Below are 137090 nucleotides of genomic sequence, written 5' to 3' on the forward strand. Positions count from 1 at the left end.
AGGCCAGTTGAGAACAAGTTCTCATTTACAACTGCGACCTGGCCAAGATAAAGCAAAGCAGTGCGACACAAACAACAACACAGTTACACATGGAATTAACAAACGTACAGTCAATAACACAATAGAAAAATCTATATACAGAGTGTGCAAATGAGGTAAGAATAGGGAGGTAAGGCAATAAATAGGCCATAGTGGCTAAGTAATTACAATTTAGCAATTCAACACTGGAGTGCAGAAGATGAATGTGCAAATAGAGATACTGGGGTGCAAAGGAGCAACAACAACAAAAAATAACAATATGGGGATGAGTAATGGATGGGCTATTTACAGATGGGCTATGTACAGGTGCAATGATCTGTAAGCTGCTCTGACAGCTGATGCTTAAAGTTAGTGAGAGAGATATGAGTCTCCAGCTTCAGTGATTCTTGCAATTTGTTCCAGTCATTGGCAGCAGAGAACTGTCAGGAAAGGAGGAATTGGCTTTGGTGGTGACCAGTGAAATATACCTGCTGGAGCGCGTGCTACGGGTGGGTGCTGCTATGGTGACCAGTGACCTGAGATAAGGCGGGGCTTTACCTAGCAAAGACTTATAGATGACCTGGAGCCAGTGGGTTTGGCGACGAATATGAAGCGAGCGCCAGCCAACGAGAGCATACAGGTCGCAGTGGTGGGTAGTATATGGGGCTTTGATGACAAAACGGAGGGCACTGTGATAGACTGCATCCGATTTTCTGAGTAGAGTGTTGGAGGCTATTTTGTAAATGACATCGCCGAAGTCAAGGATCGGTAGGATAGTCTATTTTACGATGGTATGTTTGGCAGCATGAGTGAAGGATGCTTTGTTGCGAAGTAGGAAGCCGATTCTAGATTTAATTTTGGATTGGAGATGCTTAATGTGAGTCTGAAAGGAGAGTTTACAGTTTAACCAGACACCTAGGTATTTGTAGTTGTCTACGTATTTATTCTAAGTCAGAACCGTCCAGAGTAGTGATGCTGGACGGGCGTGCAGGTGCAGGCAGCGATCGGTTGAAGAGTATGCATTTAGTTTTACTTGCATTTAAGAGCAGTTGGAGGCCACGGAAGGAGAGTTGTATGGCATTGAAGCTCGTCTGGAGGTTAGTTAACACAGTGTCCAAAGGGCCAGAAGTATACAGAATGGTGTCGTCTGCATCGAGGTGGATCAGAGAATCACCAGCAGCAAGAGCGACATTATTGATGTATACAGAGAAAAGAGTCGGCCCGAGAATTGAACCCTGTGGAACCCCCATAGAGACTGCCAGAGGTCTGGACAACAGGCCCTCCGATTTGCAACACTGAACTCTGTCTGAGAAGTAGTTGGTGAACCAGGCGAGGCAGTCATTTGAGAAACCAAGGCTGTTGAGTCTGCCGATAAGAATGTGGTGATAGACAGAGTCGAAAATCTTGGCCAGGTCAATGAATACGGCTGCACAGTATTGTCTTTTATCGATGGCGGATATGATATCGTTTAGGACCTTGAGCTTGCTGAGTTGCACCCATGACCAGCTCGGAAACCAGATTGCATAGCGGAGAAGGTACGGTGGGATTCGAAATGGTCGGTGATCTGTTTGTGAACTTGGCTTTCGAAGACCTTAGAAAGGCAGGGTAGGATAGATATAGGTCTGTAACAGTTTGGGTCTAGAGTGTCTCCCCCTTTGAAGAGGGGGATGACCGCGGCAGCTTTCCAATCTTTCGGGATCTCAGACGATACGAGAGGTTGAACAGGCTAGCAAATAGGGGTTGCAACAATTGTGGCAGATCATTTTAGAAAGAGAGGGTCCAGATTGTCTAGCCCAGCTGATTTGTAGGGGTCCAGATTTTGCAACTCTTTCAGAACATCAGCTATCTGGATTTGGGTGAAGGAGAAATGGGGGAGGCTTGGGCAAATTGCTGATTGATGAATCAATTTTAGAATGAGGCTGTAAAGTAACAACGTTTTGGAAAAGTCAAAGGGTCTGAATACTTCCCGAATGCACTCTATGCCAATGTTCCCAATTGGGACTTTGAATGAGAATAGAATGGTCTGCATCTGCCATGATTAAGTGAGTGTGATCCACTAATCTACATCCTAATCAAATTCAGATGTCACACTTGACAAAATAAATTAATAGGAATTGATGAAGGGTATTGTCTTTGCAATACCTCCTGTGTGCAATAATTCAGTGGATAAACGCTTTAACTTATCAATGTGAACGTTACCTAGTTGACTAACAAAGCTTATGGGTTACGTCATGACAGATTAATAAGCACCTGCCTGCACAGGGAGAGAGAAAAGAATACATTGTTGAAACGCTTATGAAGTCGAATGATTTCTTGTTTCAAATTCTAGTCATGGGGTTGAATACATGAATCCAAGCATTCAAGAGGAAAATACAGTATTTTTTCAAGGACCCAAAGTTCGTACATAGGAGGTCAATTAGATTAAAACATACCCTCAGGTTTGGCTACATGCTTTCACCATTTCTCCTACAACTTGTCTTTGCCCACCAGCTGGTCAAAGGGTTATGTTTCAGCGACCTTTAATCCCCAAAAGAACATGACCTCTAACACATTACCCACAATGAAGGAAGTCAACCCAATTGGAAACTTAATGTCAGCACTGTAGTCCCACAAGCTTCATCAGAATGTCTTCCAGTCAGAGAATGCCATGGAGACCTGTTCTCCTAGGAGTGAGGAGTGACCTCACTCAGTGGAATGTACCAGAGGTTTATGGCCTCAGCTCCATATGTGTATAAAGATACGACCAGATGGAGCAGGTGACGTGGAAGAATTCATGTATGACTGGATACATTTTTATTTGTGTCTCCCTATGTGTGTTTGTCCCAACACTTAGCTACAGCATTATTTGATTATAGCGTCATTACTAGGAAGCGAGACTTTGTGAGAGGGACAATAACAACAAAAATAGCATGAGATAGCTTCTGTAGTACTAGCATGTGAGAGTGACAAATTTTTGGGCCTTGCTGATTTGACCTAATCGTATCAGCAGTGCTTTTCAGGGTTGGTTTGACTTGGGATTCACCACCCTCCCCAGATCTGACATGGTCTTCCTTTTGTAATCACACACACACACACACACAGTGTTAATCAGCAGTGAGATTTGATTGGAGTGACTCAATTAGGCCATGGAAATGAGTTTAGTGGACAGATTCTAGGCGCTACAGGCTTTACGTCACTTCTCTATACAGGTCAAGGTACCATAGACCTGGGGAACATAAACCACTCTTACACTTCTTGGTTTTCTCACCATAACAGAATTATGATTCTGTCAAATGCTCATTTAGGATCTGTAGGTCTAATTCTGAAATATCTTGAGAATTCCCATACTTGGAATTGGTTATAGGTAATGAATGTGATTTTAGGCTGTTGAGCATGCTTGTACATCACATTAAGGTGCTGAACTACTTATCCAACTGAGCTGTGTGTGTGTGTGTGTGTGTGTGTGTGTGTGTGTGTGTGTGTGTGTGTGTGTGTGTGTGTGTGTGTGTGTGTGTGTGTGTGCGTGTGTGCGTGCGTGCGTGCGTGCGTGCGTGCGTGCGTGCGTGCGTGCGTGCGTGCGTGCGTGCGTGCGTGCGTGCGTGCGTGCGTGCGTGTGTGTGTGCGTGTGTGAATTAACAGTACCTTTCTAGGGTATGTTACATCACATGATTAAAGACCCAGTTACTCATCTCCTGGAATCATCTGTGTCACATAGCGTCTTCCAAGTACAACCTATTATGCATTTTGATTCTGAGAACTTTTGATGGAAGATCAGTGCACAAAGCCCTAAGAGATTTGCTGCCAGAGTGGAACTATGAAATAAGACGATTCATGTTATGAGGCTGGATGGAACTCGTGAGGAAGGATGAACACATGAATAGGGGAAACAACAAGAGAACCAGCCTCATGTGATCATCAGTCGTAAACAACAAACCCGGAGATGATAATTGCATAAGCAGAGTCAGCAAGGGTGAATTAAGTGGATTTGTCAATTAAGACTTCAGAAGGCTCGACTATGCTCAACGGAAAAACATCATCCCAAATTCTAAAAGGGATGAGTCAACACATGATAGGCTGAGATTCAATTGGGACACTTTGAACTTGTTTTTCCAGCAAGTGAAAGTTGACTTAGTCCGTATCAGTATTGTGAATTATTGAATGTTCAGGCAGCTGGTCAGTGGTTGCCATTCATCACCGTATCACTGGTTCCATCAGTTTCTAGTGGCCTAAGTGTTACGTAAACCCAACATGGGTTTCTGTAAGGAAATTCAATATGCTGTGGTTTATCTGTATGTTGTATCAAACTCTTTTTTGATCAGGAAAGTAGACTGAGAATGCATTCTCTTCTACACCCATTTTGTTACATCAGCTCTACAGAGACACTTAATGCTAATACAAAGGGGGATGCCATTGGATTACTGCTGAAAAGGATAGTTCAGATGAGGGAACCAATCACACCAAATGGCACCCTATTCCTTAGACACTCCGTTACTTTTACCAGCATAACCTCGTCCCCAGGCTAATTGCTATGGAGCCGGCTGGTGGACAAGACTAGACACAGCCTCGCATAAACCCGTGGCCCTAGAAAGAGATATCTGATGCCATTTAGGATTCACCCAAGATACGCTGGAGGTCCCGGATCTACAGAATCACCCACTGAACTGTATTACATGGCTGCCTGTATCACAAGACTGTAAATTAGGAGGCAATGTCTTACTCATGTTTACTGTACATTTTGTGGTCCTCTGTAGCTCAGTTGGTAGAGCATGGCGTTTGCAAGGCCAGGACAGTGGGTTTGATTCCGGGGACCACCCGTATATAAAATGAATGCACGCATGACTGTAAGATGCTTTGGATAAAACTGCTTAATTGCATATATTGTTATTATATTATTATTATACTATAATATAATAGATAATAATATAATGTTAATGTATGCCATTTTTATTATATATTATTATATTATCATTAGCAAGACATAACCAGTCTGAGTGAAATGCATGGGTTAACAGGTTTAACTCAGTCCACATGAACCAATATAACAGCAGTATTTTGAAGAATTCTAGAATGTTCTAGAATTTGCTCATGTGATTTTAGTTTTTATTGCTGTTGATGACTCCTGTCTGTCTCTTGTCTCTTTAAAGAGTGCTTATTGACGGCTCCTTGCGTTCCTGGCCCCTGTCCCTGATCAGGAGACCATCCTCTGGCGTCCAGGCAAAGACATGTCTTTATGGGGATGATGACTGTACAACATCTGCGCACAGTCCATATGTTGTACAGTCAAGGTATAAAAAACAACAACGCTGACCCGGTTTGGATGTCGGAGAATGTGTCTCACAACAAGTCAAGTTACTATGAGCCTTTGCACACCAAGTCCATGGCATTTATTAACTCTTCATTAACCTTAACCACTACAAATTAGCCCCAGTTTACTTACCCTGTTGACAGATTTGTTTTTAATTGACTTAATAAGACAATTATAAGTGACAATACTTTGCCTTATCTGAACTGAGGTCCTGTACATTAGCAACCCCTAGGTGTTGAAACTCAATATTAGGAAGGTGTTCCTAATGTTTGGTGTACTCAGTGTATGTTCATCATCAGAAGAACAGGGCACTTAGGCAGTGGGTCATGTAACATTATGGGAAGTCCGTCCAGAGTTTTAAGTGGCAATGGGATCAGGGGAGTTACTGTAGCAGGGGCCCAGGCCCCTCAAGTCGACAGCCCATTCCCTGCAGGGACTCTGTCCTGGCATAGCTATGTGCTGGTTGGCCTCTTGAGCAAGTGTGTCAGAACACAAGCTGGCATGCACTCCACTCACCAACACAAAAGATAACTGTTGCCCTGATCCAACTTTTATTTTATTTAACCAGGCAAGTCATTTAAGAACAAATTCTTATTTACAATGACGGCCTACCCCAGCCAAACCCGGACAACGCTGGGCCAGTTGTGCGCCATCCTATGGGACTCCCAGTCACGGCTGGTTGTGATACAGAATGGAATCAAACCTGGGTCTGTAGTGACGCCTCTAGCATTGAGATGCTGTGCCTTAGACCGCTGTGCCACTCGGGAGCCCACCTAACACTTACCAAACATACTTTTCCTCATAGCTTTGTGAGAGCTTATTAGGTTGACATTGCTTGGCTAGCCAGCGTTGTTCAGGTCTGAGTCCTCGGAGAGAAAGCTATTCCTCACTATGACTGTAAAGAGGTGATTGTCAGACTAACTGGTTTTACAAGACACCCAGGGACGGATTCCCGGACACAGATAGATTATGCCTAGTCCTTGACTAAGAGGCATGTTCAATGGAGATTCTCCATCCAAGGTGCTTTAGTCCAAGACTACACATTAGGAAAAGAGGGTTCCTCAAGGGTTCTTTGGGAAAGGGGGTGGTTCTATGTGGAACCATAATGACTAAAATAACCCTTTGATCCTTCAATGATTCTTTGCAGTTCAGAAAAGGGTTATTTCCTCTTTTAGTGATAATTAAAATGTAGGGGCTGTGGCTCATTAGAATATTTTTGAGACATGGTTTGCTCACAGCTCTTTTTGTGCAACTGTGAGTAAGAGTGTCTTGCTTTCATTGAGAACTGTTGTCTAAATCAATAGTTCTCAATTCTCTCCTTAGGAACCCTTGGCAATTCCAGAGCTTGTACAGCTGATTAAACTTGTCAATTAACACCTGCAAATGTAACAATATAGTATGGCTAACCAGAAAAAATAATACTGTGTGTCTCTTCAAAAGGTTCTTTGTGGAACCTTTGTAGAACCTTTGAGTTTTTTATAAAACCATTCTCCATAATGATTCTATAAAGAACCATTGACAAGGGTTCTATACAGCACCAAAAATCGAATAAAATCAAATGTTATTTGTCACATGCGCCGAATAAACCTTATCATGAAATGCTTACTGACAAGCCCTTAACCAACAATGCAGTTTTAAGAAAAATAAGAGTTAAGAAAATATTCACTAAATAAACTAAAGTAAAAATAAAATAACGAGGCTATATACAGGGGGTTCCAGTATCGAGTCAATGTGTGAGGGTACAGGTTAGTCAAGGTAATTGAGGAAATATGTACATGTAGGTAAGGGTAAAGTGACTATGCATAAATAATAAACAGCGAGTAGCAACAACGTCAAAAAAAATGGGGGGTCAATGCAAATAGTTTGGGTAGCCATTTGATTAACTGTTCAGCAGTCTTATGCCTTGGGGGTAGAAGCTGTTAAGAAGCCTTTTGGACCTAGACTTGGCGCTCCGGTAGTGCTTGCCATACGGTAGCAGAGAGAACAGTCTATGACTAGGGTGGCTGGAGTCTTTGACAATTTTTATGGCCTTCCTCTGACACTGCCTGGTATAGAGGTCCTGGATGGCAGGAAGCTTGGCCCCAGTGATGTACTGGTCCATACGCAATTCCCTCTGTAGTGCCCTGCGGTCAGATGTCGAGCAGTTGCCATACCAGGCAGTGATGCAACCAGTCAAGATGCTGTCGATGGTGCAGCTGTAGAACTTTTTGAGGATCTGAGGACCCATTCCAAATCTTTTCAGTCTCCTGAGGGGGAATAGGCTTTGTCATGCCCTCTTCACGACTGTCTTGGTGTGTTTGGACCATGATAGTTTCTCGACCTGCTCCACTACAGCCCTGTCGATGTGAATGGGGGCGTGCTCGGCCCTCCTTTTCATGTAGTCCACGATCATCTCCTTTGTCTTGATCACGTTGAGGGAGAGGTTGTTGTCCTGGCACCACACGGCCAGGTCTCTGACCTCCTCCCTATGGGCTGTCTCGTCGTTGTCGGTGATCAGGCCTACCACTGTTGTTTTGTCGGCAAACTTAATGATGGTGTTGAAGTCGTGGGTTATGATGATAGTGGAACCCTTTTTGGTGCCATATATAACCTTTTTCTTTCTTTATAGAACCTTACGAAAGGGTTCTTTATAGCATTATAAAGGTTCCATTTAGAACCATATGAGCATGGTTCTTTATAGCACCTTAAAAGGGATCATTACGAGCCAAAGAAATGTTATTTGGCACTATATAGAACCATTTGTTTTTAGTGTGTAGATATACAGTATTAATCCAGCCTTGGCTACAGATCTTTTTCCAGTGTAAATTATTTACTGCTCTACCCTCGGGGTTAGGGTTAAGGGTTAAGGTTAGGGCTAGGGGAAGGATTAGCTAACATGCTCTCTACCCTAACCTGGCCTGTTTTCTCTGTAAATGATCAGAGGTGCAAGTATTAAGTTCTGGTATGTCACGTTCCTGACCTATTTCTGTTAGTTTGTTGTATGTGTTAGTTGGTCAGGACGTGAGTTTGGGTGGGCATTCTATGTTGTGTGTTTCTATGTTGGTTTAGGGTTGCCTGGTATGGCTCTTAATTAGAGGCAGGTGTTTTGCGTTCCTCTAATTGAGAGTCATATTTAGGTAGGTTGTTTCACTGTGTTCGTTGTGGGTGGTTGTCTCCTGTGTCAGTGTTTGTCGCACCATACGGGACTGTTCGGGTTGTGTTGTACATAGTCATTTTTATGTGTAGGCTATTTTCCCTGTTCGTGCGTTCTCGTGTTTAATGTAAGTTCGTCGTTCAGGTCTGTCTACTCCGTTTGTTGTTTTGTTAGTTTATAGTGAAGTTCGTGTTTTCGTCTTGTCTTTAATAAATATTATGTGTTCACAACCCGCTGCGCATTGGTTCCCTCAATACTCCTCCTTTTCGGTTGAAGAGGAGGAGGACCACCGTTACAGAACCACCCACCAATCCAGAATCAAGCAGCGGTGTAAACGGAGTAAGGGACAGCGCAAGAAGGAGGAATGGACTTGGGACGATGTATTGGACGGTAAAGGTTGCTACACATGGGAGGAGATCCTGGCTGGAAGGGATCGCCTCCCATGGGAACAGCTGGAGGCACTGAGGAGAGCAGAGGCAACCGGAGAAGGGAACCGGAGTTATGAGGGGACGCGTCTAGCACGGAAGCCCGAAAAGCCTGTGAGTACCACCCAAAAATTTCTTGGGGGGGGGCTAAGAGGTAGTGGGCCAAGGGCAGGTAGGAGACCTGCGCCCACTTACCAGGCTAACCGTGGAGAGCGGGAGTACGGGCAGACACCGTGTTACGCAGTAGAGCGCACGGTGTCCCCTGTACGTGTGCATAGCCCAGTGCGGGTTATTCCACCTCCCCGCACTGGTAGGGCTAGATTGGGCATTGAGCCAAATGTCATGAAGCCGGCCCTACATATCTGGCCACCAGTACGTCTCCTTGGGCCGGCTTACATGGCACCAGCTTTACGCATGGTGTCCCCGGTTCGCCTACATAGCCCGGTGCGGGTTATTCCACCTCTCCGCACTGGGCGGGCAACGGGGAGCATTCAACCAGGTAAGGTTGGGCAGGCTCGGTGCTCAAGGGAGCCAGTACGCTTGCACGGTCCGGTATTTCCGGCGCTACCTCCCCGCCCCAGCCTAGTAACAACAGTGCCTACACTACGCACCAGGCTTCCAGTGCGTTTCCAGAGCCCTGTTCCTCCTCCACGCACTCTCTCTATGGTGCGTGTCTCCAGCCCGGTGCCTCCAGTTCCGGCACCACGCACTAAGCCACCTGTGCGTCTCCAGAGCCCTGTACACACTGTTCCTTCTCCCCGTACTCGTCCTGATGTGCGTGCACTCAGCCCGGTGCCACCAGTGCCGGTACCACGCACCAGGAATATAGCACGCTTTGAGAGTCCAGTGTGCCCTGTCCCTGCTCCCCGCACTAGGCTTGAAGTGCGTGTCCCCAGTCCGGTGCCTCCAGTTCCGGCACCACGCACCAGGCCTACAGTGCGTCTCAGCCGGCCAGAGTCTGCCGTCTGCCCAACGGCGCATGAACTGCCTGTCTGCCATGAGCCTGCAAAGCTGCCCGTCTGCCATGAGCCTACAGAGCCTTCCGCCAGACAGGAGCAGCCAAAGCCTTCCGCCAGACAGGAGCAGTTTGAGCCATCCGTCTCCGCAGCGCCATCTGAGCCATCCGTCTCCGCAGCGCCATCTGAGCCATCCGTCTCCCCAGCGCCGTCTGAGCCATCCGTCTCCCCAGCGCCGTCTGAGCCATCCGTCTCCCCAGCGCCGTCTGAGCCATCCGTCTGTCCCGAGCCATTAGAGCCGCCCGTCTGTCCCGAGCCGTCAGAGCCGATAGTCAGTCAGGAGCCGCTAGAGCCAGTCGTCAGTCAGGATCTGCCAGAGCCGCCAACCAGACAGGATCTGCCAGAGCCGCCAACCAGACAGGATCTGCCAGAGCCGCCAACCAGACAGGATCTGCCAGAGCCGCCAACCAGACAGGATCTGCCAGAGCCGCCAACCAGACAGGATCTGCCAGAGCCGCCAACCAGACAGGATCTGCCAGAGCCGCCAACCAGACAGGATCTGCCAGAGCCGTCAGCGAGCCATGAGCGTCCAGAGCCGTCAGCGAGCCATGAGCGTCCAGAGCCGTCAGCCAGCCATGAGCGTCCAGAGCCGTCAGCCAGCCATGAGCGTCCAGAGCCGTCAGCCAGCCATGAGCGTCCAGAGCCGTCAGCCAGCCATGAGCGTCCAGAACCGTCAGCCAGCCATGAGCGTCCAGAGCCGTCAGCCAGCCATGAGCGTCCAGAGCCGTCAGCCAGCCATGAGCGTCCAGAGCCGTCAGCCAGCCATGAGCGTCCAGAGTCGTCAGCCAGTCATGAGCTGTCCCTTAGCCCAGAGCGGCTATTTACCCAGAACTGCCCCTCAGTCCAGAGCTGTCTCTCTGTCCGGAGCTGCCTTTCAGTCCGGAGTTGCCCCTCTATCCTGAGCTACCTCTCTATCCTGAGCTACCTCTCTATCCTGAGCTATCCCTCTGTCCTGAGCTATCCCTCTATCCCGGGGCTGCCCCTTGTATTGATGTTACCCAAAGGATTAAGTGGGTGTAGTATGAGGGTGGTCATTTGTAGGGGGAGAGGGAGGCTGGGATTGACTATGGTGGGGTGGGGACCTCGCCCTGATCCTGAGCCACCACCGTGGTCAGATGCCCACCCAGACCCTCCCCTAGGCTTTGTGCTGGTGCGCCCGGAGTTCGCACCTTATGGGGGGGGTTATGTCACGTTCCTGACCTATTTCTGTTAGTTTGTTGTATGTGTTAGTTGGTCAGGACGTGAGTTTGGGTGGGCATTCTATGTTGTGTGTTTCTATGTTGGTTTAGGGTTGCCTGGTATGGCTCTTAATTAGAGGCAGGTGTTTTGCGTTCCTCTAATTGAGAGTCATATTTAGGTAGGTTGTTTCACTGTGTTCGTTGTGGGTGGTTGTCTCCTGTGTCAGTGTTTGTCGCACCATACGGGACTGTTCGGTTTGTGTTGTACATCGTCATTTTTATGTGTAGGCTATTTTCCCTGTTCGTGCGTTCTCGTGTTTAATGTAAGTTCGTCGTTCAGGTCTGTCTACTCCGTTTGTTGTTTTGTTAGTTTATAGTGAAGTTCGTGTTTTCGTCTTGTCTTTAATAAATATTATGTGTTCACAACCCGCTGCGCATTGGTTCCCTCAATACTCCTCCTTTTCGGTTGAAGAGGAGGAGGACCACCGTTACATGGTAGCCTAATCTGCACTCTATATCCAGAGGCCTTATCAGCTGCTGGGGAGAGCCAGCCTAGACTCAGGGGTCAAAGTAACATAGTAAATGTACATTTGTCTTCCTCAATTTAGTATGATATGTTTTCATTTGTGGATGTCCATCATCCATTTGGTATGATATATTACGTTCTTCAATTCGTATGATACGTTACCAATTCCAATTCATATGATATCTTACGCATTTGCAAAATGTTAGCTAGGCTAGGGGTTAGGGTTAAGGGTTAAGGTTAGGGCTAGGGGAAGGATTAGCTAACATGCTAAGTAGTTGCAAAGTAGCTTAAAAGTAGTAAGTGGTTACAAAGTTGCTAATTACCTAAAATGCTAAAGTTGTCCGTGATTCGATCAGGCCCCTAGTGCCTGGTCTGGAGTGTGCAGTCACAAGCTTTGTTGGTTGGCTACTTAGCGGTACCAGAAGCACTGGTCTGCCCTAGAAGGCCTATGTAAATTATAATCGCCAGAATGGCAAAACCATTTTTTTTACCGGACGTTTTGGGGTCTAAAATGTGTTTATTATGATCAAGTTCAATCCCCACTGTGATTCTTTTTAAAGTTCGAGATATTTAATTAAATAGTGATCCATTCTGACTACTACATTTGTCGTCACACATGCTGACACAGACCAATCTCGGGCCGGCAGGCTACAAGGAGGCTCGGGGGTTGACTCGCTCAGGCAGGATGAAAACGATTACATCGACCATGATCCTTTGCTTGTTACGGCCACTTTAAGCCATTAACCGTAGCAATTTTTTGGTGCCATTCATCCCCATTCAGCAATATGGCACGCTTTAAATTAAAATACTCCCGGCTTCATGCGCCATCAGGAGTTTTCCATACGACTACGTGGATGACGTTGGCGCTATCGTTATAGCTGCAGGTTTTAATGTCTATGGATTTGATTTAAACACGTAACCTTTTGGGTTGCTAGAAGTTTTCCTAATAAACCCACCTATCCTCCCCTACCAACGTCCTTCCTTTCATTTTTGGCTTAAGTAACCTTCTGTCTTATGTAACCGTACCAAACCGAACATATCATACTAATTGGAGGGAAACAAATGTACGTTTACTATGTTACATCTAGCCGGTGCGGCCATGCTGGGAGAGCAGGCGGCCTGACAGGCCAGGCACTCACTGTGGCTCCCATCAGTTGGCCTGGTCTCAGATCTGTTTGTACTGTCTTGCCATATGGTCATTGTCACACTTTGGAACAAACATATCTGTCACCAGGCTACCCATCAGGCAGTGCTTATAAGATGCCAGGCTGTGACATGGGCCTCCGCCACCACCTCGTATGGGTAAAATCTATCCACTTAATGTATGGGTCATGTACAGGTAAATGCCAAAATAAAGGAAACCCCAACATAGAGTGTCTTAATAGGGTGTTGGGTCACCATGAGCCAGAACATCTTCAATGCACCTTGGTATAGATTCTACAAGTGTCTAGCACTCTATTGGAGGGATCTGACACCATTATTCCACAAGAAATGCCACCATTTGGTGGTTTGTTGATGGTGGTGGAAAACACTGTCTCAGGTGCCTCTCCAGAATCTCCCATAAGTGTTCAATTGGGTTGAAATCTGGTGACTTCGTCGGCCAAGGCATATAGTTTACATCGCTTTCATGCTCATCAAACTATTCAGTGACCACTTGTGCTTGTGGATGGGGACATTGTCATCCTATGGGGACATAGCCATGGTAGCAAAATAATGACATGCCCAGCATTTTTATACATGATCCTAACCATGATGGATGTTAATTGCTGAATTAACTCAGGAACCACACCTGTGTGGAAGCACCTGCTTTCAATGTACTTTGTGTCCCTCATTTACTCACTGTTTCCATTTTTTTTGGCAGTTACCTGTATAGGAGCGTTGCCAAAATGCAAAGTACATACGACACTGAGGGGTCATCTAGGAGCACTTCACTAGCCTGGTCCCAGATCTGTTCATGCTGTAGGTGTTGACAAGACAGCACTTCACTGCAAAGAGATAGGCCAGCAGTCACAACATGTTCTCACTCAGTCACTCTCTTTCATTTCTTCAATAGATATTTCCAAGACCAAGGAACTGTCTATACACACTGTCTCTCTCACAGCTTATCTGTGTCACGACACAAACATTCCCCTTATCACATTAAGTCCAGGCTATGTTTGGAACCACACTCATGGTTTGGGTTTCTCCAGGTTCATGAGTGCTTGATGACATTTTAAAAAAAGGAGGGGAAATATCTCGCTGCACGCAGGACCATTTGACATTGTTGGAGTGAACGTCACAAGGCAGAGAAGAATTTCAGAAGGTGGGCCAAAAACCTTCATTTGATAATAAGACACATACTGTTTATGTAATGCTTGTTTACGAAACAGCTCTTAATGGGTTCCGCGTGACTAAGAAGGTATAAAACCATAAAATGTGATTAACACCCCCTACTCTACACCTCCCATCAGACAGTATCACACCCCCTACTCTACACCTCCCATCAGACAGTATCACACCTCCTACTCTACACCTCCTATCAGACAGTATCACACCCCCTACTCTACACCTCCCATCAGACAGTATCACACCCCCTACTCTACACCTCCCATCAGACAGTATCACACCCCCTACTCTACACCTCCTATCAGACAGTATCACCCCCCTACTCTACACCTCCCATCAGACAGTATCACACCCCCTACTCTACACCTCCTATCAGACAGTATCACACCCCCTACTCTACACCTCCTATCAGACAGTATCACACCCCCTACTCTACACCTCCCATCAGACAGTATCACACCCCCTACTCTACACCTCCTATCAGACAGTATCACACCCACTACTCTACACCTCCTATCAGACAGTATCACACCCCCTACTCTACACCTCCTATCAGACAGTATCACACCCCCTACTCTACACCTATCAGACAGTATCACACCCCCTACTCTACACCTCCTATCAGACAGTATCACACCCCCTACTCTACACCTCCTATCAGACAGTATCACACCCCCTACTCTACACCTCCTATCAGACAGTATCACACCCCCTACTCTACACCTCCTATCAGACAGTATCACACCCCCTACTCTACACCTCCTATCAGACAGTATCACACCCCCTACTCTACACCTCCTATCAGACAGTATCACACCCCCTACTCTACATCTCCTATCAGACAGTATCACACCCCCTACTCTACACCTCCTATCAGACAGTATCACACCCCCTACTCTACACCTCCTATCAGACAGTATCCCACCCCCTACTCTACACCTCCCATCAGACAGTATCACACCCCCTACTCTACACCTCCTATCAGACAGTATCACACCCCCTACTCTACACCTCCTATCAGACAGTATCACACCCCCTACTCTACACCTCCTATCAGACAGTATCACACCCCCTACTCTACACCTCCTATCAGACAGTATCACACCCCCTACTCTACGCCTCCCATCAGACTGTATCACACCCTCCCTACTCTACACCTCCCATCAGACAGTATCCCATCCGCGTCCCTACCTAGCCATACCAGCTACCACTGGACAATGGGCCTTAGGAGTAACATTATATCGCGATAGTAAGGGATTGGCTATGAGACACAAGAGGGGCCTGGTATTGATGATTGTAGCTCGCAATTGACGGAGAACAAATGTGCAAACTATGTAGTCTCATGATCATCCATCAGGAATGAAACACACACCGGTTTAGAATAGATCAACACTTGCTTGTGCTATTCACAACTTTAGGATAATAGAGGATGTGGGAGGGGGTTAGGCTTACTGTGGTAGGAAATGATCAGCATAAATGATCAAGCAAAATCATCAGCCCTCACCTGTTTTGGACACTAGACTGTCTCTCCTTGTGTGTGTGCAGGCACCCTGGCACTAAATCATCCGGTTCAATTAATAAACTAATCATGCTAGTCAGTCTGGACCTTGGCTGTTTGAATCAGTTAGGTTAGTACTGGGCTGGCTGAACGTCAGCCTGTTTACATCCAGTAGCCTTTCAGGACTGGAGTTGAAGACCCTCCTCAGCTCAACCTGATTCACATAACCTGGTGAACTCACATGGCCCTGATGCGGGTGGGTTTTGTTTTCTCAGGGAACCAAGAATAATCAGTAATGTCCTCCTCAAGAATGTTAAACGCAGGTCGACAGGAGGCCTCTTGAGGTCATGTTAACCTGTTCCAGTCTGTCTGTCAGGGCCATTGTGTCCGTTGGGGATATCAAACCTCTCTTTGAGCGGAGTGTGAGTAACAGGAGCGGAACACAAATCCTTTTTCCAGAGGCCACAGATGTTGGAAACATTATATTTCTCTTTAGACCTGTTGCGTTTTATGTAGCAGCCATTTTATTATTATAATTTTTTTAAATAATAATTGTGCGTGGGATGGAGAGGGATGGTTGATCAGGTAAAATCATTTGCATTTGTGGGTGTATGTGTGCTTGTGTGTCTATGTGACAGCATGCTCTCTCTAATATACAGTGAAGCCATAAAAGGCCACTGTCTGTCTGATGGTGGGGAGATGTAACGTTCTGGCTCCAGTGTAGCTCAGTAGTTACATTGTATTTATAGCCTCAGATCAAGTGGTCCGGCCCACACCAGTCACCTCACTGCCCAGTCCCCGGGTACTGCTGCTCTTAAACCAATCAAGCAGAGACTAGGACTGGTCTTCTCCCTCAACTCTCTGTCTGCTCTGACTCCTCTAGCAAGAGACACACAGGCTGAGGCTGCTGCACTCACAGGTAGGAGGACACTTCTCTCTCTACTCCGGCTCTGATCCACTGTTCTGGTAACTGGCTACTGGTCTGCTCTGTCTTTTTTTGTACACTTCCTTTGGTTATTCTAGACATCTGCTTGTTGACTTCTATCCGTTCCACTGCTCTCCATCTGCAGCCACTCACACGGCCGAGGCTGAGCTGCAGATGCTTATTCAGGCTAGAGTTTGTTGTCTTTGGCAGCAAATTAGCTTTTTGGATTTGTGAAACTTTGCAAAACTTCAGAGCTAACCCTCTCCTCTTTTTATTTTGGAATTAGGTGGTTGATGTTTGTTTGATACATTTTGTTTCAGATTAGTTTCAAATACTTTGATAAATACAGATATCGGTAGCTATCAATAACTACCCACTGGGCACACATTGGTTGAATCAACGTTGTGAAATTACGTGGCACCAACATGGAATATATGTTGAATTGACGTCTGTGCGCAGTGGGTATGATTTAAAATGTCTATTTGGCAGTTCGTTTCAAAAGGCCTTGGCAGTGGTCTCCCCTGCAGATTCTGAACGTTGAAAGTGCTATCTACAGTGTCAAATGAATAATTCAATAGCAGGGCATAGATAGAATACAAGCAGATGACTTTCCACATCAGGCCACAACCTCTCAACCCTCTTAGATTTTAGATTGTACTCCAAACAGGCCTGGAATGTGTGCTCTTTTGCACATTCTTTGACTTGCTACGATGTGAAGTGACGCGAGATGAACTGAAAGCTGAAGAGTAGTCTTTGAAAACAAAGAGTGGCTGAATGCAGGAATCCGTGCAGTGTGGCTGGATGAAATGAGATGGGGGTTTGGGTGGGCTGGGCAGTTGTCTGAAGGGCCCCTTTTTTTGGAGTGGGGATGCCCTTCCATGGTAGGGGCCCTGGAGTCACTCATCATGATCTTGTATTAGCTATGGTGTCATGGTAGTGTCATGACAATGTGTATGCCCTGTAAGACTCTATGGCCCTGCAATGAGATTATGGCAGACATGAGCTAAGGCAACAGATGGTGGTCCAGGGACCAATGTTTGGTCTGTAACAGTATAACGATGATAATAGTGATCCATTGTAGAGCTTGAATTAGACAGGAGATTGAGGGGAAATGAGACCTCGTTGGTCTTAATGTATGAATCCATGTACTGCAGTAAAAGGGTCTGAACTAATACTAACGCCTGCCAAAGGTTTTGAGCATGACTCTGATTTGGGAATGGATGAATTGAGGTCTTTGTTTGGAAATGGGACAGGAAGTCAGCTGGAATTAAGATTTTGATTGTTATAGGCTACTGCATGTGACAGTGTGTCACAACTATACTCATGTCTTATTCTGAAAATTGGAAGTATCTACACATCATGACAGAGATCTATCTGCATCTGCCACCCAACACTATTCTGTGATTTTTCTAGACTACGGGGGGGGGGGGGGGGGGTCAATGTGCTGGTGAATAAAGACTGCAACGCAGGTTTGATTGAATTAGTCTATTTCTTGAGACTCTAAAGTTCTTCAGTTGTCATTGACGGATCAAATTAACCTGCAAAACAAGCATAAATACTACTGTGGAACCTAGTATTTGTGAAGTACATGTCTCTGTTCAGGGGTCACTTCGATCTTCATCACAAAATCACTCCATTCCATTTGTGGAGGTGAACGAGTTACGTTGAGTGTTGTGGAGGAGAAGGAGTTACGTTGAGTGTTGTGGTGTGTTGTGGAGGAGAAGGAGTTACGTTGAGTGGTGTGGTGTGTGTGGAGGAGAAGGAGTTAGGTTGAGTGTTGTGGTGTGTGTGGAGGAGAAGGAGTTACGTTGAGTGTTGTGGTGTGTGTGGAGGAGAAGGGGTTATGTTGAGTGGTGTGGTGTGTTGTGGAGGAGAAGGAGTTACGTTGAGTGGTGTGGTGTGTGTGGAGGAGAAGGAGTTAGGTTGAGTGTTGTGGTGTGTGTGGAGGAGAAGGAGTTACGTTGAGTGTTGTGGAGGAGAAGGAGTTACGTTGAGTGTTGTGGTGTGTGTGGAGGAGAAGGAGTTAGGTTGAGTGTTGTGGTGTGTGTGGAGGAGAAGGAGTTACGTTGAGTGTTGTGGTGTGTGTGGAGGAGAAGGAGTTACGTTGAGTGTTGTGGAGGAGAAGGAGTTAGGTTGAGTGTTGTGGTGTGTGTGTGGAGGAGAAGGAGTTACGTTGAGTGTTGTGGTGTGTGTGGAGGAGAAGAAGTTAGGTTGAGTGTTGTGGTGTGTGTGGAGGAGAAGGAGTTACGTTGAGTGTTGTGGTGTGTGTGGAGGAGAAGGAGTTACGTTGAGTGTTGTGGTGTGTGTGGAGGAGAAGGAGTTACGTTGAGTGTTGTGGAGGAGAAGGAGTTACGTTGAGTGTTGTGGTGTGTGTGGAGGAGAAGGAGTTAGGTTGAGTGTTGTGGTGTGTGTGGAGGAGAAGGAGTTAGGTTGAGTGTTGTGGTGTGTGTGGAGGAGAAGGAGTTACGTTGAGTGTTGTGGTGTGTGGAGGAGAATGAGTTACGTTGAGTGTTGTGGTGTGTTGTGGAGGAGAAGGAGTTACGTTGAGTGGTGTGGTGTGTGTGGAGGAGAAGGAGTTAGGTTGAGTGTTGTGGTGTGTGTGGAGGAGAAGGAGTTACGTTGAGTGTTGTGGTGTGTGTGGAGGAGAAGGGGTTATGTTGAGTGGTGTGGTGTGTTGTGGAGGAGAAGGAGTTACGTTGAGTGGTGTGGTGTGTGTGGAGGAGAAGGAGTTAGGTTGAGTGTTGTGGTGTGTGTGGAGGAGAAGGAGTTACGTTGAGTGTTGTGGAGGAGAAGGAGTTACGTTGAGTGTTGTGGTGTGTGTGGAGGAGAAGGAGTTAGGTTGAGTGTTGTGGTGTGTGTGGAGGAGAAGGAGTTACGTTGAGTGTTGTGGTGTGTGTGGAGGAGAAGGAGTTACGTTGAGTGTTGTGGAGGAGAAGGAGTTAGGTTGAGTGTTGTGGTGTGTGTGTGGAGGAGAAGGAGTTACGTTGAGTGTTGTGGTGTGTGTGGAGGAGAAGAAGTTAGGTTGAGTGTTGTGGTGTGTGTGGAGGAGAAGGAGTTACGTTGAGTGTTGTGGTGTGTGTGGAGGAGAAGGAGTTACGTTGAGTGTTGTGGTGTGTGGAGGAGAATGAGTTACGTTGAGTGTTGTGGTGTGTTGTGGAGGAGAAGGAGTTACGTTGAGTGGTGTGGTGTGTGTGGAGGAGAAGGAGTTAGGTTGAGTGTTGTGGTGTGTGTGGAGGAGAAGGAGTTACGTTGAGTGTTGTGGTGTGTGTGGAGGAGAAGGGGTTATGTTGAGTGGTGTGGTGTGTTGTGGAGGAGAAGGAGTTACGTTGAGTGGTGTGGTGTGTGTGGAGGAGAAGGAGTTAGGTTGAGTGTTGTGGTGTGTGTGGAGGAGAAGGAGTTACGTTGAGTGTTGTGGAGGAGAAGGAGTTACGTTGAGTGTTGTGGTGTGTGTGGAGGAGAAGGAGTTAGGTTGAGTGTTGTGGTGTGTGTGGAGGAGAAGGAGTTACGTTGAGTGTTGTGGTGTGTGTGGAGGAGAAGGAGTTACGTTGAGTGTTGTGGAGGAGAAGGAGTTAGGTTGAGTGTTGTGGTGTGTGTGTGGAGGAGAAGGAGTTACGTTGAGTGTTGTGGTGTGTGTGGAGGAGAAGAAGTTAGGTTGAGTGTTGTGGTGTGTGTGGAGGAGAAGGAGTTACGTTGAGTGTTGTGGAGGAGAAGGAGTTACGTTGAGTGTTGTGGTGTGTGTGGAGGAGAAGGAGTTAGATTGAGTGTTGTGGTGTGTGTGGAGGAGAAGGAGTTAGGTTGAGTGTTGTGGTGTGTGTGGAGGAGAAGGAGTTACGTTGAGTGTTGTGGTGTGTGGAGGAGAATGAGTTACGTTGAGTGTTGTGGTGTGTTGTGGAGGAGAAGGAGTTACATTGAGTGTTGTGGTGTGTGTGGAGGAGAAGGAGTTAGGTTGAGTGTTGTGGTGTGTTGTGGAGGAGAATGAGTTACGTTGAGTGTTGTGGTGTGTGTGGAGGAGAAGGAGTTACATTGAGTGTTGTGGTGTGTGTGGAGGAGAAGGAGTTACGTTGAGTGTTGTGGTGTGTGTGGAGGAGAAGGAGTTACGTTGAGTGTTGTGGTGTGTGGAGGAGAATGAGTTACGTTGAGTGTTGTGGTGTGTTGTGGAGGAGAAGGAGTTACGTTGAGTGTTGTGGTGTGTTGTGGAGGAGAAGGAGTTAGGTTGAGTGTTGTGGTGTGTGTGGAGGAGAATGAGTTACGTTGAGTGTTGTGGTGTGTGTGGAGGAGAAGGAGTTACGTTGAGTGTTGTGGTGTGTGTGGAGGAGAAGGAGTTACGTTGAGTGTTGTGGTGTGTGTAGAGGAGAAGGAGTTACGTTGAGTGTTGTGGTGTGTGTGGAGGAGAAGGAGTTACGTTGAGTGTTGTGGTGTGTGTGGAGGAGAAGGAGTTACGTTGAGTGTTGTGGTGTGTGTGGAGGAGAAGGAGTTACGTTGAGTGTTGTGGTGTGTAGAGGAGAAGGAGTTACGTTGAGTGTTGTGGTGTGTGTAGAGGAGAAGGAGTTACATTGAGTGTTGTGGAGGAGAAGGAGTTACGTTGAGTGTTGTGGTGTGTGTAGAGGAGAAGGAGTTACGTTGAGTGTTGTGGAGGAGAAGGAGTTAGGTTGAGTGTTGTGGTGTGTTGTGGAGGAGAAGGAGTTAGGTTGAGTGTTGTGTTGTGTGTGTGGAGGAGAAGGAGTTACGTTGAGTGTTGTGGTGTGTGTGGAGGAGAAGGAGTTACGTTGAGTGTTGTGGTGTGTGTGGAGGAGAAGGAGTTACGTTGAGTGTTGTGGTGTGTTGTGGAGGAGAAGGAGTTAGGTTGAGTGTTGTGGAGGAGAAGGAGTTACGTTGAGTGTTGTGGTGTGTTGTGGAGGAGAAGGAGTTACGTTGAGTGTTGTGGTGTGTGTGGAGGAGAAGGAGTTAGGTTGAGTGTTGTGGTGTGTTGTGGAGGAGAAGGAGTTACGTTGAGTGTTGTGGTGTGTGTGGAGGAGAAGGAGTTACGTTGAGTGTTGTGGTGTGTAGAGGAGAAGGAGTTACGTTGAGTGTTGTGGAGGAAAAGGAGTTACGTTGAGTGTTGTGGTGTGTTGTGGAGGAGAAGGAGTTACGTTGAGTGTTGTGGTGTGTTGTGGAGGAGAAGGAGTTACGTTGAGTGTTGTGGTGTGGAGGAGAAGGAGTTACGTTGAGTGTTGTGGTGTGTTGTGGAGAAGAAGGAGTTAGGTTGAGTGTTGTGGTGTGTGTGGAGGAGAAGGAGTTAGGTTGAGTGTTGTGGTGTGTGTGGAGGAGAAGGAGTTACGTTGAGTGTTGTGGTGTGTGTGGAGGAGAAGGAGTTAGGTTGAGTGTTGTGGTGTGTGGAGGAGAAGGAGTTAGGTTGAGTGTTGTGGTGTGTGTGGAGGAGAAGAGGTTAGGTTGAGTGTTGTGGTGTGTGTGGAGGAGAAGGAGTTACGTTGAGTGTTGTGGTGTGTGTGGAGGAGAAGGAGTTAGGTTGAGTGTTGTGGTGTGTGGAGGAGAAGGAGTTAGGTTGAGTGTTGTGGTGTGTGTGGAGGAGAAGGAGTTACGTTGAGTGTTGTGGTGTGTGTGTGGAGGAGAAGGAGTTACGTTGAGTGTTGTAGTGTGTGTGGAGGAGAAGGAGTTACGTTGAGTGTTGTGGTGTGTGTGGAGGAGAAGGAGTTAGGTTGAGTGTTGTGGTGTGTGGAGGAGAAGGAGTTAGGTTGAGTGTTGTGGTGTGTGGAGGAGAAGGAGTTAGGTTGAGTGTTGTGGTGTGTGTGGAGGAGAAGGAGTTACGTTGAGTGTTGTGGTGTGTGTGGAGGAGAAGGAGTTACGTTGAGTGTTGTGGTGTGTGTAGAGGAGAAGGAGTTAGGTTGAGTGTTGTGGTGTGTAGAGGAGAAGGAGTTACGTTGAGTGTTGTGGAGGAGAAGGAGTTAGGTTGAGTGTTGTGGTGTGTTGTGGAGGAGAAGGAGTTAGGTTGAGTGTTGTGGTGTGTAGAGGAGAAGGAGTTACGTTGAGTGTTGTGGAGGAGAAGGAGTTAGGTTGAGTGTTGTGGTGTGTGTGGAGGAGAAGGAGTTACGTTGAGTGTTGTGGTGTGTGTGGAGGAGAAGGAGTTACGTTGAGTGTTGTGGTGTGTAGAGGAGAAGGAGTTACGTTGAGTGTTGTGGTGTGTAGAGGAGAAGGAGTTACGTTGAGTGTTGTGGTGTGTGTGTGGAGGAGAAGGAGTTACGTTGAGTGTTGTGGAGGAGAAGGCGTTACGTTGAGTGTTGTGGTGTGTTGTGGAGGAGAAGGAGTTACGTTGAGTGTTGTGGAGGAGAAGGAGTTACGTTGAGTGTTGTGGTGTGTGTGGAGGAGAAGGAGTTAGGTTGAGTGTTGTGGTGTGTTGTGGAGGAGAAGGAGTTACGTTGAGTGTTGTGGTGTGTGTGGAGGAGAAGGAGTTACGTTGAGTGTTGTGGTGTGTGTGGAGGAGAAGGAGTTACGTTGAGTGTTGTGGTGTGTGTGGAGGAGAAGGAGTTACGTTGAGTGTTGCGGTGTGTGTGGAGGAGAAGGAGTTACGTTGAGTGTTGTGGTGTGTGTGGAGGAGAAGGAGTTACGTTGAGTGTTGTGGTGTGTGTGGAGGAGAAGGAGTTACGTTGAGTGTTGTGGTGTGTGTGGAGGAGAACGAGGAGAAGAAGGAGGAGGAGGTGTGTAGCTCTGTTCCAAACTCCTCTTATTAAGTCATGGACATCAACGCCAGCACACCGCCTCCCTGCCCCTGCCAACAGCTGCCTCAAATACTTCATCTTGTCATCCTGAGATCGTGGATCATCCGGGTCCATTCCAAAGCGGAGGAGGAAGACAGGGGAGGCACAGAGGGAGACAGGCCTAGAAATATCCACTCCTGTCGTAAACCTCTGCCAGAAACAACCTGTGGAATGAATGCTCCCTATTATAAGAAAGAGATACGCAATGAAATGCATCACTACATACCTCTGCTCCTTTGCAGTGTTGTGTTGTGGACTACTGGGTGGCTACCACCCTGCTGAGAGGACGGCTCATGATAACGACTGGAACGGAGTAAATGGAATGGCGTCAAACCATGTGCTTTATGTATTTGATACCATTCCACTGATTCCGCTCCAGCCATTACCACAAGCCCGTCCTCTCCAATTAAGGTGCCACCATAGAAATAGAATTGCTCAAATGTCCTCCGGACCACAGCAATTTGACGGGCCCCTCAAAGTTCATTCTAACTCTATGATCTCTGCAAGGCGTCTGGCTGTCTGTCCAGGACGGAGGGGGGACACAGTGGAACTCACTGCGGATCTCCTGTCCCCACAAAGGATCATGAGAGGGATAACTAGGGGTTAGCCAGGGCTGAATGGGGAGACAGAGGACAGCTGCTTAATGGGGAGACAGAGGACAGCTGCGGGGCCCAGAGCAGACTTTGGCACAGCATGCCACCCTTTCTCTCTCCTCCATCTTTAGAGGCTTGAGTCATCTTTCCCCTGTATCCCAGAGCTACACATTGTGTTTTACTAGCATAGGCATACATTGTTGTGTATTGTTCTTACTGTACACCAGCTAGGATTTTTGGACCAATTGCATGATATAAAATTCAACTGTATGAGTACACCTAGCATTTAAATAAGTATTTGAGGCAACCCACTGGGCATAGATGTCAATTCAATGTCTATTCCATGTTGGTTCAACGTCATTTCATTGAACCAGTGTTTCCCCAGTGGGAACTATTTACATTTCTGGCTGATTACCACTTTAAATGTGAAGCTCTTACGCTACAGCTGTATTCTCAGCTGACGCGACAGCTCACCAAAGCAGCTGATTGCGTAACCGATTTACTCCCGCAGACCTCATTCTCAAAGTTGTCATTGTGACTTTAATTTTGGTCCATTGCTTGAACCACGGAGATACTTTTATTTCAGCTACGTTCGTACATTATAGTGAGCCTTGTATGCCGTAGTCTAGTGCATTATGTCATTACATTACAATGACCTTTTGGTCTCATGGTTATTGAGACCAATGCACTATTAAAATACATCACATGCTGATCAAAATCAAATCACATTTTATACACCTTACCGTGAAATGCTTACTTACAAGAACTTAACCAGCAATGCTGTTTTAAGAAAATGTAGTTTAGAAAATATTTACTAAATAAACTAAAGTTAAAAAAAATATATATATATATATATGAACACTGTAACAGTGAAACCAACTTCAATTTAAGTCAAATTTTCACTCAGTCTCCCATTGACATCAATGCATGGAAGTTAGGATTCGCCAATCAGTGATGCTACTTTACTTGAAGACACTGGGTGACTGTAAATGTTTATGTCCTCTTTTACAGGCAAGAGAGCAAAGGGAGAGATTTGATCCAAAATGGCGGAACGCTATGACTGCCATTACTGCAAGGAGTCCCTGTTTGGGAGGAGGTATGTGCTCAGGGAAGAGAACCCCTACTGTGTGAAGTGCTACGAGAACCTGTACTCTAACACCTGTGAAGAGTGCAAGAAGTCCATTGGCTGCAGCAGCAGGGTAGGTGGACCACTTCCTGAATGTGGTGGTGTAGGGTTTACCAGTACCCACATTTGCTATTCCATGATAGGTTGTATTCCTTCCTACTAGTATTCACTTCATTTCTATGGCCCAGATGTTAAACAGAACTTGGAATTAGAACAGGAGTCGATGGAATTAAAACACAAATACCCCAGACCCAGGCACAGTCATTGACCTAGAAGGACACAGGACATACCACTATGCACTGACTCTCAGCACACATGCACTCACTCATGCACACACGCACCCACACAGATATACGTACACACACACACACACACACACACACACACACACACACACACACACACACACACACACACACACACACACACACACACACACACACACACACACACACACACACACACACACACACACACACACACACACACACACTCTCTCTCATTATGACTGCTTAAGACTACACACTTTAAACACTTGCGCCCCAATCCCCGCTTCCACAATGCACGTGTGAATTTTGGACTATAAATTGTGCCTTCCTGTATTATACTTATATAACGTTTCTTCTATTCTACTGCCATTTACTTTATGTTCATATTATTATCTTTTATTATTTATTATTGTTGTTGCATGAAGGAACCTGCAAGTAAGCATTTCGTAGGACAGTCTATACTACGTGTATCCTGTACATACGACTAATAAAACGTGAAACTTGTAGCTTCCAAGTTCGCACTCTGACAGGGCCGTGTGTTGTTTCAGCAATTAGTGTCACTTTACATGGTCATTAGTGTCACAGATGAGATGGCGGTCACTTCCCCCTGGATCGGCCTGGAGGGGGGCTCATCTGTGCCGAATGTCCCTATCCCCTGTAGCAGCTAGTCAGTCATCCGTCCTAGGCCTCTTTCAGTTTATCTAACCCATAGCTGTGATTGCCACCCCTGCTCCCATCTCAGTCATTATTCAGTCATTCATCTAAATTGGTAGCTAATTAAGCACATGTTGTCACACATCCATTGTCACCACGCCTCCAGCAGATAGGAGTTGAGTTGAGGTCACTGCCATGGCAGACCACTAGAACACAGTGCATGGGAATCTTAACAGACTGGTGGGCCTTAGATTCAGTCAAAACGACGATGTCCATTATCCCAGAAAAGGAGGCACCGAGTTGAATGGAGATACACCTGACCCTGACTCTCTGTCCCGTCCTCCTTCTTCAGGACCTGTCCTACAAGGACCGCCACTGGCATGACGACTGCTTCCACTGCTTCAAGTGTAGCTGCTCCCTTGTGGACAAGCCCTTCTCCACCAAGGATGACCAGCTGCTCTGCACCGAGTGCTACTCCAACGAGTACTCCTCCAAGTGCCACGAGTGCAAGAAGACCATCATGCCAGGTAAGGAAATGTCTGGCCTGACAGAGGGGGGAAGTCAGTGAATTGGGCTTTCAGTTGAATTTGGTCAGTACACAATCTATTGGTACTGGTAAGGAAACTACTGAAGGGGAAAGAGTTGACAGATTTGACAGACATCTAACAGAGTTGAGGTTTGAGTGGGATTTGGCTACTAGAAAATCTATTTGGTGCAATCATGGATGCCAAGTTTCTACCTCCTTGGACCTGTGTTAGGAGTTTATGTAATGAATGATGTCGTTGCAGCAGTCAAGCGGGACAGTGGATGGTCTGTCACAGTTTGGTGGAGCCAGCTCACGTACCACTACTGGTATCATTATTCAATGTGTCACACTGGAAGATCAGTCTGTGTGTAACCTGATTTTCCTGTTTCTCTCTCTCTCACTTCCCCTCTCTCTCTCTCCCACTCTCTCTCTCTCTCCATCTCTCTCTCACTTCCTCTCTCTCTCTCTCTCTCTCTCACTCTCTCTCACTCTCTCTCACTCTCTCTCACTCCCTCTCTCCCCCTCTCTATCGCTCTGCTCTTCACCCTCCCCGCTTCCTCCCCTTTCTCTCTCTTCTTCTTTTTCTCCTCTCTTGTTTGCAGGCTCCAAGAAGATGGAGCATAAGGGCAACAGCTGGCATGAGACCTGCTTCACTTGCCAGCGCTGCCAGCAACCAATCGGCACCAAGAACTTCATCCATAAGGACAACAGTAACTACTGCGTGCCCTGTTACGAGAAGCAGTTTGCCATGCAGTGTATCCAATGCAAGAAGGTAATATATATTGATATTTTTTAACTAGGCAAGTCAGTTTATAATGAAGGCCTACACCGGCCAAACCTAGACGATGCTGGGCCAATTGTGCACCGCCCTATGGGACTCTCAATCATGGCCAGTTGTGATACAGTCTGGATTCAAACCAGGGTGTCTGTAGTGATGCCTCTAGCACTGAGATGCAGTGCCTTAGACCGCTGCGCCACTCGAGACCCCTATATAACCCACTGTAGTGGGCTGAAATGGAGTGTACTGCATCAGAATGTATGCTTTTGGAGAGTTCTGTGTTCAAATGGATTGCTCCTCTCCAGATTCACATTTATTACCATTCTTTGTCAGTATTTAAAACTGGTTCCTTGTGCATACGAAACAAAGCTTGCGATGAATAGAAGTTCAACTCAATTCAGCTGAACTCGCATTATGCAGTACTTCTTTTTCCCATGGTCAAATACCTTCACAGGTATAGATGTTACCTAATTTTTGATTGGTGATTGAGCTTGTTACTTCCTGTTTCTATCTCCTGTAGCCAATCACCACTGGCGGGGTGACCTATCGCGATCAGCCGTGGCATAAGGACTGCTTCCTGTGCACGGGGTGTAAGCAGCAGCTGTCTGGCCAGCGGTTCACCTCTCGGGACAACTTTGCCTACTGCCTGAACTGCTTCTGCAACCTGTATGCCAAGAAGTGTGCCTCCTGCACCACCCCTATCAGTGGTACGTATGATCACTCACATTGGCTCATCCTCACACATATCTGTAGTCTCTGGAGCCAATCATAACTTCCACTTATGTCAGATATTCACTTAGTCATGCATGGATGTCAATGGGAGACAAAGTGAAAGTGCAACATAAGTGGAAGTTAGGATCCACCCCTCTATGATTAGTTAACTATACACTGTGGACAAAACATTAGGAACACCTGACAGACTGACCAGGTGAATCCAGGTGAAAGCTAGTATCCCTTATTGATGTCACCCGTTACAGTTTTTCTCAATTGCTAAAACACAATTTCTGAAACCTTGCTCCATTTCCTGAAAACATTAAACACATAACCTCATCTTCAAGCACTATTTACATAACCTCTGACTCCTCTCGCAAAATGAAACATTCGCCTCAAAACAGTTTTACCTGTGTTCAAAATCAAACACTGCTCTCAAATCATAAAAAAAGTGATCAAAATGATATACACTCTCAAGCAGTCAGTAAACAATACACCGAAAAATAGAAAACACATTGTTCAAAACATACAATTCTCAGGGAGAAGTATATTTTTTATCAAAAAAAATATTCATATTTTTTTGATGAACGAAAACATGTTCTATCATAGTAGCTCAAAATTTATCAGAAATTACTCCTCTGCTTTGCTCTTTGCAATTTTGTTTTTTGTTCTTCCTCCTCCTTGTACCTCTATTTTTACAGTACTGTACCCTGCATCTCACAAACTTGTCCTTTGTCTCTGTGATTCTTGTTCTTTGTTGATATGAACCTGCAACCAGTCAAAATCTATTGAGCAGTCAGTACTGTTAATAAATGGAAAGCACAATGTTCAGGGCCATACAATTTGTCCATTGTACAGTATACAGCCTACAATGCACTGTACTACAGTATACAATACTAAAAGGGACAAAAATCAAAGGAGTAAACATGTGATCAATGTGCTTCTTCTTGTCTTTGGGCTGGGTCAGGCCAGAGCACTTCGTCGACATCATAAGCAATATTGTCCCTCCTGAGGCAACGGGGGAAGAAGCCTCTTGTGTGCCGTATCCAGCCCTGACATGATTCCTCACCTATATCACCACAGGCTAAATCCATGGCTTGCAGCAGATTTACTCTGGTGTAGGGTTGTCTATCATACACTTTCCATCTCCAAGAGGAGAAAAACTCCTCAATCGGATTCAGGAAAGGCGAGTATGGAGGGAGGTACAAGTTCATAAACTGCCCATTGATGTTAAACCATTCCCTTACCTGAGCAGCTCGGTGGAAACTGACATTGTCCCACACTATCACATAGGTAGGAATGGGATTCTCATTTAGCTCTTGACCCTGCTGCTCTTGAACCTGCGGCTCAAATAAAATATATCTTAGATTGGCAATAAATCTTAGAAGGTGCTGGGTGTTATATGGCCCGAGTGTAACATGGTGATGTAGAACACCATGGTTGCTGATAGCAGCACAGATTGTGACATTGCCACCTCATTGACCAGGGACTTCAACAATGGCCCGCTGTCCAATCATGTTTCGGCCTCTCCTTCTCCTCTTTGTTAGATTGAAGCCTGCTTCATCGACAAAGATGAACTCATGGGGTCTGTCCAAGGATTCCAAGTCAAATATTGTCTGTGTAATACAATATACTGTATGTAGGATTTTGTAAGTCGTACAGAGACAGTGCTATACTGTAGAGTACAATTAGGCTTCTGATTCACATACATTGTATGTACTGAAGAGTAATGTCATTCACATAGTATGTGTTAGTCCTGTAGACAATCTGGATTACAGTAAATGTTTCTGAATGTACACTTACTTGCACATACTGAGCTCGCAGTTCTTTCCCCCATGGTGAGTTGCGCTCAAAAGGTACTCTGTATACTTGTTTCATTCGCATCCTGTTACGATGGAGGACACGGTCAATTGTGGAAATACTCACACTGTCGATTCCCTGGAAGTGTGTGTTGTCTTGTATCACTCGTTCCTGGATTTATCTGAGTCGTATTGCATTATCTTGAAGGACCATGCCAACTATAATGGCCTCTTGCTCCCGAGTGAATATAGCTGTCCTTCCACCTGCATGTGGCAGCCTTGCAATTATACAAAAAATAGTTGTGCAGTTACAAAACATTCATGCAGTACAATACATACAGTGATTAACTTTACAAATGTCTATTGAAACAGCTGCATATAGTGTAGTACAGTAAATTTGCAATTACAAAAATACAGTAGTATACTGTACCTGTTCTCTTCTCTGAATGTCCTTACTATGGTGGACACAGAAAATCGGCTCAAATTGGGTTGCACTCTAAGTCCTGCTTCCCTCATTGTCAGTCCATGGACAAGAACATGGTCTATAACTGTTGCTCGAATTTCATCAGATATTTCCACTCTTTGTCTTCCTCTTCGTCCTCCTCTTCCTCTTTCTTGCCCTCTTCCTCCTCGTCGCCCACCTCGCATACGCACTCGTCCTCGTCCTCTCACATTGTTTCTTCTATCCATTCTCAGACTTTCTCCTTCCCACCTTCAACAACCTGTTTGCTCTCTGAACTGGCTTATATTGGTTGTGTCGCATCATTTGAAACAGGTTAAATCAATTTTGAGTGGTTGTGTTCAATCAATGACATGTGTTCTCTATTTGTATTTGATTGTTGCCACTTGTGTTTACCAGTATGGATGGCATGTGCATTAGAGTGCAGAATGTGTTTTGAGAATGAGAATGTGTTTAGAGTTTTGCTGAAAAGTCTAAGTGAGATCTGCAAATTGTGTTTTACCATGTGAAATGGTTTAAGGTATTGACAACAGACTGCATAATTAGCTAAATGAGTCCAGGCAACTGAGAACTTTGTTCAGCCAATGGGTTTTAGTGTTTTAGCAATTGAGAAAAACTGTAAATCCACTTCAATCAGTGTAGATGAAGGGGAGGAGACATGATAAAGAATGATTTTTAATCCATGAGACAATTGAGACAGAGATTGTGTATGTGTGCCATTCAGAGGGTGAATGGGCAAGACAAAAGATTTAAGTGCCTTTGAACGGGGTCTTGTAGTAGGTGCCAGTTGCACCGGTTTGAGTGTGTCAAGAACTGCAACGCTGCTGGGTTTTTGACGCCCAACAGTTTCCCGTGTGTATCAAGAATGTATTTCTGATCAATTTGATGTTATTTTAATGGACAAAAAATGTGCTTTAAAAAACAAGGACATTTCAAAGTGACCCCAAACTTTTGAACGTAGTGTAGGTCAACATCTGCTTGGAATGCTTTCGACACCTTGTAGAGTCCATGCCCCGGCGAATTGAGGCTGTTCTGAGGGCAAAAGGGGTTGCAACTCAATATTAGAAAGGTTTTGTACACTCAGTATCACTAGAACCAGGACTTTTTCCTTACAATGTGACACTAAAAAACCTGACTGACAAACTCTGGTTCCTCATCCTTTCACGCCATACTCTCCACTTCTATTCACTCCTACTCAAAACATTCCATAGTAACGACCCCAACTCAAGGCTGCCTTAATTACAGTGAGGTCACACATTAACTAGTCAGGTGCTCTATCTATCTGTTGTTATAGAGACATGGCACTCAGCTCATGGGTTTTGAATTCCTTCCAGAAAATGTACTTACTTACTATCTATTAGAGTATTATTACATTAGTGATCCGGAGTAATTGATAAGGAATTTCTCCATCCCTCCCTCTGTGCCTGTCTCGTCTTGCTTGTGCAGGTCTGGGTGGCAGCAAGTACATCTCGTTTGAAGAGCGCCAGTGGCACAACAACTGCTTCAACTGCAAGAAGTGCTCCGTCTCCCTGGTGGGAAGGGGCTTTCTGACGGCCCGCGATGAGATCATGTGTCCCGAGTGCAGCAAAGACGTCTAAAAGCTGTATGGAGCGTCAAAGCCAGAGATGGCAAAGATGCAAGAGAATATAGGCCTACTCCTACTAACATTTCATTTATTGGAATTTTATATTTATTCAATAATATACACTTCAGACTAACCCAAAGGGCTTTCTGCATGCACTGGCCTCAGATTGATACAATATTTTGTCTGATGGAATGAGCACAAATTGCATTAGATTCTTAGAAAGAGATATCATTTTGATGTATTTTAAACAAAATAACAACTTTGTCTGTGGTTTGTTACCATTGAAACGTTTAACTATTGTGTTGTATATGTTCGGATAATCATCCATGACACTTAACTATCACAGGAGTTGTACTTTTCATTAAAGCAGTGAAATCTAATGATAACACAACATGTACCTGCACTCTAAATGTGAAATAAAGTATTTAAAAGGCAATTCATTGATAGAATGATCTTTCTGACATTTGATTTTGTTCCAAATCAGTAAAGGCACCAATAAACCTCATGGGCTCTGGTCAAAAGTAGTACACTCCATAGGGGTGACATTTGGGAAGCAGGCCTACAACCACCCCATAGTTCTGAATGGCTTACCTCTGGCTCCATCTAGCGGTACAAGCACCCCTTGGGGGAAAATTGACTCTTGGTCTCTTGAACACTCAAAACCACATAAAGGAGGTATGGGATGTGATCATTAGTGCCTAAGGTCTAGGGTCTGGGCCTGGATCTGTCTGGCTCTTGGCTGCAGGTTAGCGTTTTTCTTCATGAATCTTGTTCTGGAGGCAGCTCTGCAGAGTGGTCACTAGCTGGCACAGACAAAAAAGTAATTAACCCTTAATTCCTAACCCTAACCTTAAATTACGACCAAAAAGAGAATTTTTGTTTTCATAAATTTTTACAATACAGTCGATTTTGACTTTGCAGCTGACCTATCTAAGGGGAAATCACTAATTGCTGCCTCCAGTACGTCAATCTCTCAAATGTCTTGGTCAGGGTCTGGACGCTGTGATTTCAGGTGGGGTTGTAGGATGAGCTGTCCATGGTGCTGAAAAGGTTCAGGGTGATGCTGCAGCTTGTTCGGGGTTGCTGTCCTTGGTCCTGTACAGATGTATGGCGCTGGTTTTGAGTGAAGAAAATTGCAATTTTCTGTAATAAATGAAAATTCAAATAACTTACAGTATTACAAATCCAAAAGGCACGAACGTCTTCAAATTGAAGTCAATCTATTGTTGTATTGTATCTGTAATATAAATAAATATATGTACATGTGTAATGTATATTGGTAGGATATTTCTGTTTTGGGTGTTTTCTTTATAAATAACAAATACAACCACATGACCGGATGTACATGGAATGTGCAGCAGGAAATGCTAACCGCATTAGCTAACCATCCATATCGAGGTCTCCACTCCCACCGGCACACGAATTGTGTAAGATAGCTTTTCTAAACATACAATTCCTCTCTGAACATTGCATTACTCTATGTGCGATTACCAACATGATATGATAACCTGTTAGCTAGTTGTTCATATGTTAACATTGAGGCGTGCACGTTTGATGGCTTTTGTGTAAAGCTAGCTAGCTAGCTAAAGGATGCTATCCCACTGACTAGCGTTGAACAAAGGTTGTGTGTGCCTCTCCCCTCTGTGTCTGAAACGGGGATACCCGATTGTCGTGTGGTTTACATATAGCGAGAACTGTTAGCATAGTTTATCTTGTATTTTTAACTCACGTTGCAACTATCTTGTCTTTTTATTATACCCCGTCAGCTAATTCTGGAATCATCATCAGCCAAAATGAGTGCTGCTCCCAACCACAGACGGACCAAGCCTGGTGGTAAGCTAGCTTGCTAACGTATTCTAGCCTCTGGCTGTAGTCAGTATCCTTGCATTTAAGCAAACTCTCTTGTGTCATAAAGGGCCAGACCTCTGAGCAGAGTATTCCTAAAAAGACCCGAGAGAGTGTGGATTTATCCCTCTGCTTCCACCAAATGTACCGATTGAGAAATGACTGAGTTGGTGCTTGAACCAGTTACCTTCTGGTTGCAGGGGCACGTGCACTAGCTACCTCCCTTGCCGCAAATCTCGAGACCTTAGCAGAGGCTATCATATGCTTACATACAGGGAGGCTACACTATATCACTCAATATAGCTTTTACATCTAGGCCATGAATTCTCTAGCCAGCCAGGGCAGTTACATCATCTGCCTGTAAATGCAGGCTTAAGTGCTGGTGACAACACCCATTCAAAACCTAATCATTTTATTACAGGCGTGAAGACAGGCTATCCAGGCCAAGCTCCCTCCAACGGTGTTACGGGCCCCACTTCCCAGATCCCCGGGCTGTGCCAGGAAGCCACTGAGGGTGCTCCTGAGGCCAGGACCAGCGGAAGGCGTGTGGGAATATTCGACTCCGACTCCGACTATGTCAAACTTGCCAAAGGAGGGGGACAGAAGGGTGACAATGTTTTGTGTCATAGCTTTGTGCTGCTTTACAGTAGATACATGCTTTACACTTCAGTACATGGTCATTACTATGGCCTCATTGGACACAGATTAGTGTGGCTGTAATAATATTAGCTAGTTCAAATTATAGTGAATTGCTCTATATATCATGCTCAACTCATTTGGTATTTTGTATTTTATTAGGATCCCCATTAGCTGTTGCGAAAGCCGCAGCTACTCTTCCTGCGGTTACACACAAAACATAAAACGTGACATAATTCATGACATTAATAGACAAAAACAGCTCAAGGACAGAACTACATACATAGCCTACATATCAACACATACACACAAAATATCTAGGTCAAATAGGGAAGAGGCATTGAATTCCCAAATTGAATTTCCAGAGGAAATGAAATTACTTATTTTCAAAAGAGATGAATTCATGTTTAGTCAAGTTCCTACTTTTGAAATACCTTGTGTTATGTGTCCTCCACAGGTTTACTGTGGCATGAGGACAACAAGGAGGATGCTAGGCCTAATAAATCCTACAACTCACCTGATTGGTTCTCAGCTGAATCTCAGCGGTAAGGACCCCGACCCCTTGTTGGTTTGTTGGCTCTGTTTGATGAAAATATTATTGGAATGTCTCATTTTCTAAAGTGGGATCATGGAACAATATGTCAGGCCTAACAAAACGTTCTGCATCATGTCATGTCTGTAGGTGTCTTGAAAACAGATGAACAGGTCATGTTTAGAATGGGAAGTTACATCTTGACTCTTGGTGGTGGTGTATCTTTAGCCAAGCCAGGGTTCGGTTTTGTGCGTTACAGCGGAAGTAAAGCAGCATCCCCTGATGATTGTCAAGGATACGGCAAAAGGCAACCTCTAGCTGCTCCCTTCGGTACTGATGATATTTCAGCCTGGGAAAGGGAGAGTGATAGCTATAAAGAGAAGGTGAATTCAATGGCCCCACAAACCCCCTAATCACTGACACAGTTGTTATCATTTACCATTATCCCCTCCCTTTATTTTTCCCTCAGTTCATCTCTTGAGTTGACTCCATCGTTGCGTTCAGTAATGGATTGGGTGGGGACTTCTGTTGAAATTCTTATGCCTTGTTTTTCACCAGTGTACTGTAATAACATTTCATTTGTTTGACTGCCAACCAGTTTGGTGTGGTCATCACATCTTCACCCATTTATTTACTCGATCGTCCATTTCATTGTTAGAAGTGTTCCATGCGCGTGTATACTTCATACAATGAGTATTCTTGTACTGGGCCTGACTGACTGGTTTGAACTGGTTGTATTCTTGTGTGCAGAACCCCACCGTCACTGATGCGTCCAGCCAAATGGAGAACATGTCTCTAAACCAAGGTGGTTATATGGAGATCAACAAATACAAGAAGACGTGAGTGCCTGCCTCTATTTTCGACATCCACTGTTTGTTCTGTATTTCAATTTCACTTCACGCTTAATAATACCAATATGCAGAGATATGTGTGTCAGTATGTGATATGTTTGTATAACCTTTATAACCTGTGTAATATATAATGTTGGAACTTCTAAATTCAACATAACCACTAACACAATTGAATTTCCAACCTCTCAGTCAAAGTGATTTTACTATGGACAGGTCCCATGAGAAGAAAACTGTTCCTGTGAGCATGTCCAAGCTGCTGAGCTTTGGTTACATAGAGGATGAGAAGAAGTCCACCAATGAGGATGACTCCTCAAGTACGACAAATTACTTTGCCTTATAGTCTTTGACGGACTTTTTCAAGTCTTTTGGAGGAATTAGCAGCAGCACTATATGTTTATTCTGCTAAATCAAACCATTTTTAATCAAAATTAAAGTGTTTATTTCATACCACATGGAAATTCTGGACTAATGCCAAACATGACTCATATGGGTTGGCTACAGGATTTAATGCATTTTGAATGTTTACCATTATTACATATGTGTGTGTGTGTGTGTGTGTGTTGTCTTTCAGGTGTGACCTCTGAACAGACGAGCACCATCGCACCTGAGGATGAAGACCTGGAATAGGGAGGAGAACAGAAGAGGTCCATCTGGGGTAGAAAACAACAGGGGATACACACACTCACACCTGCCATTCACTCTACTGTCTGTCCCCCCCCCCCCCACTCTCTCTCGCTCTCTCGCTCTCTCGCTCTCTCTCTCTCTCTCTCTCTCTCTCTCTCTCTCTCTCTCTCTCTCTCTCTCTCTCTCTCTCTCTCTCTCTCTCTCTCTCTCTCTCTCTCTCTCTCTCTCTCTCTCTCTCTCTGTGACACACTTTCTCTCATTACTGTACATCCCGACTGTCATGTTTTGTAATTATGCAACGGTACCATCTTTGTTAATTTATTAATTTTATTGTCTTTTGTTTTATACTCCGTGTAATGTTGTTCTCAGAACACCGACACAGCTTATTAACGCTTGTCATGTTTATATTATCATTGTTGAATTGGAGGATGAATTGTGTGACTATGAAACAGTACTGTACACTGGAGTTTCTATTTGTGGTGTAAAAATGCTTTTGGTGCTGTGAAGATTGTTTGTGAACAAGGCCTACTGTGCGTGCACACAAAGGAGACGTTTGTGGCTCACGCTTTTCAGCTCTCGTTGTTGAATAGGATCGGAAACCGAGAGCTCTGCCAAAAAAACACGTAAACATGGGTGCTAAGGGATTCACTTGTTATGGGAAGGCAGACATGATTTGCAATGGAAGACAGAAATGCCAATGAATCTACTTTATTCTAAAGAGATGCCCTCCCAGCCAAGATACCAACCTATCTCATACCAGGATATGGTTCAGTGTTATGAAGTTATGGTGGGCATTGATTCCATAGATAGATAGAAACCTTTTGTGATGTTCAAACAACGGTGTCAATTCATTCTACATATTTAGGGAATAGTGGCAATTGTATCGTGCAATGATATTGTTTACTCTGAAGTGAAACGGTTTTGCTTTGACGTGAAGGTCGGGCTGGGCGATATGGCCAAATTATATCACTATAGTTTACAACGGTATGGTGATATTTGACGGTATTTTATGTTCCTGAATAATACAAGATCCAAATATGTTTTATGATTAGTGGATGAGCCTAGAATGGCAGCAAATGTATAATCTAAGTTATTTTAACAGGCTTTCTCCATGCTGACGGTTTTATTCTCAACTAAACTAGGACAAAAGTGACAGTGAAGTAGTCCAATTTGTTGAACTTTTCAGTTATTTAGCCCTTAATAAAAACGTTTTTTTATCGACAACATGTGGATCCATACCGATATACCAGTATTCATGCTATATCGCCCAGCCCTATGTGAAGGTACATGTAGCTTGAAGACATTTCCCACTTAGCACAGTAAATACACAGTAATGATCTTCCCTAGTTATTCATTGGTGGAGAGGTCCACTTTAACACAGTCAATGTGTGATTCTCACATCTTTCTTAAAGTGATGAGTGCACTGAGGCTATTGAGTGAAAATGTCATTAAAATAAATGAGCATGTGCATGTACCCCTCGTGCTCTTTCTTGATGAAGTGGTAATTAACTACAATGTCAGAACAGTACTAGTGTTAATAATCATGCCTATTGACAGGTACAATATCACATAGCTTCGTGCAGATTGTAGAACATAAATAATATCCAACCAAATCATTCTATTCATATGGCTCAATAAATACACCATTAAAATATGATAGCATATTCATTTTATTCAATATATATTTGGCGAAAACACCACTTTAAACGTCATCATATCTGTTGATTAAATTATTATTTTCTAAGGTGAATGAATATTATTTTGTAAGGTGTTCCCATGGTCCCAGCGAATTACCATATAGATACCTCCGTGTACAAACCGCATGGTGACGTCACATATATCCTGAATCGTGGTGGGTGCCACAGAAGTCAATTGCACCGTAGCTGGGTAGATTTTGGACAGCCAAGGTAGATACATAAATATTAATACTGACATTCGCCAATGCATGGAATATTGCTTGAATCATTTCTGACAGATGAACTAGAAATGTAGTCTTAGCGACACTGTTTGCAAAATGAAGCTGTCGCGGTCGTATGGAAAATGGATTCCTAACGGACGTATACCCTGAGCAGTACATCAGCAACATCTGGCGGCTAAGGAATCGCACTAGCTCGTGCCTCGTAAGTAAGCGGCTGTTGCAGAATTGTAAATACATGATTCCTATCATTTCAACCTAGGTAGTGTCAGATGACTCACCTCAATATCCACATGCGCCGTGTACATTTTCTCTTCCATGTTCACACTTCAAACGCGGTGATTTTGTTTGTTACAGTGTATCTATCATGGGTTTATAGCTCCAGTGTATCATCATACTATCATGTATTGACCTCACAGTCCATATTCATTGAACTGGCTGCACCAATGCCCTGATGTAATGCAGCATCAGCTTGCATTGGGAGAGCTGACATACCATTGACAGTGGCTGTAGTAATTGTATTGCTGTTGTTACCAGGCTTCTAGTTCAAGTGCTGTGCAGTGCTTCTAAGCCTGTCACATTGGTGGAAGTGCATTGCCAATAGGTAGCAAAATGACATAGCAAGCAATTGAGCCTTCCATGCACGGCAGTCCTTGTTTGGTTTTAGTGCTGGACAGTAACATATTGTCTGTGTCATGTGTACTGGGCATGTCTCCACAGGGCAGAGAGGGTGGAGGATGCCATCCCCAGAGATGGGAGAGGAGGGGGAAGGGTCTCTGCCGGCCAGAGAGGGACCAAGCGGGCACAGCCAAGCAGACACCACCACCAACAACCTACTGGCCTCGGTCAAAGAACAGGTATAGCTCCCTCCTTTGCTCCTCTCGTGCGCTCTCAGTAGGTATGAGTCGCATTCCCTCCCGATCTCCCTGTCTCTCCCCATTTCGTCCTAGTTCCATGAGTCTTTGTCCCTCCCCTTTTCCCTTCTGCTGTTATGTTATGCATTCAGAGATGCTAGAATTGATCGAGCAGTGTTTTCTGAGACTGTCGCTCAATCAGAATTGTGGGAAAGTGTTTACAGATAAAGGATTTACAGATGTACAGTGTAGGCTACCTCACATTTCTGTCCTCCTGAGTGCTAGTACAGAAATGAGTGATGACTAATGTGAATGTCACAATATTCCAGATGTTTAATCAAACCCGTCATAAAACTGGAAATTAATGCAGTATCTTTTTCATTTTCGTCTCATTCTGAAAACTGGAAGTGTCTTCCTGGTGAGATTTTTATAGATTTTCTTGTATTTTTTAGTTTAAAAAAAAAAGTATTCCTTTTTTGTTGTTGTTGCATAAACTGTATTGCTGCATGAATATGGCAATGCTGTTTTGACGTATTTTGACCCCTAAGGCTTTAGGCTAAGTGTTTTCTAATGAGTTTCTCTCTTGAATTCTGTCAGATTTTGTAAAGAGTCAGCAGAAGTATGGGGGGTCAGCTAACGGTAGTAGTATGATGAGCCGCAGTAATAATCTGTGCAAAATCAGCATTTTCATAGTGAATAGTGATAGTCCATTAGATGCTGTATCAAACAGTTTGCTGAATGAGCAATTAGCCATTCAGAAATGTGCCAAACCCAGTTAGAGATTTGAAAAATCAGTGGATTCCATGTTAGTGCCAAAAGTCCCGAGAGAATAAGACGTTCTATTAAGAATGAAGTCTTCGCCGTAGAATTAGAATGATGGTGTTCTTGTTGTTGTCATGGAATGTTTGGTACCAGTCCATCTCTCATCTCTATCCTAATCTAGATCTGGAGGTTAAAGCACCAGGCCAGCCAGACTGGTTCAATCCATTTACATCACCCGCCCTGCTGCCCCGCGCGTATTTCACTGAGGTCACTAATGCGCTGCAAACTGTTGAAGTTAGACAGCTGTTAGGGAGTGTGTGTGTGTCTGTTTATGGGTTTTTCCCCCTTGTATTTATTGTGTGTGTGTTTACGCCCTGTCTGTGTTTGCTTGTGTGATGTGCTTGGTTGAGCCCAGTAATTATCTTGTGTGTGTGTGTGTGTGTGTGTGTGTGTGTGTGTGTGTGTGTGTGTGTGTGTGTGTGTGTGTGTGTGTGTGTGTGTGTGTGTGTGTGTGTGTGTGTGTGTGTGTGTGTGTGTGTGTGTGTGTGTGTGTGTGTGTGTGTGTGTTGCACTCACTCACTCTGTCTTTGGCTGACATTCCTGTGTGATTGCAGGATTCCAGTGTGTTGCAGAAGTCATTTGGTTCTCTCTAGTGTGTGTACACTAGACAGGATCTGAGCTCCGGGGTCGACGCCTCTCACTAGACAGAGACACTTTGTGTTTGTGACCCTGTGACAACGGGCAGTCAGTCAGTGACGCCTCCAGTTCACCACTCATCCGGTACAGTACTAGACACAACCTGGCACTGCTTGGCATGAGAGGAGGGATTATTGGCAGGACCCCATCCTGATAAGAACCCATCGTGTTCAAGCTGGTGGCTGGCTGCCACTGTGCAACTGACTGCTTCCAAAAGATGATGCTTCATCATTTAGCAGTTAGTCTCACCTCAAATCTGTCTAGTCTATATACACATGTGAGACATTTTAGACATGTGTAGCCTTGAAGGGTTTTTAATTAACTTCTTATAATAATGTTGACTTGTAACAAACACGTTAAGAAACACCCGTCCCGGTTCAGCGTGAAATCTGACTGATGAATCTGGCCTTAATGCCACAGCCTCTTATGTTGACTTATTCATTTGGACCATAAATATTTCACAGCTCAAACGTCAAACTGCTCTAAAGGCGATGCAGAGTGAGCATGCCAAAGGCTGTGTAACTTTGTTGTTGTTAACACAATGGAAGCTGTTGTCAGTGAAAGAAAGTGTCATTCGACGAGTATGATTCTACCGTTTGTCCCTTCCGTGTTGCCGTAGGAGCTCCAGTTTGAGCGTCTGACCCGGGAGCTGGAGGAGGAGCGTCAGATCGTCGCCAGTCAACTGGAGAGGTGCATGCTGGGAGCTGAGTCGCCTGGCGATGATGATGATGCCAGTAGCAGGTACACAAACGCACACGCACACACAGCACTGACCCTGTTTCTCTATCAGCATGTCACCTACAAAGGAGCTACTGATGATGAGTAGCTACAGTAATGCCTTCATCCAGGCTCACCGAACGCACAACATGCAGCACACACACACACGCACACAAACACACACACACACACACACACAAATACGCGCACAGGATTAAAGTGTAAACTGTCATGTTGATCTAGCTCTCATCTCCTCTCCATGCCTGTCCTGCCCCACCCCCTTCCCTCCATTATTTTACTACCTTCTCTTCTTTACAGTGACTCATCAGAGAAGTCCTTTGCTTGGAGATCCACAGGTACATCTTCTCCCATATTAAAATCACATTGACCCCTATTGAAATCCTATTGTCTAGACACCAATAGGGTTGCCCAATGGAAGCACAAGAACAAGGGCATGTAGTGAGTCCTATCATAAACTGCTTTTGAGGTGAGCTACGTTTGTACCACAGGAGGCTACTGAGGGGAGGACGGCTCATAATAATGGCAGGAACGTAGCAGATGGAATGGCATGAAAACACCTGGAAACCATGTGCTTGATGTCTTTGATACCATTCCACTTACTCTGCTCCAGTCATTACCACGAGCCCGTTCGCCCCAGTTAAGGTGCCACCAACCTCCTGTGATTTTAAATAATCTCGATAGCGATCACAGGACGGTTGACGTGACGCCATCTTGTTTTCCTCAGTAGATGTGTCTGGTACAGGAGAGCACCGGGCTGCTGTAATGGACAGCTCTCATCAGTCGCCCTCCCGTCTCTTCCGAGCTGATCAGGGTCACGGGTCACTCTACCTCCCTGAAGCGGACAGGGCATCCCTGCATGACAGTGAGGGTCTGTTACTTCCTGCATCCTCTCTTTCATCTGCCTTCTTCATTTTTTACAGTTCAGATTTAGCATGGAGAATATAGAGTGTTTAGGGCTAGATGGAATCTGCTGTGCAGAATTTCTAACTTGCACGAATGGTGACATCAAAAAAGGAGAAAAAGGTTTGAAAGTCAAAAGGCAGAAATGCTTTGAAATCAAAAAACTGAAAATGCTTTGAAATCAAAAAACAGAAACTTCTTTGAAGTAAAAAGTAGCTGTGGAATAACATCAAAGTATACCAGGTACTGCGACACAACGTACAGTATATAACGTAGCTATGGTTTACTAATTAAATATTAAGACAACATCTACAACTAATGTAACAACAGATTTCATTTGGCCATAAAATGCACAATAAACAGTATATCATCCTAAGCGGGCACGTTCCATAACTTAGTGACATTATTTATTTAAATGGGCACTTATCTTTTACATACCGGGGCATGCTGTGTTGATTATGAATGTGTCGATTGCATAAATGCTCATTCACTGTGTAGCCTAGCTCTGAAATAGGCCTGAAGACCAACAAGGCAAACCATCATTCATACATCATTCTGTCCTCTGCTTCCTCTCCTCCCTCCCTCCCCTCTTTCTCCTCTCCTCTCTCCTACATCCCCTTCTCCTCTCCTCCCTTCCCCCACTCCCCTCTTTCTCCTCTACCCCTCCCCTCGCCTCTCTCTTACAGGATCTGTGGCCCATATGATGTCGTATGCAGATAGTGGCTATCAGGACAGTAGTACGAGTTACTACAGTGTGAGCAGAGAGAACGTGGTTCTGTCAGAGCCCAGACACGTGCTGTCAGGCAGCGGCCCCAGGGGAAGCCCCAGTCACGGCAGGAGCTCCCGGGCAGAGGGGCAGGCCTCCGTACAGGTAGCTAATATACACTAACCCACCTCTACTGTGAAGAGAGACAACCTATTTATATGCCCACATTTTTATATGATATAACCTTTTAAATACCTGCCTATTTATATAATATCATAGTTATCCTACTCAAACTGTATACAACTCAAAGTTAAAGATAACCATATGTATCAAGGACTGAATTGGCTTTCCTGTGTGTCACACCCTGTCCATATCTCTCCCCCACTCGCCGACACCCGGTATCGCTCCCCCACTCACCCTGCTTCCTGCATCCCTCCTATCCCAGGTCTCAGCGTCAGGGCGGGTGATGAGGAGGATGGGCTCCCTCCCCTCCCGGGGCCAGTCTCCTGTGTGTGGTGTGGGGGGCACCGTGTCCCCGTCCCGGGTCTCTCTCCGCACCTCCCAGGGCGGCAGCGCCTACGGCTCACCCATCCTCACCGAGCCCAAACCCCTCACCAGCATCTTTCCCGGGACCACCATGCCCCCCTCCTCCCCGCCCGGTCCAGGCACCACCCCCTCCTTCCAGCGCGCCACCTCTCCTTACTCCCCCACCCACCAGAGGAACGGGAATGGCGACTCTCCTCTCCGGACCAGCCCCCATCCAGGCAGCGCCAGTCATGCCACCTCACCTCAACAGGCGATGGGTAGTGTCTCCGGGCGCCTGGGGTCTACACTGTCTCTGGTGGAGGGGAGGGGGCTGTCTGGCTCTCCTCTGAGGTCCTGTATGACGGCTGTGCCCCAGCATTACGGCTCCACACTGCCCCGCCAGGGGGCTCAGGCTCTCCCCTACATACATGACGCCTACGGGCTCTATGAGAGGACCGCCCTGCCTCTGTCACGGCCTGACAGCCTCACTGGTTAGTCATACAGCAGGACTCTGCCACGAAACACACACATGCACGCACGTTCATGCATACACACACAGACACACACATGCACCTTAATTAAAACAATAACAAAGCGGTCACCCCGCCTGTGTTTTGGTAAAAAGCAGAGGATGGGCCATGATAAATTTAACCACTCTCAAATTCAAAGCAAGAGCTATGTATGCAAGGACTGACCATCCATGAAAATAATAGTGTAGCCATGTTTTAAGGCTATACAGCAGGGATCATCAACTAGATTCAGCCACCAGAGGATTTGTTCTTGAGCGGATGGTCAGGGGGCCGGAACATAATTACAAATCATTTGTAGACTGCAAATTGACCGCAAGAAGACCAAACAGATATAATATTTGACCAAAACATCATCATTTCAAACCTTGCTTACATTTGTATACGATCTCATGTACAGTATCTCTTTTATGCGTGGGAATACTTTGGAACAGATTTGAAATAAAATCCCCTGCAGTCCGCTAGTTGGGGAACCCTGCTATACAGTGTTTATTTACATTTTGTTTTGTTTACAAACATTGGAGTATTAAAAAGCTTATGTTTTGGGTTCTGATGAGGGTAGGCCTAAAACAATCGAACCAAGTTCATGAGGCATTTATATCAGTTATATTCTTCAGGAATCAATGGGTATATACAGTATCATTCATTTATAAGTCCAAAAATGGATGTAGCAAGCAAGGATTCTAGCTTTGAAGGGTAATTTTGAAGGGCAAACGTTACCAGTCACTCTTCTTATTTACGTGCAGAGAACTTGTCTTTCTGAATCGATTTAGCTCTGTAGAGATCCATTGGTTTCTGTGTGAAAGGGATTATATGAACTAAATACTAGATCTGTAGTGTTGCTGACAGTGTGGCGACAGAGAGATGTGTTTGTCCTTTATCCTGAGCCATCCTGCAGCGCATCATATCACTGAGCCTACCCTACTGACACACATAGCCCTGTTTTATAAATCCCTTGTTCGGAGGTTAAGGGGCTCTGGGCAAAAGTAGTGCACTATATAGGGAACAGGGTGCCATTTGAGGCGCAGCCAGAGTCATTCAGAGCACTGCTCTGCTGTGGGGGTGTTGTTTGGTAAATGACAAAGCACCATGGATTGGTTTCCATCTATTTTACTGGGCCAAAAGAAAGGAGCCTATTGGCAAAGTGAATCAAGTGCGCCCTGGAGAACCATAAAGCATAGCCTTTTACAGCTCGTTACGCTGAAGCAGAGTGATGCAGGGGACTCTTGTTGGCCGTAGGCCTATACTGCCCAGTACATCTCAATAGGTTGAGCTTCCAAAAGATGTTCCACAATAGACTGCCACCATCTAACATGCACTCTAGCGTTGGTATGGTCACTTCAACCAGCATCGTATTTGGGACAAATCATTCGCTAAACCCTAAACCTCATCTAAATCTTCTAATGAATAATGGGGCAATTGAGCACGTTGAGGAGACTAAACTGATTGGCGTAACCCTAGATTGTAAACTGTCATGGTCAAAACCTATTGATACAACGGTAGCTAAGATGGGGAGAGGTCCGTCCATGATAAAGCACTGCTCGGTCTTCTTGACATCACAATCAACTACACAAGTCCTACAGGCCATAGTTTCATCACACCGGGACTACTGCCCAGATATATGGTCAAGTGCTGCAAAGAAGGACATGGGCAAATTACAGTTGGCCCAGAACAGAGCAGCACAGCTTAAATGTACACTGAGGGCTAAGAATCAAGAACATGCGTGTCAATCTCTCCTGGCTCAAAGTAACTACTTGTCTTTGTGCGAGGTGTTGACGTGTTGGAAGCACCCAGCTGTCTGTTCAAACAGCTCAGACACCCAGACATACCCCACAAGACATGCCACCAGGGGTCTCTTCACACGTTGTGCTGTGAGCTGTTGTGTTATTTGTTTTTCTTCGTCTGATTTCACGGCCAGCTTGAGTTACCTGATGTGAAAGAGAGTTCCATGTAGTCTTGGTTCTATTTAGTACTGTGCGTTTCTGGACTTGGGCACTGTGAAGGGATTTTATGTTGTCATTTGTAATAATAGAGTAATAGTGTCTTGTATGTTGTATTGATTTATTTTGTGATGTAGGCTGTTGTTGTTTTGTTGTGATGTAACTGTTCGAACCCTGTTCGGACCCCAGGAAGAGTAGCTGCTACCTTGGTAGTAGCTAATGGGGATCCTAATTAAATACTAAACCACTTACATCAACCTCAACCATGAACATAGATCTACTTTCACACTTTACAGCAGCCTAGAATGAACCATTCACAACCAACATACGACACAACTGATTACAGAGTGTAATATTGTTTTAGGTTTAAGGTTGATTTAAGGTTGATTCAGGGTTGATGAAGAAATTCACCACCTTCCATCACTAACAACATTGTCCTCGAAGCCCATCTTGACAGCTGACACAGTGTAAATAATTCCGTGACTATTATTGTTCCCCTGCTGTGCGTGTGTCCAGGCCTGCACAGCTCCTACGCCACTCACCACAGCCCACTGGACCAGGATATGAGGATGGCCATGTCTCCTGACTGCCACGTCACGCCTGTCTACGACGACAGAGCCTTCCAAAGCCCCCTGTATCACAGCCCCACCCACGCCCACCACGGATCACACAGCGCTATCTACAGGACACTCACGGGTAACGTAACACACTAGTAGCAGACACAACTACACATGGCTAGGACCATTGGGACCAGAGACTTGCACGGTGTGTTATGACTAGTTTGTAATCTACAGTCAACGCGATAGTCATATGTGTGCTGTCTTTTCTAAGACACATGGCGATGCAGTTATACAGACTTGAAGTGTGTGTGTGTGTGTGTGTGTGTGTGTGTGTGTGTGTGTGTGTGTGTGTGTGTGTGTGTGTGTGTGTGTGTGTGTGTGGGCTACGCCCCATCCTGAATATATCTGTGTCTTTGTATTCCCAGGTGCAGAGAACCTTCAGCGGACCCTCCAGAGGACCACAAGCCATTGCAGCACCCTGGCGTACCAAAGAAGCAGCTATGGGCTGAACACCGCAGGGTCATACGCAGACCCCTTCAGGGTCTCCCAGCAGGGACAGGGGCCCAATGAGACCTCTTTCTCCAGGCACTCTGGTCTGGTCGACAGGGCTGCCACAAGGTCCCCCTCCATAGACAGTATACAAAAGGATCCTAGGTACAAATACACAACGCACCATCACACACACACATTCACACACACACGTCGAGCCACGTGATGATTACATCCAGACATGTCATTGATGAATTCAAATCAAATGATGTGTCATTGATGTTTTGAAGCGATAGATTGAAAATAGCTTTTAGACTCACTTTTTTGCCCTCTCACCTTCTCTCTCTCCCTCCCTCTCATCTCTCTCCCTCCCCACCCTCTGTAGGGAGTTTGCGTGGCGTGACCCCGATCTCGCTGAGGTGATCCACATGCTGCAGCATCACTTCCCCTCTGTCCAGGCCAACGCTGCAGCCTACCTCCAGCACCTGTGTTACAGAGACAACCACATCAAAGTGGAGGTAACAGGATGCCCGTCTGTCCCTGTCAACCTCTCGGCTGACGTGTGTGATCAAACAGACTATATGGGGATGAAAAGTCCTTCTCTAGAGAGGATTTGAAAGCACAAACACGTAACCCTTTTCTGCAGTCAAGTGACCAAATCGCACTCTAGTGGTCTGGGTGGAATGTTATTAACATTTTGCACCATTTCATCATTTTAAAAAAAAAACGTTTTTCTTTTCAGAAAATGTCAAACGGTTTTGTTATATTTCAGTCTTCTGTGATGTGTATATAGTGTAATATTGGAATGCAAACTCAAAATGTATTACATTTCAACTCTATACCTGACATGGTACAGTTGTCTTATTTACTTTAAGACTATAACCACGTGTGTGAGGTGTATACTTTTGTTTCACAGTAGATTGGTTTAAGACTACCAAGAATCACTCTGTGTGACCCTGATTTAGCCCACTGCAGTAACAGGTGAATTAATATAAAGGATAGTGCTAAAAACATGAAAATGAACCGGGTGGTTTGAGCCCTGAATGCATACCACGGGTATGACAAAAAAATGGTTTACTGTTCTAATTACGTTGGTAACCAGTTTATAATAGCATCAAGGCACCTCGGTTGTTTGTGGTATATTGCCAAAATACCACGGCTAAGGGCTGTATCCAGGCACTCTACGATGTGTCGTGTTAGGGAACAGCCCTTTGGCGTGGTAAATTGGCCATATACCACACCCCCTTAGGCCTTATTGCTTAAATAACTGTTATTGATTATACTTTTTTGTCAGCTCCAGGTGTGTGTGACCTTGACCCTCTTCTAACAGGTGTGTCACCTGGGAGGTGTCCAGCACCTGGTGGACCTGCTGGACCACAAAGCTGTGGAGGTGCAGAGGTGTTCCTGCGGAGCCCTGAGGAACCTGGTTTATGGCAAGGCTACAGACGACAACAAGGTGGCCCTGAGGAACTCTGGCGGCGTCCCCGCTCTGCTCAGACTGCTGAGGAAGACCACCGACAACGAAGTCAGGGAGCTGGTCACTGGTACGTCTCTCTTTCTCACGTCTGTCTGTCTCTGTCTTTTTTTTGCTGTCTGCCTGTTTTTATGACTCTCTAGACCAGGGGTGTTCAACTCTGACCCTACGAAGTCCGGAGCCTGCTGGTTTTCTGTTCTACCTGATAATTAATTGCACCTACCTGGTGTCCCAGGTCTAAATCAGTCCCTGATTAGAGGGGAACAATGAAAAAACGTAGTGGAACTGGCTTTGAGGTCCAGAGTTGAGTTTGAGAGGTCTAGATCGATCTATATGCCTGCTTGCTGATACAGTATTTCTTGCCTATCTCTGCATTATCAAGTGAGGGATGACTGGATCCAACCATATGGCCGCACCTCAGCACGTGTCCTCTGCTCACTACATCCGTGCCTATCCCCCTTTACCACTAGGGGTGCTGTGGAACCTGTCGTCGTGTGACGCGGTCAAGATGACCATCATCAGGGACGCTCTGAGCACCCTGACCAACACTGTGGTCATCCCCCACTCCGGCTGGAGCAGCAGCAACTACCGAGAGGAGACCAAGCTCAAGTTCCACTCCTCTCTCCTACTGCGCAACACCACCGGCTGCCTCAGGTGAGGAGTGAGGAAGTCATCCCTGTAAGAACAGAAGACTGTACACCGCTTTGGATTAAAGCTTCTGCTAAATGGCATTCTTCCTCTGTGTGTGTGTGTGTGTGTGTGTGTGTGTGTGTGTGTGTGTGTGTGTGTGTGTGTGTGTGTGTGTGTGTGTGTGCGTGTGTGCGTGTGCGTGTGCGTGTGTGTGTGTGTTCATGTGGCTGTAAACCTGTATGTATTGTATATGTGGTTGTATTATTGACCTTTCTACTGTGTCTTGCTACAGGAACCTGAGTTCAGCAGGAGAGGAGGCCAGGGGTCAGCTGAGGTGTTGTGAGGGGCTGGTGGATTCACTTCTCTATGTCCTCAAGGCCTGCGTTAGCACCTCTGACTTCGACAGCAAGGTGGGCTTACTATAAGAGTAGTACATTTAGGCTAGTCCAGAAACAATGACATGCACCTCACCTGCCTGAACCCCCTCTACTTTATCCAGAATTAGACCAGTCCTCTTCACTCAGTTTCTGCCCATCCATCTCTGCTATCCCAACATGACGTTCCTGATCGTACCCCCTTTGTGTGTGTGTGTGTCTGTGTATGTCTGTGTGTGTCTGTGTGTGTGTGTGTGTGTGTGTGTGTGTGTGTGTGTGTGTGTGTGTGTGTGTGTGTGTGTGTGTGTGTGTGTGTGTGTGTGTGTGTGTGTGTGTGTGTGTGTGTGTGTGTGTGTGTGTGTATTGTGTGCGTCACTGAAATGCTTCCCCCTCCTCTCCCAGATTGTGGAGAACTGTGTGTGTACTCTGAGGAACCTGTCCTACCGTCTGGAGATAGAGATGCCCTCGTCTTGCCTGCTGGGGACTCAGGAACTGGACGCCCTGCTGGGCTACGGATCCCCCAGTAAGGACCTAGACTATCTCTGCTGGGGCAAGAAGAGGAAGAAGAAGAAGAGGGGCTGGCTGGATGATAAGGTGTGTATAGTAGGAGGTTATCCGCTTTCCTTGGCTAAGTCACACTCTGACACCTTATGATAAAGGCGCCTGGAAATGTGTTAGAATTAACACAGAACATTAGCTAAGATACACTACGTACACTAAGTAAGTGGACACCTGCTCGTTGAACATCTCATTCCAAAATCATGGGCATTAATATGGAGTTGGTCCCCCCATTGCTGCTATAACAGCCTCCACTCTTCTGGGAAGGCTTTCCACTAGATGTTGGAACATTGTTGCAGGGACATGCTTCCATTCAGCCACAAGAGCATTAGTGAGGTCGAGCACTGATGTTGGGTGATTGGGCCTGGCTCGCAGTCTGCGTTCCAATTCATCTCAAAGGTGTTTGATGGGGTTGAGGTCAGGGCTCTGTGCAGGCCAGTCAAGTTCTTCCACACTGATCTCGACAAACTATTTCTGTATTGACCTCACTTTGTGCGCCGGGGCATTTTCATGCTGACACAGGAAAGGGCCTTCTCCAAACTGTTGCTACAAAGTTGGAAGCACAGAATCGTCTACAATGTCATTGTATGCCGTAGCATTGAGATTTCCCTTCACTGGAACTAAGGGGCCTAGCCCAAACCATGAAAACAGCCCCAGAACATTATTCCTCCCCCACCAAACAGAGTCCAAAGGCGGCGAGCTTTACACCACTCGAGCCGACTCTTGGGATTGCGCATGGTGATCTTAGACTTGTATGCGGCTGCTTGGCCATGGAAACCCATTTCATGAAGCTCCAGAGGAAGTTTGGAACTCGGTAGTTCGTGTTGCAACAGAGGACAACGTTACTTCCATTCTGTGGTGTTTCATTCGTTATGCTCTTCGTTATGCTTTCAGTGGGACGGCGTGGGACCCATCCCGGGGTTTGGTAAGCCTCCGCGGGGGGCAGAGATGCTGTGGCACCCGGCCGTGGTGAAGCCCTACCTCAGCCTGCTGGCAGAGAGCTCCAACCCTGCCACCCTGGAGGGCTCTGCCGGATCCCTTCAGAACCTCTCCGCTGGAAACTGGAAGGTGTCCCGCTTTGTTTCATTGTAACCTTTGTTTATACAGGTTAGTCTCATTAAGATATCTCATTGAGATCAAATCTATTTCACAAGAGACCGCAAACCCACACCTGACACTCATGTCTGTTATGCGTTGCTGTTTATCTGGTATTATTGTAATGTTACATCAGTATAAGGGCGCTGTAATAACATAATTGGACTTCCTGGGTAAATAAAGGTGAAATAAAAATCCAATAGAAATCATAATCCCTGTGTGCAGTTTGCGGCATACATCCGTGCGGCGGTGCGCAAGGAGAAGGGGCTTCCTATCCTGGTGGAGCTGCTGAGGATGGACAACGACAGGGTGGTCTGCTCTGTGGCCACCGCTCTGAGGAACATGGCCCTGGACAGCAGGAACAAGGAGCTTATAGGTCAGACACACACACACACACAGAAACTCGCTCTCTTTCTCACACACACACACTTAAGTCCTTCATGCCCCCTTGTCTCCCCTCTCAGGAAAGTATGCGATGCGGGACCTGGTGAACCGTCTCCCCGGGGGAAGCCCCTCCCTGCTGTCTGACGAGACGGTGGCGTCTGTCTGCTGCACGCTCCACGAAGTCACCAGCAGGAACATGGAGAACGCCAAGGCCCTGGCAGCCACGGGGGGCATCGAGAAGCTGGTGGACATCAGTAAGGGCAGGGGGAAGGGGTATTCTATGAAGGTGGTGAAGGCGGCTGCTCAGGTCCTCAACACGCTGTGGCAGTACAGGGACCTGCGCACCCTCTACAAACAGGTCAGATCACTGTGTCTTCGCAAGTTAATGGTTTTGGTATAATCGCTTAACTAATATCAAAAGTTGCAGACTTGGCTCCATTTTACCTTGGAAAAACTGAACTGATCTCCGATAAAATACCTTGATAAGTAGCGATTATCTCTGTTGTAGGACGGATGGCACCACAGTTATTTCATCACTCCTGTGTCCACTCTGGAGAGAGACAGGTACAGGTCTCAACCAACCCTGCCTACTAGCACCTTACAGATGTCCCCCGTGCTCCGCCAATCAGGTGAGAGCACTCAACTATCATGTTCAAACTACTCATCAACACACACCACAATGGACCTTCCCTCCGGGTCTGGTGCCTCTCAAAGTTTGTTCCCTGCCACTATGCTTCCGTTTGCTCTTTGAGGTCTAGGCCCGGGTTACTGTCAAGCACTTTCTGACAAGTGGTTTCTAAATATAATATTGATTGAGTGATTGATTGAATGGAATGTCTTCGCAGGTGGTAGTGCAACCTCCTCTCCTGCCATGTTAGGGATCAGAAGACACAGCTCTAACTACCAAAGGGCTCAGTCATCTATGCAACTCGATACATATTATGGAGACAACAGTTTACATAAAAATCAGTACACAGGTAAGCCATGATGAAGGTCTTTTTATTCGCCAGTACATTTTCCGTGTACATTTTATATGTTTTGAATGTTTCATACACACAGCTGAGTTAACAATTCTTATCTTTGTTTTCACTTTCAGGGTCAGAAAAGCAAACACCATATTTTATCGGGTCCTATTCCTCACCATCAAGAGAGGACTATCCTAGGTCCCAGGTAAGACAAAAATATGTTGTGGTTCTGGTGTCTTAAAGGTCCAATGCAGCCGTTTTTATCTCAATATCAAATAATTTCAAGTAACTTACTGTGATTGTTTTCAATTAAATGTGTCAAAAATAAACAACAATAGCTTCTTAGCAAGAATTTAGCTAGGACTGTCTGAGAGTGGTCTGAGTGGGGAAAACTAGCTATTATTGGCAGAGAGGTTTGGAACCCTCTTTCTTATTGGTCTATTAACTAATTTACCACGTTGTGACATACTGAGCACTCAAACTCCATCCCACCAAAACAGGCTGAAATTTTAGGCGTTAATTTCAAACAGCTCTTACACTAAAAGGGCATTATCATAATTGTATTCAATTTCACAGTATTATTCCAAACTCATAGTGTGGAAATATTTATAAAGCGTAGGAAAATCTCAATTCTGACTGCACTGGGCTTTTAAATTCTCTTTCAGTTACCTAAAATAAGATTACATAACCCTATTGTCCTTTATTGGGTGTAGTGGTGCCCACTAAGTCCCCATAGAGCCTTTCATTGTGTTCAGTGGTGTAGTGGATAGTACATTTTTGATTTTGGAAGAGGGTTTTTCCACCTTTTCTGGGAAAATGCATTGAAAGTATAGGACTGCGATCAGAGATTACCCACCTATTTTTTTTACCACTACATCACTGGTTGTGTGTAATAGTCCCTCCACTCTCATGTAGGACTCATGTTTGTTGTGTTGAAGGGAATTAGTTTGTCTTTTTTGTTTTACCAGCAGGAAGATGTGTTCTACTCCGACGAGCCGGATAGGAATACTTACAACAACTACAGAATGTATCTGTCATCGCCGCAAGGTTACGGGGAGGAGGAGCCTGGGCCTTACCAGGACGAGCCAGAGAACCTGACCTCCACAGAGCGATACAACACCTCCCAATCTAACAGACTGAAATCCAATACCAACGCCACTAACTACGTGGACTTCTACTCCACCACGAGGAGGCCTTCCCAGAAGGCTAACCAGTACACTGGGTCCCCTGACTCCTGGGTGTAGGGGTGGAGAAATCATGTAGAAACTATGACTCATCAGTTTGAGCTACATCTGTGTGTGTGTGTTTGAGTGTGTGTGTGAGATAGAAAGAACATGAGTGTGTCTGTATGTGTTTGTGTGTGTGTGTGTGGTTCCAGTGGGAAAGAGCTTGTTGTTTTCTGGAGTGGTGTAATGACAGCCAAAGAAGTAAGAAAGGTTTGTTGGATATGAGCCAGGCATTCGCTTGGTTGGAAATGTGGAGAATGGACAGAGTGCTGAAGAAGTGTTACGTAAAAACAAACATTAAAGGGATAGTTTACTCAAAATAGAAATGAACATGATGTTCAATATATGTTAGCTGTAATTGATAAACTAAGACAGTTATGGATATAGTAAAGGCAGCAAATATCTCAAAACTAGCTTGGTGAATCGACTACAGCCAAATGGAAAATAATGTGAATTTGGATTTTGAGTCAAATAAATTATTTGTATGTTGGCCAAATATATATCATGAAGTCATATCTGTGAAATGTCAAATAGTATTTGTACAGAGAAATAAAAAATGTTACAATGTGTTGTTACAGAACCTTACTGTATTCAATGTGTAGACTGTGTATGTAGGATATGGCGTCTAGTGATTTTTTTATGATTTATTTATTTAAGTGTGTGAATTTCCCTCAAAACGCCCTGAGGTATGTTGTCCAACACTGGCGATGATGTGACATATGGAAGTGTATGAAGATTTAAAAAAGAGCCCATCATAACACTAAAAAAAAGATTCAGAATTGTGAAAATGAGGCTTGGTGAAATAAATCAGCTGTGGAATGGAATTGCAGGTGTTGGTGATTTTTAATTTATTTTTAATTTTGTCATCCAAACGTTCTTCAATCGGAGGGGGCGCGCACCCAGCTCCCAGAAAGCGCACGATAGAGCGTCTTTCATCAGCTCCACCAACTTCCAGGATGGATCACAGCTCCGATCTTGCAATCAACATTCCTATAGCTATGGAGGGAAATGCGTTGTTTTGAAGAAACGTCGACGAACTAAACTTGACTCTTCTTTTTTAACAGGTATATTTTGCTTGTACTGTTACGTGTGATGTTGTCGGCTGTTTTGTGAGCCAACTTCTAGATGCGTGAAGTGTCAGGGCATGACAAACCGTTACATTGTTTAACGTTACAGTTTACGTAATCGTTCATGTGCCGCGTCAAAGTTATTGCAAAAAAATATATGTTTTTTTACTGTATCGTGTATGAATTCATTCGTAAGTAATAGATTAAATAACGGATTTCAGCATGTGCCTCGCATTTGTTTTCAAGTCTAATTTTCTGCTATTCACCTTTGCTAATCAGGAATCCATTTCACATTGAGCTGTATCCATTAATTTGTACCATTCTTAACATTTCCCTTTTTGTCAGGTTTCATTCCAGACCACTGTGCCTGATGAGGGTACGTTAGAGCTCATCATAATCCATATCTTCCCATGACTAGTGTTGCCTCATTTAGGAGTGTATGGCCATGTTACTGCAATAGCACTTTTTGCAGAGGGAATAATATATTTGTATTGACTATTTTTCACAGAACTCCCTGTAATCAGTTTAACATGTTCAAAGCAGTGTTTGGGAGGAATAGGAAAGGAGAGAAGAGGAGCAGGAGGGATCCAGGTAGGAAAGAACAAACAACACCATCTACAACACTGCACCCATTACAGTTTGTGCCGGGTAACTAGACACCTTTTCACTGACTATAATAGTGCCATATGATTTTGTTAGTAAAAGGCTGGGTTGAAATTTTTACCAATAGGTAACTGATGGATTTCTGGGAGCTGTGGGGATGTTTCTGGAATCTGGGTACTGTCTCTGTTGTATCAGTCTCAGAGCAAAGATCGTTTCTAGCGAAGTGAAACCAATCATCGACATTAGTAGCACTCGCCCTAATTGAAGACGGTAGCTACTTGGCTGCTCCGAATTTTCTGTCCCCGGGTGTTTGAGTATAGAGCCATTTCAATTAGCCTAATTAAGGAGTGAATGCTACCCCACTGCTGTAAAATCCTCTCAGACCTAAAGTGTGTCACGAGAAGTTGGAGTGGGTTAAACAAACAGCCCTGACCCACAAAAAGAAAATACTGAAATGATCAATAACTTTTTGGGTCATGAGGGATGTACACTGACTATACAAAATAGTAAGAACACCTGCTCTTTCCATGCCATAGACTGACCAGGTGAATCCAGGTGAAAGGTATGATCCCTAGTTGATGTCACTTGTTAAATCCCCTTCAATCAGTGTAAATGAAAGGGAGGAGACAGCTTAAATAAGTATTTCTAAGCCTTGAGACAATTGAGACATGGATTGTGTATGCGTGCCATTCAAAGGGGCAAGACAAAATATTGAAGTGCCTTTGAACAGGGTATGCTAGTAGATGTCAGGCGCAGCGGTGTGTGTCAAGAACTGCAACGCAGCCGGGTTTTTCACGCTCAACAGTTTCCCGTGTGTATCAAGAAGGGTCCACCACCCAAAGGACATCCAGGCAACTTGACACAACTGTGGGAAGCATAGTAGTCAAAATGGGCCAGCATCCCTACGGAATGCTTTCAACACCTTGTAAAGTCCATGCCCTGACGAATTGAGGCTGTTCTGAGGGAAAGCTTTTTTAAATAGCTTTTTCTTACCAGTTCTAAATAATGTTTGTCAACCATCTTTATTTTGGTAAACTATAATCTATTATTCAGATTGATGCTAGGCCTCGTGTGCTTCCGCTGTGGGGTTGTGCGTCTTTCCAGTAGTTATGTAGCTACTAGCTAGCTCCATTCAGTGAGGTAACAACAAGGGTGTTGTCAGTATCTCATAACGTGAGTGTTCACCCCTAGAGGAGTCTGGGAGAAATCAGAAGGCACTGTAGATACATGGGTACAAAGTCAGAATATTGCACATTAAATATTTAATGCATCTGATGTTGACGAGCTACAGAACTCAGAGAACTGTGTCAGTCTCATCTACCATCTACCATCTACCATTAAATCTATCATTAATACCTCTAGGTCCTTAGATTTAGTACAAAAGGTGGAATACCATGCTAATAATGGCATGTATGTTTTAAATCATTTTCATTGTTGGACATAAAAGTCTGTAAAATCATCAGGAAATCAATCAAGTGATTTTAATGTAGGAAATCTGTTCCCAAGTACTCCCATGCATAAATAGAGACATACGTGATCGTATGCCAATATAATCAAGGTTTGAAATTATTATTTTGTTGTCTAATACTATATCTGTTTGGGATTATTGCAGTCAGTTTGTAGTGTACAAATTATTTATAACTATGTTCCGGCCATCCGAACCATCCGCTCAACGAAAATTTGGCCCACGGCTGAATGTAATTGGGGACCCCTGGTCTAAGCCTATGGCCTTACATTGTGTGAAGCTGACTGTGATTGGGTTAAAAGCCTTGAGAGAGAAAGTTGTTCCCTGACTACATGATGAGCAGCATATGTTTCCCATAAGGCTGTGTGTGTGGCCTGGAGGCTCGCTCAGAGGCATCAGAGAAGAAGAATGGAAACTTTGCAGCACGATTAGGGGCCCTGAGTTTATAACTAATTATAATCAAGTTATAGCAACTCCCTACCTAGTAATGTTGGTTTTGTCCATAACCTGTATCTTCTGCTTTTTAAGACTGTGTGTATCCTTGCAGATTGTCGTTCAAATACATTATATAATGTAGATGGCATCTGTCTCTCTTCTTGTCATCCACGGGAATGAGGTTACTGTATAAACCATGCTACATTTCAATGGACTGACTTAATGTAATTTTGTTGTAGCATTACATACTACTCCAACCCCGTTAATGCTGTGTTATTATTACACTCTGTGCATCAGGCGTAGCCAGTAACTGCAATGCACACGCACGTCATTGCACCTGTGCAGTGATTACATTTAGCATAGAGAGGAGACAAAAGCGGAACACACTTTCCTCAAAGACCAGAGCTGCCAGTAGGCGGTCCGCTCTTCAAAGGGCCACTACTAGACTTGAGGAATCGATCCGGTCTCTAATGCAAGGGATTGTCGTCCACTTATTATTGCTCCAAAACATGTATTTGACGATCCTGTTTAAAGGAATTACCCACCCCCAGAAATAAAAATCATAAAACTCATGTCAATTTGGTGAAAGCTTATGTTCTATCAGTATGTAAATGTTTCGGTTTTTTTTACCCATGATTTAACTTCGAAGTGGTCCATCTGTGAAACCAGGAAGTGGTGTCGGAACGAGTCAGAGCTACATGGTTCTCCTCATTGGAGATAGGGGATAACACACTATATCACATTTCATAACTCTTTTTTTTGTGCTCAATCTAAACAGTGTACCAAATGATTCCACTCAGTTTCTCTTTCAAGTAGCATCCCACAATGCGCCCTGTCTGTGGGAAAGGTGGGAAAGGGCCAGTGTTGCCATAGCAACATGCTCTGCACTCACTCTAGTCAGAGATGAATTGCAGGTTAAACTCGGTGAGATAGACTCCTAAATTGCTAGTTCAGTTTGTTTAGGCGATTTTACAGATAGCTAGCTACTTCACATGCTGATATTGACTCTGGTATTATTGTATGTAGATACGTTTGCTACTTAGCTAGCTAAATAGCCAGCCCAGTGAGCATTGCATTGTGGGGTTTGTAGTCGACTTGAGCTGCAACAGATTTCCACTAAGATTTTCACATGTTGCTTACAACCTTGTTATAACGACAAAATTAAACATTTGTTCACAAAAAATTGTTCACAACATTTTTTCACATATTAGTTTTGTTTAACACTGTTAATATAGGAATTAGTGGTTTGGGGTGGATTATCCCTTTAAGTTTCCAGATACACCTTTTGATAGGCCCTATTATTGATTACAGTTTAATTTGTTCTCTCTTCTCTTTTCCAACCCCTTTTAATCTCTCTCACCTGTCCCACTATATCTCCCTCTCCTCTTGCTAGCCGTAGTCGCTGATTACCAGAGCCACAGTATCCAACGAAGGGGCCCTGGTGCTTGGGTGACCCACTACCAGGAGCCTAGCCGTGCCCACCACCCCCACCCCTCAAGGGGCAGGCCGAGGGGGAAGCTGGCTAAGGGGGAGTCCATCTCCCTGCCTTCCTCACCCCTGGTCCATCGCCAGTCCTACATAATGCCCTCGGATATGGGCATCAAGTCCCCAGGTATTGTAACAGCCATCCACCAGGCTTTTGTTCTTCTAATGAACACACACATACAGACACGCACGCACGCACGCACGCACGCACGCACGCACGCACACACACACACACACACAGAGAGAAGGGCACATCTATAGATCATCTATAAAAACATCATTCTCTTTTTTACAGGTCATTTTGTTCTGGTTGCTATGTTCGTTGCTAGCCTAGCGACGAGTCTCGCTCATAGCATATTGATCACATGTTCTGTTCAGTATCTCCCACGGTTCTGACAGGCTCTTGTGTGCTCTTTGTGGAGATTAGGTTCTGATTGCTCTGCCTGGTTTTTAAGCCCAGCGGGTTTATAGCACAGCCAGTACACATATAGCACAGCCTAATGATTGATTAAGGGCTATTCACACAGCTAGCACTATATTTCCCCTGGGAAATATAGGAGATTATGCTCAAATATCATTGTCAAATGTGCATGCTGTCCAGGATACAGTACATCAATAACAACAACTCACTGTATCTCTAAGGACTGAAGGCCGGGGAAGTTTAGAAAGCAAATAAACGAAAGTAACTTTGTCATGAGCTTTTTGTGTATTTCTTCCATGCGTGATTTCTCAGTGGTAGGCCAGGGCTATGTAGTAACTGGCTTTCTACCTCTTACTCACTGACCCAGCGCCGCTTCGGAAAGGAACTGTTTACCTTTTTTGGAAGATTATGCTTAGACGTCTTCAGCGTTTGTGTCTTCAGCATTCTAGCCGAGTAACACTAGGTGGCGGTGCAGTGTGCAGTCAAGCTGAAGCTCTGAGTTTACTGCAATAGTGTGGACCTTTGCCACACACACACACACACACACACACACACACACACACACACACACACACACACACACACACACACACACACACACACACACACACACACACACACACACACTCATGTTGGCGATTTGAGCTGTTATCATCACAGGGATTAGTTTATACTGTACTGCATGTATCGGAGTTCATGTTGGCTCCTCCCAACTGGTGGGAGAAATTCAAATTCCCCACTGCAAATCCCATCTGGAAGAGTTGAATCTCTCTCTCTCTCTCACTTTCTCCTCCCTTTCTCGTTACCCCCCATCTCACTCTCTCTCTCTCTGCTGCTCTGACTGAAGGTCTGTACAGGAAGCTGGAGTACGTGGAGAGTCCTTCTTTTCCTGGAGACGCGTTCGCTTTCGCTCTGAACAATAGCACGACTTCCCAGAGAGGTGAGTGTCAGCGTGTCTGCACAGAGAGTTGTGGATGAGAGATGAGACGAGGGAGGGGAGAGAGAATGATATACGGTACAGTACATTTGGAAAAGGAGGACGAGAGGTACAGAGGAGAGAGAGAACAAATCTGCCATAGTTTTGAGTTCTTTGATTTGGTGCCTGCTGTAATCTTTTTCAAATGCACATGTGCGGTATGTGCAAGCGTATTTGTGCGGGTGGATGCATGCGCATGTGTTTAATTGACCTGCCAAACCTAAGTTGTGCTGAGGGTAACAGTGTAAATGCCAGCCATCCCCTGCACAGCTGTCTATGTGGAGAGGCTGGGGGCCAGACCTGAGGCGGAACAGCCTGTCTCCAGCATCCTCATGTCCTCTTGTTGCCAAGCACCGCTCTTCTCCCTCTGCTTCACATAACCAACGGCGACAGCGTGCTGGTGGGTTAACTGTGTGTTTCAATCATTCCGAACCCCCTGAATAGACCTTCCTGGGATTTGTCACGCAGAGGTCAGAGTTAGATTGATGAAGCTTTCAATGTTGTCTGGTTGTTTAAGTTACGAGGTGTTGTTCGTAATAGTACCATGGGGAGCCGAAGGCATAGATTCACTGATTATAGCTTCCTGACCTCAGGTGGGAAATCAGTTGGGCACTTAGGCAATGGATGGAGACATTGGCTGATAGATTGAGGATGCACTCTATCTCGTTCTCTCCCTTTCTCTCTCTCTCTCTCTCTCTCTCTCTCTCTCTCGCTCATTCTATTGCTCTCTCTCTGTGTCTCACTCTCACACCCTCCCTCTCACTTTTTCTCTCTCTCCCTCTCGGTTTGTCTTGTTTAGTTTTAGCCACAATTGTGTGATTTGAGGGCAGCTTTTCTTAAACAGTAACCACCGTTTTCCACTGCCCACATAGACCCATAGTGTATCTCCAATAACCGTTATGAATGTAAAGTAAATATAGATAATTATACATTATTATACATAAATATACATTTACTAACCATTTCCTTCAACAACAACATTTTATTTAATTTTTGTTTGTTTTTTGGTAATTTGCAATACTTTTCAATGTGACGTTTTCCATATTTGCTTTTCCATGTGCTTTTCTCGTTATGAATTTTAATGAACCCTGAATGGAGCAGAGGTATAATTTTAACATCATATAAGATGATTAGGTTTGCCTTTCAAAACCACCTTAGCAGACTCAAACAAATGAATGATTAGAAATGAATAGCTGTATAATACATTTGAGTGTATTCAGTGTAGGGTTTGGTAATGACTTTGGTAATGACTTTGACAGGCCACGTCATTATTCTCTTTTGCACAAAAACCAAGAGTACTCCTGTCGGATAAGAATGATGAGGAATGAATTTCTCCCCGACTTTGAAGGTGTGTTTCCTTGAGACGGAGGGTGCAGAGACAGATCTTGTTCTCTGTTTTGGTGGATCTCTGCTTAACCAAAGTGCCTTGCCACTGAATCAATGTTGTTCCCACCAACGGAGGCTGCTGAGAGGAGGACGGCTCATAATAATGGCTGGAGTGCAGTCATTGGAATAGCATCGACCACATGGAAACCACATGTTGGATACCATTCCATTTACTCCATTCCAGACGTTATTATTAGCCGTCCTCCCCTCAGCAGCCTCCACTGGTTTCCACGTCATTTCAACCCAAAAATGTAATGTGACGACGTCGAATCAACGTGGAAAACTGATTGGATTTCCAAAAAGTCATCAACTTAAGGGAAGTTCGTCTTTTTTTCACAATTTATAACCTTAAATCTGATGTCATGGTGACTTTCTTTGTTGATTTCACATTGAATTCACGTTAGTTGACAACTCAGCCAAATATAAGTCAAAAAACGTTGAACTGACGTCTGTGCCCAGTGGGTTGAAGTGTGCTAAGATTTAATTGAACAACGTTCTGCCAGAAAGAACCAAGCGTGCTCCAGCTCCCAGTCTATTACACAACCCAGTGTGGACCAAAAGACTTCAGATGCCTGTTTTTCACAGAAAGAGAACGTGTATCAGAGTGATCATTTAGAAGGGAGCTGCTAATGTGACAGTTGCTGTGCCTCTGGTTGGTTTACTACTTGGAGGGTGACATTACAGGATTAATTTAGTTCAGGTGATACCCTGTTTTGATTTCTATCCAAGATGGCACCTAACTACCCTGGCATTGACGGTCTCTTTTTCTTTCCCATTTGTAATGTACACCCCTTGAATCAGACTCTGCGTTGAACTCTACTCTGGTTATCTGAACGTACAGGAGCCCCAGTCAGACAGTCTAGCCCCGTGTTCCACCAAGCGTCTGTTTGTCCTTCTGTCTCTCTCACTGTCTGTGATTCACAGCTCTGCATGTGATCTCTGCTGTGTAGGAAAGGTGCTGGTGCCTGCCTTTCATCTAACCAGTCAGCTCGTTTCATCATCACCCCTTGTCTGAGAGATGGGGGAAGTTGTGACTTTAGGGGAGAGAAGAGAGGAGATATATGCAATAGTGAGGTGGTGGTGACGGTTTCCTCTTATTTGCTTACTGTGTATTGCATCATTTCTACGGTTCATTGGCGAGAACAATGGATTATGTGGAGGCGGGGAGAGGATATCGATAGTGAGAAGGAAAGAATGGGGCGATCCTGAGGACTTGAGAGAGGGGGAGAGGGATGGAATGGAGGGATACACTCTTAGAAAAAAAGGTGCACTCTAGAACCTAAAACTGTTCTTCGGCTGTCCCCATAAGAGAACCCTTTGAAGAACCCATTTTGGTTCCAGGTAGAACCCTTTTTGGTTCCAGGTAAACCCTTTTAGGTTCCATGTAAAAACCCTTTCCACAGAGAGTTCTACATGGAACCCAAAAGAGTTCTAACTGAAACCAAAAAGGGTTCACCTTTGGAACCTTTTTTTCCCAAGAGGGATTGAGGGGAGAGATGGATGAGAAGGTGCCTAACCCCAGAAGGGTTGAGAGTAACTAACGCCCAACAAGCTGTGTCTCGGCCCTCCCACAATCCTTCACTTCTTCCTCATCTCTCTCAATAGGAGCTCCGTTTCCTAGACATCATCATATTTTCCAACTCACTATTGTATGTAAACAGGATATAGAGGTGCCGTGTTGAACACCCTCTCCTCATCCTCCTCTGCGTCTGTACAGTGGTGTAGATGACCTAGAGGTGAAAGGTCATGGCATCACGCCCGTCTCAGTGATGTATCGACGCACCCTATTGCTCATCTCCGCCCAATCTGTCCGGGCGGGGCAGCCAGTGCCAAAGACGACGGTGCAAAGGCACCTACCCTCTGCTGGAGGCCAGGGCTGAGCTGAGCTCATTGAGATTCTACGCCTGTCTCCTAACCAACCGGGAGCGCTGAGCAGGCACACACACATATGGACACACACACACACAGAGCTGCTTCAGTCGTGCAGCCAGGGACTGAGAAAGCCACAGCCTCTTCATTGGTAATGAGGCCGACCGGCGCTGCTGCTGCTACTGCTGACCTGTGGATGCATACATTAACCTCTCCTCCATCGGCATAGTATACATAATCCTCCATCCAATCGACGTAGCCAGGTAGGAGGAAAGGCAGGAAGGTGGCACTGAGCTGGACTGAGCTGAACTGAACTGGGCTGAGCTACAGAACGTGTGTGTTTGGTGTGGTCATGTCGTGCGGTTCACAGTGATCCGCTCGTCTGTCATCTCTCTCCATCTGTCCTCCAGAGCTGCACGCGGAGCTCCAGCCCAGCTCCTCCTCCTTCTCAACCCAGGAACTGATGACCAGGCTGGGCTTCTTACTGGGAGAAGGGACCCCAGCCTCGCCTAGCAACCCCATGGAGGACTGGAGGGAAAAGAAGGTATGTGAAATGAAAGATGGTGGGTAGGATGGGTAGAAGGAAGGAGGGAGAGTGACTGAGAAAGTCAGATGTCAGAAATATGAAAAGGAGGCTCGTGTGTTTTCTTTGCAGATGAAGTGAGGAGTTTTTGTATGGTTTCTTTAATGAGATTTAAAGGCAATGTTTTGTATGATAACCAAGATTGAGAGTTTGTTTTGGTTAAGCTGCAAATTTAGAATCTACAAGGTAAATGACCAGTTGAAAAGAAAATCAGAGGCACTCTTGACTTAATATTTGAAAGCATATACTGTAATGTCATTTTGTTTATGGAATGTGTACATACGTAAGGTGATGTCAGTTGATTATCTTGCTTTTAATCTTGTTGCATTGGCTCGCCACATGCTGTTGAGCCTGCAGGAGGTTTATATACTGTGCTGTATCATTCTCTCACCGTTTGAGCATTGCCCCACTTTCCTAACCTCCTTCCTACACCTGAGCTCCAGATGGAGCCAGTTTTATGGAGACATTGTGTCGGCTGTGAGCAGTGTACCGTGTCCTGGTTCAGATAACTGATGGGGTGGTAAGGTGGGAATAGCACCGAGCTGAACGTTCTCTAACGTTGCAGAAACGCTGGGTGCTGGGGTGAGTGGAGACCTATAGGATCTAGGAAATGTAGGGTTCGGGTGTTGTTGGAGACATATGAAGAAGGATGCAGATATTGGGGTTTGGGGACATTGGGAGGAGAGAGGGATATTGACACACACACACACACACACACACACTTATATACAATGACCCATATACCGTGCATTAACCTGGGGACAGCTGGAAAGGGTGCCAACATGGTCTATACCTCTGATAATACTGGTCCATAGACAGAGCTTTAAATAAAACACCTCTTTCTCTCTCTCTTCTCCCTGCCCTTTCTCTTTCTATATCTCTCTTCTCTTGCCACCCTTTCTATCCAACTCTCCTCCCTTTCTACCTGACTGCCCCCTCTTTCTATCCCCTCTTTCTCTCTCTCATCCCTCTCTCACCTTTCTCTCTCTCATCTCTCTCTCACCTTTCTCTCTCTCTCATCCCTCTCTGCCTTTCTCTCTCTCTCTCATCCCTCTCTGCCTTTCTCTCTCTCTCTCTCATCCCTCTCTGCCTACCTCTCTCTCTCGCTCCCTCTCTGTCTGCAGTGTAATGTCTCTGGCCAGGCGGTGAGCCCATGCTCCACATTGACCTGCAGCACTACGTCTCCATGCTCAGACAGCCCCTGCTCCACCATGGGTAGTAGCAGTACCGGGGGGCCCCGTCTCCCCAATCCCAGCCCAGGTGGGACCCTCCTCAGCCCCAGTCCCTGCCGGAGCCCAAACTCCACGCTTGAGAGCCAGGATAGCGGAATTATAGGTGAGTACTTATATAGACCATCATCACCATATTTGGATCAATTTAAATTCAGATATTTTCTCTGGATTGTATTTTCTTCTCACCTCCTGATAAATAATTGATATGTGCACATGACTGTGAGATCTACACAACCGGTTAAACGTTTTAGAGCACCTACTCATTCAAGGGTTTTTCTTTATTTTTACTATTTTCTACATTGTAGAATAATAGTGAAGACATCACAACTATGAAATAACACATATGGAATCATGTAGTAACCAAAAAAGTGTTAAACAAATCAAAATATATGTTATATTTGAGATTCTTCAAATAGCCACCCTTTGCCTTGATGACAGCTTTGCACACTCTTGGCATTCTCTCAACCAGCTTCACCTGGAATGCTTTTCCAATGGTCTTGAAGGAGTTCCCACATATGCTGAGCACTTGTTGGCTGCTTTTCCTTCACTCTGCGGTCCGACTCATCCCAAACCATCTCAATTTGGTTGAGGTCGGGGGATTGTTGAGGCCAGGTCATCTGACGCAGCACTCCATCACTCTCCTTCTTGGTAAAATAGCCCTTACACAGCCTGGAGGTGTGTTGGGTCATTGTCCTGTTGAAAAATAAATGATAGTCCGACTACGCGCAAGCCAGATGGGATGGTGTATCGTTGCAGAATGCTGTGGTAGCCATGCTGGTTAAGTTCTAAATAAATCACTGACAGTGTCACCAGCAAAGCACCATCACACCTCCTCCTCCATGCTTTACAGTGGGAAATACACATGCAGAGATCATCTGTTCACCCACACCACGTCTCACAAAGACACCGCGGTTGGAACCCAAAATCTCCAATTTGCACTCCAGACCAAAGGACACATTTCCACAGGTCTAATGTCCATTGATCGTGTTTCTTGGCCCAAGCAAGTCTTTTCTTCTTATTGGTGTCCTTTAGTAGTGGTTTCTTTGCAGCAATTCGACCATGAAGGCCTGATTCACGCAGTCATCTCTGAACAGTTGATATTGAGATGTGTCTGTTACTTGAACTCCGTGAAGCATTTATTTGGACTGCAATTTCTGAGGCTGGTAACGCTAATGAACTTATCCTCTGCAGCAGAGGTAACTCTGGGTCTTCCTTTCCTGTGGCGGTCCTCATGAGAGCCAGTTTCATCATACCACTTGATGGTTTTTGCAACTGCATTTGAAGAAACTATTCAAGTGTAAACTTATCCATATTGACTGACCTTCATGTCTTAAATGAATGATGGACTGTCATTTCTCTTTGCTTATTTGAGCTGTTCTTGCCATAATATTTTTTTTATCCGTTATTTTACCAGGTAAGTTGACTGAGAACACGTTCTCATTTACAGCAACGACCTGGGGAATAGTTACAGGGGAGAGGAGGAATGAGCCAATTGTAAACTGGGTATTATTAGGTGACCGTGATGGTTTGAGGGCCAGATTGGGAATTTAGCCAGGACACCGGGGTTAACACCCCTACTCTTACGATAAGTGCCATGGGATCTTTAATGACCTCAGAGAGTCAGGACACCCATTTAACATCCCCCTACACAGGGCAGTGTCCCCAATCACTGCCCTGGGGAATTGGGATATTTATTTTGGGAGACCAGAGGAAAGTGTGCCTACTGGCCCTCCAACACCACTTCCAGCAACATCTGGTCTCCCATCCAGGGACTGACCAGGACCAACCCTGCTTAGCTTCAGAAGCAAGCCAGCAGTGGTATGCAGGGTGGTATGCTGCTGGCTGCAGGGTGGTATGCTGGACTTAGTCTTTTACCAAATAGGGCTATCTTCTGTATACCACCCCTACCTTGTCACAACACATTAAGAAGGAAAGAAATTCCACAAATTAACTTTTAAGAAGGCACACATGTTAATTGAAATGCATTCCAGGTGACTACCTCATGAAGCTGGTTGAGAGAATGCCAAGAGTGTGCAAAGCTGTCATCAAGGGGTGCCTATTTGAAAAATATATTTTGATTTGTTAAACACTTTTTCGGTTATTACATGATTCCATATGTGTTATTTCGTAGTTTTGATGTCTTCACTATTATTCTACAATGTATAAAATAATACAAATAAAGAAAAACCCTTGAATGAGTAGGTGTTCTAAAACTTTTGACCAGTAGTGTATATATATAAATATAAATGGAAGAAGAAAAAAAAACATCTCTTTTGGCATCTATATATCTCAATAGTATACAGTTGAACTCTGAAGTTTACATACACCTTAGCCAAATACATTTAAACAGTTTTTCACAATTCCTGACATTTAATCAGAGTAAAAATTCCCTGTCTTAGGTCAGTTAGGATCACCACTTTATTTTAAGAATGTGAAATGTCAGAATAATAGTAGAGAGAATGATTTATTTCAGCTTTTATTTCTTTCATCACATTCCCAGTGGGTCAGAAGTTTACATACACTCAATTAGTATTTGGTAGCATTGCCTTTAAATTGTTTAACTTGGGTTAAACGTTTCGGGTAGCCTTCCACAAGCTTCCCACAATAAGTTGGGTGAATTTTGACCCATTCCTCCTGACAGAGCTGGTGTAACTGTGTCAGGTTTGTAGGCCTCCTTGCTCGCACACGCCTTTTCAGTTCTGCCCACAAATGTTCTATAGGATTGAGGTCAGGGCTTTGTGATGGCCACTCCAATACCTTGACTTTGTTGTCCTTAAGCCATTTTGCCACAACTTTGGAAGTATGCTTGGGGTCAGTGTTCATTTGGAAGACCCATTTGCGACCAAGCTTTAACTTCCTGACTGATGTCTTGAGATGTTGCTTCAATATATCCACATAATTTTCCTGCCTCATGAAGCCATCTATTTTGTGAAGTGCACCAGTCCCTCCTTCAGCAAAAAGCATCCCCACAACATGATGCTACCACCCCCTGTGCTTCACGGTTGGGATGGTGTTCTTCGGCTTGCAAGCCTCACCCTTTTTCCTCCAAACATAACGATGGTCATTATGGCCAAACAGTTCTATTTTTGTTTCATCAGACCAGAGGACATTTCTCCAAAAAGTATGATCTTTGTCCCCATGTACAGTTGCAAACTGTAGTCTGGCTTTTTTATGGTGGTTTTGGAGCAGTAGCTTCTTCCATGCTGAGCGGCCTTTCAGGTTATGTCGATATAGGACTCGTTTTACTGTGGATATAAATACTTTTGTACCTGTTTCCTCCAGCATCTTCACAAGGTCCTTTGCTGTTGTTCTGGGATTGATTTGCAATTTTCGCACCAAAGTACGTTCAACTCTAGGAGACAGAACGCGTCTCCTTCCTGAGCGGTATGACGACTGCGTGGTCCCATGGTGTTTATACTTGCGTACTATTGTTTGTACAGATGAACGTGGTACCTTCAGGCGTTTGGAAATTGCTCCCAAAGGTGAACCAGACTTGTGGAGGTCTACAATTTTTTTCTTTGTTTGAGGTCTTGGCTGATTTCTTTTGATTTTCCCATGATGTCAAGCAAAGAGGCACTGAGTTTGAAGGTAGGCCTTGAAATACATCAACAGGTACACCTCCTATTGACTCAAATTATGTCAATTAGCCTATCAGAAGCTTATAAGCCAAAACATAATTTTCTGGAATTTTCCAAGCTGTTTAAAGGCACAGTCAACTTAGTGTATGTTAACTTATGACCCACTGGAATTGTGATACAGTGAATTACAAGTGAAATAATCTGTCTGTAAACAATTGTTGGGAAAATTACTTGTGTCACGCACAAAGTAGATGTCCTAACCGACTTGCCAAAACTATAGTTTGTTCACAAGAAATGTGTGGAGTGGTTGAAAAACGAGTTTTAATGACTCCAACCTAAGTGGATGTAAACTTCCGACTTCAACTGTATCACATTACTCTCATTGTCAATAAACCTGATTAAGATAAGGGCCTCGGCACTGGCTGAAGAAATAGAGATAGATGATACTTGTCTCACCTTGCTTTGAGTTCTCAGTCAAGTCTCTCTATCTCCCAACTCTCTCTCTCTCTCTCTCTCTTTTCCTGTGCCACTTTAGTCGAGAGGCTTCAGGTCCCTCTTGATAAAACTGGGACGTTGCTGTCTTTGCTGCGTATGGGTCTGCACTTTCTAAAATAGGACATCTTTCTACCTAAATAGAGCTTGTATTTATAGGTAAATACAAAAGGGCAAGGGGTGCACAGTACACTCGTTTGATTGTGTTGATGTCGATGTGTGACTGATGCCTCGCCACTGTTGATGCGATTGATGATCGGACTCTTACTCTTTAACTCAACACTGACAATAACGTACCAGACTGGAAAAGCACAATGAACTGATCTAAATGACAACTATTCCTAGCTTGATCTCATCCCAAAGGCCTTTAGTCAACAGTTTACCCCTGTCTACTCCCTCTGTGCCTCAGCTACCATCACCAGCTCTTCTGAGAATGAGGATCGCGGCGGTTCCACTCTGGATCTGAGCAAAGATGGCAGCCGGAGGGCCGCTGGGCATGGCGGGCACAGAGGCGACTGCCCTCCCGTCGCCAAGGATGACCTGCCAGGGCCCAGCGAGGCCCCGCCCAGGTCTGAAGTCACCATCCTAGGGGAACCCAGAACTCCGCCCCCAGACAAGAGGCCCCTCCCACAACGCCACACGCACAGCACTTCTTCCCTTGTGATGCCACGCCCTAACTCTGTGGCAGGTGAGTGGCCATCTCATGCCTCTTGACTGGTGGTGTCTCAATAGTCTCAACTAGTCTCCTTTCCTTGTGTCCTTTCCTCTATGATTACTGGCCTAGCAGGGCATGATAGATGAAAGCAGTACGTTGGAGATCTATCCAGTCCTTTTACCTTTTAGATGTGATGAGGGAAAGGAGATGAGGAAAGGAAGCCATGAAAGACAATCAAACAGCTCTACCTTGACCAGGTGTCTAGAACCAATCGTTTTTTTGTGGGGAAGTTCTCTTTCCTCCATTCATTTGTGTAGCTAAAACAGCTGTAGCTGTAGCTTTTTTCTGACCACGTGGTTTCTGTGACGTGGAAGAGCCATTAGACAGAGCTGCTTTCTGTCTACTTTCTATCATTAGACGAGGACGGATACGGCATTACGTCTCTGGAGGATGGAGACAGTGAGCGCTACCGGCTACAGTATTCCAGGAGGGTTTACGTCGTTTTCCTACGTCTGTTTCTCCTCTGTGTTTGAGAGAACAAGAGACAACTTTTCCTTCGTTAGATGTCACTCCATTTGGAGAGCGGGGGAGGGGGGAGGGGGTAACGGTCTCTCAGGGGAGTGGATCCACTGAAATGACTGACAGACTCTTCTGTTGTTAGGGATGCTGCTCGAGAAGTTCTTTAATTGCTAGAAATGAGCATGCATGGTATTATTTGTTTAAATAGACGTCACTTTCAGGTTGTGATGGGGGGAAAACAGAGATGGTGTCACGACTTCCGCCGAAGTTGGCTCCCCTGCCTGTTCGGGCGGTGCTCGGCGGTCGTCGTCACCGGCCTACTAGCCACCACCGATCCCTTTTTCCGTTTTCTGTTTGTTTTGTCTTATTAGTTGCACCTGTGTCTATTAGTGTTTGCCTGATGGGCTTCCTTATTTAAAGCTAGTTTGTTTTGTGCGGGATTATTCTTGTGTTTGTGTTGTTGGGTGTGTTCGTGCTCCGGACCGGGTACCCTGTGTTTTGGGTTGGTCCATATTTTTCGCGCCCTGTGTTTTGGGCATTGCTTTCGGTGCCATATTTAAGTGCACTTCTCCCTATGGAACTAACTGCTCTCTGCGCCTGATTCTTCCCTCACACACCTAGTATTCCGTGACAGATGGGAGTAACACAGGACATGTTTTGGTTTCTTTCAAAGTCCATGCTCTACATGGCTTTCTATCTGTTATTGTGCTGTGGTGGCCCGAGCATAGAGGAAGTGTTAGTCCCACGTATGCCTGCTGATTCCAGTACAGCTTGAGAGTTAAGTGGCGCTGTGTGTGAATAGAATGTCAGTATTCCTGCGGTGCCATTGAAAGAGGGCAGACCCACCCCCCGAGAGCTCTTGCCATTCAACTGCCACTGTAGCTTTCATCATAGTGCTCCGAGATGATTATCATACCAAACAACATGTATTTGAGGTGGAAGATTGTGGGAAAGAAAATGTGTACATTGTTTAACAATAACCTGGCCCTGGATTGAACAAGATGTAGGGTAACTCAGCAGTATAATGGACATGATGGTGTTGGGAGGGGTGATGTGAAGTGTATCTCTGAGCTCAATGGTTTTAACGCTGAACAATAGCCTGGTCCAGCCTCCAACCACTTTTTCTAAGATCCAGGTGTGACTCACCACTAGACTGGACACGGTGGGGGTGATGTTGCGGTTGTAACATGGTGTTCCAGTGGGTAAGGTGAAGTGTAGCGCCATACAGGCCATTTCCTGGTCCACTTCCGCTCCTGTCCTGTGAGCTGTGCAGTACGTGTCACAGAACAGAGCAACGTGACGTTCCCCTTGTGATTCCACTCTGAGGAGATTAAAGGTCTCATGTAATGCCAGATTATACGGTACTACAGGAGGCTAGGCCGGGCACTATGGATTTATGTGCTGTATAAGGTGTAGAGATCAGTCTGAAATGAATGAGAGAGAGAGAGATAGAGACATAAAAGAGACAGAGAGGAAAGACAAAGAGAAAGGAAAGAGAGAGCGACAGAAGGAAAGAGACAGGGAGAGAGAGCGAGAGCGAGTGAACGGCCACTGAGTTCGTAGTACGGCTCGATCATGACAGCTATAGTTCCTTGCCTTGCCACGCGGAACAAAAGGCAGTACTAAATAACTTAGAGATGCTTCAGTCACAGCTTTACTACAAATAGGCTGATTAAACTTGAACCTAGAAGCCTCAAGCCCCATCTAGCTCTGGTCCAAGCTACTATACAACAGTTACTGCAGATTCATTAAAACAACATGCCCACACCCATATGCCCACACCCACACGCACACACACACACACACACACACACACACACACACACACACACACACACACACACACACACACACACACACACACACACACACACACACACACACACACACACACACACACACACAGAATTACTGTGTATATCTATCTACAACCTCCCTATCCAGATATTACTGTTCTGTTATATCACATCCAGAGCCCTACAATCAGATTGTTTCCCATAGGAAATGACTGTCATCTAGTTAGCTGCTTCTTTGCCAGACTTGAATTCATAAGCCACTTCTATTGGATCTCCTCTCACTCACTCAGAGCAGAGAGAACTAGGCCTGGTGGAGCAGAGCAGAGAGAGCTAGGTCTGGTGGAGCAGAGCAGAGAGAGCTAGGTCTGGTGGAGCAGAGCAGAGAGAACTAGGCCTGGTAGAGTAGAGCAGAGAGAACTAAGCCTGGTAGAGTAGAGCAGAGAGAACTAAGCCTGGTGGAGCAGAGCAGAGAGAACTAGGCCTGGTGGAGCTGAGCAGAGAGAACTAGGCCTGGTGGAGCTGAGCAGAGAGAGCTAGGTCTGGTGGAGCAGAGCAGAGAGAGCTAGGTCTGGTGGAGCAGAGCAGAGAGAACTAGGCCTGGTAGAGTAGAGCAGAGAGAACTAAGCCTGGTGGAGCAGAGCAGAGAGAACTAGGCCTGGTGGAGCTGAGCAGAGAGAACTAGGCCTGGTGGAGCTGAGCAGAGAGAGCTAGGTCTGGTGGAGTAGAGCAGAGAGAGCTAGGTCTGGTGGAGCAGAGCAGAGAGAGCTAGGTCTGGTGGAGCAGAGCAGAGAGAGCTAGGTCTGGTGGAGCAGAGCAGAGAGAGCTAGGTCTGGTGGAGCAGAGCAGAGAGAACTAGGCCTGGTAGAGTAGAGCAGAGAGAACTAAGCCTGGTGGAGCAGAGAGAACTTGGTCTGGTGGAGCAGAGCAGAGAGAGCTAAAACGGACTGGTCCTTACAAACACAACATTCTGCTACAGAACAGGTGTAATTGGAGCTGGTCTCTGGACCTGACTATGTTCCTGACCTGTAGTGAGCTGTTGATATTCCCAGGCTGGATGAGGATTTACTTAGATCATCATCACCATACAACATGTACTGATCTGGTGGTAAACACCCATTTTAATGAGTTGTTGAAGAGTGAGCAAATGAGCATGACAGAGAAAGAGAGGCAGAAAAAGAGGGGGGGGACAGGGGACAGAGGAGAAGTAAAATGGAAACCGAGAGTGAGAGGATTTACTATACGATGTGTTAGAGTGTGCATGCATGGCGTGTGTGTGTGTGTGTGTGTGTGTGTGTGTGTGTGTGTGTGTGTGTGTGTGTGTGTGTGTGTGTGTGTGTGTGTGTGTGTGTGTGGGGGTGGGGGTGGGGGTGGGGGTGTGGGTGTGTGTGTGCTGCAGCTGGCTCTCTGTGTGTGTCTTTGTGTTTTATCCTTGAGTGTCTTTCTCCAGAATATTTGACGTCACAAAACATGGGCAGCATAAGGGAAGAACTATGACCGATTCGTTTCCCATTTTACTCAAGGACAAGAGTCTTGAATCGCTCTCCCTTAAGGCTGAAATACATTACAGGCTACCGGGGTTAACACCACTGCTCTTATGATAAGTGCCATGGGATCTTTAGTGACCACAGAGAGTCAGGACACCCATTTAAAATGCTGCTGGATGCGGGGTGGTATGCTGCTGGATGCAGGGTGGTATGCTGCTGGATGCAGGGTGGTATGCTGCTGGATGCAGGGTGGTATGCTGCTGGATGCAGGGTGGTATGCTGCTGGATGCAGGGTGGTATGCTGCTGGATGCAGGGTGGTATGCTGCTGGATGCAGGGTGGTATGCTGCTAGATGCAGGGTGGTATGCTGCTGGCCAATACATTATTTCTGTTCCGCTTTTTTTGTTTTGTTCCTACCACCCTGGTTGGAGGACCTGGTGGAAAACATACAAATTAAATATATATACAGTGCATTCGGAAAGTTTTCAGACCCCTTGCCTTTTCCACATTTTGTTACATTAAATGTTCCTCATCAAAGCTACACACCTGTCTATATAAGGTCCCACAGTTGACAGTGCATGTCAGAGCATAAACCAAGCCATGAGGTCGACGGAATTGTCCGTAGAGCTCCGAGACAGAATGTGTCAAGGCACAGATCTGGGGAAGGGTACCAAAACATTTTTGCAGCATTGAAGGTCCACAAGAACACAGTGTCCTCCATCATTCTTAAATGGAAGAAGTTTGGAACCACCAAGACTCTTGCTAGAGCTGGCCGCCCGGTCAAACTGAGCAATCAGGAAGAAGGGCCTTGGTCAGGGAGGTGGCCAAGAACCAGATGGTCACTCTGACAGAGCTCCAGAGTTCCTCTGTGGAGATTGCATAACCTTCCAGAAGGACCACCATCTCTGCAGCACTCCAACAATCAGGCCTTTATGGTAGAGTGGCCAGACGGAAGCCACTTCTCAGTAAAAGGCACATGACAGTTTGCCAAAAGGCACCTAAAGAACTCTCACATGAGAAACAAGATTATCTGGTTTGATGAAACCAAGATTGAACTCTTTGGCCTAAATGCCAAGAGTCACGTCTGGAGGAAACCTGGCACCATCCCTACGATGAAGCATGGTGGTGGCAGAATCATGCTGTGGGGACGTTTTTCAGCGGCAGGGACTGGGAGACTAGTCAGGATTGAGGTAGAGATGAATGGAGCAAAGTACAGAGAGATGAAAACCTGCTCCAGAGCGCTCAGACTGGGGCGAAGGTTCACCTTCCAACAGGACAACAACCCTAAGAACAAAGCCAAGATAACACAGGAGTGGCTTCGGGACAAGTCTCTGAATGTGCTTGAGTGGCCCACCTAGAGCCTGGACTTGAACCCAATCGAACATCTCGGGAGAGACCAGAAAATAGTTGTGCAGCGACGCTCCCCATCCAACCTGACAGAGCTTGAGAGGATCTGCAGAGAAGAATAGGAGAAACTCTCCAAATATAGGTTTGCCAAGCTTATAGCATCATACCCAAGAAGACTCAAAGCTGTAATCACTGCCCAAGGTGCTTAAACAAAGTACTGAGTAAAGGGTCTGAATGCTTATGTAAATGTGATATTTCAGTTTTGTATTTTTTTATAAAAATGCTAACTTTTTGAAAAATCTGTTTTTGCTTTGTCGTTGTGGGGTATTGTGTGTAGATTGATGAGGGAAAAAACGATTTAATCCAATTTCAAATAAGGCAGCAACGTAACAAATTGTGGAAAAGTGAAGGGGTCTGAATACTTTCCGAATGCACTGTACAGCCTCCTAACATTTGTACTGGACTCTAGGTGCATTGTCAAGTCAACCAATCCCTCTAATCTTCATTCCAACCCTCAGTTGTCGACAGACTAACCCATCTTTCCCAGTATATTAGCATTTTACTATTTCCTTTTGCTCTACATTCTTCTATTTTACTTTGACATCTTAAGAGGGTCTCGAACCTCTCTATTTGTACAATTTATACCGAGATTGGCCTAAAAGTGAATACTTTAACTAAAAGTATAATCATATTTTTCATTAATTGATGTAGTTTCTTTTTTTAATCTCCTAACAGTACTGTTTCTACATCCATCTGAACACAGACATTTTGACTCAACAACCACTCCTGAACCTGACTCCAAGAGTGATCATCTATTGATTCTGTTTCTTCGTTGCGGTGTGCACAGGCCTCACCCCGTATATTGAGGATTCTTTTTGTGGCGTGAATATTATATAATAGTTTCAATTGAAAAGAACGGATCGGTTGCGTCAAATGTTTTGTATAACGGTTCATAAACCCAAAAATCTCTGCTCAATTATCTTGAATTTTATGCAGAATAGTTGTCAAACCTCTCGACTTTAAGTGAAACTGATATATTTTACGATGTGCAGAATACTAGGCATTTTAAGCCATGCATGGTTTTTGACTGGCGGCAGACAAACGAATCAATTCCTTTCTCTTTTGAGTAATTGCCCCTTACATTTTTGTGGCAGAGCTGTGATGAGTTGGTTAAACTTCTTTATTGAGCATACATCCCCATACGGCTTTGTTAATTGCTTGTGTGACAAAATTTTACTTTCCTTATTTCCAATGTCATTTCTTATAATTTCTTATATTTTTTGTTAAAATAAAATAGTTATTTCCTTCATCAGTACATTGTACTTTAGCCATACTATTTGCTGTAATATTTGTTCAGCCTCTTCTAGAGGAGGAAATTGGAATTGTAACCATCTCTGTATGGCTTCATTTCAAAAGGATGATACTTTAAACAGTGTTCCATTGTCAATCCACCGGAAACAGTTGGTTTTAATCTACATAACGGCAAAGAGACCCCTTTTGAACATTGAATGTGCTTCTCTTAGTAGCCTGTTGGAAAACCAGTTTGGATTTAGATATCATTTTGGTATAATGGAGGCTTTAAGTGAGAGGTTTAATGTCTTAATATTTAATAGTTGTAACCCTTCAAACTCATGTTCGTTATACAAATATGCCTGTTTAACTTTCTCCGGTTTGCCATTAAGGACATAAAAAATGAAATTCTCACACGAGTCTGCTTTTATTCTCCAGAATAAGGCTGTAACGTAACAAAATGTGGAAAAAGTCAAGGGGTCTGAATACTTTCCGAAAGCACTGTATATTTTACATAAAGAGTTGTTGTACATTACTTTCACCCATCTTATGAGAGATTCTCAAAAGTTGAAAGAAATCTAGGCACTTATAAACTGATTCTAGATCTGCTGTATCGAATGCTGTCTTAAAATCTGCTATAAAGATTATACCAGGTTTCCCTGTATTCTCACAGTCTAATGTTGTCTCCTATATATGTTCCTTTTAAGAATTCCGTCTGAATGTCCAGTAGGACCTTTTTAATTCTATGAGCAATACATTTTGCCAATATTTTTGCGTCGCAACATTGAAGGGCCTCCAATTTTTGGGAGATACCGGGTCTTTGTACTGCCCAATGGCTCCTGCTTCAGTAGGAGAGAGACCAGTCCCTCTTTTTGTGTGTCCGATAGTTTGTCATTTACAGTATATGCGAGTAATTAAAACATGGTAGTAGTGGATCTCTCAGTAGATATATCTCTATTGGAATGCCATCGAGACCAGGGGTTTTCCCCGTCTGAAGGGAATCATTTGCCAACCGTAGTTCGTCCTGTGTAATTAGGCCATCACAAGTTTTTGTTTTTTTCGCAGATAGTTGAACATGATTTTTTGGGAGAAGGATTTCACAAAACTCATTGTTCATTGAGATTGTAAGAACTTGACAAGAGAACCTTTGTTTAAAATATTTTACTTAGGCCTCCCGAGTGGCACAGAGGTCTAAGGCACTAGTGCTAGAGGTGTTACTACAGGTCCGGGTTCATTTCCCGGGCTGTGCCACAACCGTGGTCGGGAGTCCCATAAGACGGCGCACTGGTTAGGGGAGGGTTTGGCCAGTGGGGCTTTACTTGGCTCATTGTGCTCTAGCGACTCCTTGTGGCGGGCCGGGTGCCTGCGGGCTGACCCTGGTCACCAGTTGAATAGTGATTCCTCCGACACATTGGTGCGGCTGGCTTCCGGGGAAAGCTGGCAGGTGTTAAGGATCGCGGTTAGGCGGGTCATGTTTCAGAGGACGCGTGACTCCACTTTCGCCTCTCCTGAGCCTGTTGGGGAGTTGCAGCGATGAGACAAGATTGAAAAACAGGGTATAAAAATAATAATAATTTTACTTCATAAAAAATCTCCTTTGGTGAGATAAGGATTTCTCCATTGTTTGTAATTATTTTCTGTAGATTATGTTTGGTTGCGTTTCTATATTGACGGTTTAAGGAAAACTAGGTGCATTTGTTGCCGTTCTCCATCAATCAGTCAATCACATTTTATTTATAAAGCCCTTTTTTACATCAGCCGATGTCACTAAGTGCTATTTGCTCAGTTTTTTGGATAATTGAAACCCGATCGTTCCTAAATAAGTTTCTCTGTTTTGCATCTAGATTATTCAGTGGTTCAGTAGTACATCATTGATGTGCAATGCTAGTTTTTCTATTTCTGATGTAAGTAGTTTCTCCGTTGACCCAAACCATTTTAGTTTTGGGGAGGAAAACTGAATTGAGTGGCCTCTAAAGACAAATTTAAAGGCATCCCATACGATAAGTGGGTCCGCTGAACCTGTATTGTGCCGGAAAGAAATCTGTTATATATTTCATTCGTTTTTGTTAAAAACCTGTTTTGGATAGGGGGCAGCATTTTCACTTTTGCATGAAATGCGTGCCCAGAGTAAGCTGCCTGCTACTCTGTCCCAGATGCTAATATATGCATATTATTAGTAGTATTTGATAAAAAACACTCTGAAGTTTCTAAAACTGTTTGAATGATGTCTGTGAGTATAACAGAACTTATATAGCAGGTGAAAACCTGAGAAAAATCCAACCAGGAAATGGGAAATCTGAGGTTTGTAGTTTTTCAAAGCTTGGCCTACTGAATACACAGTGTCTATGGGGTTAAGTTGCACTTCCTAAGACTAGATGTCAACCGTCTTTAGAAACTTGTTTCAGGCTTCTGCTATAAAGGAGGGGGGAATGGGAGCTGAATGAGTCATGGGTCTGGCAGAGTGTCTCAGGCTCGTGACGCGCGCTCCCGACAGAGTTAGTTCTCGTTCCAGTGCTTTGCTACAGACAATGGAATTCTCCGGTTGGAACATTATTGATGATTTATGTTTTTTTTTATTTTATTTTTATTTTATTTTACCGTTATTTTACCAGGTAAGTTGACTGAGAACACGTTCTCATTTGCAGCAACGACCTGGGGAATAGTTACAGGGGAGAGGAGGGGGATGAATGAGCCAATTCTAAAAACATCCTAAAGATTGATTCCATACATCGTTTGATATGTTTCTACGACCTGTAACGGAACTTTTCGAGTTTTTGTCTGGACGTAGTGCTCATGAAGATGGATTACTGAGCTGAACACGCTAACAACTAGTGGCTATTTGGACATAAATTATGGACTTTATGGAACAAATCAGTCTTTTATTGTCGAACTGGGATTCCTGGGAGTGCATTCTGATGAAGATCATCAAAGGTAAGTGAATATTTATCATGTTATTTCTAACTTCTGTTGACTCCAACATGGCGGATATTTCTTTGGCTGGATTGGGCTCTGAGCGCCGTAATCAGATTATGCTTTTTCCGTAAAGTTTTTTTGAAATCTGACACAGCGGTTGCATTAAGGAGAAGTCTATCTTTAATTCTGTGAATAACACTTGTATCTTTTATCAATGTTTATTATGAGTATTTCTGGGATTTCTGTATCTATCTGCAAAATCACCGGATGTTTTGGAATCAAAACATTACTGCACGTAACGCGCCAATGTAAACTGAGATTTTGGGATATAAATATGCACATTATCGAACAAAACATACATGTATTGTGTAACATGATGTCCTATGAGTGTCATCTGATGAAGATCATCAAAGGTTAGTGATTAATTTTATCCAAATTTCTGCTTTTTGTGACTCCTATCTTTGGCTGGAAAAATGGCTGTGTTTTTTTGACTTGGCTCTGAACTAACATAATCATATGTTGTGCTTTCGCTGTAAAGCCTTTTTGAAATCGGACACGATGGGTAGATTAACAAGATGTTTATCTTTCATTTGCTGTATTGGACCTGTTAATGTGTGAAAGTTACATATTTGCAAAAAATATTTTGGAATTTCCCGCGCTGCCTTTTCAGCGGAATGTTGTCGAGGGGTTCCGCTAGCGGAACGCCTGCGCTAGAAAGGTTAGAAACCCTGGTTCAATTTCCAATATCCCCATCCTCGTGGAAAGTCTCTCATAGTTATCTGGAGGGACATAAGTTGATGGTCTGATTGCATTCCATCCTCAATCAATACTTTGCTCCATAGAAAAGAAAAATAATCAATCCGGCTAGCTTGATTAAGCCTACTCCAAATATTTTTTACAAGGTCCACATTTTTTTATTAACCTCCAAATATCAGTCAATTCCAACGTGTCCATAATATTCCTAATCACTTTGAGCGTCAGAGGGTGATAGTATGATTGCCTTTACGGTGTGGATGTACATAAAGCTGTATTGTAGTCCCCTACCATTAAAATATAATTATTTGTATCTTGGAGACTAATGAGATTATTATAAATTTTCTCAAAGAAGTTTGGATCGTCATTATTCGGTCCGTATATATTTATGAGCCACGTCTGTTTATCATCAAGTAGTACATTCAAAGCAACCCATCTTCCTTGAGGATCCATTTTAACGGATTGCACCTCAGGATCTAGATTGTTTTTCAGTAGGATTAGAACCCCTTTTGAATTCCTCAGCCCATGACAGAAATAGATTTGACCATCCTACTCTTTTTTTCCCAGGCCACTTCGTCAGAAGATATTGAACGAGTTTCCTGTAAACAATAAATATGGTAATCCTTCTCTTTTAGCCATGTGAAGACTGCTCTTCTTTTCCCAGTATCAGCCAAACCATTAGAAGTATAGCTAGCTGCAATTCAATTCATCAATTACCATGATAGGTTACATGTTGAGACACTTACCACTATCCTTACCACTTTAAAAAAAAACTTATCCATGCTTACCAGCACCACCAGAATCAATACCTGTCGATTATCCACATTTGTACCATGACAGACGGTATATACATTCTGTAGCTCCAATTTCCCTCCCGAAAAAACCTTCCCCCATCCCAGGTAGGGATGTCATCCCTGTGACTGGCAGACCACCCCTATACACATGGATCCTAGGACCCATAAGAAGTTGGGACCCGTTCTTTGAAAAGAGCACGAAATGCCACAACCAGCTTAGCAGCACTAAACAGTTCTAACCCTTTGCCTCAATTGTACTGTATAACTTTTGTGTTTGTAATAATTTTTTCTGAAGACCTTCATTTCTTTCACATTAGACGGACAGTATGCGTAATAATGTAGCCACTTCCTCCAAAAGGATAGCTACCTTTGACAAAGCAACCGGCAGTAGAAAATGCACATTTAGGGAAGCAGATATTATTTTATGTTATAGCTTGAGATTCCATCCCATCCTTATTATCAACACCCTATAGTCTCGATTGTGGGATGCATACACACACACGCCCCCCTCCCCCACACACACACATCTCTACATCTCTCCCCTTACACTCATACATTTACCTACAAAACACACTCTCTCACACACAGACACACACACACACACAAACACATCTCTACACCTCTCCCCTTCCACGCGTACATTCACCTACAAACACACACAAGCTCATGCACACGAGTCTCCGACGGACCCTCAACACAGTTATTCTCCCTTGAGCCCTGCTCAAGAGTAGACTTGCGCGTACTGTTGTAGCCGTTCGACAGGAGTGTCAAAATGTTCCGGGATGGGTAGATATTGAGTGTGTAATGTCTAGTCCTGGCTGATGGAGCCCGGAAACCCCCCTCCCCCTCAACACACGCACGCTGGTCCCCAGAGGAGGCCCTTCTTCCCACTGCACTTCTGTGCAGTCAGACCGCTAAGATTTATGCTGTGCTGCCAGAACAACAGTATTATTCCCTGAATGTCCACGTGCGACCCCTGACCCCCATGGGTTACTGCAGCCAGTATTGCCATCGCTGGTACTACCTGGGAGGAGGTCTCCACCAGAATTCCCCCGGCTAGATATGAGGTCATCAAGGTTCTCTTTGCGGCTTTGAGAATTTCCTCGTATTTTATGCTCTCCCATATGGGGCTTAGTTGGAACCTCTCACATTTAACGATTCAGTCGGGCCAAATCGCAGTGACCTAGTAATCGGTATAGTACATACACCTGGCGGCACCTCCACGGCAGTATAAAAATCTGTCTATATTTGCCGGGCAGCTTTGTGTATGTGTAGGCCTTGTAAGGAAATCAACATGGCAACCGAGGAAGCAGAACAATGCACGTACAAGGAGCGCAGCATCTGTGCGGGCGGGCTACTGATGTGAGGGACCGGAGGTGAACTTTGATAGCTTTCTACTTCTATAATTGATTTTAATGAGAAAAAAATTTGTTGCCCATAATTAAGCTATTTATCAGAGTTATTGACCTCGCAATATGCCAGATTTGAGTAAATTACACAACTTACATACCATTGAAGCGGCAACATAATACTTTCAACATGGGTGCTGAAAATAGGCTGGTTTGAGAAAACCTCTCATTTAAACAGTCTTCATTTTAATTTGTCTTAAAACGAGGGCTTTGTGTTGAAACCAATTTCTGCCTATTTAAGAAATAGGAGGTAGGCCAACCTGTTTGACAGACAAAATTATAGGCCAATTCCTTCAGTCATCATTCTCTCTATAAATATCTCTGTGTCAGTGAAGGGCTTGGGGTGTTAAGTTAAAACCAGGGCATGAATTGAGGGGGTAGGTTATAACTTTGGTGCCATTGTTGTGATGAACTTGTGAGTTAGTTGAAGAGAACCTTTATAGCTGATTGGCTGACGGTGGGACTTGCCTCGCATCTGCTCTTAGCACTGCTCACACTTGTCGATAATGGCCGATTTGAGGCCCAATATATTAAACATGTTTGAAAATAATCAGGATGCCATAAGTGCCCGTAGAACAGTATGTTGAAATGGGGACACAGCTCCATAGTTATACTGTTTGGCGATGAAGGGTTTTGTTCATTTTATTCCCAAACGTTTAAGATTTTCTACCTTGAAGGCAAAAACGAATGCAACAACTCTGTAAAAAGCTCTCTTTCCTGCTTTCCCTCGTTCTTTATTTTCTACTTCTCTACTTCTCTTCTCCTTCATTCTGTCTCTCATGTCTTCCCCTGCAGCCACTAGTTCCACGAAGCTGGAGGATCTGAGCTACCTGGATGATCAACGGAGTGCTCCCCAGCGAAGCTCCATCAAACAGCCCTGGAACAGCACAGGGGGAAGGGACGCCAAAGGTGTGGTACTGTTTGTGTTTATGTGTGTGTGTGGGGTGGGGGTTTGTGGTGTGTGTTGTGTTTGTGTGTGTGTGTGTATATACGTGCATGCAGGCATTTATGCAGGCATGTGTGCATGCGCAGGGCCGTCACTAGCCTTTTGGGGGCCCTAGGCAATATTTGGTTGGTCCCCCTCCCCACCTCACGGGCAAAACCTTTTAGTGGCCCCCCTCTTGACTGAGGAGAGAAAAAAAAAACGTAAGTACATTTTCTGCAATTCTACATATTTTACCATGGGGTGGAGGGAAATGTGTGCAATTTTATAATTAATATAATTCAATTTGACTTGTTTTGCCATGGGGCAGAGAGAAAAAAGTGCAGTTTTACAGCTAATTTCCCAAAATTCGACACATTTTGGAACATCTCATTCCAAAATCATGGGCATTAATATGGAGTTGGTCCTCCCTTTGCGGTTATAACAGCCTCCACTCTTCTGGGAAGGTTTTCCACTAGATGTTGGAACATTGTTGCAGGGACATGCTTCCATTCCTGCCACGAGCATTAGTGAGGTCGGGCACTGATGTTGGGCGATTAGGCCTGGCTTGCAGTCAGCGTTCCAATTCAAAGGTGTTCAATGGGGTTGAGGTCAGGGCTCTGTCCAGGCCAGTCAACTTCTTCCACACCAATCTCGACAAACCATTTCTGTATAGACCTCGTTTGTGCACGGGGGGCAGAAAAACAGGAAAGGGCCTTCCCCAAACTGCACAGAATCGTCTAGAATGTCATTGTATGCTGTAGGATTGAGATTTTTGCGTTCAATGGAACTAAGGGGCCAAGCCCGAACCATGAAAAACAGCCCCAGACCATTATTCCTCCTCTACCAAACTTTACAGTTGGCACTATGCATTGGGGCAGGTAGTGTTCTCCTGACATCTGCTGAACCCAGATTCGTCCATCGGACTGCCAGATGGTGAAGCATGAAGCATCACTAAAGAGAACACATTTCCACTGCTCAAGTGTCCAATAGCAGCGAGCTTTACACCACTCCTGCCAACACTTGATCTTAGACTTGTGTGTGGCTGCTCAGCCATGGAAACCCATTTCATGAAGCTCCCGACGAACAGTTATCAGACTGCTTCAGCAGTCGACGGTCCCGCTCTGTGAGCTTGTGTGGCCTAACACTTTGCGGCTGAGTCGTTGTTGCTCCTAGACGTTTCCACTTCACAATAACAGCAATTTCAGCTGACTGCCCAGCAGCTCTAGCAGGGCAGAAATTTGATGAACTGACTTGTCTTCAGTATGGCCATTCTACTGCCAATGTTTGTCTATGGAGATTGCATGGCAGTGTGCTCGATTTTATACACCTGTCAGCAGCGGTTGTGGCAGAAATAGCCGAATCCACTAATTTGATGGGGTGTCCACATACTTTTGTATAGTACAAAATCAATGGGGGTCCATGGAGGTCAGGGACCCTGGGCACGTGCCCTTCGTAGCCAGTCGGTAATTCAGCCATGATTACTACAAGTTTAGATAGCTTGTTTTGCTGACATGGGCTAACAAGAGGAAAACTTCTGAAGCACATCCACATCTTGTGTATAGTACTATTCTAACGCTTGTTACGAAACCGATTAACTAGCCTGTTAATATCGTTGCACTCGCTAAGTCTAGGAGTCCTATGTCTAGTTGCATGGTCTGTAACCCGAATGAATGTGTGCATTTTTGTGAGAAATCAGCGTTACCTTACCTTAGGTCCATGGCCAGCTCTGCCTTGACTCCTTGGTGGTGACAGGAACAAATATATACAAAAACGAAAACCACAAACAGGCATACCTAAACTAAAGATTCAAACCCAAACTGAAGGCCTCATAGCCATCAAACCAACCAGCAGCCTCACGGCTCTCCAAACTGGCACTCTGACTGACGATCATCTTAATTGGCAGTAATTTATGGGCTTATCAAGGCTAAACTCAGCATCTATACCCGGTTACTGCCACCTGGGGGATGAAGTGTGGAAGTGGATCCTGGATTGTGTGTTTGTCTATGTCCTAACGTTAACCTTCACCCCATATCATAATACGCTCAACAGTAAGTTGAGACCCCGACTGAGATCCTTCCTTCGTGCATGCAATTATTGTGTTACAACACCATACGCAACTATATCATTGTTGTACACCACAATACTCTTTCAAATGAACATGAAGTCATGTTTGTAACCCCTGTGTTCTCTCTTTTCTCTTCGCCCAGCGCGCTTCGCTCCCTTCAAATCTGGCGACATCATGCTGAAGCCATTGTTGTTCGAGGTTCCCGCCGTCGCCATGGATGCACCGTTCCAAGGCCGTGATTGGCTGTTCCATCGGCTAGAGGAGGTCCTAAGGAAGAGTGACACCTGCGAGGGCCGTGGGGCTGTTATCGTGGGCGATGTGGGCTTCGGCAAGACGGCCGTCGTCTCGCGGTTGGTGGCTCTCAGCTGTCATGGAGGTCACATGCAACAGGTCCCCACCCAGAGCCCCTGTACCTCCCCCAAAAGTAAGAGACAAATTTCCCTTCTCTGGAGGTATTTTGTTTGAAATGATAAACAGGATGAACCTCTTGAGATGCAACAGCTCTTTTTTGAGGAAGCTGCCAGTTCCATGTGCCCCAGAAGGGAAGGACGAATTGATGGTTACTCATTCAGCAAAGGGTGATTTAAACATTCACATTTTTCATTATAAGTTAAACAATTCTCTAACTAGGCAAGCCAACCTGTCTATCTTGAGATCAGTCATACTTTAACAGAGCCATCACTCTCAAGTGGCAGGCTCCATCAGATATTTTGGTCCTTGCGGATGAGCCACACAAAGTCACAGGAATAAAACCTTTGAAAGCTCTGTCCCTGAAAGCTATGACTGATTTTGTGGAGATTGATGTTACACAAATGCAAGTGTTGCTACGTCTGTAGCTAGGTACAGTACCACACTTTTCTCCCACCATCAATGGTCGTGAATGCACACCGCATATCATTTTCACGGCCCCCATCCAGCAAATTGATACAGTGCACCATACAGTGCACCATGTCAGTAATGACATCAAGTAATGACATCATTTAGGTTAAGAGTAGGAATCTGCTTTGATGTGCCTGCTCAGGGAAATGCATTACAGACAGTGACCTAATTATAGTACATGCTGATAAATGCCTGACAGAGACTGAAGTGATTTGCCATCGTGACTCAGGGCCTTATTTAATTAACATTGTTTACTGGAGATATGTTTTGGGTCCATTATAGAAACCAGCCCACAATGATGCTTTTAACATGCTCTCTTGTATTCACAGCACAAGAAAAAATAAATAATTATAATCATGAGTGCTGATAATCAAAAAAATATTTAATTAAATGATTATTATTCTTCTCCAACTTCTCATGAAAAAGTAGTGACAGTCCACGTGTGTGCCTTTGTAACAGTATAGCTTCCGTCCCTCTCCTCGCCCCTACCTGGGCTCAAACCAGGGACCCTCTGCACACATCGACAACAGTCACCCTCGAAGCACCGTTACCCATCGCTCCACAAAAGCCGCAACCCTTGCAGAGCAAGAGAAACAACTATTTCAAGGTCTCAGAGCAAGTGGCGTCACCGATTGGAACGCTATTAGCTTGCGCCTCGCTAACTAGCTAGCCATTTCACACCGGTTACACCTTGCTGTGTCCCTCTTGCAGTTGGGGATAGGGGGACAGACGGCGCCTCCAAACAGCCGCCCCAGCCCAGCACCCCCACCACAGACCCCCAGCCCAGCGAAACAACCTGCCCCGGGACACCAGAGGCACACCGAGAAGAGGCTGTCAAACGCCTGGCCAGCAAGGTACGATATGCTACACACACATGCACACTTCATGCGCGCACCTTTGAATGCACACACACACCTGAATGGCACACACAGGCACACACATACACAGAAACACAGACACCTCTGGTGGAGAATAATCTTGGGACTACAAGGTCCTATCTGACATTTGGGTCAAAAAAATTGTTATTCACATAGAGTTGCTCTTCAGGTGGTCCTTTACCTGTCAGATATGTCCGTTTTTTTGTTGTTATTTTACGACGAACAAATTATAATAATCTGAAAACACCTTTTAACTTGGTGCTATCAGGATCCAACTTCAATCCAATCCCACAATGCTGGATTGTCAATCAACAAAAATAATTGCATGTAAGGTGATATACTTATTGAGTAATTTTCATTGACATTTTAGTCATTTAGTGGACGTGAAAGAGGAAAATATCACAAAACAGTTCTGACAGCTGGATAATACTCATTATCTCCAAACTATGCAGCATTTTGCTGATATAATCTTATAGTCTCAAGTCCTTGATTATTCATATCATAGGTTCTGGTCCTCTTTTTAAATTATATTTAAGAAAAATGTAGAATAAGAATGGCCATAACGTAAGCTCTTTATGGTGAAAACGAATAAATACAGGTACCTTCGAGAATGTGTAAGGCCCTTAGGAGAGGCATTGCTGTTTTTGTCTTGTTCTACAGTATTAAACTCACCAAATGTTATTGATACCTAGCAACTAGTTTACTGACTTTGGGTGTCAGAGACCCGAAAAATATGTCCGTTTACTCATCCAGAACTAATGTTTTTTAGTTATCCATAAGATTTGTGCATTTGTCATTTTAGGGAACGTTAATTAATATATTTGATGATGTGATTAGAAAGAAGGACGGGTATTCTCTTTATTTAATCATTAAATGTCTGTACTTTTCTATTGAAATGTAAATAATCGTAACATTCTGTGCCAGATAGAACCTAAGGTTCTATATACGATTGCACCCCCCCCCCCCAAAAACAGATTTTTTTTTAGTATTAGTATTTTGATACTTTAAGGTCAGGACTTTCAAGGTCAGGACTTTAATGGGTTATGAAAGAAGAATTCACTTTAAAACAGTTCTGAGATCTGGGATGTGAAAACATTCATGCTCAATATCTCAGAACTATGCTTTGCACAGATAGTAGTCTTGTTTCTTGAATCACTGCCAATAGACCACCTCCTAATTCTCTTTAATTGGTCTCAGAGATGAAGAGTCTTGCGGCTTCACCTAGTAATACTAAGAGGGAGGGTTTAGTTTGACAAATTGGGTTCCAAGGCAACTGGAGAAGGTTTCCGACTGACTGTGTTTGCCATCCATCTGTTTGCCCCTTTTGATGAGTTCCTGAATTAAAGATGACCCCTGGGTGTATGGATACTTCTCCATCCTCAACAAAATTAACAAGATGGTTCTGTTAACTGTATCTTCATGTAATTACTGATGTGGTGAATAATGAATAAGACCATCGAGTCCCAAAGACTCGTGTGTTTACTCTTGACATCCGTGCCTTGTTTTTCCCCCGTTCCATTAAGTGGGTCCGTCATGGCTGCTTGATTAGCCAATCTGTTAATTAGCAACTCATCGCAGACACTTTAGCCTCATGGAGAAAATCAAATGCTGATTTGTGAGACGGAGATATTCAAAGTTGGTTGAGGACTTACTTCTCTGGAAAGTTCAAGACACTCATGACAGTCAAAACTTTGAAAAAGCATTATTGAAGTGCTCAATTAGGGAGCCTCTCTTTCTCTCACTCTCTCTCTCTCTCTCTCTCTCTCTCTCTCTCTCTCTCTCTCTCTCTCTCTCTCTCTCTCTCACTCTCACTCTCTCTCTCTCTCTCTCACTCTCTCACTCTCTCACTCTCTCACTCTCTCACTCTCTCTCTCTCACTATCTCCAGGTGGTGTCCTACCACTTCTGCCAGGCTGACAACACCTACACCTGCCTGGTCCCAGAGTTTGTGCACAGTGTCGCCGCCCTGCTGTCCAGAGCGCCACAGCTCAGCGGCTACAGGGAGCTACTGCTAAAGGAGCATCATATACAGAGCATGCTCAGTCTGCGCTCCTGTGTCCAGGACCCCATCGCTGCCTTCCGCAGGGGAGTCCTGGAGCCCCTCGTCAACCTGCGCAAGGGTAGCTACTAACTTACTCCTGCAGTCTCCATGTTCTCACCCATGCTTCAACCCCCCCCTTCATCCACTTTTGTAAGTGTAACATCTGCAGCTCCTACTCACCAGCTACACCTCACCCCCAACCCCTCCTCCTACAGTTTTCTAAATTGTCATGCGCCCCCTGAAACAGTTGATTAGCACTCCCTGGTGGGCCGCTAGATCATTTTGGGATAATAAGGTCACTGGTTAAAAACGCTACAGGCCGTGACACAATTCTAACTTCAAAAACAACATAACTTCAAACAACAACCTTTTTCACTGTGGGAGTATCCATATCAATCAATATCCCTAAGGCTGCATTTACACAGGCTGCCCAATTTTGATCTTTTGCTCAATTGTTGGGAAAATAGTTGATCTGATTGGTCATACTAATTAGTCTGTGGACCAATCAGATCAGCTCTTTTGCCAATAATTGGACAAAAGATCAGAATTGGGCTGCCTGTGTAAACGCCGCCTCGGTGCTTTCATCCAGTGTATTATTCTTACTGTACAGGAAAAACAAGAGGGCAGGCCATATCAACGTTATAGGCCATCTCTGGTAGCCAGTGTGTCTCAGTCTATCTGATGATATCAGGTCAGCCTGATCAATAGGTTGGTCGTTCAGTAGCCTCCACCACAGGCTCGTTCCTCCGTCTTTATGATGTGGATTAGTAGATGACTGTGGCAGAGTAATCTCACCTCCACACAGTCAGGAAGGGCTGTATCAGGCTGCATCGACGGCTCAGGTAGACTGGAACAGGATAGATATGCCTCTGTGATCACCCCCATCTCCTGTCTTATTAAAAGTAATGGTTGTGATGATGAGGGCCCATACAGGAGACTGAGGAGGGGTGACTGGTGTTTTCACCCTCCATCTGAGGTGCAGTACCTCTGTGACATTACTCATGAAGTATAACATAGGGTAAGGGAATGGAAGCAGGGCTCTGGTCAAAAGTAGGGCACTACTTAGGGACTAGGGTATCATTTTGGACGGACCCCGGGTTAGATATTCCAGAGCCTGCACACGTCGACCTCATCCCTCCTGCCTGATAAACTGAACTGTGGCTTTTCGGCTGGTGTTCCATTGAGGACCACAACCTCCTTTCTTTAAACCATATCACTTCAAACCGTTTGCCTCGACATGTACAGTATTTCAAAATACGTTTGGAACGCAGCAGTTATGTGTATTACATTTGCATCCTTAACCTGCTTCAATTATTGCCAGTATCTTATGTACTTGTTCTCTCACTTTCTCTCTTTTCCTCTCTCTCGCTCTGACTCCAACTCTCGCTCTCTCCTCTCCCAACTTCCCCGTTTCTCCCTATTCCACCTCCCCTCTGTAGAAAGGAAGATCCCGGAAGAAGACTTCATCCTCCTGGTTGACGGTCTGAACGAGGCAGAGTTCCACAAGCCGGACTACGGAGACACCGTAGCCTCCTTCATCACCAAGATCGTCTCCAAGTTCCCCTCCTGGCTCAAACTGTTGGTCTCTGTCAGGACCTGCCTACTGGTGAGGAGAGGACAGTCACGAAGCACAGATAAACGATCCTAGCCAGTGTATGTGAGTGATGCATTGCCTCTACCCAGGGACCCTGGCTTTTGTGGCATAGTATAGTCTGTTAGACTCGTAGGCGCTATGGTTCGAGTCTGATACAGCTCTCACTTTCTCCTGCTACACTTTAACTAAAAGAAGCTTAGTAAATCTGGGTTTGCCCATAGGCAGGTCCTGACTTCCGGCGCCGAAAAGAGATGGCCGCCTCGCTTCGTGTTCCTTGGAAAATATGCAGTATTTTGTTTTTTTACGTGTTATTTCTTACATCGGTACCCCGGGTAATCTTAGGTTTCATTACATACAGTCGGGAGGAACTACTGAATATACGATTAACGTCAACTCATCATCGTTCCTACCAGGAATATGACTTTCCCGAAACGGATCCAGTGTTTTGCCTTCCACCCAATACAATGGATCTGATCCCAGCCGGCGACCCTGTGCGACGCCGAAAAAGGGGAAAACGAGGCGGTCTCGTGGTCAGGCTTCGGAGACGGGCACATCGCGCTCCACTCCCTAGCATACTACTCGCCAATGTCCAGTCTCTTGACAATAAGGTTGATGAAATCCGAGCACGGGTAGCATTCCAGAGAGACATCAGGGATTGCAACGTGCTCTGCTTCACGGAAACATGGCTAACTCAAGGGACGCTAACGGAGTCGGTGCAGCCAGCTGGTTTCTTCATGCATCGCGCCGACAGAAACAAACATCTTTCCGGTAAGAAGAGGGGCGGGGGGGTATGCCTTATGATTAACGAGAAGTGGTGTGATCATCATAACAACACACAAGAACTCAAGTCGTTCTGTTCACCTGATCTAGAACTCCTCACAATCAAATGTCGACCGCATTATCTACCAAGGGAATTCTCGTCAATCATAATCACAGCCGTATACATTCCCCCCCAAGCAGACACATCGATGGCCCTGAACGAACTTTATCTGACTCTTTGTAAACTGGAAACCACACACCCTGAGGCTGCATTCATCGTAGCTGGGGATTTTAACAAGGCTAATCTAAAAACAAAACTCCCTAAATTCTATCAGCATATCGATTGTGCTACCAGGGCTGGAAAAACACTAGACCATTGTTATACTAATTTCCGCGACGCTTATAAGGCCCTCCCCCGCCCCCCTTTCGGAAAAGCTGACCACGACTCCATTTTGTTGATTCCAGCCTACAAACAGAAACTCAAACAACAAGCTCCCGCGCTCAGGTCTGTTCAACGCTGGTCCGACCAATCTGAATCCACGCTTCAAGACTGCTTCGATCACGCGGATTGGAATATGTTCCGCATCGCGTCCAACAACAATATTGACGAATATGCTGATTCGGTGAGCGAGTTCATTAGGAAGTGCATTGACGATGTCGTACCCACAGCAACGATAAAAACATTCCCAAACCAGAAACCGTGGATTGACGGCAGCATTCGCGTGAAACTGAAAGCGCGAACCACTGCTTTTAACCAGGGCAAGGTGACCGGAAGCATGACCGAATACAAACAGTGTAGCTATTCTCTCCGCAAGGCAATCAAACAGGCTAAGTCTCAGTACAGAGACAAAATCGAGTCGAAATTCAACAGCTCAGACACAAGAGGTATGTGGCAGGGTCTACAGTCAATCACGGATTACAAAAAGAAAACCAGCCCCGTCGAGGACCAGGATGTCTTGCTCCCAGACAGGCTAAACAACTTTTTTGCCCGCTTTGAGGACAATACAGTGCCACTGACACGGCCCCCTACCAAAACCTGCGGGCTCTCCTTCACTGCAGCCGAGGTGAGTAAAACATTTAAACGTGTTAACCCTCGCAAGGCTGCAGGCCCAGACGGCATTCCCAGCCGCGTCCTCAGAGCATGCGCAGACCAGCTGGCTGGTGTGTTTACGGACATATTCAATCAATCCTTATCCCAGTCTGCTGTTCCCACATGCTTCAAGAGGGCCACCATTGTTCCTGTTCCCAAGAAAGCTAAGGTAACTGAGCTAAACGACTACCGCCCCGTAGCACTCACTTCCTTCATCATGAAGTGCTTTGAGAGACTAGTCAAGGACCATATCACCTCCACCCTACCGGACACCCTAGACCCACTCCAATTTGCTTACCGACCCAATAGGTCCACAGACGACGCAATCGCAACCACACTGCACACTGCCCTAACCCATCTGGACAAGAGGAATACCCATGTGAGAATGCTGTTCATCGATTACAGCTCAGCATTTAACACCATAGTACCCTCCAAACTCGTCATCAAGCTCGAGACCCTGGGTCTCGACCCCGCCCTGTGCAACTGGGTCCTGGACGTCCTGACGGGCCGCCCCCAGGTGGTGAGGGTAGGTAACAACATCTCCACCCCGCTGATCCTCAACACTGGGGCCCCACAAGGGTGCGTTCTGAGCCCTCTCCTGTACTCCCTGTTCACCCACGACTGCGTGGCCATGCACGCCTCCAACTCAATCATCAAGTTTGCGGATGACACTACAGTGGTAGGCTTGATTACCAACAACGACGAGACGGCCTACAGGGAGGAGGTGAGGGCCCTCGGAGTGTGGTGTCAGGAAAATAACCTCACACTCAACGTCAACAAAACAAAGGAGATGATTGTGGACTTCAGGAAACAGCAGAGGGAGCACCCCCCTATCCACATCGACGGGTCAGTAGTGGAGAAGGTGGAAAGTTTTAAGTTCCTCGGTGTACACATCACGGACAAACTGAATTGGTCCACCCACACAGACAGCGTTGTGAAGAAGGCGCAGCAGCGCCTCTTCAACCTCAGGAGGCTGAAGAAATTCGGCTTGTCACCAAAAGCACTCACAAACTTCTACAGATGCACAATCGAGAGCATCCTGTCGGGCTGTATCACCGCCTGGTACGGCAACTGCTCCGCCCACAACCGTAAGGCTCTCCAGAGGGTAGTGAGGTCTGCAGAACGCATCACCAGGGGCAAACTACCTGCCCTCCAGGACACCTACACCACCCGATGTCACAGGAAGGCCATAAAGATCATCAAGGACAACAACCACCCAAGCCACTGCCTGTTCACCCCGCTATCATCCAGAAGGCGAGGTCAGTACAGGTGCATCAAAGCAGGGACCGAGAGACTGAAAAACAGCTTCTATCTCAAGGCCATCAGACTGTTAAACAGCCACCACTAACATTTAGCGGCCGCTGCCAACATACTGACTCAACTCCAGCCACTTTAAAAATGGGAATTGATGGAAATTATGTAAAAATGTACCACTAGCCACTTTAAGCAATGCCACTTAATACAATGTTTACATACCCTACATTACCCATCTCATATGTATATACTGTACTCTATATCATCTACTGCATCTTGCCATCTTTATGCAATACATGTACCACTAGCCACTTTAAACTATGCCACTTTATGTTTACATACCCTACAGTACTCATCTCATACGTATATACCGTACTCTATACCATCTACTGCATCTGCCATGCCGTTCTGTACCACCACTCATTCATATATCTTTATGTACATATTCTTTATCCCTTTACACTTGTGTGTGTGTGTAAGGTAGTAGTGTGGAATTGTTAGGTTAGATTACTGTTGGTTATTACTGCATTGTCGGAACTAGAAGCACAAGCATTTCGCTACACTCGCATTAACATCTGCTAACCATGTGTATGTGACTAATAAAATTTGATTTGATTTGATTTGATTTAGTTCACTGGCCTTCACCTGTGTGTCTCATACAGTATGGCTTTGCTGGTCTGTCCCAGAGGTACAGTAGCTCAGTCTAGCTGGTCAGCTTACTCCACCAGGGCCCATTGGCGGTGGTTTCCTCCAGCATGTTGGCTGGCCACTGATCCCTCCGGCTGCCTAACGCAGCTTTCCCATAATCCTCCTGGATTACCACTCCGGGCCATAATGCTCCTGGGAGCCTGCCTGACGTTATGTAACAGGGGTGCTGAGGACACGACAGGCCACTACAGTGTGTGTATGTGTGTGCGCGTGTGTGTGTGAGTGTGTTGGCAAGGGATGTTAGACGTTGATCCCCCTGCCTGCTCTCTATCCTCTCTCCCCTCCCAATTGGTCCTTTCACAGGAAGTTGCCAATATCCTGTTTTAGGCATGGTCCCATCGAGGTTGCTATGCAACCAGGGCACTGTGAAATCTTCGGATCACCGCACTTTAATGAAATCGTGCATGCACAGCAAGGAAATGAAACAGCAATAATAATTTCATATTAACTTAGGTATTGCATTTGATTTATTCGTTTATGGCTGTAATTTTCTTCTCTTGGCTCAAACGTCACCATTTCTGATGGCATCTGTCATCGGAAGAGATTTGATGTGAATCTGTGAGAAAACTGGCTGAATGACAGTCAGTGGTTTCGTGGCACCCTATTCCCTATATACAGCAGTAGGATCGCAATTTGATCACTCCTTTAGTGCTGAGAACTTTCATGCACCACAGGAAATGCAGATAAGACTTGTGATTTACATAAATTCACTGAAAACCCGCAGTAAATCACAGTTATATTAATAGTATTGCACTTTTCATGTAGCCTAACTTTGGCCAGCACATGTTTGCCTAACCACCAATCAAGCAACATTATGGACTAAACGTTCAAATCCTGTTGCTGCAGGATTATTTTGCTGCCTCAATACTGGTCAAATGAAGATCCTACAAAAGAAGTGCACGCATACAGTGTTACACAGCTACTGTATTCCATGTTTCCGTGAGTCAGAAGAAGCAGCAGCTTGAAGAGATGTGATGGGTGCCTTCCTCTCCCTGACTAATCTGTTGTCCTGGCACATACAGTACCACCATAGTGAGCCAACACTGTTCTCATCCTCACTTGTATTATTCAGTGTTTTTCCCTCTTTCATGTTACCTGTCACAACTAGAAGAAAGGGTTCTCTCTGCTGTGATGCAGGAGCTGGAGGATAGAATTGTACTGTGTTGTATCGTATTGATTTTGTACTGCAGACTCCTGGGTGGGAAGTTGCGGTGTGCTCCTGGGCTCCATGGTTGCATGGCGTGTGGGCTAAGTTCAACTCTGAGATATAACCAAGCTACAGTACACTTTGATTGAGAATGCAGTGTATGATATATATACGGTTCCAGGAGGCCCATTTTGGTCAGACATAAATCCACAACATATACAATTCGACAATATAAATCGCTGTCTCCCGTCTCCCCAGGAGATTACCACCCTCCTACCCTTCTCCAGACTCTCACTGGACGACTTCCCGGAGAGCAGCGAGATCGGCGGGGACCTTAGCGACTACATCCAACACCGGGTCATCGTCAGCCCCGAGATTGCCGCCAACGTCACCACACCCAACGGTACCGTCCCCGACCCCCTCCTCCTCAGCAAGTTCAACACCCACCTGGCCTCTCGCAGCCAGGGCTCCTTCCTCTACCTAAAACTGACCCTGGACCTGTTCCAGAGGGAGCACCTGGTTCTCAAGGGAGGCAACTACATGGTAGTGCCTGTCTCTCTGGCTGAGGTGAATGAATGAATACATTTTATTTGACAAATATAAAATAAATGTAGGGCTGGTTTCCCAGACAGATTAAGCCTAGTCCTGGACTGAACAGCATGGTCAATGGAGAATCTCCACTGAAATCGTTTTCAGTATTTCCATTGTGGTCCTCTTTATCACCAGGTGTACCTGCTGCAGTGCCGTGCGGGGTTCGAAGGGGACCAAACCTTCGAGCGGGTGCTGCCCGTACTCAACGTGGTGCTGGCCTCGTTACACCCGCTGACGGACGAGCAGCTGTTCCGGGCGCTGAACGCTGGGGGTGTGAGAGGAGAGATGTCCTGGGAGGACTTCCAACAACGCCTGGAGACCCTGGCCTCTGTCCTGGTGAGGAGAGAACACGTGAAAGACTATTGAGAAACGGCCATACCGTACGTTGTTAGCTAGATCAGGAAGTAGGCCAGGAAGTAGTATACAACCATTTCATTGAGTTACGTTCACTCTGTGGGAGTTGCACTTGGCTCCCAGTGATAGTAACTATCTCAGCCACTTGTGTATTTATGACAACAACCTCTGTCTGATCTTGTGTCATGTCCCTCTAGGTGAGACGCAGGGACGGCACCCGCATGCTCTTCCACCCCTCCTTTAGAGAGTGGCTAGTGTGGAGGGCGGACGGAGAGAGCACCGACTTCCTCTGTGACCCAAGGAGTGGCCATGCTCTGTTGTCCTTCATGTTCTCCAGACAGGAGAGCAAGCTGAACCGGCAGCAGACCATGGAGCTGGGACATCATATCCTGAAGGCACACATCTTCAAGGTACCAGCTAGTGTGTCTGAATAGACTACTGATGGGGCGTTAATCCAAAGACTATCTGAGTTCAAATATTACAGTACAGTAGCCTCTCTCCTCTTCCTCTCATACACTGGGGGGGGGGGGGGGGGTCGATGGTGGAAGTATTGAACCAGAGTGTTTCTCTCTCCCTGTCTCTGCCTCCCTCTCTCTCAGGGTCAGAGTAAGAGGACAGGTGTGTCCTCCAGTGTTCTGCAGGCTCTGTGGGTGAGCTGTAGCACCGACAGCCTCTCTGCAGCCCTGGCGTCCCTCAGAAATCTCTACACACCCAACGTCAAGGTGAGACAGACACACACACACGCACGTACACACAGCACAGGCACATGCACACACTCACACCTCTGCACACCCAACATCAAGGTGAGAGACTCGCACGCATGCACGCACGTACACGTACACACACGTACGCACACCTTTAAAAATAAATCTTACCTACAGGTGAGTCGTCTGCTGATGCTGGGCGGGGCGAGTGTGAGCGGGCGTTCAGAGGTGCTTGGCCGTTCCCCTGTGCTGGGTGTGCACGCCCATCTGGGTCACCTTGAAATGGTGTCCCTGCTGCTGGAGCTGGGGGCTCCCGTAGACGGCCCCTCGGACAGTGGCATGACCCCCCTCTGTCTGGCCGCCGCAGCAGGACACACAGGACTGGTCACCTTGCTCTGTAAGAAAGGAGCCAAGGTCAGTGCTGTTTTCTCACCTTGTTGACAATTCAACCAAATTGGAAGTTGATCTGCTGTTGTTGCCCAGCTTTACAGTTTCATAAGTTACAACTTTTTTATTTAACTAGGCAAGTCAGTTATGAAAAAATTCTTATTTTCAATGACAGCCTAGGTGTGTTCAGGGGCAGAACGACAGATTTGTACCTTGTCAGCTTGGGGATTTGAACTTGCAACCTCTTGGTTACTAGTTCAACACTCTAACCACTAGGCTACTCTGCCACCCCAGAGTAGTCACGTATCATAGTCATGTCATATCATAGTCATGTATCATAATAATCTGCTTCTGTTTGCTCTTTGGGATTTAGGCTAGGGTACTGTGAATACGGTTGTGACAACTGCTGATGTTAAAAGGGCTGTGTAAATACATTGGATTCATTGATTGATTGATCTGTGTTTCTCCCTCTAGGTGGGCCATGTTGATAAGAGTGGTCAGTGTGCCCTGGTCCATGCTGGGCTGAGGGGCCACCCAGACATCATCCACTACCTGCTGAACCAGGACTGGGGCCCCACAGAGGCCCCTGAGGGCCAACAGCAGCATGGTGTGAAGAGCAGTGTGAAGGGCCAGGCCTTACAACAGGCCCTGACGGCCGCCTGCAGCATGGGACACACTCACGTAGGCTACTGCATACACACACTGACGAACACACACACCGTGCGCACTCTTCAGATGCAACCGTTGTGTATTGCTTATAATAGTTATGGTCTATAATTATTGTGCATGTCTCGTTGTCAGGTTGCGAAGAGCTTACTGGAGCTGAACGATGAAGATGTGGCTGTGCAGATAGACGCTCTCGACACGCTCTGGGGAGAGACTGGTACTGTGCACTTTACCTTTGTCTATATAATAATGTTTATTTTCTTTCCTCATCCTCTGTTTTTGGTTGCTTGTTTTCGCTGACTCTCGAAAGGTGCTTGGCTTTCGTTTTACCAAGCGGAGATCATTTGTTGTTATTGAACCACCCAGTGAGCTTCTCAGGTGGTCGCCACTTGCCCACTGTGTTACACCAACGGACTCTTCTGATCCGGTCGTGAGCTGAAGATTTTAAGCGGCAGTGGTGGTAATAGTTTCAACTGGGTCATATATTCCAGGTAGCCTAGCGGTTAAGAGCGTTGGGTCAATAACCGAAAGGTCGCTGGTTTGAATCCCTGAGCTGACTAGGTGCAAAATCTGTCCATGTGCCTTGAAGCAAGGCACTTAACCTTAATTGCTCCTGTAAGTTGCTCTGGATAAGAGCATCTGGTGAAATGAGTAGCATGTTCAAGAAGAAAGATGTGGTAATATTAGATTATAATAGTCTTACAGTGAAGCTGGTGTAGATATCAGATGGTATTACCTCCATCTCCAAAAAAGGAAGTCAAGCAAACCTGTTTTGATTCTTATACCCATTAAACTCTAATACAATCATAGGTGTTTATGTGCTAGTAAATAAATAGGCTGGGGGATAGACAGCGCTCAACCACTGCCAATTGGAAGCATACATACAATTGCTGGCTGCTGGTACCAACATTTGTAAGCCAATCCTGAATGAAAACAACCTCGCTAATGCAAATATAGAATACTAAATAGGCCATTTAGAGGTAAATTGAAGGAAATCATGTATTTATGTTGATTACAGAGACCTGACTGGGCGATAAAATAGACAATAGTACCAATTGAATGGCCTTCGTTTGTTTTACTGTTTGGGTTTACCATTCAGTCTAGCATTGTTTCATTTTCATTAATATTGGTTTTACATCGACAAATCCTCCCATGGTAGAGAATCTTGATACTCCACTATATGCCGAATGATTTTCACTTCAGCTCTTCTAATCTATTCGGTGAAAGAAGTCCTTGAGTACTTCTGCCTGTGAAATTGTCCTCTCTCTATGCAAATGTGTTCCCGTGCCTGGTGGCTTCTCATTAGTGGAGAATAATTACGTTTTTCTCCCTGGAGGGCAGGCTACTGTCTGTCTGTCTGCCTGTCTGTGTCTACCTCCTCTGTGGGTGAGACGCCAAAGGTTTACTGTACGTGAAGGAAATTACATGGAACAGATAAATAACTATCGTAGCTGTAGCAGCTGTGTGTCTGTCGTCCACACAAGGTCAGTGACATACGGGGGAGTTGTCAGAAGTAGTATTTATAGCTGTGGGAAGTAGTTGATAGAACTGGACAGCATCAACGGATCATGTTTTTAATGTTGTTGGTGAACTAGCTGTAGGAGCCATTCAACTCATTGGCCTTTATTCAAAAATAGTATTTTCAATATGAGAACCTCCCTTTTGGATCAAAAAATTTGATTCCACAACCAAGGCCCCAGCGAGAATTGAACTCGCGACCCCTGGTTTACAAGACCAGTGCTCTAACCACTGAGCTATGGAGCCTTACCTATTCATGCATCACTGCAACAGGATATTTACATATCACACCCAGCTTACTCAAAAACAGACAGAGGACCACACCCAGAGACATATTTCTAAATATATGGCTCTGGTCACACCTAATGTGACGTCACTGACTCTACCGCACAGCTGTTGGTTGGAGCAGTCTGGCCAAACCAGCTGAGCTAGGCTGTCGGCACGAGGCCTCATGTCAGGGATTTAACCTGAAAGCCACGTACTCTTTGTCTGGTAAAAGCAACTGACTCTGACAGCTCTCCTATGACTTACTGACTCCTCCACGTTTCTTCAAACTCCCCTCAGATATTTGACATTGACAACAGAAGCACAGCTGTTCAGGCATGAATCCGCAATTGCGTATTGATTTATGAGTCAGTGGTGCACGTCTGCCTTATCTTAGATTGAGAAGTGTTGAGTCACAAGACAAAGTATTCCTAAATGTATCAATCATAGCCACAATATTTTTTATTTATTATGAAAGTATTTTGTTATCTCAACTTTTTGCTCTGGCGTGAAGGGAAATGAGATAAAGGAAATGAAATGAGTGAGGTGATTTGTAATTGCGTATGTGCTCATGTGGAACCATCGGTGGGACAGATGGGGAGGGTGTACCCTACATGCTCCCATAGATGTCATTCATGTCGTCATTCCCTCCCCACTGGCTTCCAGAGCCAGATGGGTGATGTCACCTCTCCTGGGAGTATTTCATCATCCCAGCCAAGGTGAAACAGGAGGCTGCATCAAAGAAAAGAAAATGGCATTGGTTACACATATCGAACACATATTAAACACACAGTAAAATGCTCGTGTTTCTAGCTTCAACAGTGCAGTAATACCTACAATACAAAACAATATACACAAATCCAACAAATCCAAATAAAGGAATTAAGAGATATCAGGACGAGCAATGTCAGAGTCCAGATTATAAATATATATGTACATGATGGTGTGTATAGACTGTATGGCCAGTATATGAATAGAAAAGGTGTGTACAGCAGTAGTTATACAGAATGAGCCATGACTAGAATACAGTATATACATATAAAGTGGGTAAAACAGTATTTAAACATTATTAAAGTGACCAATAACTCCAAGTACATAGGGCAGCAGTCTCTAAGGTGCAGGGTAGAGTAATGGGTGCTAGCCGGCTAGTAACAGTCTCTAAGGTGCAGGGTAGAGTAATGGGTGCTAGCCGGCTAGTAACAGTCTCTAAGGTGCAGGGTAGAGTAATGGGTGCTAGCCGGCTAGTAACAGTCTCTAAGGTGCAGGGTAGAGTAATGGATGCTAGCCGGCTAGTAACAGTCTCTAAGGTGCAGGGTAGAATAATGGGTGCTAGACAGCTAGTAACAGTCACTAAGGTTCAGGGCAGGGTAGTGGTGACTGTTTAACAGTCTGATGGCCTGGAGATAGAAGCTGTTTATCAGTCTCTCAGTCCCAGCTTTGATGCACCTGTGCTTTCTCTGCCTTCTAGATGGTAGCGGGTCGAACAGGCCTTGGCTCAGGTGGCTGAGGATCTTCTTGGCCTTCCTGTGACCGCATTAGTACCTGTCTGATCTCAGCTTCCCTGGTCTGTGCTGTCTGCTTGTGTCCCAAATGGCACCCTATTCCCTACATAGTGCACTACTTTTGACCTAGAGCATGATGGGCTTTGGTCAAAGGTAGTGCACTAATTAGGGAATAGGGTGCCTTTTGGGAGGTATATACTGTCTGGATGGATGCTCCATGCCCAGGACTAGATGGCTGGTTGGGCAAGCTGTGGCCAATACCCATCAAATCTCTCTCTCTGCCAGGCCAGCTGTAAGACTTGTGACAGCCTCAGCTAAGAGCCTGCCTCGCTAGAGAGCACAGGGAGATATGGGCCCACTGAAGTGTGGCCAGTCTAAAAATAGTCTTTGAAAGTCATACTCAGGCGTGTGACGTTTTCTGTTCAGTGTACTGTAGCTCACATTGCATGTGTGGTGCCAATATTATACTCTCATTATTCACTGTCTCAAAACAATCAATAACACAAAAACAAAGATTACTTTCATTCCGAGCACAGTGGTGAAGTAGGTAGTAGATCACTGTTCTGGGGGTCTCTCTCTCTCTCTCTCTCTCAGCTCTGACTGCGGCTGCAGGCCGGGGCAGGACAGAGACGTGTGTTTTCCTGCTGGAGAGGGGTGCAGGGGCGGAGCAGCCGAACCAAAGGGGGGTGGTCCCACTCTTCAGCTGCATCAGGCATGGACACCCCCAGGTGAGAATCATTCTGATGAATCTTTGTTACACTTCTAATTTTCCTGCTTTACAGCAATAATGGCTGTCCTTTCACTCATGCTCTCACTCTCTGTCTCTCTTCCCCCCCTCTCTCAGGTAGCAGAGCTGTTGCTGCAGAGCGGTGTGGACATTAACACCATCGATAAGCAGGGCCGCAGTCTGCTGATGGTGGCAGCCAGCGAGGGCCACCTCAGCACTGCTGACTTCCTGCTGACAAAGGGTGAGAGGTCCAGGGTCAGGGTCACATCATGGTACATGTCAATTCTCAGTCCACTAAGGGGGATAAAGTGTTATTTTAGATAATTTTTTCATTTTGTAGCTCTGAGATATACAGTATAGACTGAGTGGCCAGTTTATTAGGTACACCACCCCGTTCACGTGGCCGTGGCTTGCTATATAAAGCAGGCAGACAGGCATCGGGGCATTCAGTTACTGTTCGTTTGAACGTTAGAATGGTCAAAACTAGTGACTAGCAGAATGGCACCTCGGAACGCACAACTCGTCTGTCCTTGTCACGGATGGGCTATAGCAACAGACGGCCACACCCGGGTTCCACTCCTATCAGCTAAAAACAAGAAGAAGCGGTTCCAGTGGGCGCACGATCACCAACACTGGACAATTGAGGAGTGGAAAAACTTTACCTGGTCTAACGAATCCCGGTTCCTGTTGCGTCATGCTGATGGAAGAATCAGGATTTGCCATAAGCAGCATGAGTCCATGACCCCCATCCTGCCTGGTGTTAACGGTACAGGCTGGTGGCGGTGGTGTAATGGTGTGGGGAATGTTTTCCTGGCCGCTGAGGGTCCGACCCAGTACTAGATGGGTGTACCTAATAAACTGAGTATATGTCAGACTGAGTTGCAGTGGAGTGAGCATGTTATTTCTGATCTGGTTCCAGGCGCGTCTTTAGCCTCCGTGGACAAGGAGGGTCAGACAGCTCTGAGCTGGGCATGTCTGAAGGGTCAGAAGGGCGTGGTGGAGCGCCTGGTGGAGAAGGGGGCAGAGATAGATCACCCTGACAGGAACGGACGTACCCCTCTCCACCTGGCAGCGTTCAACGGTGATGCAGAGATGGTGGGGTTCCTTCTAATACTGCAAACTGGAGAAACAAATAGATCCACAGACATAATTCTGATTTCGCTGCAACTGGCCTAGATTGTCTTAAACTGTCCTAGATTATAGATTTTTAAAAACACAGTACTGAATTTGCCCAATTCCCTCCAGCACCTTTGGCCTTGTTTGAATCCTTTTAAAATGCTGTTTGTTTTGTGGTGTCCTCTACAACCACAGGTTCAGTACCTGGTGGAGAAGGGTGCGGTGGTGGAGCATGTGGACCACAGTGGGGTGAGGCCTCTGGAGAGGGCTGTGGGCTGTAGAAACGCTGCTGTAGTGGTCACCCTACTGAAGAAAGGGGCCAAGCTGGGTGAGTTGAGTTGACCTGATCTGTCAGTGTCTTGAGGAAGTTGCTATCAACATCATGTATTTCACCCCTCTTTCTCTTCACTCCTTTCTACCTGCTAAAAGGCTACAGAACATCCCCTTATGATCGATCAGGTACTTTCTTTAGATACCTTTTAGAGCGTTCTGTGTGTGTGTGTGTGTGTGTGTGGTGTGTGGTGTGTGGTGTGTGGTGTGTGTGTGTGTGTGTGTTTAACCTGTGTTCTCTTACCTCTTGACCAGGTCATGCTACGTGGGCGATGGCCACATCCAAACCAGACGTCCTTCTCATTCTCCTACAGAAACTCATGGAGGAGGGCAACCTGCTGTATAAGGTGGGTTAACAACCAAACGAAAACCTGATCTCTCTCAGTGTGTGTGTGTGTGTGTGTCTGTCTGTCCGTCTGTCTGTCTGTCATGAAAGTGTGTCCAATTAGAAAATCTGCTAGCCCTCTTCTCCAAATCAATGTCTGTATTTTCTCTCCCTCTCCTCTCTTTCTCTCTCCAGAAGGGGAGGATGAAGGAGGCAGCCCAGAGGTATCAGTACGCTCTGAGGAAGTTCCCCCGAGACGGCTTCGGAGACGACCTGAAGGGCCTGAAAGAGCTCCGTGTCTCCTTGTACCTCAACATGTCACGCTGCCGCAGGAAAACTAATGTGAGACACACACACACATAGCACATCAGTTGCTAATATAATTGAACACGTAATAAAATTGCAGGTATTGCATCGTCTGATATAGCTACACACTACTCCATTAGCTATTTTATAGAATTTAACACTGAATGAAATGTCATTTCATGTTAATAGTATAGCAGTAGGTATAATGGATAGATCTTCATCTCAGCAGCCTGGAGGGTGTGATCTAACACACCCTTGTTTGACCAGACAATATAATAAGACTGTTATACTAGAGTGGTGGTGGTAAAATGGCATCCTCCGGCAAATGAATAATGGAAAGATGCTATGATGTGATACGGTCATGCTCTCCCATATACTGGAGGAATCGCTCACTCACACACACATGCAAGGTGGACGCGCTTGCACAAACACGTGCGCACACAAACCCACACGGAAAGAAGGGATCCTCCCTCCGTTGTTGCTGGTAGATATTGGGTCAGGGGGAAGAGAGAGCTGGCTGGGCACACATATCATCCATATTTCATCATGCTGCAGGTGAATAGAACAGGAGGGGAGTGGGAGTAGAGAGGCCATAAAAACTGTTATTAAACATTGAACAGTTACTCAGAGCTGTGGATTTCAAGGCTGTGGTGTAATGCCCACCTCCATCTCAAGGACGGAATCACACTGTGGTTTGCTTCATTAAATATTCACCTGAGAGGAATGAGGGGAGCAGGGAAACTCGTTTAAAAACAAGCCAACCGCATGCTCTCTAGGCATACAAAGAGATAGATGGATACACTGTGTACGCAGGCATGTACACACACATTGTACACACACAGACATATTGTACACGCATGCACACACACACCAGGGCCACTAGAGGTGCTTATGAAATTACCATTAAAGGCCCAGCTCAGTCAAAAACATGATTTTCTTGTGTTTTATATACTCTACCGTTCAAAAGTTTGGGTTCACTTAGTAATTTCCTTGTTTTTGAAAGAAAAGCAAATTTTTTGTCCATTAAAATAACATCAAATTGATCAGAAATAGAGTGTAGACATTGTTAATGTTGTAAATTACTATTGTAGCTGGAAACGGCTGATTGTTTTTTAATGGAATATCTACATAGGCGTACAGAGGCCCATTATCAGCAACCATCTGATGTTCCAATGGCACGTTGTGTTAGCTAATCCAAGTTTATAATTTTAAAAGGCTAATAGATTATTAGAAAACACTTTTGCAATGATGTTAGCACAGCTGTAAACTGTTTGTCTGATTAAAGAAGCAATAAAACTGGCCTTCTTTAGACTAGTTGAGTATCTGGAGCATCAGCATTTGTGGGTTCGATGACAGGCTCAAAATGGCCAGAAACAAAGAACTTTCTTCTGAAACTCGTCAGTCTATTCTTGTTCTGAGAAATTAAGGCTATTCCATGCAAGAAATTGGCAAAGAAACTGAAGATCTCGTACCACGCTGTGTTTGGCTTTGACTACCCTATTGAGTAAGAAGTGCCCATCAAGCCAATCCAACTTGTGGGAGGTGCTTCAGGAAGCATGGGGTGAAATCTCTTCAGATTACCTCAACAAATTGCTTGAGAAATGTTTCTTTGCTAAGAAGCTATTTTAGTTTTTTGTTTTTTTATGTTTATGAAAACCATGAGAGTAAGGTACTTATTGTTCCCCAGAAATTATTTCACGACTGCATTGTATCTTTAAGAGTCAATAGTTTTCATTTCCGACATCTGATTGAAGGAGTTTTTTTTTTACGGTTTGGAGAGAAGTTACGAGCACCCGTCTGGAGAATCCATTAAGACACTGGGAGAGAAAGCTGCTCTACTCTGAGCTGCACACAGATGAATAATTCTCCAGTTAAACAACGCTGAATTCCTCATTCCAGTCACTTACAGTAATTGCAAAGTGTGGCGCTGTGTGGACTACCGCTGGATTCACATTGCACTCATTAACGCTCACAAACACATTACCCAGGCTAATGACCTCAAGGCGTTGGTTTTGGCTTCTCCTTGAGAAATTCAGGGTGGACTGAATTTAACAGTAAACATTCATAATTAACTGTTGAGTTTATCCTCTTTTTCCCGACAGGATTTTGGTATAGCGGAGGAGTTTGCCACCAAAGCCCTTGAACTGAAACCCAAGTCTTATGAGGCGTTCTACACCAGAGCACGAGCCAAGAGGAGCAGCAGGTTAGTACAGGCCAGTTCATACTGATAACAAGGGGGGACTAGAATGGACGAGTACAGTTTTGTCTAAGGACAAGACACACTCACCTCTCACTATGTTCGCCTCATGTGTCCATCCAGGCAGTATGCAGCGGCGCTAGCTGACCTCCACGAGGCGTCTCGGCTCTGCCCCACCAACCGTGAGATCCGCCGTCTGCTGACGCGTGTGGAGGACGAGTGTCAACAACAACAGCAGCAGCAGTCCCCCAACACACCACAAGGCCAACAAGCAGCACACAGCCAGACTCCCGACGACCTCACAGAGAGGAGCCAGGACACAGAGAAGAGTTGTGATACACAGAGCCAGGATGAACTAGATGATGATTATGAAGAGATAGGGGGAGAGGAAGAGCCCTCACAGAACCCCTATGGACCCAACAGGCCCAAGAACCCCTATGGACCCAACAGGGCTCTCCCACCAGTACCAGGCGCAGTGGGCTTAGCTCCCCTGGACCCCAGGCCTGGTTCCCCTCTGGACGGGTCCACACAGACCAACCTGTCTCTGGACAAGCAGGGCTCTGTCCTACAGGGTCCTAGACAGAACCAAAGCATGAAGACCAAGCAGCAGCAATGTAACTCCCTGCAGGTAGGGGGCAGACCTATGTCTCTGTGTGGCCCCTCCAGCCCCCTGCCAGGCAGACACATCTCCACCTCCCTGAGACCCAGCCCTGGCCTGGGCATCGACATCAGCCCTCTGCCCTCCTCTTCCACAGACCACCACCCGGGGCTCACCCCTGTCAACCACCACCACCTCTCCTCCTCCTCCTCATCTGTCCAGCCCTTCCAGGGCCACTCCTCCAGCTTGGCTAGGGGAACAGACAGGCTCTCAGCCCACCCCGGCACCACGCTGGACGGGCAGGCTGGGTCCCTCACCCCTGGGGTTGGTAAGGAGGTAAGGAGGGAGGGTTTTGGGGGGTCGGCTGGCCCCGGTCTGCGTTCCGGTGGTCAGACGGGCAGTATGAAGGCCTCCAGCTCTAGCAGTAGCCTAGCCTCCAGCGGGACCCTGTCAGACAGCAGCAGGACCCAGGCTCCTCAGGGGCCCGACGTGCCTCGCCCCAAACCGGCTAAACCAGAGCTCAAGCCTCGGCCATTCATGGGGGTGAAGGACAAGGCAGTGCGTGTCCAGGGGCAGCCCCCACCTGGACTGGGCTGGCAAGGTCAGCCTCACTCCCAGCCACTTTCCCCTGAAGGTCTAGAGAACCAGAGACACAGCATGGCCCCTACGGACAACATCCAGGGATTAAATAATGAGTTCAAGCGGAGGTCCTCTTACGCTGAGCCACTGCAAAGCCAGGCTCCCCTCCAGGGGCTCAACGGGGCCCAGGCTCAGGCCCAGCACCTGGCCCAACAGGCTCAGGCCAAGGCCCTGGCCAGGGAGTTTGGAGACAGGTTCTACCACAGGGAGTCAAGACCAGGTCCAGCTGCAGGCCTACATCACTCCTCCCAGTTCCCAGACGGGAACCACCGGCAGGCAGGGCTCACCAGAGATAACCCAGCCATCCTACCCATCAAACCTAAACGCTCCTTTATAGAATCCAACGTCTGAACTGACCATGTTCATTCAAGCACAAACGCAGGTGCAGACGCCATAATAACTTTCTCTGTATTCCAGAGAAACGGTGGCAAGGGAAGGGTTTCAAAGTTTCTTTCTTAATCTGACTCTTGTAAAGTGACAGTGTATGTGATGCACTGCGTTTAGACTTAAGCAGCATTTGAGGCTTTTGTGCTTTTTGCGTAAGCATGCCTAGAGCAACTCCAGAGTGCACATAATCAGACCTGGGAAACACCATATAGTACCAGCCCAATAGCTGAACAGTAGCACAGCATCCTACTATGGGCCATTATAGCAACGTAACTATGATGTAGTTTGTAAAGAACAACACTAAATGGTTTCGATACTAATGGACGAGAAGCCATTTGATTAAACGATTGGCACGCATATTGAATAGGGATATTTATACATTAGATTTGTATGTGTTCTATTTATAGATTATATAAGTGGTGATAGCCTTTGTCAGTATAACAGAGCCCTCGATGCAAAGTGTTTCACAATGCATGGAGGGTTCTATACCTTTGTACATTTTATAAATAATCATATTTAATTAAGTGTACATATAATCCTACGGACATTGTTGTAACTGCTTGTTGTTGCGGTCTATGTTAATTTATTTACTGTGCCGATGGCTTGGTCAGTTGTAAGAACAATATATTTTATATAGTTATTTTTGCACAGCTAGAGAAATAATTGAAAAGTTGATGGATTTATTTCGTTTGTGCGCACAACATTAACAGTTTACAGTAAGGTACAGAATAGCTTGCAAGGGTATTATTGGTGAGATGATACAGATATTCTACATGAACATTGTTGCCATCTTTGATTTGTGAGCTATGCGACACATTATACAGACTATGCTCAAGCACTACTACCATAATCATGGGGAATTAAAATCTCTTTGGAAAACTACAATGACAACAGTCTTCCCTTTCGAAATGTCATCTCTCTTCCCCTCATTTCAAACACCCATGTGTAAAATTGTGTGTGTACCGACATCTGCTATCCCTGTTATATAACTTCAGCCATAGATTGAACACTTCTGTTGTTTACACCAGTATCCCTTCAAAATGCCTACAGTGCATTCGGAAAGTAATCAGACCCCTTAACTTTTTCCACATTGTTACATTACAGCCTTATTCTAAAATTGATTTAGGATTTTTTTTAAATAATCTACACACAATACCCATAATGGCAAAGTGACAATTGTTTTTTTATTTTTATGTTTGCAAATTCATTACAAATAAGCTGAAACAATTCATTTACACAAGTATTCATACCCTTTGCTATTAGACTCGAAATTGAGATCATGTGCATCCTGTTTCCATTGATCATCCTTGATGTTTCTACAACTTGATTGAAGTCCACCTGTGGTAAATTGATTGGACATGATTTGGAAAGGCACACACCTGTCTATATAAGGTCCCACAGTTGACAGTGCATGTCAGAGCAAAAACCAAGCCATAAGATCGAAGGAGGCACAGATCTGGAGAAGGGTACCAAAACATTTCTGCAGCATTGAAGGTCGCCAAGAACATAATGGCCTCCATCATTCTTAAATGTTTGGAAGTTTGGAACCACCAAGACTCTTCCTAAAGACGGCCTCAAGGCCAAACGAAGCAATCGAAAGAAGGGCCTTGGTCAGGGAGGTGACCAAGAACTCAATGGTCACTCTGACAGAGCTCCAGAGTTCCTCTGTGGAGAACGGAGAACCTTCCAGAAGGACAACCATCTCTGCAGCATTCCACCTATCAGGACTTTATGGTAGAGTGGCTAGACGGAAGCCACGCCTCAGTAAAAGGCACATGACAGCCCACTTGGAGTTTGCCAAAAGGCATCTAAAGACTCAGACCATGAGAAACAAGATTCTTTGGTCTGATGAAACCAAGACTGAACTCTTTGGCTTAAATGCCAAGTGTCACATCTATAGGAAACCTGGCACCATCCCTACTGTGACGCATGGTGGTGGCAGCATCATGCTGTGGGGATGTTTTTCAGTGGCAGGAACTGGTAGACTAGTCAGGATCGAGGGAGAGTTGAACGGAGCAAAGTACAGAGAGATTATTGATGAAATCCTGCTCCAGAGCACTCAGGACCTCAGACTGGGGCAAAGAGGATCTGCAGAGAAGAATGGCAGAAACTCCACAAATACAGGTGTGCAAAGCTTGTAGTTTCATACCCAAGAAGACTCGAGACTGTAATTGCTGCCAAAGGTACGTCAACAAAAGTAAAAGGTCTGAATACTTGATTAAATAATTGATTAAATAACAAAATGTGGAAAAAGTCAAGGGGTCTGAATACTTTCCGAATGCACTGCACTATCATCATCAATGAAATGGTTTTGGAGCTAAAGCAGCAGAGTAAATAGCAGAGTTAAACACGGTCAACATGCATGAGTTTGAGAATATATATGTTAGAATGTCTCATCAGCTATAAATATTTACATTCTAAAGTAGTTTCATCCCAACAGATGTGTAAGTGCAGACACAGTGAGGGGTTGAATCGAAGCTCAGTATGGTCAACCTGAAAACATCATTTATAGCTTTATGTACTATGAGCCTACTTTTGGTCAGAGGTTAACTGAGGGATAGACCATCTTTGGATTGAAAGGGATGTAGAGACGCCCTTGCATCCCTCTTTCTCATTGGCCGGTCCTCCAGCGTCCAATAGCCATCTTCAGGGTTCGGTTTGGGCTCAGAAGTGTTGTCTGTAAGGGCAGGTTGGTCATGGGGCTGGAACGATTCTTGGTTGTGATCCAGGAGTACCCATCTGTTCAGAAGAAAAAGTAGACAAGATGGATAGTGTGTTTTGCATCCTTTAAAAGCACGCCACTGTATTTCAGAAAATGTTGTAGCATAGCAATAGATAAATAGATACCTAAAAAGGCACAACCAGACAGAAAGACAGGTTGCCGTGGGGGCGTGTCCCACCTGCAGCGATAACAAGGTCCTTCATCAGCTCTCTGGTGATTGGACAGAGGAACTCATCAGGAACACCGGTACACACACCCCCCGCCTTCAGCTCCCCCACCTTCCTCAGGACCATACTGCGCAGCCCCACAGACTCTACAGTACACCAACAGGAAACAACAAGGCAGAGTTATGGGAAAATGGTACATTGGCCAATGGAGCTTGCATCATTTGTGGACGTGATATCCAGGCTTGAACACACTGCGTACATGACCCATTTCCTGGTCACCATGGAGACTACAGTAAAGTGAGGTCAGTCTGTGTGTGTGTGTGTGTGTGTTACACACAAAAAAACAAAAAGAGCCCTCCATCCCTGAGAGGAAAAAGGATAATCTCTCTCCATCAGGAAGATAACAGCCTGGCATGGCGCCATCCTCACTCTCAGAGACAGTAGAGAGAGACACCCATGTCTACTAAGAGATTCATCTCTTTTAGAGAACACGGCTGTTTGGTTACCATGGTTGCTATTGGCGTGAGAGACCAACAACAGACCCACACCTACCACCTCACAGAGAAAAAGTTGGGAAAACTGGCTTTCCTCACTAGGGTGAAAGATCTGTATTTAAAAGAGAAGATATACGGATCAACCAAAATCTGTAAGTCACATTTTCAGATGGATTTTGGAATTGTTTCAGACAGAAATGGTATTAGGTGTATACCATTTTCTATGTTACATGATATTTATTTTGGGATGAGTAATTGTGTTATGTAATGGGGCAGAAATCTTAAAGCAGATTACACCCGCGGTGCAGAATACACATGGCCTAATCTAATGCTGTTCAGTTTAAATGTATGTAATCCTGAGGACATCTCATTAACATTCATTCCTCAATGTCCACCTTGTTTTTCATTTGTCCCTCCCCCTACTTAAAAACAATTATTCCAGTCTGAGTATGTGATGACGCTCTGTTTCCAGCTACTGTACAAAACGGTGATCTCAGATACCAGACGGACAAGTGGGTAATGTGTATAATATGATAACGAGCCAATTAGCTGTATGATAATGCATGTTATTATGATAATGTGTCTAGTCGATGGTGTGATGTGCCGTCCCCACCTATGTTGAGTTTTGAGGCCAGTGTCTCCTTGGTCAGACTGACGAGTTCAGCGCCATCTATGTTGTTCGCCTTGAAGTTTTCCACCAGCATCTCCAGCCCCTCCTCACACAGCCACGCCCTCCTCTGACCAATCACTGACCAGAAGTCTGGAGTGACGCGGCAACTTTCTGCCTGATAGGTCGGAAAACAGGAAATGACATGCTGTTACTATAGTTATTAATGTGTAATCCATCAGAAGTTTCTACAGTGGTTTTTAGTCACTTTCCCCACCTCCGCATGAGAATGTTGCAGTTTCAACTGGATAACAAGATGTGAAAAACAAAGAGCACAGTAAGACTCCACATAAAAGACAACAAAATACCATTGTCAACTAAAACGATGAACATTAATATATTTACAATTACAGTCATTGAGTTGCAAGCCTTTTATTGACAAGCCTGTCTTAGAAAGAGGTGCGTATAGGTTCTTGGAAAGGTGTCAGGTCAGAGGAGGAGAGGAAGAAAGCATTGTGAGCCTATATAACTACTGGGTGTACAAAACATTATGAACACCTGCTCTTTCCATAACATAGCCTGATGAATCCCTGACGAATTGAGGCTGGTCTGAGGGCAAACGGGGGGATGCAACTCAATATTAGGAAGGTGTTCTTAATGTTTTGTACACTGTGTACACTAATACAGTGACTCACATGAAAATAGAAAAGCAACTCAGTTCTCACCAGGCAGTGCTTCAAGGAAAAAGTCACCTGGAAACACAACAGGCTATGAAAGACTCAGTTATTTTTGCAGAAGGCATTATCACCTGGTTAGAAGTATTACTCGCGATAAAGCACTTTTTGATAGCAGTGGGACTCCTAGGTTTCACATAGAGATCCTCCATCCCTAACTGCTTTCAATGAGCAGATTGGACATTAGTGGTGCAGATAAGGAAGAAAATGTCAAACTCACCAGGTAAAGATTTGCCTTTTTTCCCCCCATGAACCATGCAGAGAGAGGGATGGTGATTTGGCAGAATAAAAAACATAATTAAGCCATAATCAATAAAGAAGAGCTTATGCAAAAACAGCACATAATCACCAGGCTGTCATCACCACTAAGTCAACAGGATCTTTGTTTACATGAGAAAATAGTGAAACAGTATGTAGGAACCCCACACCGTGACTCAGAACGCTAATGCCATTCTTAATGCCAATAACACTGGCAGCTTGTCAATACACCTCCTATCTTAGACTTCTGTCCATCTTTGTGTGTGTGTGTGTTACCCACCATGGCCACTGCGTGTGTCCTCTACTCTCCATATATTGACAGTCTTGTCCATAGAAACCGTGGCGTGCTGGGAGAGAAGGCACACGGCTTCATGTACCTACGGCAAAGGATCATGGGAGCGAGGACGGAAAGGTACATTTTTAAAAGTAGGCTACTCGAATAAGGCCATTTTGATGTGACTATGTCCCAAGGGTAAGAAGGAAGATTACCTCTCATGTTGGTTCAATGTGTAGAGCAAAGCCCCCTGGCAATGAAAAAGCAACAACATTCCAGTTCAGATGAGGTGTTTATGGATTTCTATGTGGGACATTAACATGGGGAGTTAAACTGAAATGACTTCTACGGTAATGAAAAGAGCTTGAGTGTCTTACAGCATCATACACTGTGACTGTTTTGTCCACTGAGCTGCAACAGAAAAGGCAATGGACAAAAGCAACACACTTCTCCCCCTTGTGGCCAGTTGGAGTAAATGTACAACTTTATCTTGACTAACAGAGCACTTTGCCTTAGATCACCTATGGGCTGACTTACCCAGACACAAGCAGCTGTCCGTCTGCAGAGAAAACACAGGAGAGCACCGGGGCAGACCGGCCGGTCAGGGTCTGCAGCAGCTGCATCTTACAGCCTACAGGCCAGAGGGGACAGATGGACTACACCTTCAGATCATTCATTGTGAACACACATCATTTGATTACCAACATATGCACACAGTTCGACGTTAAACAGGGCATTTGCATAACCATAGCGTGTGGTCAACGTACTGCCTGTGCAGAAGATATGGAGACGGTCCATATCTTCAGCGTGCGGTCTTGTCCACAGGAGGCCAAACGGAACTCTACCCCACCACTACCTGAGAGACGGGAACAAATGAATCAAACACCAGTCTCAACAAATTCCCATATATGGAGACTCCAAGATAGCCTGGTCCCAGATCATAATGTTGTGCTGTATAGACAACTCTTACGATCGTTGTCATGTTTGTACAAACAGATCTGGGAACAGGCCAAACTCAAAGATAGAGGGAGGAAAATACCATCATCATCATCATCACCACCGAGGATCTTGGGGCCAAAGCAGTAGCAGGTGACCCCCAAGTCGTGATTGTTCTTCTCCGCGTGGAGCTGGTTCATGTCCAGGTCCCACAGCCTGAGGTCCCCATACGTAGATCCAGTGACAAACATCGGGCCACAGGGGGTGAAGGAGCAGGCCACCATAGTGGTCTCATTCACTGTTGACAAATAATCATTTAAGAACACTCTGCAAGAGACAACACATATCAGTCTGCAGATATAGGCGTATTTATGAGTCGATAACATGGAGATAAATTATATCAATCAAGTTTACCTGTGCAATGTTTTCGTAGGGAAATCCCAAAGCCCTAAAGTACCATCAGACGCCTTCGAAACCAAATGTGAAGAGTCGGGCGAGAAGGCGCAAACCCTGACGGGGTTCCTACCCGGATGCTCCAGCACTGCCTCTATCTCACCCGTGTCCGTTGACCACACAACTGTTGAACCATCAGTTGAACACGAGGCCAAATACTGACCACAGGCGCTGAAGCAACAACAGTGGACGCCATAGCCGTGGCCAGAGAGTGGGGATTATGGGACTTCGGGAAAAGTCTTGGGTGTTGTAAATTCGTAAGGTTTTATCAGCTGAACAGCAGCGTGGTGGAGAAGGCACACCAGGTGACATCGTCGCGATGGTCTTGCAAGGTACAGATCAGGGACACCATTTGAGTTGGTCTTGATGAATCCCTTTGACAATAGAATATAACTATTAACTGTGTGACATTACAATGATTACAAGATAGCTAGCTAGACTCGTTGTTATCCAAACAGCTTGCCACACCTGGAAACCATCTGAAGTTGCCAGAGCAGAGAGGTTGCAATCGTATGCATTTTAGCAAATAGGCTACTTACTACCCACTGAGCAAAAACTGCTCAACATTGTTTCCACGTCATTTCAAGCCAAAAAAACTATGTGATGACGTTGAATCAACGGGGGAAACTAATTGGATTTGCAAAAAATCATCAACGTAAGGGATGTTTGTCTTTTTTTTCACCCAACTTTAAGCTAAATCCAATGATATGGTGAAAGGTTTTGTTGATTTCACGTTGGTTGACAACTCAACCAAATGTAAATCGAAACTATACGTTGAACTGACGTCTGTGCACAGTGGGTAGTTAGTAGCGAGCAGATCCAGCACCTTACGCTTGCTTACAGCTGCACTACAGGGTCGGACAGGCTTCGCAGAGTTGGCGTGTGATATGGCTCAGAAAACTTACCTCAATTCAGGGATGAGAAAGAACTTGATTCGAAGCTTTGAGAGCTTTGAATCAATTGTCCCATTATCCCAACTGTTAAGCTGACAAGATTGAACTACTGCTAGTTTTTCCAGAAAACTGCACTTTTTGTCCTTATGCTAAAAAGAAGTTGCCACATCAGCCATTTTGGAATGGCAGTGTCAGCCAATCAGCTCCTTTGTTGTTCAGCGCAATGTGCCATTCCACAATGGCTGCTGTGGCTACTGCTAGATAACATGTAGCCAATAAAACTGAACTCCACAAATTACGTTGCACACCCAAAGACTAGCCCACAATTACACACGACATTGCGGGCAATTCTTTGGGTGTTGAAATCAGTAGTTTTTTTAAAAAATTATAAAAGGGCAGTTTTCAGAAAAACTAGCAGTCTTTCAATCTTCTCTGTGTAACATTTGGGAGTATTCGAAGTACAACTTATCCCTGGAATTAGATATGTTTTCCGAGCCATATCCACTGTGTCTTAATTTAAAGCTGCAATATGTAACTGTTTGGCCAAGCCGACCAAATTCACATAGTAATGCGAGTTATAGATCTATCATTCTCATTGAAGGCAAGTCTATGAAGCAGTAGAGTTGTTCTCTATGCACTATTTCTGTGCTTCCCGTTCTTAAGTTTCGTTTTTGCATCTTTTACTTTCAGTATTGTACACCAGCTTGAAACAGCTGAAATACAATATTTTTTGTTTATTGAAAATATATTTCACAGTAGTTTTGATGGTACAATGATTATCTACACTATACTTGCTTTTTATGTCCCATAAATTGGAATTTGGCGAACTATTCGACATTTTAGCAACCAGAAATGGCGGAGTGATTTAAGCATAGCGCACCTTCATGCAAACGGTCTGTCCAACCCTGTAGTGCAGCTATAAGCAAGCATAAGGTGTCGGATCTGCTGGCTAGCTAGTTAACTAACCCTTTAACTAGTCTAGCTGTTCGCGCAACAGCATCACTCTATGCTCCTGTTGTTTAGTTTGTATTATAACAAATGCATGTAAATACAAAGCCAGTATTATTTTATATTCTAACTAAAGTGGGATGTGTGTTTATTTTCTTACCTCTTTGCGTGTCTATGTTCAATGTTTACTTCATGGTTATGCACGCTGTCATATGGTCAGCTGACCATGATGGCCTTCCCCCAAACTTCAGTGCGTTCAAGACAACTGGGAACTCGTGAAAAAACGAGCCCTGACTTGGAAAAGTAGTTTTGAACGGTCATCCAACTCGGAATTCCAAGTTGGGAACTCGGGCCTCTTTCGAGAGCTTCGACTAACCAACCTTAAGATCACTGACGTCATGATTTGACCTCGTTTTTATCCAAGTTCCCATTTGTCTTGAATGCACCATATGGCGAGTAGGTGTGTCGAAAGGAGTGGGCGAATGGACAGGGAATCAGCTTATTGTGCAGATTTGCTGCCACTCAAGAAACAAATTTTTTAAAACAGTTCAATCAAAACTGTCTAACGTAAATTAGAAAGCTTTCGACACACTCACTACTTTCCACACGCCCACTACTTTCATTTCGACACACCCACTCGCCCATACTCCCGTCGCAATTTTGGGATGATGCTACGTCCCCTTCTAGAAATATGAGCCATGGAGCTTGCCAACCTGCAGTAATAAAAACCGGAAATGAGTTCGTTCAGCCATTCCTATGGGGGAAAATTAATGGGGAAGGAATATGATTTTGGGATAAACGTCGAAAATATGGTCTGAGGTTAACACAGGCTTAGGGGGGGATCTTATATATTTTGTTCTATGAGATAATATCAGTCAGTTAACGTGAACTTTATGAATTATGAAGCCTTTTATGTGCTTTGTGATTTTTTTGATTACATAAATGCTTAAAATGATCTCATAGAACAAAACATATAAGATAGTTTATCCAAAAACCATACAAAAGCTCCATTCATTTTCTCATAGGCTTTGTCCAACGAATCAATGGCTGAGTTAGTGCCTACAAAAATATTCCATTACTATTTCTCTCTATTGATGGTGTCAGAGGAAGGCCCTAAAAATTGTCAAAGACTCCAGTGACTGGAGTCATATGCCGCATTCAAACGTCGTAACTCTGAAATGTCCGACTTGCTAATTGGTTGAACGGGCACGTGTATAACTACAACCAGTTAACAAGTCGGAAATGTCAGAGTTTCCTAGTTCCGACTAGCACGTGAACACGGCAGTAAACCAGGGCAACTGCTTGCCCTCAGTCGGAGTCTCAATTTACTGTTGCAAGTTAGAATTGTAGAATACACAAGGTGCAATTTCGAAATGTGGCTTTGCATCAGCAGTTTTTCTCTTGCTATGTCAGTCAATTAGCCCATATCAGCTAAACATTTTTAGATTGGAAGTTAGTCTAACGGCCAGCTATCTGAATTTAGTAATCATGGTCGGGGGCCCACAAGCCATACCCCCATCAATTTGGTTGGTCAGTCTCTCTCAGATCTCATATTAAAAACAGCAAACATTTCTCTCCACCCTATGTCAAAATGTGTAGAATTGCAGGAAATTTGCTGTAAAACAGCTCATGTTCCTCTCCTCCCTAAGGCAAAATTAGTAGAATTGCATGTAATTAGTTACACAATTGCAATATTTTCTCTACACCCCAAGGCAAAATGTGTAGAATTGCACAAAATGAACTTTAAATCTTTCTCTCCACTGTCAAGAGGTGGGATGCTAACATGTTTTGCTCAGCCCCTCATGATGAGTTCAGATTTTTTATGTGTTGTCTGGGTTTGGCTGGTGTAGGCCATCATTGTAAATTAGAATTTGTTCTTGACTGGTTAAATAAAAATATCTGCATTGACTCATCACATATGTTACTGTTTCTTTATCTATCCTGTGGCCTAGTCACTTTATCCCTACCTATATGTACATATCTACCTCAATTACCCCTGAACATGGACTAGGTACTGGTATCCTGTGTATATGGCCATGTTATTGTTACTCATTGTGTATTTATTCCTCATGTTGGCCTATTATTTTTCTTGTATTTCTTGTTTTTTCTCTGCATTGTTGGGAAGGGCCTGTAAGTAAGCATTTCACTGTTAGTCTACACCTGTTGTTTTACAAAGCATGTTAGAAATGGAATTAGATTTTGAATTGATATCTGGTTTTAATGTCTATGGTGTGTGTATGCGTATGGATTGTCACTAATTACTACAGCCACAAAGTCAAAATTCATGAAAAACAAAAATGAGCTTTTTAGGCTTAATTTAAGGTTATAGTTAGGCATAAGGTTAACAGTGTGGTTAAGGTTATGGTTAGGTTTAAAAACAGATTTTAAGAAGTTGTAGAAATAGGCGGGTTTAGCCATAATTATGACTTTGTGGCTGTGGTCTCTAGTGACAACCGTGTATGTGAAGCCTTGAGCTCCCAGTAGGCCACAGAGCCAGTACAGAGAGGTTCCAAACAAACCTCTTTATCGATGGTAAATGTTGATATTTTGGTAAAACAGGCATCGTCCAGTGTTATCACTCCAGTGTTAATCTGCTAAATTGTAATTATTCGATTTATTGCCTACCTCATGCCTTTTGCACACATTGTATATAGATTCTCTTTTTTTCTACCATGTTATTGACTTGTTTATTGTTTACTCCATGTGTAACTCTGTGTTGTCTGTTCACACTGCTATGCTTTATCTTGGCCAGGTCGCAGTTGCAAATGAGAACTTGTTCTCAACTAGCCTACCTGGTTAAATAAAGGTGAAATAAAAAAATAAAATAAAAAATAAAATAAAATAAATCGTCGGCATATAAGTTAATATAATATTCCAGAGGGCTCTTTTGTCCCCCCCCCAAATAAAATTAAGCCTTGGCCAATTGTGCACCGCTCTATGGGACCCCCAATCGCAGCCAGATGTGATACAGCCTGGATTTGAACCAGGGACTGTAGAGACACCTCTTGCACTGAGATGCAGTGCCTTAGACCCCTGCGACACTCAGGAGCCCTAAGTGTTGGGAGCCCCCAGGTGACCAATAGAGAATTGAATAGCTTGATGGTCCATGTTATTACCATCTTAAAACAATTATATGTGTTAACATAGGCCTCGTAGGCCTAGTTATAGAGAAAACACATACAAAAATAGGTATTTGGAATTAAAGGTGGTTGTTAATCATGTTTTACCGAAGCACTCCCCGGAGGAAGAAGTCCATGTCCCTGGCACAAAAAAGTTAGCGAAACGCAGAAAGAAACCATGTAGCCTTGCCTTGAAAGCAGTGTAAGCAGATAGAGGCCAGTTATGGACCTAAACCAGTGAGGCTACTGAGGGGAGGACGGAGCAAATGGAATGGCATCAAGCACATGGAAACCATGTGTTTGATGTATTTGATACCATTCAACTTATTCCGCTGCATCCATTACCCCGAGCCAGTCCTCCCCAATTAAGGTTCCAGTGACCTAACCTCAAACACTCATGAAAATACGAAAGTTATTGTCTATCAAAGAATGTCCTTTTGGCCATAAAAAAATGTAGTTATACAAATGGATACATCGATTTTATTCAATTTGTCATTTTTGTTAGTGAGATTGGAAGGTTGGGGGTTCGATCCGTGGTCAAGTCCAAACAAAGACTCTAAAATTGGGACCTGATGCCTCTCTACTTGGCACTCAGCATTAAGGAGATGGATTGGAGGTAAGGCCCTGCAACAGAATAGTATCCTGTCCAGGGGGTGTACCTGTACATCAAGTTTCCTCATGCAAAGGCTTACTTGTCCAAGGTTACTTACTTAAAGGAGTAGTTCATGATTTTTTCACTTGTTGTTACATAGTTCCTCACACTGTAAGTAGTCTATGGGCCAGGAGAAATTGTAATCCATGGTTCAGTTGTCTTTAAACAGCCACTACAAACTTAGCTAACTTTAGCCATCACTAGCTAAAAATCAATGGAAGGGAGAGGGCCATGTGATCCCTGTGACCAAAATAACCTGAAATCAAATCAACTCCATATTTGGTTTGATGTTCACATGCCCCTGTCACTACCATTGATTGCTTAAAAACTATTTTAGTTTCTTTTTGACAATTTTCATGGAAAGCTATTACAGTAAAGTACTTAATTGTTCCCCAGAAATTATTTGATAAAAATGACTGCATTGGGCCTTAAAATGCAGGAAATGCGTTATCATTTTTTTTTTTTATATAATCTGGAGGACCACCCATCAATCATGTCCAGACAACGTTAAACCCATTCACAATGACAGCAAACTGAAAGTTCTCCTTGTTGTCTCCCCTTTCAGTATTTGACAGATCTAAAATGACTCGATCTCCAAAGTCTAGATTCTAATCTAAACCCTATTAGTCATTAACATATACTCATAGGCTAGATGTTTCAAATTATTTGATATTTGTGTGAACAAAAGGGCTAGTAGAAGTAGGTGATTAGAGGGGCCAAAATAGGCTCTAAATTGAATAGGTACTACATTCATGTGCTACCCAAAAGCATAGCAAAACTACAAAGGTATTCTCCTCCCCACTCACATCATCCAAATTAAAATGTCATGACTCATGACACAGGGTAGGTGGACGAGGGGAAATAACACACCCAGAGTGAAACTAGGTTGAAAAACATCCTTTAATAGGTCCGTGCCACACACTAGTGAAAAATAAAGCTCCTACAAAAAGAATGATACTTTTTTTCCACAATATCTTAAATAAAGTAACTTCAAGTACTCTGACTTGGGTACAAAAAACTCTAGCTGCCTCCATTAGGCCACGACACACAGCAAGATTCAAACACAGTGGTTACAAATGGCCTTACGTCCTCTGTACTGTGGCAAGGCAGATATGGGGAAATGTTTCATGGGAAAAAAGACCAAAAAATACTTAAACGTTGTTTGTTTTTCTCTTTCTGTATGGAGAGGAATGATTACTGTGTCACTGTCAGACTTTGGAGGCCATGTTGGATTGAAATTATATAAAAAATAATGTCATCATAAAAATGGAAAAACCAAAAAAATGATATCCCCTACGCCCCTGTTGGAAGGGTAGGCACAACCAAGATTAAGGATACCACAGTGTTTGCAGAGGATATGTATATATTGTACAAACAATATTTATAATGTTTTTTTTAATCACTTTCACTAAAATAGAATAGAATGCTACAATCATTCTAAGGCATAAACAATATCTGATATTTTAAACAATTCGTTCCAAACAAGACTTGAATATTGACATTAATAAACAGTATATACACATGTATCACCATTGTCTGACTGTTTTTCTGCAATTTTTGTAATTAAATGCAGTTGTACAGTTTTAACGTAATGATTACAGTCCTCTGGTGCCCAAAAGCATAGAACAGTGTAAACAGTAAAAACATTTCTTGGCTTTGTTTCATATTTGGGAAAAAAATAAAAAGTCAAACACAAAGACAGACATTCCTTTCGATTCAAAGCAGTGGAGCTGATTCTTCCTTTTCATAGAAAATGATGTGGACCTTTTTTATTTTATTTATTTATTGATTCATAAATAATTATTAAAAAATTAAATACATTCACTATAATACGATTAAATAAAAATAAAACGTCTATTTACAAGTAGTTGAAAGTATTCTACCGCAGATGCATCTTGGGTGGTTGAGCAGGATGAGGATTCAGTGCAATGATCTTGAACAGGAAATGGTATTGCACTAAGACACCCGGTTGACATTGTGTGGGACTCTTTGGGTGTTCGGATCCCTGTTGTACTGTAGCAACACCAGCGTTACAAGTCTGTCTGTTGACATTTCACTTTAACCGCCCCGGGTTCGTCCCAAAGGTACAGACGGACCAGCATCATCATCTTGTCGTTCCCAAAACATGGTGCCTCTGCTATGAAATGTCAAATAGAACTTTACTGGAGGTCTGGTTTGAGACAGTGATGATGATCGGTAAAACAACACCCAAACTGATGGATTAGTTTATTTGCTTGAGAAGCTCTGTCCATCTCTTATCAAAGAACTTCCTCATGTTGTGTCCCGCTCGCCCAATGTCTGAATTGTCTTCATTAAACTTTTCACAGTTATCAAAAACCAGGTTGACGTCAATAATGAAAGTCTCCAGATTCTGATACCTGAAACGAGAGGTACAGATCATTTCGAGTAAATGAGTACAACACTCGATTGGTATGTTATCTTTTCCTGGTTACGTGACTAGATCAGAAAATAAACTCTGGGTTAGTCATAGTATGACTACTAGGGAGTGGATAGTAATAGTGTCATATTAATAGTGAACTCACTGGCTGCTGATGAGCTTCTCTCTGATGGTGGCGAAGTCCATGGGCTTCTTGATGACCTTCCTGTAGCCAGGGATCCCCTTGGTGTTGACGGGGTTGAGGAAGGGCCAGGCATCCTGGTGGCGCTCCAACTCAGCCAGGAGCACCCTGCAGAAGAGAACACACACACACGTCACAAAGGGAATGTTAACAGTACATTGGACCTTCAATTATTTAAAGAGGCTGAACGCAATGCCCCAGGCAAATACATTTACAACCCGCATGTACATTTCCATCAGCAACTCACTGATTAAAGTGATGATACTTGTGCTTAGAAAATGACTCAAAGGTTTATGGTGTAGTACAGTACCTGCACAAACCCAGGTCTCTGTTGTTGTCTCTGGCTGTCTTGGCTCTCTTCACACACACCACAGGGCTCTCCTGACTGCGTGACTGGGGTGTGGGCGGGGCCTGGGACGGGGCGGGGCTCTCCTCTCCTTTCCTTTTCCTGCTGGGGGGCTCTTTCGCTCCTCCTCCTTTCTTCGGGGTGCTGTTGGCGCTCGCCGAGTCGTCCTCTGACACCTCCACGTTACCGTTACTGTTGCCGGCCTGCTTCCCATTCCGCTTGGCCTCAGCAGTGGTGGGTTTCTTCCCGCCTCCACCCGCCACCGGTTTGCTGGGCAGCTTCTTGTTCTTGGGAGATGGGCCGCTCGCCTGAGGGGAGGAGGACAAAGATTCATGCAGATGTACTTACAAAGCAATGGCACTTAGCATATTGTGTACACAGTGTTGTTGAATTACCTACTTTGAAATAATATATGATATGAAAATGACAGTTACATGATGTACTTTGAAATAATGTACATGCCTGATATGCATGTCTGACATACTTCTACAGTAAGGTAGGATATGTAAATGTTGAACAGTGGCCTGGACAGTTTGGGTCACCTTGGATATGCAGGCGGGGCAGTACCAGTCCCCCTCGGGGATGGCGGTGATCTTGGGTTTGTGACAGTACGTGTGGCAGCCTTTGTCACAGCCGTCACACAGCAGGAGCAGGTCCTCGTTGTCACCCTTCCTGCAGATCTGACAGTACTGAAAGCAGACAACGCAGTGTCACCTCAAACCCAAGGGATGGATTACGAATCAACATTTACCAAGATTTACATTGGAATCCACTCCCTAAAGGACTTGAAATGCTCTCCAATGACACACAGTATTCACTTCCCTAGCATATTGAAATTCCGTGCCAGCCAGCTACAGTCGTTGAGGTGTTACTCACCACTTTCATGATGGACCTCTCCCAGGCGATGGACTTCTGGAGCTGCTGGAGACACATGGCCAGCTGGGCGGCACTGCGGACGTCGCCCAGGGCCTTCCTCCACACCTTCATCCCATGGGCCACCTCCTCTTCGCCCCTGTGGAAGGCAACACAGATGTCAGAGGAATAGACGCATACAAACAGGAAACGGAAAGTCGGGACACGTACGCATGCAGGCAGGTACACACGCTCAATCATTCGCTTTCCAACATAAACACTTGCCCATACACAGACACACACCCACTGTCACCACAACTAGCTGAAACTACAACTGTGCAGACAGACACAGGTATGAGAGTGAGTGAGGGTGGCAGGCAGGCAGCAGGGATATATGGGTACAGATACACACACCGCCAGGGAGGAGTGATGCCTATGTAGATGAGAGGAGGGAAAGAATGGTAGGGGGGACGAGGTGGACGATTACTGACGCATAACACCATGCAGACGGCCAGACAAAGTCAACGGGGAAAAACATTCGCCACACTGTGAGTCAACCCCAAACCAGAAGACAACCATAAAATACACAATAAAAGAGGCAAAACCAAAAAAGCGACAGCATAGTTAAGACGTCTTTTTGAAAAATGAAACAAAAAAAAGCTCACAGAAGTGTTTGCTTGAATGCTGAGTGGATGACCTACCCTTCCCTGTCAGCACTACTGGAGGGAGCGGGGACAGTGACGGTACCGATAGCCCCCACATTATCCAGCCTGATCTGAATGGTGGTACCTAAGGGGCTCCTCAGGTACCTTCTCTCGATGTTCCTCTCCAGGTCCGCCAGCCGCGTCACCGCTATGTCCAGAGGGTTGTCCGCGTGACGCACCACGCCGCCCGCCTTGTGGTCCGCCTTGTCCTCCGGTTGGTCTTTGTCGGCAGCGCCGCCCGCCGCTGGTTGTTGTTTGGGGAGGGGCTTGTGCTCGTGGTAGACCAGGTCCTCCCTCTCTGATTGGGGCTCGGGGTACATCCAGCCCTGCGCAGAGAATGTTGGGTAATGCAGTCTTTAATAAATAACAGCCTATTCCCTGGCTACTGTCACTAGATCTTGGTTAACATTTAGACTTGAAAAGGTTAGTGAGTGACCCCCGCTACAATTCATTACTTTTGAACAGAGACCTATATTTTCTCCAATGGATAAGGATGAGAGCTATAATAAAAGGAAGCTTCTCATTTGTTGATGTCGTTGTTGTTTACCTTGACCTGCAGGCTGGCGGTGGTGACCTTCCTCTCCAGCTCCTCCACCTGCTGCAGCACAGCGATGTCCATCTCCATGGCCTGCTCCTCCACACACCACCCCCGCACTGACTCCACACTCACCTGGCTCTCCTCCAGCTCACACAGCTCTATCATGGCCGCTGCAGATTGGGGAGGCAGGACGGCATTAGAGACCAGTCATACACTCCATAGACACAGCATACATATTATTCGCACATCAGACCCAACATCCACGGCCTTGCTTTTGTCGCTCGATACTCCCTCCCCAACGCAACAACAAAACCACACGCACTCTTACCACACACACACACATGCACAGACACACACACATGCACACGCACACGCACACACACACACACACACACACACACACACACACACACACACACACACACACACACACAGATTAATAATTCAATATCCAGACAAAGACAAAAGACAAAGAGCTGTTCAATCAGAAACCATGTGAACGTTAACAAATCTGGCTTTGATGTCAGACTCATATTGAGCAGTCAGTCATGCGTCATGTACCAAATGTCAACTCATTGTGAAGCGCAGGTGCTTGGAGTGTGCTCAGTAGGGGTAGAGCTACTCAGGGCTGTCATAACACAGTGCTCAATCAGACTCCAACGCAAAAGTCTTTGTGAAAGTCTGGGCCTTCCAGTCGGAGTGCTGCTCAGTTTCACTGACACAAAATCAAAGCTACTTTATTCACCGGGATCTGTTGGCTAAATCTACTCTGTAAAGGCTATGCAGATTGCTAAAGATTGGGTAAGTGAGGGACCTACCGCCTGTGTTTGTGTCTGAATTAGTACTCACCGTCTCGGTGCTTGGTGCAGACCTGTGGGATGAGCTCCATGTATTTGTGCATCTGTCGGTGCAGGCCCTTCTCTCTGACTCCCCGGCTGTGGAGGGACTCCACCAGGGAGCGCAGCTCCTCAATGTCTGACACTCGCCACCAGCCTGACAGCATCTCTGCGCGCACACACACACACACACAACACACAACACACACACACACACACATATATAAATAAACGTATAGACATTTTTCAGAAAAATAACTTAAGACAATATAATGCCCCCTTGAAATAGATCTACAGTATTCTGATACAAAACACACTCCAGTGCTGTTCTCTCTCCTCAAGAGATTCCTTTCTTCCACCCAGTAGAACAAAATCAATTATTCATTCTTATGACTCAGTGAATGAATAAAGGTTAACTGAATAAATAGATGACTCATCCCACACACGCGCTCGCACACACACACACACGCTCACCCTCAGGGATGGGCCATGGTGTGGGGTGATCCGAGTGCTTGGGCACCTCCATCATGGCGGGAGAGGGCACCGTGGACGAGAGCTTCTCGCCGGGAGGAACAGGCGACTCGCTCTTGCTGGAGACGCTGGGCGCCGCGTTGGCACTGCCCTCCACGGAGCTGAGGCCTGAGTGGCCTGGCAGGGGGCTGCTGCAGAAGGGCAGCTGGCTGGGGCTCATCATTCCACTGGGCCAGCCACCGCAGAACGCTGAGAGACCCAGCAACGACCCGCCAGCCTTACCCTAGAGGGGGCAGATACATACACAGACACTTCAATATCATGATTAGAAAAAGTAATGTGTATCACTACACTTAGGGCTATAGCTTCAAACAGAACCTACATTCTTCTGATGTTACATTTATTCATAGGATTTTCCATTATCAGCTTCTACTACCGGTATAAATCATTAGGACAAGGGGTCTGTCCTGGCAGCGTACTGACCTGCAGGGCTGACAGAGGGTAGTTGATGAAGCCAGCTGGATGGTGGGGGCTGGCTGAGGCCGACGCTGCCGAGGGGGTGAGAGGCAGGGCGGGGGAGGCCGGGGGAGACCTGGGCCGTGTGAGGCTGGAGGAGGGCAGCGGGGAGGACTGGAGAGGGCCGGGCCCTGGGGAGGGAGAGGTGGTTAGGGAGGTGTCGTCACAGGGGGAGCGGGGGAGCAGGGTGAACCAGTGACCGCTCCTCTCTGTCAGGACCCTGAGGAGCTGGTCACTGGGGAGGTACTGGAGCTGTGGAGGGGTAGGGGTTAGGGTGGAGGTCTTCATAGGGCTGAAAAGCTGGGGTGGGGGGCTCAGGAGAGAGGAGAACGAGGAGGGAGACGAGGTGGAGGTGGGGAAGCCGGGCTTGGCCTCCTCGCACGGCAGGTTCGGCGCCGTCAACGCACAGGGGCTTGTAGGTAAGGCGGGCAGAGAGGCGTTGTGGGCGGGATAGGATGGTGGTGTTGTTATTGTTGTCGTGGTAACAGAGGGTGGCGTGGGGCTGCCGTTGTATTTGGGACGGGGGTCTGCCTCGGCTTCGCGGGTTTCCTTGGCAACGTCCTTAGCGGCGTGGAGGAGCGTGGTCAGTTTGGAGAGAGAGGCTGACTGCAAGAGGAAAAGATTGGGAGAACCTTTCTTCTCCTCCTTCCCTTCCTCTGACCCCACGGGGGTGTAGACGCTCCTCTCCTCCCCGCCGACGCCCCCAGGTTTCTTCTTCTGCACCTCCTCCTCCTGCGGCTCCTCCTTGATGTGCACCTCCCCTGCTGCCGTCCTCCTCCTCTCCCTCTCTTTGTCCAGCTCCCCCGCAGCTTCTCCGCTCTCCATGGCCTCGATGAAGACCCCTCCGCAGTGGGGCAGAACCCAGTAGCGCCGGCGGTACCGGTCCTGGCCGTACATCATGGAGCGCAGGGAGTGGGACGCCTCAAACAGCTTCCTCCTCACCTGGTGCTGTTGCTGTGAAACCAAGCAAGACCGTCATGACCTGAGTTATAACTAAATCAACGAATCAATCATTTCTAACTATTTAGTATTGTTCTTCCACAGAGATGGAACTCTCAGATCTCCGGATAGAAGGACTTACCTTGGCTAGCTTCTCTATCTGTTTCTCCAGCTCCTCCACACTAGTTGATTGGTCCCCATCGTCCTCGTCACACGTTTCCACTTTCTTCCCCTTCTTCATCTCCTCCTCCTCTTCCTCGTCATCTTCATCGGCCAGGTCGTCGCTGTCTTCGTCTTCATCATCGTCGTCGTCGCTTTCTGCTCCGGCCTTTCTCTTGCGTTTGAGGCCAGAGGAAGGCGTACCCAGGGGCTGGGTCTCCTCCCCTCCCATGCTGGCATCTCTCTTTCCGGTCCGTTTGGCATGGATGGTCCTCAACCTGGAGAGAGAGAAACACACAGGTGAGCTTTCAGAAGTACACACACACACACACACACACACACACACACACACACACACACACACACACACACACACACACACACACACACACACACACACACACACACACACACACACACACACACACCCGTCAACACACATGCCACTTACTTTTTGAGTTTGCCCTCGATCAGCCACTTGTCCTTCCTCATGTTGGTCATGTGATCAAGGTTCTTGTCGATCTCACTGTAGAAACAGAGTAAGAAACAGTATATGTCAGTTCACACGTACAGGTAACTATGGAAACAGTGAGTAAATAAGGGACACAAAGTACATTGAAAGCAGGTGCTTCCACACAGGTGTGGTTCCTGAGTTAATTCAGCAGTTAACATCCCATCATGGTTTGGATTATGTATAAAAATGCTGGGCATGTCATTATTTTGCTACCATGCCTATGTCCCCATAGGATGACAATGTCCCCATCCACAAGCACAAGCAAGTGGTCACTGAATGGTTTGATGAGCATGAAAACGATGAAAACCATATGCCATGGCCGTCTCAATCATCAGATCTCAACTCATTTATTCTGGAGCAGTGCCTGAGACAGCGTTTTCCACCACCATCAACAAACCACCAAATAATGGAATTTCTTGTGGAAGAATGGTGTCAGATCCCTCCAACAGAGTTATAGACACTTGTAGAATCTATGCCAAGGTGCACTGAAGCTGTTCTGGTTCGTGGTGGCCCAACGCCCTATAAAGACACTTTATGTTGGGGTTTCCTTTATTTTGGCAGTTACCTCTAGTTAACACAAGCAGTACAATTTTCTCTCTCTCTCTGTAGAGTGAATAGCCTGCAGCACTAGTATCCCTCCATTCTCGTGAATAATTGATGTATTGGCTTCTCTCTCTATCAAAATTGAATCCCACTCCAGATTAGCTGATCTATCCAGAATCTTACACAGCATTAATAAAACACGACAGCATTAGCAGCAGAGTGAAGTCAACTGAACGTCATTATTTGTAAGGAGCTAAAAGGCAGTAGGCTCACAACGGTATGGAAGCCTCCTGTACACTAAACCTTTCACACTGGCTCCACCTAATAGGACCGGAAGGGACGACAATGCCTGATCTACAAGGATGTTCTCTCATGCTCGTGAAATGTTGTCTGCATATCCTCTCAGTAAAACCAGTAAAAACATAGAATCCATATTTGGATTTAATGTTTGATCTCCTTACGCCCAATAATATATTCCCTTGTAGCTCCACTGGTATGAAGCCTGTGTGATGTACAGGTCAGCATCTCTCCTCCTACCTGGCAGGTCAGCATCTCTCCTCCTACCTGTCAACGCTTTTGCTGCAGATAGAACCTGACCTTTAATTGTTTCGTTTCAATTGTTCTTTCTTCCCTCCTTCTGACGGCGCTCTTGCTGCAGCATTATCTATTTAACTGTTTGGCGTCTCCTGTTCTTTACTCCTACCTGACAACACTCTTGCTGCAGCATTATCTATTTAAATGTTTAGCGTCTCCTGTTCTTTACTCCTACCTGACGACACTCTTGCTGCAGGCCAGCTCATTGGCCAGGAAGCCTAGTATGGAGGCCTTCTGGGCGGGGGTGTGGGCCTGGAAGGCCTTGGTCTTCAGGCTGAGGGCCAGCTCAGCCAGCTCAGTCTGCCCACAATGGGCCCCCATGTACATCTGCAGCACCTCCGACACGTTGTCCCGGTTGATGCCCACGTTGGTCAGATGGTCCCCCAGCATGGTCTTGGTCTGGGGGAGAGGAGAGAGACAGGAGGGGTGAGTCATGGAAGATAGAGGGAAAGACAGCATGGTCTTGGTCTGGGGGGAGAGGAGAGAGACAGGAGGGGTGAGTCATGGAAGATAGAGGGAAAGACAGCATGGTCTTGGTCTGGGGGGAGAGGAGAGAGACAGGAGGGGTGAGTCATGGAAGATAGAGGGAAAGACAGCATGGTCTTGGTCTGGGGGAGAGGAGAGAGACAGGAGGGGTGAGTCATGGAAAATAGAGGGAAAGACAGCATGGTCTTGGTCTGGGGGGAGAGGAGAGAGACAGGAGGGGTGAGTCATGGAAGATAGAGGGAAAGACAGCATGGTCTTGGTCTGGGGGGAGAGGAGAGAGACAGGACGGGTGAGTCATGGAAGATAGAGGGAAAGACAGCATGGTCTTGGTCTGGGGGGAGAGGAGAGAGACAGGACGGGTGAGTCATGGAAGATAGAGGGAAAGACAGCATGGTCTTGGTCTGGGGGGAGAGGAGAGAGACAGGACGGGTGAGTCATGGAAGATAGAGGGAAAGACAGCATGGTCTTGGTCTGGGGGGAGAGGAGAGAGACAGGACGGGTGAGTCATGGAAGATAGAGGGAAAGACAGCATGGTCTTGGTCTGGGGGAGAGGAGAGAGACAGGAGGGGTGAGTCATGGAAGATAGAGGGAAAGACAGCATGGTCTTGGTCTGGAAGGGGGTGTAGGGAGGGTTGGGTGGTGATAGAGTGGTCCCCATCTACACTTTCCAGGGGAGTGTTGACTCATAGACAATGGACTGGTTTCCCAGACACGGATTAAGTCCTAGACTAAAAAGCATGTTCAGTGGAGATTCTCCATAGAAAGTGCTTCTTAGTTCTTAGTCTAAGACTTGGCTTAACCTGTGTCTGGGAAAGCGGACCAATGTGTGTAGGTTTTTATTCAGAATATGCTTGGTATGTTCCTGTACATGTACAGTATCTCACCTTGTGTCCAGGGGGCAGTCCAGGGTCACACACGGCCAGGGAGAGGAGTCTGACCAGCAGGTCCTGGACGTGTCCCATGCTGTCTCCCACGTTGAGCAGGCCCTCCTGCAGCATCCCCAGGGTGGGTACGTCCACCCCCACATCGAAGCCCAGCACCTTCCCAAAGCCGCGTAGGAACTGCATCAGCATCAGGCAGTCAGACACCGCAACCCCCGGCAAGATCAGGCCAGGGATTCTGGAAAACTCTGGAAGAGGCTGGAAGGAAAGGTAAGGAGAGAAGGAGGGATGTTTAGGATACATCTCACATGACACCCTGGGACTCCTATAGTGCCCTATGTGGACTGCAGTATATGGGGAGTAGTGTGACTAACATGTTGCAATGCCAATGACTGAATATTCTATGCCAATGACTGAATCACATGGCTCTGAATGGCAACTTTTCTTTTTTTAGGTTTTCATTAGTAAACATGTGGGGGGTTATTATCTCGTCCCTCCTTATGCATTACTCTCTTTAGCCACTTGATGGCAGTGTACAGCACAAACCGTGTCCAGTACTCAGGTTTCACATATGACAGATAACAGATATACTGTACATTACATACCATTGTGATGATACAATGCACTTAACCACCCATAACCCAAACCTAGACAATATTAACTTGTCAGTTCAAATATATATAATGTAAAAGAGATGTAACTACATTAAACGGCCACCTACAATTTGGAAAGCTAAGTCCCTTTAATGATGTCACCCTTCAGACATCACGCAGGACTGAATCATGGGCAAGACGGGTAATTTATTACCTTATGATCGGCCAGACACATGTCTTCATTTGGCTTCTTCAGCTCCCTGGCAATCTCCAGTTCCAGCCTCCTCAGCTCCAATTTCCGCTCCTTGTTCAGGCGCTTCTCATCCCTCTTTTCCTGCCGCAAGCGCTCGCGCTCCTGAGGGCCCCAGAGAAGGAGAGAGGAGGGGAGAGTTAATGGAGTTTTACCTTCACGCCAGTGAAGGTAAAACAGACAAGAATGTCAAGCCGAGTCTGCTGACTAGTTTTAGAATTCAGCCCGGCGCCCCTGCCTGCGCTCTCAAAGAAAAAGCGCTCGAGGGCCATTCTTTTGACTCAGTTAGTGTATTGAAGAAATGAAAAGTAGAAGGAGGAGAGAGGGATTGGATGGGTTCAGGAGGAGTGGGACCTTCTGGCGTGTGTGTGTGTTGTGTGTGTGTGTCACGTACCTCTGCTTTCTTGCGAGCCTCCACCGCCTTCATGAGCATCCCATGTTGCCGTCTCCTCTCCCTCTCCTAGCAGAGCAGAGAAAACACACACACACACACGTTACACACCGGAGAAGGTGTAACCTCCACAGGTGAAGTCAGAGAGGTGGACAGAAGGAGGAAAACCACCATTCGCCTCCATCAGGGTGAGGTTTTCACATACAGCAACACGTACAGTTGAAGCTGAGGTTAAGAAGACAACGGTACGAATGACGACAACCAGAAAGCATCAGAGGGAGAATGCGGTAGATGGTGATGACGGGGTCAAAAAGAGAAGTTAGGGTCAAGCTATGATGCCTCTAGGTAAAAAGCTGACGGAACACACGCAAAATGACTGAGTCATCATAGCCACAAGCCAGTGGGATGAAAACAAACATTGCTCTGTGTATCATCCATCTGTTTAGCTGATAGCCGTTCCAGATTGAAAATAGCCTAAACCTATGGGGGGATATCGAGTGAAGGTCTTACAAGGAGACTTCCCTGGTTGAGGATAGATTGTCTCAAAATGTTTAATTGTAAACAACGGCAAAGCGAGGACAGTGACTGTCTGAAAGGGATGGGGAACTCAGTGATGTGATAAACAGAAGTCAATGAAACAAATCCTCTGGATTCTGCTGCATACAGCATGTAGGGCCAGGAGTTTCTCCTGCTCAGGTTAATATTGTTAGGATAAACTCCTGGCTCTAATCATGTGCAACAGACACGCTCAACAAGCAATAGACAGCAAGCCAGTCAGGCTGCTGGAGAAGACAGGCAGGTACAGCAATAGACAGACAGCCAGTCAAGCTGCTGGAGAAGACAGGCAGGTACAGCAATAGACAGCCAGCCAGTCAGAAGACAGGCAGGTACAGATACAGAACAGAGCAGCAGAACGACTCAGGCTACATTCCAAATGGCAAACTCTTCCCTATGTAGTGCACTACTTTTGACCAAAGTAGTGCACTATGAGGTAGTGCACTATGCCATTTCAGACGCAGCCTCAGAGACTCAATGGGACGTAACAGGTGAAAGGGCAGCTCTTTGTGGACGGAGACGGACACAAGCTCAATGTCTGGAACTGGAAAACTCAAGCACTCACAGCCACTCAAAAACAACAGCTAGACGATGGATGTGATGGATGACTCATCGAGAGGAGCGTACTTTCAGACAGTAAGAGTGAGCATGGCAGGGCATGGCCGCCTTTTGCAATGCATTCTGGGGAGTGCGGGGGGAGCTACCGAACCACCGCAGGCGGAGCGAGGTCAGGTGTCTCAGAGCAGATGGAGGCGACACACTGTTGTGTTTGTTTGTTTGTGTGTTTGTTTGTTTTGCTGAAAAAGCCATGCAGAATAATGTAGTATGACTGCAGCCAGTGCTACACTTAATGCATTGCTATGACAACCATATCACAACCAGGAAACACGATGCGGTGTTAGATGTACAAAAATAAACATACCCATACCATATCTAGTCTATGCCTCTCCAACTCCTGGCAGAGAGAGTTGGCAAAGTATTATGGAACAGAAATGACAGCAAAAAAAAACTGATTGTTTAGCAGAGAAATACCCAAAGATCAGAAATAACCCAATAGAATGGAAACTGACCAAAGAGAAACAGTAAAGGGTTTAATAAAATATCTAGTTACACACAACCTTGAAACCCACACACACGAACACACACACACACACCCTGTAAACACTGATCTAGCTGAAGTGTATTTAGTATCATTTCAATCATGTCAGAAGAGACAAGGTGTGCTGCTAAAAAGCGCTGCGTACCTGGTGCTTCAAAATGACTGCATGCTGTCTTCGCATTTCTTTCTCCTTCAGGGGAAGACAGAAAAGATGAGGGGAGAAAATCAATACACTTTCATACAGCCACCATCATGAAAATCACGAGGGCTGATGGGATTTCAGACCATTTTACCGAGGAGCTACAGCTCATGCCTAATCTCATTGTCAGACACATCTCATCTGGAAAAAGCTTTGACATTTTGGTTTACATTGAGATGCTGTGTGTAACACAAACTCTCACCTTTATTCGTTTCTCTGCCTCCATAACTTTGGCATTCGCAACCTCTTCTTTCTTTCTCCGTTTAGCCTGCGAATGCAAATCAGGTCAAACGTCATTTCACTGCCAGACATCTGGACAGACAGACTGACGGACACCTGCCACTCCGCAGTTTCGCACCGAGCACTCAAAATATGATATTTTCCTTGTAACAGAAAATGAAACGCATGCCTCACGTGCCAGTCAAATGTGTAGAACACAGAGAGTGAATCATGTATCATTTAAATATGTAATTGCAAACAGCAAAAAAATCCTGTTAAGAGTGGCTTGCCAACCGTGTCAACTCAAATTTGATTTAGTCCTGCTAAAATACTTGAGCTCCTACAGTGTAATTGTGTGTGCAAGGGAAAGATATTTTTTTTCCTACCCACTTATGCTAAACTGTTGCTGTTGTCTGATAAAATAGAAAAAAAATGATTTCTGTCTAATTTAAATATGGTCTGACTCTTAGACAGCTAGTGGAGACAGAGATTTTAATATTCAACAGCCGTCAACCAAGACCAATTTAGCATTAGTTCCATGTGGAATTATGCCTGAGACATTATGCCTTCCAACACTGCGGTATTATTCAGTAATAGGCTTGGGTAAGATTAAAATACTATGGACAGAGTAGACTGAAGGCTCTGGGATGCATTTGAGGAGTGGCGTTCTGCTAATTCAGAGGATATGTTCGGTGTTGGGTCAGCTGACTGTAGTACCTCCAGGATCTGCTGTGTCCTCATCTCCTTCTCCAACCTGATCTGCTGAATACGCTTGATCTTCTCCTGGAGAAACACAGAGGTAGGCGGATCGATACACTATGCAAACCAAACGGTGGTGCAGTGGTAAAACAAGGATACCCTCCATAGTCAAGGCGGGAGACGGTTTGACAGGAAGTGGTGCCACATAAAGAATGCCCTACCTGCTGCTTGATGATCTTCATTTGCTCCTTCTGCTTCCTCCTTTCCTCGGCCGCCATGATGGCTGAAAGAGAGACTTTAGGGGCTTAGGTGTTAAGAAATGATTTGCAGCAGTGGTACTGTACATCTCTACAAGACAGTGGGGAATGGTGTATGCACTCAGATGTAGTGTAGTGTACCTTGTTGCTTCCTGGCCTCTTTGGCTGCCCTGGCCATGGCCTGCTTCTCCAGCTTCCTCATCATCTTCATCTGGGCCGCCTGCCTGGCTATCTCTGCAGAGAGAGGTGATGGAACGTTACTGTGTGACCAAACATGTTTGCTAGGTAGCATTCATAGACTTCAAAACAGAGATCTGTTTTTTTTCTTCTTCTCTCCTCACCTTGGGCCTCCAGTTTGCGTAAGAGTTTGGCCTCGCTGGGGCTAGGCACCTCTGCCCCCAACCCCAGACCCTCTCCCACGTTGGGCGGCCGGCCCTTCCTCCTCCGGGAGCCCTTTCCCCCCTCGGCCCCGCGCTGGCGCTCTGAGTTGGGGGGCCGTCCCCGCCGGCCCTCCATGGCCAGGATATGAGGGATGACGTCCTCGTCCTTCAGCAGACTCCACTGCAGGCCCTGGGGGTAGGACGGAGGCGAAACAACAGGGTAGAGGGGCTGTTAGTGTCGTGTGGGTAATAAACGGCTTCAACATACTTCAGTTGCTTTTATTACTCTACTGTTACTCTAGGATTTACTCTTTAGATCGATCACTCATGACAGAAAAGAGGGCAGATCAAAGATCAACATATGCAATGCATAGTGGTATTACTGGACTACAAAGCTAAGAACCGGATAATGGTCCAATTTCTAACTGTGATATGAACACCACTACAATACATTCCATTCACCATTCAGCTAGTTAAACTATCCTACTGTACAGTATATGACTGGTCACCTGTAGAAGTCATGTCAACTGATTATTACATGACTCCCTAGACAAAGGGGGCTAGGGGGTAGGACTACTGGAGTCTATAGCTGATTTCTATCAATGTCCCTGAACTGTTTCAGTCACTATACAGTTTCTACTGTACATGAAATGAGGAAATAAAAAAATGAGACGGGCAATAGATAGATGAAAAGACATCACCTGGGGTCCTTCTCTGGCTTCATAGAAGTCACCAACCATTATCTTTGCACTGAAGCTAAAATTATCGCGTGTGATGCCACTTATTTCATTTCTGGATAGATACTATAGAAGAGAAAATAATGACGTTTGGTGAGACAGGGATATCCAATGTGAAAGTATGTAAAAGTGTGACATTGAAAAGCGATCTAGCTACAGAGGCGGAAGCTCTACTACTAAGCATCAAAAGAATTAGGGGGGAAATTGAGCAAAAGCACAGTGGGAATCAGAATGCTCTAACGACAGGTCAGCTTTTAGTAGGCAGAGGAAGGGATTGGGGAAATGAACTAAAAGGAGTCCAGCTCTTCTCATGTTAAGGTCACAGTTGGCATTGATGCTAAGTGAGCACTAGCGTGAGGGTGAGGCTAGTTGCTAGCGTAAGGCTAGTCTGAGGGGCAGCGTTACTGTTACCTTCATCACATCTGGGTACTGCCTCAACTTCTTCCCGCATGGCGCGTAATACGCCACGTCGCCTTGCATCTTCCCAGACACGCTCTTGATCCGCGTTTCTCTCTGCCAGCTGGAAAACACGTGGACGGAAGGAAACTGTGGGTGAGTGACCGAATGCCCGAGGCTTTGCCATTGCTAGAGAGAGCTTATCAATTCA

The 137090-nt window shown here is 45.4% G+C and overlaps 5 protein-coding genes, 1 long non-coding RNA gene, 1 other non-coding gene and 1 pseudogene across 32 annotated transcripts in view; 4 read left to right on the forward strand and 4 right to left on the reverse strand.

Annotated features, from left to right (window-relative positions):
* Window positions 1–16145: 16145 nt before the first annotated feature.
* LOC139566392 (four and a half LIM domains protein 2-like) lies at window positions 16146–32017 on the forward strand. Its single transcript, XM_071387525.1, has 6 exons — window positions 16146–16322; window positions 24685–24872; window positions 26075–26249; window positions 26851–27020; window positions 27547–27733; window positions 31443–32017. The coding sequence occupies exons 2-6, from the start codon at window positions 24717–24719 to the stop codon at window positions 31592–31594; spliced, it is 840 nt and encodes a 279-aa protein (XP_071243626.1). The 5' UTR covers window positions 16146–16322; window positions 24685–24716; the 3' UTR covers window positions 31595–32017.
* Window positions 32018–32886: 869 nt separating this feature from the next.
* On the forward strand, window positions 32887–37543 carry LOC139566393 (uncharacterized protein C7orf57 homolog). Of its 2 annotated transcripts, none has more exons than XM_071387526.1 (8): window positions 32887–33008; window positions 33348–33414; window positions 33848–34033; window positions 34520–34607; window positions 34854–34977; window positions 35345–35433; window positions 35635–35759; window positions 36017–37543. In XM_071387526.1, the coding sequence occupies exons 1-8, from the start codon at window positions 32913–32915 to the stop codon at window positions 36070–36072; spliced, it is 831 nt and encodes a 276-aa protein (XP_071243627.1). In that variant the 5' UTR covers window positions 32887–32912; the 3' UTR covers window positions 36073–37543. The 2 variants fall into 2 exon arrangements, with proteins under 2 accessions (XP_071243627.1, XP_071243628.1); XM_071387527.1 differs by having other exon boundaries at window positions 35659–35759.
* Window positions 37544–37886: 343 nt separating this feature from the next.
* LOC139566391 (plakophilin-4-like) lies at window positions 37887–54211 on the forward strand. Of its 5 annotated transcripts, none has more exons than XM_071387521.1 (21): window positions 37887–38189; window positions 38705–38841; window positions 40916–41037; window positions 41332–41369; window positions 41759–41902; window positions 42621–42805; window positions 43086–43656; window positions 46149–46328; window positions 46618–46846; window positions 47067–47199; window positions 48012–48225; window positions 48626–48809; window positions 49078–49195; window positions 49562–49753; window positions 50612–50785; window positions 51038–51188; window positions 51277–51554; window positions 51705–51825; window positions 52042–52173; window positions 52293–52366; window positions 53133–54211. In XM_071387521.1, exons 2-21 carry the CDS (start codon window positions 38722–38724, stop codon window positions 53403–53405), a joined length of 3633 nt encoding a protein of 1210 aa, XP_071243622.1. In that variant the 5' UTR covers window positions 37887–38189; window positions 38705–38721; the 3' UTR covers window positions 53406–54211. The 5 variants fall into 5 exon arrangements, with proteins under 5 accessions (XP_071243622.1, XP_071243624.1, XP_071243620.1 ...); XM_071387523.1 differs by having other exon boundaries at window positions 41762–41902; XM_071387519.1 differs by having other exon boundaries at window positions 37888–38189; window positions 53130–54211.
* An 86-nt stretch (window positions 54212–54297) lies between these two features.
* LOC139566390 (protein TANC1-like) lies at window positions 54298–110630 on the forward strand. 4 transcript variants are annotated; one of them, XM_071387515.1, is made up of 29 exons: window positions 54298–54451; window positions 54800–54830; window positions 54963–55045; window positions 58351–58569; window positions 59711–59803; window positions 63505–63638; window positions 64802–65012; window positions 69389–69667; window positions 82735–82848; window positions 85072–85353; window positions 86520–86662; window positions 88574–88805; window positions 90166–90332; window positions 95537–95845; window positions 96005–96205; window positions 96421–96633; window positions 96823–96945; window positions 97105–97341; window positions 97789–97995; window positions 98116–98197; window positions 101859–101992; window positions 102109–102232; window positions 102911–103086; window positions 103303–103435; window positions 103537–103566; window positions 103693–103784; window positions 103958–104104; window positions 106171–106271; window positions 106389–110630. In XM_071387515.1, the coding sequence occupies exons 3-29, from the start codon at window positions 54985–54987 to the stop codon at window positions 107851–107853; spliced, it is 5709 nt and encodes a 1902-aa protein (XP_071243616.1). In that variant the 5' UTR covers window positions 54298–54451; window positions 54800–54830; window positions 54963–54984; the 3' UTR covers window positions 107854–110630. The 4 variants fall into 4 exon arrangements, with proteins under 4 accessions (XP_071243616.1, XP_071243618.1, XP_071243617.1 ...); XM_071387517.1 differs by lacking the exon at window positions 103537–103566; XM_071387516.1 differs by lacking the exon at window positions 54800–54830.
* trnat-ugu (transfer RNA threonine (anticodon UGU)) lies at window positions 99672–99744 on the reverse strand. The gene has a single exon. It is a non-coding gene; the product is annotated as a tRNA-Thr (tRNA).
* On the reverse strand, window positions 100283–103761 carry LOC139566395 (uncharacterized). Its single transcript, XR_011673099.1, has 5 exons — window positions 103682–103761; window positions 103312–103413; window positions 102654–103111; window positions 101784–102219; window positions 100283–100494 (listed from the first exon to the last, which is right to left on the reverse strand). It is a non-coding gene; the product is annotated as an uncharacterized lncRNA (long non-coding RNA).
* On the reverse strand, window positions 108550–116682 carry LOC139566394 (WD repeat, SAM and U-box domain-containing protein 1-like; annotated as a pseudogene).
* Window positions 116683–121028: 4346 nt separating this feature from the next.
* LOC139566482 (bromodomain adjacent to zinc finger domain protein 2B-like) overlaps window positions 121029–137090 on the reverse strand; it is an 82580-nt gene continuing 66518 nt past the window's right edge. For 4 of the 18 annotated variants that reach the window (XM_071387705.1, XM_071387703.1, XM_071387702.1 and 1 more), the window contains 25 exons: window positions 136895–137003; window positions 136448–136549; window positions 135708–135936; window positions 135508–135600; window positions 135331–135404; window positions 135128–135193; window positions 134394–134459; window positions 134138–134182; window positions 133816–133848; window positions 132342–132407; window positions 131912–132052; window positions 131108–131362; window positions 129913–130136; window positions 128538–128612; window positions 128070–128364; window positions 126956–127942; window positions 126476–126755; window positions 126015–126170; window positions 125175–125335; window positions 124625–124953; window positions 123948–124083; window positions 123614–123760; window positions 123036–123379; window positions 122690–122833; window positions 121029–122524 (listed from right to left, as the gene is read on the reverse strand). In XM_071387705.1, the coding sequence (XP_071243806.1) occupies window positions 122368–122524; window positions 122690–122833; window positions 123036–123379; window positions 123614–123760; window positions 123948–124083; window positions 124625–124953; window positions 125175–125335; window positions 126015–126170; window positions 126476–126755; window positions 126956–127942; window positions 128070–128364; window positions 128538–128612; window positions 129913–130136; window positions 131108–131362; window positions 131912–132052; window positions 132342–132407; window positions 133816–133848; window positions 134138–134182; window positions 134394–134459; window positions 135128–135193; window positions 135331–135404; window positions 135508–135600; window positions 135708–135936; window positions 136448–136549; window positions 136895–137003 (4714 nt within the window). In that variant the 3' untranslated portion in view covers window positions 121029–122367. The remainder of the gene's footprint in view (window positions 122525–122689; window positions 122834–123035; window positions 123380–123613; window positions 123761–123947; window positions 124084–124624; window positions 124954–125174; window positions 125336–126014; window positions 126171–126475; window positions 126756–126955; window positions 127943–128069; window positions 128365–128537; window positions 128613–129912; window positions 130137–131107; window positions 131363–131911; window positions 132053–132341; window positions 132408–133815; window positions 133849–134137; window positions 134183–134393; window positions 134460–135127; window positions 135194–135330; window positions 135405–135507; window positions 135601–135707; window positions 135937–136447; window positions 136550–136894; window positions 137004–137090) is intronic. The other 14 variants (XM_071387708.1, XM_071387718.1, XM_071387707.1 and 11 more) reach the window with 14 other exon arrangements.

The sequence above is a fragment of the Salvelinus alpinus genome, chromosome 38, assembly GCF_045679555.1.
Source record: "Salvelinus alpinus chromosome 38, SLU_Salpinus.1, whole genome shotgun sequence".
NCBI lineage: Eukaryota > Metazoa > Chordata > Actinopteri > Salmoniformes > Salmonidae > Salvelinus > Salvelinus alpinus.

Coding starts and splice junctions, on each gene's coding strand:
- LOC139566392 (XM_071387525.1), top strand. CDS start 24,717: ATGGCGGAACGCTATGACTGCCATTACTGCAAGGAGTCCCTGTTTGGG. Junction 24,873..26,074: donor CCATTGGCTGCAGCAGCAGG/GTAGGTGGACCA, acceptor CTCCTTCTTCAG/GACCTGTCCTACAAGGACCG. Junction 26,250..26,850: donor CAAGAAGACCATCATGCCAG/GTAAGGAAATGT, acceptor TCTTGTTTGCAG/GCTCCAAGAAGATGGAGCAT.
- LOC139566393 (XM_071387526.1), top strand. CDS start 32,913: ATGACCGGATGTACATGGAATGTGCAGCAGGAAATGCTAACCGCATTA. Junction 33,415..33,847: donor CAGACGGACCAAGCCTGGTG/GTAAGCTAGCTT, acceptor ATTTTATTACAG/GCGTGAAGACAGGCTATCCA. Junction 35,434..35,634: donor ATCAACAAATACAAGAAGAC/GTGAGTGCCTGC, acceptor CCAACCTCTCAG/TCAAAGTGATTTTACTATGG.
- LOC139566391 (XM_071387519.1), top strand. CDS start 38,722: ATGCCATCCCCAGAGATGGGAGAGGAGGGGGAAGGGTCTCTGCCGGCC. Junction 42,806..43,085: donor AGGGGCAGGCCTCCGTACAG/GTAGCTAATATA, acceptor CTCCTATCCCAG/GTCTCAGCGTCAGGGCGGGT. Junction 46,329..46,617: donor TATCTACAGGACACTCACGG/GTAACGTAACAC, acceptor TTGTATTCCCAG/GTGCAGAGAACCTTCAGCGG.
- LOC139566390 (XM_071387515.1), top strand. CDS start 54,985: ATGTTCAAAGCAGTGTTTGGGAGGAATAGGAAAGGAGAGAAGAGGAGC. Junction 69,668..82,734: donor ACGCCCTAACTCTGTGGCAG/GTGAGTGGCCAT, acceptor CTTCCCCTGCAG/CCACTAGTTCCACGAAGCTG. Junction 101,993..102,108: donor TCAGGCATGGACACCCCCAG/GTGAGAATCATT, acceptor CCCCTCTCTCAG/GTAGCAGAGCTGTTGCTGCA.